The 115,790-nt window shown below is 39.0% G+C and overlaps 1 protein-coding gene across 1 annotated transcript; it reads right to left on the bottom strand.

The window, feature by feature from the left end:
* Positions 1–15,537: 15,537 nt before the first annotated feature.
* lars2 (leucyl-tRNA synthetase 2, mitochondrial) lies at positions 15,538–106,297 on the bottom strand. The gene is made up of 21 exons (XM_036560585.1): positions 106,133–106,297; positions 98,470–98,710; positions 90,509–90,640; positions 79,787–79,878; positions 78,341–78,401; positions 77,004–77,093; positions 74,812–74,955; positions 60,766–60,873; positions 57,330–57,489; positions 56,857–56,961; positions 52,311–52,426; positions 49,205–49,488; positions 36,227–36,325; positions 33,988–34,125; positions 32,320–32,423; positions 30,672–30,854; positions 27,754–27,923; positions 24,681–24,758; positions 23,186–23,297; positions 20,762–20,889; positions 15,538–15,858 (listed from the first exon to the last, which is right to left on the bottom strand). Exons 2-21 carry the CDS (start codon positions 98,701–98,703, stop codon positions 15,679–15,681), a joined length of 2,718 nt encoding a protein of 905 aa, XP_036416478.1. The 5' UTR covers positions 98,704–98,710; positions 106,133–106,297; the 3' UTR covers positions 15,538–15,678.
* Between the last annotated feature and the right edge of the window lie 9,493 nt (positions 106,298–115,790).

Genomic DNA, 115,790 nt, shown 5'->3' with positions numbered 1-115,790 from the left:
ACCTTCATTCTCAATGCTGAACAGCTTTCTCAGTCATAGAATCACCTCCTCCATTCATCTAAAAGTTCACTATTTTTACAGCTTCTTACTAATCAGTTGGACTCTGTGAAGTTGTAGAGCAGTAGTGTCTCAACAGAATCATTTTGCACGTGTCTTCAACAAATGGATTTTATGTTAATGAAAACAATGATTCTCAACTTTTGAATGGTAGTGCACTGACCACTTGAGCACAGAGGCACTGTTTGAGCTATAGAAATAATTTAGAACAATTACAAATCGTTCAATTTCTCATTCTATAAAACTTTAGCTGCTTTATAGATGTTGAGTCTGTCTTTAAATTACATTCATCTAAATGTATATTAAATGGAACTAAACTTGAGTGTTATAGATTCTATTAAATCTAACCCTAAACCTGGACCAAAACCTAACCTTAATGCCAACACAAAACCTACACCTACTCCTAAACCTGACCTTCATCCTAATGGTGTTGATAATCAGAATGTTTGTAACAAATTACATGTTTTGTTGATTTTGTAAGTAAAAATAAGTACACGTCTTCTACAGAGAACACACATCTACACATTTTAATGCACAGTTACTGTTCACTTGCTGAATTTAACACATTGAAAACAAACAAACAAATAAATAAATAAATAAATGTGGTCTGTGCAAAATGTATGGCACATTTTTTTTATATTTTTCTTGTTTGAACATGTTAAACTCAGCAAAAATGCAAATTGTGTATCAAAATGAGCAGAAAAATGCAGTATTTAAGCGTGTTCTCTGTAGAGGATGTGTTAATGTATTTTCACCTAGAAAGTGAACAACATGTCATGTGCTCAAACTTTTGCATACGACTTGCTTTCAGCTTATTTTGGAAGAACAGCTAAAAATGCATAAAAAAAAGTAAATAATAAGTTTTCTTTCAGGAAATGTGCATTTTGTCTAGTTTACGTTCACCCATAGTTCCTTTTGATGAAAAAATGGGGAATGTTCGAGGAAAAGATGAAAAAAAAAAAACAAAACTATGTCAGGTCCATTAGCTTTGTTCATGTTAACTTATTAACTCCATTAATGTATTGGTTGATATATTTTATTAATGCTAACCTTTTAACTTTATTAATGCTAACAAATATAATTTGATACCCTGATACATTCAGGAAGTATGTTATCAAATTTTATCAGTATCGTCCGGCTCTACTTTTATGAGCCACTAAAGGCATTTTATGCTTTTATAGTTCATGTTTACTCACCGTCATCAGTGCAGCCTTTTTCCTTTTTCACCTAGAACACATTTGTTTAGTGTGTGGGCGCAGTCTGTCTTATAGCTCGCTCACCCTGCAGTGAGTCTGTTTCACTCATCTAAAATGTAGAGACTGCACACAAACGTGATTCATTGCTAAACCGATTACAGCTTTATCTTTAGTTAACAAAACTGGGCTGGTTATACAGCAAACAGACGATAGTGTACAGTGCAGATATGTATGGAGGGCACTGTGAAGCTTCTGCTCCTGTGTGTTATTCTGTGTAGTTGATGGCTCTGGGCTTGGCGCCAGCACATGTGATCATGTTCAGTGAGGGGAACAAGCCAGAGAGAAACACTTCCTGACTTAGTTAGCCACATTTTCCTCCCAGCAGGCTACCTAAGAGACATTTAAGGCCTCATCATCTTTATCCTCCCTTCAAGTTTACTGGTAGAGAAGGGTGAGGCATCATCTAAGATATTTGGTTTTTGCTTAAAAATTATAAAAATACTTGAGCGAGATTAATATTTTTTGCACATATATGCTACAAATAGAAAAGCAAACATTTTGTCTGTGAACAATTCAGCCAAAAGTGGCCCAAGTGTAAATTGTAACACACTGAGGAAGAGGTGGGCGATATGGCAAAATTAATGTATCGCAACACTTAAAAAAAAATATTGTATCGTGAGACTTGAAGACATTCGCTATATTTGAAACAAAGAAAAAGCTCCAGCAGTGCAACATCAAAATACTATTAAAAACTTTTTACATTTTACATACAGCCGTGCATTAAATCCAGTTAAACAGGACTAATTGTGTTCAATTTGCAAGTTGGTCAGTCTTCTTTAAGTACTGATGATATGCACAATATGCTCAGTAAAGTGCATTGTGACATATTTCATCAAGATGATGAAATATTGTCATATTGCCCAGCCCTACACTTGTAAGTTGCATTAATTTATAAATCGACGCAAAAAAGAAACAAAATATCAACGCAGTTACTATGTATTTACTATGTTCTTTGAACCAGACAAGTTTTCCAACTAAATACATATATACATATATATATATATATATATATATATATATATATATATATATATATATATATATATATATACATATATATATGTATAAAAAATTTCATCAGTCACATAAAAACCTTTTTATTTTTACTTTTTTACATGATGTGAAAACTCCATTTACCCTTTAAATTGTGTCCAAATTTCATGATGAATTGACCATCAAAAATGGCCCCAAATTACTTGGAAAAAAATCTTGTTCCATTAACTGAAGAACAAGTTTTTTCTTCTCTTTTAAAGTTACCAGAGATATGAATCTTTGTTCTGACTGCAAAGATGTTGTGGTTATATTACATCTACAGTCCATTTCTGATGAATCTGTGCATAAAAATCTAACTTTTTTTAAACAATATGAACTCTTAACTGTTTTGAATTCATATAGGAGGAATATGGATTAAATATTTTCTCATAGCATCTTTACAAATTAACTAGGACACTCTGTATGTAAAATGTTGTGACTGTGTTGAGCTGCTCGCGAGCAATGGGGGACGGGTGAAAATGGAGAAGGGAGTGAGAGCCCCTCACTGTGAAAGCAATTCACACCTCTCCACAAAGATGGCTATACTGAAATAAAATGGACAGCATAACAGCAGCTTTCTTCATATCAAAACATTAAGAAATAGCATTTTAACACAATAAAAACAGTTTTATAAATGTTGACTTGATCACACACAAAGATGAAAATCCAGTTTACTGTCAGGTTTATAAATCATACAAATTTCAATCTAAACATATTCCAGCAACAATATTGAACAAAAAATATACTGCATGCATTTTATTGCCGAAGTTAAAAGGGGTTAACTACACAATTCAGTCATTAAGGTATCACTCACATGGTCTAAAATTGGTCAGTTTAATTTTGAGAAATATATTTCCAAATGCTGTGGCCAGTTTTACCCTATACATATTACAATACACATAGCTCTGCATTTGTAATGCAAACAGTAAAACCAAACATGTGCCTGTGGTGAATAACTTGATTGAAACCATATTACAAATGTACACTGTTTTCCACTTACCCCAAATACACTTGATCAGCCATTTGGTGTCCAAACTTTGCCCATTTAGTTTAAAACTGGAGCGGCTGGGCTAATGATGCTAACAAACACTGTAAGTCAATAATCACCCAAAATGCTTTTTTTTCTTCATGTAATTGATTCAAAATTCAAAATAATAAATACTATGACGAGACCTGAATTAAGACCTGGTTGCAGTTTGAGTGAGTTGAGAGAAGTTCTGGGGTTGTGTTTATGGAAATACTTTGGGTGACCATTGACTTCCAGTGTTTGTTAGCAACATTAACCTAGCAGCTCCAGATTTGTTTGCTGAACTATTCCATTAAGTACTGAGAAAAACATTAAGTTAGATACAATATACATGTGCTGTTACGTTATAAAGTACACTTAACACACTGTTAAATGTTCACTCATAAAGCTGGGGTGGTTTATTAAACCAAATACATGATGCTCTGCCACAGCTTTATAAAACCTGCTTGAGGTAAATTGTTAAATGAAATAAATCAGGTTTAATAATTATAAAGAGAAAAAGGATAGATACATAAACATGCAATCTTTTACGTGGGATGTAGAAAATTTCACTATGATGTCACAAAGACTGAGTTTCCTTTGAGGTGGTTAGTGAGGCAGCAGCTCGTTTTCCCCAATGAGCAGTGAAGTCTCAGAGGGGCTCGCCAAATTACCCAACTTAGATGTGGCTCCATTGTAATAATCCCTGCATTTTTCCCACCCAACTGCATCACAGTCATGCAGTCTAATTGCAAGATGCACAGTAACCGAGCAAAAACATCCCTGCCCTGCTTTTACATTCCACCAGCCTGAACACTCTGCTATATAGACTCATGTGAGTCATTTGAAAATGTTGTTTTCTCCTTTAAAAGATAAGATTACCGACTGTGACACATTCCATGCCATTTTGTACTGTGACGAAAATAATGTGTGGCCTGAAATCTTAGTAATGCAAAGATGGTGAACGGACCACTTACAACATTTGTGTGCTTTCATGTAACAAATTCATAGTCATAATTCATTTTCACATGCCCATTTTCCAATCTCTCTTCATCCCTTACAATAAACAGACTGTTTTTATTACCATGCCTTTAAAGCAGTCCAGGCCAAAACACTCTTTATAACTTAGTAATGTTATAAGTAATGACTTCAAACTTCAAAAGTTTGGAAACACTACTCATATTAATAATATTTGTAACCATATATACTATAATATGTAAATATCACAAACAATATACCAAAAAGTAATTTTTAGATTTTGTATTCAGTATTTGGGAACATCAAGAAGTTATGAAATGATAATTAACATATTATTATTAAGTCGAGATTTAATCACCACTTGTTCATTTATCAGTAATTCATTCTGAATGTTATACTGCTTTTCCAGCCATGGTAAAATCATACATATTCAAAAGTTTAAACACATTTGAGGTCCAATTACATGAGTGAAAATAAGTTACATACATTTGACATTTTTCTGGACATTTTAATGCACAATTTCTATTTATGTGCTGAGTTTAACATACTGGAACAAGTATAAAAAGTATAAAAAGTGACGTAACTTTTGCTCAGGCCATCTTATGATTTATTTTATTTTTTCCCACTATGTAAAAATTCAGCAACTAAACAGTAATTATGTGTTAAAATCTGGAGACGTGTTTTCTGTAGAAGATGTGTACTCATTTTCACTTTCAATTTCAGTTTTCAGTTTGACCAAGGGCGCCCGAACTTTTGCATATGGCTGTGTACTGTACAGCTTCCTGTAGTTTAACAGGACTCGCAACATTAGAATCCTTTTAGACTTACATCTGCGTCAAAACACTTGAAAACACTGATTGTGAACAGTGATCAAATAGTGTATGTAAATGTGTTCATGTTTGTGACATCACAACTAAGATGAATTCAAAAAGGGAGGTTTTTACAGCTTAGTTTTCATAAATGGACTGTATGGAATTGACAGGGTTTTTCTTACCTTTTTTCTTTGCCTCTCTTCTATTTAGAAAAGCTAAGAAAAAGTTTTTTCCTTGATATGGGTCCTTTAATCGTGTATTAATTTTTTAATTATGAGCCACATCCTCCATATGTGATGATCACTTGTTTGTACTGAGTTTCACTACATTAAAGAGCCAAATGAAGCTCCCATATTGCTCTTCAGAGTCAGCGCTCATGAGGAACAGGCTCAGGAGAGGCAGCAGTTGTGCCCTGTAAATGGACAGCACTTTAAAGAAACACAAACAAACAAGCGCAGCACTGTGCGTGGAGGAGATCCGAGTGGCGGATAACGGCTTTGGCCAGCGTGACCCTGTTATCACCCCAACCCCGCATGCCGTGTGTGAGAAAACACACTCAGCTCCAGCTGCACGCCACACATTCCACCTCAGCAACACTATCTGCTGAGTGAAGGAGGACTGGAATTCCTGCCTGTGATAAAAACACCCTCAAACTGCGGCCTGCATGAGGCCTCACATCATCAGACCTCACTGCTCAATGAACTGCCTTCAGCAATGATGACCACAAAGCATACAGGCTTAATGCATCATTAGGTTGATTTATAAAATAGCTACTCCAAAAGCTTGTCAAATATATATTTAATTTCTCTTTTGTTTTCATTTTTTACACCCTTTTCACGGACTTTAATGGACATTGAGAATGTTTGTTTCTTCTGTTAACTACATTTAAGGGATTTTCATAGGTTTTGTAATGACAGTCATGAATGTATAATGTATGCGGCCTGCACAATGTTTGTTGTGTACCATTAGCACAAAACTGCACAAAAGTCAAAGGCCACCTTTCATTTCCAGTCAAAATGATCATAGAGAACAAATTATTTATTTTTTCAGGAGATATTTCTGAGGAGATCAGATACAGGAAAACCCACATGCATAAGGAAGAGGAAAGTCAGAGGAAAAATAGAAGAGTTTCCAAAAACTGGAGTTCAAAAATGTTTATAAGATACAGAGAAAATGGGACTCCTAACATCTTTGAGAAAGTGGAGAAAATCAAGCTCCACTCTTGCTTCAGATCTGAAAAAGTCCACAGGTGTTTCTGTCCATCCTTCCATTGTGAGAGCACAACTCAACACTATGAGTCTGAAACAATGGACTGACCAGCCCAGAGTCCAAACCTCAACATCACTGAATGTGTTTGGGATTAACTGGATAGTGAGAAGCAGAAAGTGCTAAACCAACTTCTAAGACTGAACTTTGAAGGTGTGGAAACATATCTATGCATGTTTTTCTTTGAAAAACTTAAGGTAAGTCTCCTGAAAAAAAAATGGAGGCTGTAAAACAGTAGAGTGGACACAATAAATACTGAAAAGTTTGCTATTATAACTTGTTGTGGCTTCTGTGCAATTTTTTGTTATAAAATGCCTGTATTGACTGTAAAATAACACTACTGTACACTACTGCTCAAAAATATGGAATATTACTGTTATTTTATATAAATTGGCAACTGAATAGACAATAAAACATACTTGTAGATGCTGTATTCAAAGATTAATGTATTTTAACAACAAAAATAAGCTATACAAGGACAAATAATACACTGTAATCATGTTTTTACTGGGAGTTTTGTCAAGTTATCTGCCTTGAGGTGTGACTGTCACTTTGAAATACAAGATATTATGGAAGTTAATTTTATTTCAGCCGGTACTGATTCAAGACACATCTTAAACATCTTTTTTTCAATTTCCTACAAATGTAATTATAATTATATTATATTTGTAATTATAAAAAACTGCAAAGTTGCAGGGGACTAGTATATCAATCATTTTATTCATTTATCCAGCACTATTTTTGGTTTTATATCACAAAAAATATTGATTTGAATCGTTTGAACTGTAGTGTACACTCTTTTCTTGCCTCTATTCCATCCCACACTTGTTTTCCTCTCTCTATGCTGTTCTGACTCTGGTGTTATCTATATGCTGGCCGAGGCAGTATTAATGGAAGATAATGCTACTGCTGTGAAACGAGAGAGGGAACGAGAGCAGACTGCCAGTGGAGCAGAGAAAAGGATTAGCTAATGTTGTGTCCCTCCCAACCAAAACAAACAGTGCAGCACCGAGTCTAGACACCAAACACGCTTGTGATTTTGATGACTGCATCGGTGCAGCGCAGGTTAATCTGTTTTCCACATAAGCTAAAGCCTGTAACACTGTGACGGATTCATGTGTTTTTGAATAGACTGAAACCTCTAATGTCATGGCTGCGGTACTCAATCAGCGCTGCTTAATCAGAAGAGCAGTCATATGAACCGGTGGCAGCTGTGGAAAGTGAGCTTTAGTAGTGACCTCCAGGACCTGGACACTGTATATTGACAGCTCAGTGCCTTTCTAAAACTACAGAATGGTAAACAACTGAAGGCTCTAATTTCCCACGCTATCAACTGTTTACGTAAAAAGGCCAGGGGTTGAAAAAGTACAGAGAAAATATAGTTGTGAAAGTATGCAGCACTGTGTCAAGTCTTACTCAAGCGTGTGGAGCTAAAAATGTGCTTGAGTGAAAAGTGAAAAAGGAAATGTTTTAATAGCATTGTGTGAGACCAAAACCCATTATTAGCAAAGTTTTGCACAGTTTTATTTTACAGTGTTTTAATAAAAGTAATTTAAAATGTATGTAAACTGTTAGGCAAGAAAAATATGACAATTTCCTGGCCTTTGAGATTTGTAAGTACTTTTGAAGGTCTAAAAGAAATTTAAAGGAGTAAAAACTTTATTTTTGTAATTGGAGATCAAGAATTTAAGAATTTCAACAGTTTCAATAATACTTGAGTAAAGTGCAAATCTTTCAAAATATTGCGTAAGTATGGTAACACAACACAGTTATTTTCCACTTCTGAAACAGGCTAACACTGTGTTGCGCTTGTGTTGTGCACAAAGGGGACAAAGTACAAAACTTCTGCACTTTGAAAGTACAAGTATTCTATGTATACCAGGCAAGTCGAACTAAGGACCTTCCGGGCCAAAGTCCTGCGGAGATTAACATTTACCCTCATCAAACACTCTGAATTCAGTTAATGAAGGCCTTGCTAATGAGCTGATGAGCTGAATCAGGTGTGTTTAATGAGGCAATGTGCTGAAGTCTGCAGTGTTTTGGCCCGCCAGGACTGAAGCCTGACACGTCATCTATACAGTCGTATGCAAAAGTCTGAACATCCCTGGTGTTCAGAAGATATGTTTTGATTTTCTAAGTGTAAATAAGTTAACACACATTTCTTTTTAATGCACAATTGCTGTTTATTTGCTGAACTTAACATATTGGTGGGAAAGAAATGCAGCCTGCGCAAAAATGTTTTTCACTATGTTAAATTCAGCAAATATACAGAAATTGTGCACTAAAATTAGTTGTGAAACAGTCTTTCACAGAAAAATGCTGTACTTAAATTAAAGTACAAAAGTATTTGCTTGGACAGCTAACTTTTCATGCAGCCACACAGTTCACAATACTCTAACTGCTGATACTTAAGTACACTCAAAAGCAAGTACTTTTATACTTTAACTCAGCTAGAAATATAGACAGAGTACTTCTGCTTAGTCTAATCTAATCTATTAGTCTAGCCTAATGATAATGAGATATATATGGGAAATATCATGACGTTCATTCAATTTATAATATGCTCTTATATATTTCTCCATCATCAGTGCAGCCTTTTCCTTTTTTACCTAGAACACATTTGTTAAGTGTGTGGGCGAAGTCTGTCTTACATCTCACTCACCCTGCAGTGATTCTGTTTCACTCATCTGAAGTATAGAGACTGCACACAAAAGTGCTTTTATTCCATTTTTAATTCTTTGCAAAAGCTTGCTGGTTTGTGTGGGGTGTTTCAGTGACATTGTCAGTCTATTCAGGGCACAGTAGTGTTAGCTCGCATAGCTATAGTCATATTTCAGGTCCCTTACATCTTCGTACTTCAGAGGATCTGCCGAAATTTAGAAAAAGGATGCTCGTACAGCAAAACATATCAGCTTTGGACTGTTTTGTTGGGCGCAAGGCATGACAGGCAATTTTTCGAAAAACAACATTAATTTTTCCCCATAGAGAAAACCAGCTTAGACATGGAGTTCCTTATACAGGCATGACACACACCAGAGTGAAGACACGACTTCAGAGGTCTAAGCACTGTCATAGCACACTTGGCATCACAGTCAAAAGTCTTTGATTTGAATAGTACACTTTAGATGCTTCGTAGATACAGTCATATGCAAAAGTTTTGGTGCCCCTGATTAAATTTTGTTGCTTTCTGAGTGAAAAAAAGTTAAACATTGATAGATGTTACTATTTATTTGCTGAATTATATGTATTGAAACATAAAATGTGGCTTGTGCAAAAGTTATGGCACTATTTTATATATTTTTTCAAAATATGTTTTTGGTGAAAATTAATTAATCACAACTTATGGAAGAACACTTCGTAATGTGGGTTGTGCTTCAGACCCCTTCCCCAGCTGGATGAATCTGATGATCGGGAGCGCCTTCAGTAAAATGTATAATGTTGATTTTGCCTTTGAGACCTAAACGTTGAGATGGAGCTTCTGTGTCTGTGATGTTCATAAATAAAGACACATTACTTGGTCCAAAAAACTCCCACAAATCCAACTCGGCAACTCTTTTAAACTATTATTTCAGGCTTTAGAGGGTGACTCACAGCAAAGCACAGACACCATATTTTAGCAAGTTTTTTCTCCTGACTCAGAGATGCTACTTCTTTCAATTTCAACAGAATAATACTTAGTTTAGCAAATCAGTGCATTCGCAAAACAACACTTGAAACATAAAACCAATGATGTCACTGTATTTCCCCAAATCAGGTACTAGAGCCCCACTAACTTGCACTGTTTTACTTGCTTCAAATCATACAGAGGGCAAAGTGCCTTTACTTTATGCTGAGGTTTAAGCGAATCCCCATGTCTGTCTTTTTAAGGGCAGCGGAGTGAACATCCATCATGAAAGCTCACTCTCAAACCAGAATCACATGACACCACTGCGCTGACAGGTCAGCAGACCAGCTGTTGAAGAAATCATCTGAGAAGAAGATTAAAACGGCCCCTCATACTGTGAAAGAACCTGGAGTTCTGTTCTAGTTTCAGATTCCCTCTGTACATATCAATATTACTTTCATAGCTTCAAACAACAGAACTGATCCAGAAGTGGTAGTCATGAACCTGAACCTACCAAGCACACAAACAAAAATAAAACCTTGAGCTTCTGGGAATTTAGTGAGTGCAAAAGGTGAAAAGGGGAATGAAAACACTTCCTCTGAAGGAAATGAAAAGGATAGAACACAAAAGGAAGGGCATAAATATATTCATATCACAAGAAAAGATATAATAAGTAACGTTGAGGGAACAGTCAATGCGGGCCATGTGAGATTCCTGGTCTTGTGAGAGCGTACTTAATGAGGAAAGTCAGCACATGTGAGGTATGTGAAAGCATTCTCAGTGCTATTATTCAGCAGAATTAGCTTGGTGAGTCACTACAATGCTGCCATTCCACACAGAGGAAGGGATAGATTTCAGAGCCTGGAGATTTGATATTCAGAATAAGTTATGTGCGGTCAGATAATGATGTCTAGCTGTGTTAAGCAACATATGCAGACAATGGCCCCACTGTCAGATGTTGAAGCCCCCTGGACTTCAATACCCAGGAGGCCTAGCTCCTCTTCTGAGATGAAAGAGGGGCTTTATGTCTTTCCTCAGCTTCTGTTCGTCTTTGTGCTGCACAAGAGCCGAATGAATTACTCTCCGACGCTGTCAGTGAAGTCAGACAGCTCGAGAGCTGTGGCTGCATGGGGCAAGTTGTCACTGGCGCCAGTGCTGTTCGTGCTCATTGGGCTGGGCCAGCTGGGAGAGCGACACTGAATCATACTGCCCCTGCAATGTGATGACTGTGGCCTCTCTGCTGCCAGCACTGAAAAGAACTGCTGATGGCCTTTCAGAAAAGCTCACAAACAGGAACTCAGCTGATCTGAAAGCCAAAGACATCAGTGCATTCGCAAACAGCTGTTGTGTAAGAGCAGACCATGCGCCCAGCGAGCCATGAAAAACTGCTTTGAAGTTGAATAGCAGTTTCAAATGATTTGCTACTTTAGATCAAGTTGGACAGTGATAGTTTCAACACAAAAGCATTCCAGGCCAGAGCACATAAACAACACTGAGCCAGAATAGTTGATTCGTTCCATTGTGCCATTGAGTCCTTTTTTATGTCAAGGAATCAGTTTTTCAGTTCAATTATATATTTCTCTTACCAACTGTTTTCCTTTTTTTTGGTAATTTCCTCCCATTTGTTCATGCCCAATTCCACCTGTTAGCTAGGTGAGACAATACTACCAGCGCTAGGAGGGTGAAGGCTAGCGCAAGCTTCCTCCAAGACATGTGAATCACCACCGCAACTTTTCAAACTGCCACTAATGCAGAGTGAGTGGACAGCTCAACGTGCTTGGAGAACACTAACTGCAAATTCTGGCATGTCAGCTAACAGATGTCTACGCTGGCTAGCACTGTGCTAAGTGATGGGTGGAGAGGGAGGGCAATCCCACCCACCCAAGGTAGGGAAAAAAGCAAATAAATAAATAAAATCTCTTCCGACTTCCAGCCACAGAAGGTTGTAGCATCACTGGGGATCAAACTCATTGTTCACTCTGGAAAAGTCTTCCCACCTCAGTAACCCACACTGTGAAATTTCCATTTCATTGTGCCAAAGAAGACTGAAACCTACACACCTATTATGCTGAAGTTGTGACAAAGCCTATCGGTAGGAAAGGTGATCTAGTAACCAGAAGGTTGCAGGTTCAAATCCCAGAACTGACTGGTCCAGACACCTAACCCCCCCACTGGCCAAGGATGCACTGCTGCTCCCACATTTAGACTGCAAAATAATAAACTTCCCTTGCATTAATTAAGGACATGACCTTATGAAAGTTCGATCTTCTAACGACAGTTAATTACATGACCTTTTTGTGAACATTGCACAAAAAATATTTTCTCTATATATTTTGTGTGACCAGGTAGAAATACTGACAACAGACTTACTTACATACTTAACAGACTCTGTCAAGAATGGAGAAAACAACTAATGATCAATGCTAATTAAAGGCCAAATTTACAGCTTTTTTTTTATCATATAATTTGTTACAGTAGAACATTTGGTAACATTTTACTACTAAAGTGTAGCTCTGCTGCATAACACTGACATAACCATGACATACACATGTCTGGTCATATGCTGTCATGAGCTCTCAAGACTAATTATGTCCAGTAATTTAACATCATGTTAGTATTAACACTAATTTTAAGACCAATTTTACAATGTCTGATGACATGACGGCTAACTAGAGTACATTAAGCTGTCATGAGCAGCAGTGGAAACATGACACTCATGTTGCTAAATAACATCTGTCAAACAAAGTCATCTGCCATGGCATGTAGCGGGGTTCAAGTAAAGTGTAAACTGTAGACAGTTCTATGTAGAACCTGGTGTTATATAGAACACTTTTCAAAAAGGTTTTACATGGGACTATCTACAGCACGTTCTCCATCAGTCTGAAGAACCTTTTTACAATGCAAAGAACCATTTAATCATGCAAAGGGTTCTTTAAGTATTTATAGTTCTATATAGAACCATTTCCTAAACAACCTTTATAGAACCATCTTTTTAAATTATGTATATAATTCCTTTTCCATATTCACTTCCATTCCTTCTTCACTTGCTATAAAAATGTCCACACAGTATGTTAATGATGAGCTTTTGAGCTCATACAGGCTTGAGAAACTTCTTAGCAGGTTTTTGTCTCTTACACACGCCCTTAAATGTTGTGCAATGTTGACTGGCACTCTTTTCATGGAGTGACTCAGTTATCACTTTCTGCCAGGTGGGTATTCTCATGTGGTATCTTTACCGCTGACTTTTTAAAAGAAGGTGGGAAAAAATTCCATTGTCCTACAAATTTCAACGCTTTCCAGCTCCCACACACCTGACTCAGCACCACAGCTAATTAACCCTTAGACGCCAACTTCTAATTTTCATTTTACTTAGGTATTTATATGCAATTATGTAATTACCTAATTACAGTTATGCAATTCGATTTTAGTCATACAATTCAAATCCTAACAAAATGTCTCATCTGCAACTTACTATGGAGAGCAATTCAAGCCAAAACTGAAAATAAACACTACAGTGGAGAAACATGGAATGCAATGCACACCTGGCATTACATTTTCACAATGACATGCAGAATAGGTGTCAAAATGAAAAACAAAACCTCTGTTACATTGTTCTTACGTCACATTAGCTCTTTACTGAAAAACAATATGACGATTTGCATTTTAAAAACAAATGCTGAATTAGTCCCGGCGACCCTAAAGGACAAGCAGTTTAGAAAATGTGTGTGTGTGTGTGTGTGTGTGTGTGTGTGTGTGTGTGTGCTGAATTGGATTTGAATACAATCCTCCTTAAAATGTAATGAAGGCACAGCTATATTGAATTACACAGTGCAGTAATTCAAACAATATTAAATAAATTTCATTGCATTTCAATAAGGCAAATCTGTTTACAGTACTGCACGGTGGAAAGCAATATGGCCGTGCCTTCAGTACATTAGAAGGTGGATTATGTAAAATTCTCAAGTCAAGAGCCATTTATTGTTATTCCACAATATAACTTGTATACACTGGAATAAAATGTCATTCTTTACAAATTCAGCATTTTATGCTTTAAATGCGAATCTTAATGTAAAACAACGTAACAGCGGTTTTGTTTTGTTGTTTTTCATTTTGGCACATATTCTGCGTCTTACTACGGAAAAGTAATGTTGTGTGCGTTGCATTTCAGGTTTTTGCATTGTAGTGACTGCTTTTCAATTATTCCTCTCCATAACTTACAAGCAGAAATGCAGTATTCACTTCAAGTTTAGAATCCACACTTTTGACTTATAATGATTTTTTACAAGTGAAAATGACGTGACTTCTAAGGCTTAATATGCTTTCTTTAGCTTAACTGCGTGTGTTAAAGCAGAAAAATTAAGCTATGCAGGGGTTGAGGGAACAACCACTGGTCAGGAGTAGAGCTAGACCAATATTTTGTGGCCAATATTGATTTTTAAAAGCTAAAAATTCTGATAACTGATAATATCAGCCAATTTCATTTTGAACTATTTTTCAGATTTCAATGTTACACTTCAAAATTTTAGTTAATCAGAGCTTTACTAACAGATATGGCTGTCAGTCCTCACTTACCAACATTTTTACACTTTAAAAAAACAGCAGAAACCACAGTCTTAAACGATTTAGATACTGTAGCACTGGGAGTGGAGCTACTCGTAATTCTTGATTCTCTATGAAGATGTTTTGTGCTCAAATTTACCAGTTATTGTATTTACATTTTCTGTATTTCTGTTGTATAGTTCAACAAGGAAGCTGCGTCCAAAAAGTCAGCAATTTGGTGAGATATAAGTAAGATTTTCACTGATACAGATAAAAATGCAGGTCATTTGGCTGATAATATATTGGTTAGTCCTACTCTAGAGCTGCTTGTCAATCTTGAGTCCTGGAGCGTCAGAGCCCTGCAGAGTTCTCCCTCCAACACTCAGACTTCAACTCAAAGATCTTTGTAACCAGCTGCTGAGTTGAATCAGCTGTGTTTGATGATGTAGAATGCTAAACTCTCTCCAGGACTGCAGTCTCACACTCTTGGTCTAGACCTACCAAATAGAACATACAGATCCACAGAGGAGAGAATGAGTCATGCACAGCTTGCTGGTTATTGCAAGGCCCTGCATTTAGTTACAAGAGCTGGTAGGACAGCAATCTCCACTGCTTCAGTACAGGACCTGTGAAGGCAGGAGGAGAGCCTGTTTATCAGGGACAAGCAGCTCTATTAGAAGTGCTTCATCATCAGCCTCTGTACAGAAATAGCCTGGAACACGGCTGCCAGGCTTTTGGGTTACAGGCTGAGGCAACAATAGAGAGAGTCAAGGGGGCGAAAAAAATAAAAAAACAAAAACAACAACAATGCCTGCCAGGAAATGTAAAATTCATCATCATCTTTGACAAACATCCCTTTCACTCAGCAGCAAACTTACAGGCCAATTTCACTTTCAATTTTTAATGTCTTTTCCAACAGACAAAAGTGCCCTCACAAGAGAAAATTAAAAAAGTAAAAAATAAAAATGTCTATATGCACAATCTTTGTGGTTTTGTTACAAACTGAGAGCTGCATCGATCTCAATTTACTCTTCTGTCCAAGTGGAACATCCTTAGCTTCTCATTTGCCTGTAGCTTCTGACTTGGCAGCGCATTTGTCCATTCTGATGCACACTGGCCTTTTCCAGTTCATTCTTCTACCAAGAAGTTTATGAGGGCAGTCCTGGGAGAGAGGATGGCTTTCTTTACGACACGGTCAGTGAGGAGACGCATGCCCAGTGGACTGCCCAGGACCAGCTCACGCACCTTCTCGGCATCCTGAGCCACGTGTCGAGGCACAGTGACACTCCCGCACACTTTATTGTTAATCTGAGGGAAGGAAGATAAAAGAGAGCTTTGGAATGAAAATAGTAGTGTAGGAAAACAGAGTTAAATAATCTCAAATATACTTTTTATGTGGTTTCTGACACTGTTGGACTGTTATCTATAAAAACAGACTAAAGTTCAGACAAAATTCATGTACTATGATACTGCTTTTTGGTTTGTGGTGTGAATGGACCTCATGGATCTAGCTTGTAAGTAACTGAGTAAGTAAGTAGGCAAGCAAGTGTAAGCAGGGATGTCAATGAGGTCAGTAAGTAAGCATGTCAGTAGTTAAGTAAGCAAATCTGTCAGTCAGTCAGTCAGTAAGTCACTTAATCAATCAGAAAGTCAGTAAGGCAGCAAATCAGTCAGTCAGTCAGTCACTCATTAAATCACTAAGTTTTTGAGTAAGACAATAAGTCAGTCAGTAAGTAATTAAGCAGGTCAGTTGGTAAGTTAGTCAGTAAGTAATTAAGCAGGTCAGCAAATCAGTCAGCCACTCTTTAAGTCACTAAGTCGCTTAGACAGTCAATAAGTGAAAAAAAAATAAGAAAGTTAGTTAATAAGCAAGTTGGTCAGCAAGCAAGTCAGTCAGTCAGTCAGTCAGTCAGCAGTCAGTCGGGCAGTAAGTAAGTAAGCAAGCAAGTCATTTGGTGAGTCAGTCAGTAAGTAATTAAGTCAGTCAGCAAATCAGTCTGTCACTCTATGTCACCAAGTCACTTAAAAAGTCAATAAGTGAGTCAATGTGAGTCGATAAGTGAGTCAATAAGTCAGTCAGTCAATAATTCAGTCAGTAAGTAAATAAGAAAGTCAGTTAGTAAGCAAGTTGGTCAGGGAGCAAGTCAGTCAGTTAGCAAGTCAGTCAGTAAATCACCCACTAATTCGGTCAGTCAGCACGTTAGTAAGTAAATCACTCACTAATTCACTGAATCAGAGAGTTGGTCAGCAAGTCAGTCAGTCAGTGACTCAGTTAAGTCAGTCAGTCACTCTCTCACTAACTCACTCAGTCACTAATTCACTCAGTCAGTCAGCAAGTCAGTCAGTCAGTCACTCGCTCGTTCACTAAGACACTGTAAGTCAGTAAGTCACACAGTCAATAGGTCAGTCAGTCAGTCACTTTTTCATTCATGTTTAACAAGCTACAGATTCTCCACAAAGGGCACAAAACATGTTTTGGCTGACTGACTACATTCAGGATAAGAAGGAGAAGTATTTCAACAATTTCAACTATTCCTTTGACAATTTACAGAAACACGGCATCAAACACTTGTGAGCAGAAGACCATTTTACTGCTCAACAAAAAAGCCCAGAAAGATAACATGACCAAAACCCACAGAGCTCAAAGCCACTCATTCAGCCAACATATCCTGTTATATCTATACTTGGCAAACAACTAAGTAGCTAATTTCACTTCATCCTCCGGATTAGCTCATCTCCAGTCTTTAAAATAGAAACATTCTCAGCCGAGTCTCTTTGCGGTTGAAGAGGGACGGGTAAACAATCAGGCTCTATTCTTCACAGGGTGGCCACTGCATCTGCCAAGATCATTTATGTGTGAGCAGGGCTGTGTGTGACCACTTCAGTTTCGATCAAGTCTGCTGCCGCATGTGTGTGTACGTAAGATTCAGCCGCAGAAGCCGCCCTGCTCTGTGGGAGAAACTCAACCCTGTCATTATAGGTCCTGAACTTCTTCAACCTCTGCCACTAGGCAGGGGATTCCCAAAATACAGTGGCATACACACCCATGAGCCCATGATGCCAGCTCACCTCACCCAACAGGTGCCAACATGGCAGAGCATATTGAAGGAGAACACTTTGACAGGAACAACATGACAGAAAATGTGCTGGGAAAACATCCTTCACTGAGACTCTTTGCTTTATATAAACCAGTGACTGAGAGAGAGAGAATCGATCCACTTAACGTAATGGGGAAGAGATCAAAGGCAGGCGCTGTCTGTCACTGCAGAGCAGGGTTTGTTCTCCTTCAGGCATGCAAAAACAATCTCAACCACTCAGGAGGGCTCCATGGATTTTAAAAAGAAGAATACAGAATTGGCTACAGTTTCGCTGACTGCTTGATGCTTCCATTTGGATTCTGATTGAAAATGTGAGAGAGGATGTTAGAGGATATTGTGCATGTGTGTGTGTGTGTGTGTGTGTGTGTGTGTGTGTGAGTGAGAGAGAGAGAAGTATGTGTGAGTTCCTGAATAATGTCTAAATCTGAGTTTCACTGGGTGGAGTGGCCTGATCTGGGTGCTACACTCCAGCTTAATTTATCATATTTTCAGTTACATGTGGGTGGTCTTTTTTTTTATAGCCATAACCTTTCATTTGAAGTGGACTTTCTCCTCCCAAAAAGGTCACATATTTAGGCACATTTTTAGTGAATTTTATTTTCTCCCTGGGGTCCACTTACAACACTTGTGTGATTTTATGCGTCAAAAATAAGCATAATTCATTTGAACAGGATCATTTTTCAATTACATGTATATGCAAATGAAAAAAATGGAATGTTCGACCATTTATTTAATAAAACAAACATCATTAAGGCGGAGTCACTAAGAGCAAAAGAATTTTAGTTGAAAGTCCAAAATGTGTTTTGAACTCTGACTGAACGTCTTGACGGGACAACTCTGGCCAGCCCTGTCTTGAGCTGAGGTTACACTACATGAATTTTAGCTCGATTTTAGCCCTGATTCTCAGTCTGGCTGAGTCTGCACTGGTTGGCACTAGTCTGCAGATTTTGGGGCATTCTGAGTTGACAGTTAGGAGAGTAAATAAATTAGTGTGTGAGGGGTGCAGACTCAGAATTTTGGCCTCCCAATCATGTTTCAGACCAGTCAGAGGATCTCAAACATCTGAGCGTAATCTTGCAGTGTTTACTGGTCAGCGACTCAGTTCAAATGGACTTTGCCAACAGCCAATGAAAACTAAGTGTGCGAAAGAAGAAAATACAGCAAGTGAAGACGTGTCACATGTGTAGCAAAGCTTTTTAATGAACTGAGTCTAAATCTCTAAAAACTACCAGACTTTACATCCATGACCCTCACTTAAATAAGTGGAACTGTTGCTTCTTTGCTGTATCAGCGCAAACAGTAATAGCAGCACGCTGCTCCACGTCTGTTTATTTGCATCTCCTAGTAACTGGAGAACATGTGAGTTTGCATGAGTCGCTGAGCTGAACAACTAAAAAGTTGAGATCCCAAGTGTGTGATCCCAAGTCGTTTAGTGTGTGATCCCCAATAGTTCATTCGCCCAAAACATCTGCAGGAACCAGCTGGACAGTGTGAGATCTGCCAGGACTTTAAAAGTCATGTAGTGTAACCAAGGCTTTAGAATTAACCAGGCTGTTTTTGTTACTGTGTCTTTAGGACACAGGTAAATAAACTTGTCTGACTGGCCTAATGAAACAACTGTCCTTTTTCTGACTGGCTCAGAACAACAAACCTCGGCCAATTTAGATGTATGTATAGGATGTGAAACTGCTGTATGTTGAATGGGCATCAAATGTGTTCATGGGTGTGACATCACAATCGTGACAAATTCAAAATGAGCCGTTTTCCAGCTGTGGACTTGGACTAGGCTGGTACTTTCTAAACATTAAAAGAGTTTCCCACGATATGAGCCCTTTAAAAGCCAAGTTACGGTCTGTTCTTAAATCAAGTCGATGGGAAGAGGCTCATGTGTAAGCTCATCTCTTATTTCTTCTACAGAGTCTGGGAGAAACTTTGATCTTTGTGCAGCTGACTCACTGACCAAGCCCACACAACAGGATTTCACTGACCTGGCAAGCAACCAGGCTACACACACACAGGTACATATAGACACACAGACACACACACCAATATGTCTGCAAGCTTCAAACTGAGTCTTACGTGGAGGAATTCACTCATCCATCTCCCAGGGTACTCAGTCTCTAATTGCTGTTCACCCATCACAGTGAACCAAAGGCCAAGCCCTTCACCCACCCACACACACACATACACAGATTAATTACAGACATGCTATAAGAAGCCATGGTCTCGTTAGGAGGAGACACATTCACTTCCTGCATGCCAGCAGCCTCTGTGGAGAGTCACCCACTCTTCAGTTACCGAGTGAATATGGAGACATTCAGTAGCTCAGCGATGATGAAGCAGAGCGCTGCTGACAGCAGATCATTCGTACTGAGCAGCCTGGGGAACCTGCCTGTCACGTCTCCTTAAGGCACATGCATTACAGGACATACAGAAGACTGGCTGAGAGGATCGCATCTATAAAACAACCTATATTACCGTAAAAGGGCAGAAACTACAATACTCCTTCAAATATAAGGGTAAGGGTTACTTTCCACACAGTTTCCCGAATGAGAGGACTCTGTTTCCGGCACAGGCTGACACTACTACTTATAATAATGCATTAATTAAATTCATTAATTAATTAAAGCAATAACAATAACCACATAATGAACAAAACTGACATTCTGACTTTCAATTTTACTGTCATAGTGAAATAAAGTGGAATCATTAAGACAAACTGAGGCCTCAATTTGATTTTTTTTGTGTTGTACTTTAATTACATCACAATTTTTGAAAGACTAGAAATGATTAGATATATTAATAGGTTCTGTAAAATGTAGATAACAAATTAGTGCAAATTTCTTAAGGAGGGTTTCCTACTTTAGGTAGGAAGATTTTAAGATTTTCTTTTTTGTGCTATAAAAATAAAATCATTATTTCCTCTAACTGTGTGTAGATTTATGTATCATCATAAAAACTATATAAACTCATATATAAAATCATATAAACACATGCACACATGTGATTTAGCTTTACAGTTAGAGGTGCCTTCCCCATTTTTGCCCTGACTATCAATATTTGTGTGATGTGAAGAGTAAATAGCTGTGTGTGTGTGTGTGTGTGTGTCTCACCCGTACGGAAACCTCCAGTGTGTCTGGGGTCTGCAGGTACTCTGGGTCCACAGTGGGCCACGGCTGCTGCATCACATCTCTGTTCCCCAAGAGTAAAGAACAGAGAGGATTCTGCACCTGAGACAGCCCTGAGAGAGACACAGAGTGTGTGTGAGAAATATTTATATAGCAAAGAATCCAGACACCTCTTCTAATTAGTGAATTCAGGCACTTCAAGCTGCACCCATTGCTGACACAGGTTTAATTGTGCACACTGCTTGTATAATATCCATAGAAAAGCATTGCTAATAAAATGGGACATTCTGGAGCAGCCTAAGATCACCATGCCTAATTCCAAGTGTCGTCTAGAGGGGTACAGTGGAACAGTTCCACTGTGTTCTCTGGAGTGATGGAGCTCCATCCAATACCTTTGGGATGAGTTGGAGTGGGGTTTGTGATCCAGAACTCATCATCCAACATCAGTACCTGACCTCACTAATGCTCTTGTGGCTGAACGCAATCAAATCCTCACAGCAATGTTCCTACACTGAGTGTTAAGCCTTTCCAGAAGAATAGAAAGGGAAACACTTTATGGTGTCAACAAACTGTTGAAATTCATGTAAATAATTAAAAGATTCTACTTTTCATTTAAATTATGCTGATAATATAAAGGAAGCATTTTCACTTAGTCTACTGTAAACGCCCACAGAATTCTCACACATTCTCAGCATCGACATGGTGGTGGTGTGTTAGTGTGTGTTGTGCTGGTACAAGTGGATCAGACAACCAAAAATATCCAGCCAACAGCATCCTAAGACCACTGATGAAGGACTAGAGGATGTCCAACACAAACTGTGAAGCAACAGATGAGCTATTGTGTTTGACTTACTGGACCAACAAGTTAGGAGTGTCTAATAGAGTGGACAGTGAGTGGACACAGTGTTTAAAAACTCCAGCTGCACTGCTGTGTCTGATCCACTCGTACCAGCACAACACACACTAACACAGCACCACCACGTCAGTATTACTGCAGTGCTGAGAATGATCCACCACCCAAACAGTACCTGCTCTGTGAGGGTCCATGGGGGTCCTGACCACTGAAGAACAGGGTAAAAGGGGTCTAACAAAGTATCAGAGAAACAGATGGACTACAGTCTGTAACCGTAGAACTACAAAGTGCTCCTATATAGTAAGTGGAGCTGATAAAATGGACAATGAGTGTGGACACAGGGGGGTGTGGCTGATCCGTGTGTACATATTGTCACTGTGAGAAAAGATAGTGGGAAACAGAGAGAGAGGGGGAAGAGAGAGAGACAGACAGAGAGAAAGGAGGCGGGGGGGTCCTTTGGCATGTACCTCTCTCCTGGGACTTTATTTTAAAATTAGCAATCTCTGCTTGACCCCCACTTGCCTCCAGGAAGGATGTGTGTTTCCGCTGGCCTTTGTGTTAGTGTGTTTGTGTATGTGGCTGCATGTTGGGGGGAAAGACAGAGCTGGAATGTCAGAGAGGTCTTGCTCACACTGTGTCCCTCGTGTTTTGTGATTTTTGCAACGCAACCCTATAACATGCACAAATACACACAGCTCCCACGCGTTTCCTGTTTCGTCTCATTACAATCCCTCATTGTGGTCATGTGGTTATCAGCTGGAAGACGAGGATGTGCCCATTCTTCATCTCTCCCGCGAGGTGCTCAGGTCTTCTGTCCACACAGCAGGTTTGAATGGTGTGGGTGTGTTTGACAATAGCTGGATGTGATTGAGTTCTGGACAGTGGCTTCCTCTGTTTCTTCTGGTGTTTTCTACTACTTTTAACTCTTAAATGGCACATTTTCACTTTTAAATGGAGCAAGCTGCCTCAGTGCCAAACGCATGCTTCATGTTTCTTTTTATGTTCATGTTTAGTTGTGCTGACGTTTAGTTGAGCCAACCGCTACAGTGTGGGAATTGAAGGGCTACACTGGGCTACATGTGAAGATGTGGAAGAACAAAGAGAATGTATGGAAATACATATACGGTACAGTTCTATAATTATTGGCACCCTTGGTAAAAATGTTTAAATAAATAAAGTTTATAAAAATTGTCGTTGTGGTTGATTAACAATCACATTAAAATTATAAGGGAAAAAATCTAAGCTTTAATAAATTTAGTCTAAGAATAAAAAAAACTAAAATAACCTTTTTTCATAACCTTTTCATGTATGTTCTGGATCACTGTCCTGCTGAGTGATCCATTTGTGTCCACTAAAGCTCTTGTTGACTTCTTCTTAATTATTGCCCTAACAGTGGTCATTCTTAGGCATATAAGGCTACTCACCAGTCCTGCCTAACATGCTGCAGATCAGAGATGGGTGCTGCTCAAAATCTTTCAATTCTGGTTCTGATTTCTCATATCATATATCTAGTTTTAGTGCCAGACAAACAAAAATGCCTCTATATGTCTACTCACCTGCCCACAGCTCTGAGGCCAGGTGAGGGGCCATGGGAGCAGTCATCACACAGAGAGATGCCAGCGCCTGCTCAAACTCCACACTGTGCAGAACCACACGGGGAGATGCTTGCTGCGAAAAAATAAAGACAGAAATAGTAATTAACAGTAAACAGTAGTAGTAGTAATTGTTCTAAAGGGTCAGGTGATCAGTTAATGAACCAGTTAATGAATTATGACAAAGAAATGTATAGCCTAGCTGAACTGAACGAATTTGTGCAATTAGAGACCAAAAATGTGAGACCTAAAAGAGTTCTAAAACAGACAGAGAAGTGACCTTAAACTGAAGTGACTAACTTTTCTTGATGCTCTTTTTCTTAACAATTACTAATGTTATAAATATCAGTGTTGTAGAGCTGGAAATTTAAGCAATTGTTCATCACAAATTTAATTTACACAAGGTTGCACTTAGTCCAGAGGTAGCCAACCATCCAACCATGTTTGGTGTTCAAATTTTGCCTCTTTAGTCTAAAGCTAGAGCTATGAGGCTAACATTGCTAACAAACTCCATTTTTTTTTCTGTACATTGCACAAACTTTACCTGCTCAAACCACAGCCACCCCTTCATTAAAGGGGAATTTCATAGATTTTCAGATCATAATTTCTGCGTAAGTGGCAAAGATATAAACAAAGTCATTCAAAGTCATGAAACACACAGTTCTAGAGAAACGTACTGAGTCAGAATTGTTCACAGTGGTATCAACCGGAATCAGACGTCCACCTCTAAAAGCTCCCCTCACAGAAAATTATTACTTGAAAAGGTTATGAATACATTGCCTGGTGTCTAAGACATTGTGTTCCGATAGTTTTGAGCAGTTTTTCGCCTAAAATATATTTTTAAAATCCTATTGTGGAAGAGATGTTTATACAGGACGTTGTAAGGCAAAAGTGTCTAAAGAGAACCTTTTTAATAGTAAATATTTTTATTATTATTTTAATATTTAACCATTGTTTACATCTCAATGATTGAAGTATGCTGAATTTTTTGACAAATCAGTGGAATTCCCCTGTAGGGTCACAAAGACTTGTTGTTGTAGTTTAAGACACAGTGAGACTTACTATGAACTATAAAAATGAACAAAAACTTCAAAGTGTAGCAAAACATTGCAGTCAGGCATTTTAGACAACAGGTGTTATGCCGAATTCCAACTCCCCTTTGCATGCACAACATCACGCAGGCATATATATTTGCTGCAATATTTTCACTAAACCATTTCTTCAGCTCCCCTAAAAAACAGACATAACCCGGGGAAAATCCAGATGTCCAGTAATGTGTAAATGGGTAAATAATCCTCCTCTTAATATTCAGATTTTGCTGTATGAATGTAACATTTGCAACAATGTACTCCTAATAAACAAACTATACATCAGCATTGATATCTGTTTAAATAGTCCTGAATGTGTTTAGCAAGTGTTGAGAACTATATAAGATGGGTGAGTGAGTGTTCAGACTCACTGAGAGCGTATTGGTCAGTCCCATCAACCGGGAGATCGCTGCATTCAACAGGAAGTCTTCTGTGAAGTGAATGGTGACCTAATAATGAAATACTGCACATGAGTATCAGCCAACACAGTTCATGTTATTATCTACCTGTGGTGCTATTCTTCCAACCCACTTTGGTTGGAAAGATCAGTTATTCTTCCTTCACCACAGGAGTTAAGGTGCATGTATATGTACACTGATGGGCCAAAACATCATGACCACTTACAGATGGAAGAAATAATGTTGATTATCTCATAACAATGGTGCGTGCCAAGGTCTGGGATATATTACACAGCAAGTGAACAGCCGGTTCTCGTAGTCGATATGTGTGTGGGAGGAATGGGCAGGTGTGAAGACCTGAGCAACTCTGACAAGGGCGAAATCGTTATGGCCAGATAACTGGGTCGGAGCATCTCTGAAATCCCAAGACTTGTTGCTGCCGGGTGTTTGAGGCCCAAGGCTCATCAATATGTGAGGCCAGTGAAAGCTATCCCGTTATCTCCGAATCAACAGAAAGGGCACTGCAGCACAAGTCACAGAATTTTTTTTACAATGGTCATGAGAGGAATGTCTCCTCGCGCCCTGCTGCGTACGAGCCTGCGTAGCCAGAGACCAGTCAGAGTGCCCACCCTAACCCCTGTCCACCGGCGAAGACTACAATGGGCACGTGAGTGTCGGAACTGGATCTGGGAGCTAGGAAAGAAGGTCATCTGGTCAGATGGGTAACGTTTTCTTTTACAACATATGGTCAACTGGATACATTTGCAACTTATAACTGGGGAAGTGATGGCACCAGGATGCACTAGAAGAAGAAGACAAGCCGGTGGAGGAAGTGCAATACTCTGGGCAACGTTCTGCTGGGAAACCCTGGGTCCGGACATTCATGTAGATGTCAGTTTGACACGTGCCACCTACTTAAACATTGTTGAGGTCCAGGTACATCCTTTCATAGTAATGGTGTGCCCTGATGGCAGTGGCCTCTACAGCATAATGCATCCTGCCATACTGCACACATTGTTAGCGAAGAACAAGGTGTAGACCTGGCCTCCAAAATAATCATCTTAGTCTGATCGAGCATTTGAGGGACATACTGGAACAACAAGCCTCAGCTGCGGTGGCTCCACCTCACAACTTACAGAACTTGAAGGATCTGCTGCTAACGTCTTGGTGCCAGATGTGCCAGATACCACAGAGCACCTTCAGTGGCCTTGTAGAGTCCACGCCTCAGTGTGCTGAAACTATTTTGGCAACGTGTGGAGGAACAACAGCATATTAGGCAAGTGGTCACAATGTTTTGGCTCATCTGTGTATGTACAAAATATCGTTCATACAAAGTATGAAGTTGAAATGGACATTCTGTCAATAACACAATAAGACATTCTTACAAAAAATGAACGCAAATTTGAACATATGGAGCACATATGCTGTTGGGCGGGGAGCATAGCACACATAATTCCACTGTCCCCTATTGATGCACCCCTGCTAGAGATATTTCTGCTATTTTTGCTAATGACAGGGCACAGAGCATGTGAACATTCCTCCTGTGATCCAGAGGAGAACAAAAGGGGCCATGATGTTTTTTCTGTTTTTTTTTGGACACTGGTATTTTGTTCTAAGATCTGAGAGCAGTAGGGCATCTGGCATTGCATTAGCTAAAATTAGAGTTTGGGGTGGGGATGCTGGTCCTACATCAGCTAAACAGGGCAGCAGGTGCCCACACTGGCCTTTCAGCAGAAAGGACATGGTAAGAAACTTTTCCAGGCGGATGATCAAGGGGACACTGTGGCTTAGTGGGTCTAGGCCGGATCTACCACAGGCCAATTCTCTTAACCAGCCCGAGCCCCTGGAGGAATCGATCTCGGCCTTGGCTACCAGATGCAGGAGAATGCTATATATAATGCGCTGAAGCATCGGCTGCTCCATTTAACATCACTTCTCCACACCCTCTCTGTTGTTCCCAGTGGCATTAGGATCGATCAGGTTACTTACTGCTTTTAGACTTGGGCTGGGTGATCATATATTCCATTACTGTGACTGCACTGGATAATCCTTGAATGTTTTAATAAAAATGTATGGATTTTTTAATTATAATTGGAAAAAAGAGCTGTGGTTATGATTTTACACCTTAGCTAAAACTTTGATCATCTAGCTCTGGTTTACTTCTAAATTTAAAGCTGCACTATGAACTCTTTTTGGATAAAATTGAAAGAAGTAGCTTTACTGGGTCAGGAGAGAAAAAATGGTGTATGTGCTGCTGTGAGTCGGCCTGTAAAGCCTGAAATACTAAGTTTTTCGGACAACACCATGCGTCTTTTTATGTATTAACATCACATGCACAAGTTCAGTGAGAAGATCAGGCTCGACGATTCGGCCTCAAATGCTAAATCAACATTATACTGACGAAAATATGATGGCAATAGTAATTCAATAGTGACACTTCACCAAGTTTTGAGGTCTATACTCTTTTAACACACTTGCAATCATCAGATTCATCCACTCAGGGAAGGGGTCCGAAACATAACTGACACTACAAAACATAATTCTGCATGTTATGTGTTACTACAGGGGGTCAGTTACACTGGAGAGGTCTTCAAATCCCTAAATCTTACATAGTGTTGGAGTTAGATTCTTACACTTAACAGAATTGTGACTCTTATGACTGCAAGGCTGAACAAGGCTCAATCCAAGACGATACAATCTAGGCTGAACTGGCATCTGCTAATGTTTATCATACTGTATATCATCAGCTGTTACTGGCTAATTGTCTGTACATGCAAACAAAATTCAAGAAATAATCAACAAGCAAAAAAAAACTTTGTATTTCAGAAAAGATCACTTTGATACAACAGCAAACAGAACTCAGTGCATAAGGAAGAAGAGTATGTAGTTAAAGGTCAGAACAGACAACTAACGCAACCGAAAGGTTCAGACTTAAAGCTCCTTTGTGAAGTCTAAACAAAGAGATTCAGAATCTCATCCTCACAGTGGCGACCCCAGCTGGTAAAGGAGAGCAAATGAACAATAATTTGCAGCTGTGGCATCTCACCTGTGTGATGGCATGATTCTTGTTTTCCCAAATCCTCCTGGCCTCAGAGCGCTCTTTTTTGCTCAGGATAGAGGGGTTGGGGGTCTCTCCGCCCTGACGAGCCTCACTCAGCTTAGTGACCAGCCCCCACAGGCGAGACTGCCAGCGGAGCACGCCGGGGATAGCATCCGCTACACACAAACATACACACAGTGAGTGAAGCATGTCTCTCTTTAAGGTCTCTTCATCTTTACCAGCCTGAATGAACCATAATTGAAATACTTACAAATACTAAATACTAAAATACTACAGAGAACTGTAGACGTATACAAAGCCATGTCTAGATATTTGGTTAAACACTGCAAAAACTGATATCTTGGCAAGTGGAATTATCTTTAATCTAGTCGATATATTTAATATTTCTCATTCTGAGATGGTTGTAAGAATGTTATAAGATAATTATAAGATACTTACATCTAGATATTTTTATTAAATAAAAATTTCACTATATTGGCAGATAACTTATTTTAATAAATATGCATCTCAAAAAGAGAAATTTTAGATATTTAGATATTTAGACTACATTAAAGATGGTTTCACTTGCTAAGTATATTTTTTTCAGTGAAGACTGTAATTCAAGGTTAAAAATTCTACATCCATGTGAACTAATCCAGTACACAAAAGTAAGAGTTTCAACTCTAAAGACTATCTTTCTTTTTCTATTTAATCTTCTATTTTGTCCGTAATGTCATTTGTGTTGTTTTATATATTATATATATATATATTGGTATATATATATATATACACTGCTCAAAAAAATAAAGGGAACACTCAAATAACACATCCTAGATCTGAATGAATGAAATATTCTCATTGAATACTTTGTTCTGTACAAAGTTGAATGTGCTGACAACAAAATCACACAAAAATCATCAATGGAAATCAAATTTATTAACCAATGGAGGCCTGGATTTGGAGTCACACACAAAATTAAAGTGGAAAAACACATTACAGGCTGATCCAACTTTGATGTAATGTCCTTAAAACAAGACAAAATGAGGCTCAGTATTGTGTGTGGCCTCCACGTGCCTGTATGACCTCCCTACAACGCCTGGGCATGCTCCTGATGAGGTGGCGGATGGTCTCCTGAGGGATCTCCTCCCAGACCTGGACTAAAGCATCCGCCAACTCCTGGACAGTCTGTGGTGCAACGTGACGTTGGTGGATGGAGCGAGACATGATGTCCCAGACGTGCTCAATCGGATTCAGGTCTGGGGAACGGGCGGGCCAGTCCATAGCTTCAATGCCTTCATCTTGCAGGAACTGCTAAAACACTCCAGCCACATGAGGTCTAGCATTGTCCTGCATTAGGAGGAACCCAGGGCCAACCACACCAGCATATGGTCTCACAAGGGGTCTGAGGATCTCATCTCAGTACCTAATGGCAGTCAGGCTACCTCTGGCGAGCACATGGAGGGCTGTGCGGCCCTCCAAAGAAATGCCACCCCACACCATTACTGACCCACTGCCAAACCGGTCATGCTGAAGGATGTTGCAGGCAGCAGATCGCTCTCCACAGCGTCTCCAGACTCTGTCACGTCTGTCACATGTGCTCAGTGTGAACCTGCTTTCATCTGTGAAGAGCACAGGGCGCCAGTGGTGAATTTGCCAATCCTGGTGTTCTCTGGCAAATGCCAAGCGTCCTGCACGGTCTTGGGCTGTGAGCACAACCCCCATCTGTGGACGTCGGGCCCTCATACCATCCTCATGGAGTCGGTTTCTAACCGTTTGTGCAGACACATGCACATTTGTGGCCTGCTGGAGATCATTTTGCAGGGCTCTGGCAGTGCTCCTCCTGTTCCTCCTTGCACAAAGGCTGAGGTAGCGGTCCTGCTGCTGGGTTGTTGCCCTCCTACGGCCTCCTCCACGTCTCCTGGTGTACTGGCCGGTCTCCTGGTAGCGCCTCCAGGCTCTGGACACTACGCTGACAGACACAGCAAACCTTCTTGCCACAGCTCGCACTGATGTGTCATCCTGGATGAGCTGCACTACCTGAGCCACTTGTGTGGGTTGTAGAGTCCGTCTCATGCTACCACGAATGTGAAAGCACCACCCACATTCAAAAGTGACCAAAACATCAGCCAGAAAGCATAGGTACTGAGAAGTGGTCTGTGGTCCCCACCTGCAGAACCACTCCTTTATTGAGTGTGTCTTGCTAATCGCCAATGATTTCCACCTGTTGTCTATTCCATTTGCACAACAGCATGTGAAATTGATTGTCAATCAGTGTTGCTTCCTAAGTGGACAGTTTGATTTCACAGAAGTTTGATTTACTTGGAGTTATATTGTGTTGTTTAAGTGTTCCCTTTATTTTTTTGAGCAGTGTGTATATATATATATATATGTCAAAGTCAGTCGTAATTCATTTTCACATCACCATTTTCAACCTCTCTTTATCCCTTGAAATTCAATAGGCTGTTTTTGTTTGGTGCCTCTAAGACTGATGTATGTAAATGTTCTCATGGGCTGTCTTGTTCAAAAAATAGTCTGGGCCAAAACACTTGAGATAACTTCAGTGAGAATGTGCACAGCTAATCTGCTGTAGGCTGAATTGGTGGACATGTGGAAATACAACAGTTTTCATGACATGAGAAAAACAGTGCATTATTTTTCATATATAGACTGTATGGACTGTCGAGTGAACAGTACATTTTGAAACTTTAACAATGTTTACTTATTACATCAAACATACTATTTTGAAAAAAGTGAAGAGAGTTCAGTTTTCCATTATTGGACCCTTTAAATGTAAGGAGACTTGGTTTGTAACTATTCCAGAGGGAGTTGCTCTTTCTTGCTGAAGCTGGACTCCCACTGTTCAGCCCCCCACTGCCTCCACCTGCCCCTTTTCAGCAGGTCATTAGGAGCTACAGGTGACTTACTCTTTACATCCCACAGGATATCTTGCTCGGGTGGAGCCGCATAGAGGATATAGAGGCGCACAGTGTCGATGCCGTACTGCTGCACCACCTCCTGAGGGTCCAGCCCGTTGTGTTTAGATTTACTCATCTTCTCCCAGGTGACCTGCAGCTGCTTTCCAGTGCCCTTCTGCACAGGCTCTGCACCTGCATGGAAGATGAAATATACAGAACAGAAGACCACCTTTTGAAATGACACTGAAAATCATCAAATATTTGGGGACACTTAGCTTTCCAGATTTAGTGAATGTGCATAATCTGTTGGTCTGCAAACCTTAATAGACTTTTAGATCTTAGCAAACACAGTACTGGAGCTTATTTCTGTACCATCTTTCCACTTTGCATTTCCACTCATTTGCTAGGTCTCGCCCTGTCACATGATGCTACCAAACTGTGACAAAGCACATATTGTATGTGCATCATATCATGGACACAATACTCATTATGTATCAAATATATCACAAAAATGTCACCAAAACTGAAAAGCAATATCACCATATGTCAAAATCTTGGTACACTGTAAAATATTTTGTCAGTTCAGCCTAAAAAAATGACTTCATGTACTAACAAACAATTTGACTGGTTTTATTCAATTCAAATAAATACTTTGAATGAAGGACTACAAAGCAAAGTTTTAGCTTGATGAACAGAACTAATACATTACATCAACTTAAATCTTAAAACCGATTCAAATCACCTTCTACCCTGTTCCGCTTTTACAGTATATACCAGTAAACATAATTTCTTGCCCAGCACTAGCAAGGAAGACAAATGAACTCGAAGCTCAGTGTTGCAAAATATTCCCAAAGTATTAGTGCACAGCTATTTTACCTTAACACACTGGAGGTAAATTTGTCCCTTAATTGAAAAATAACAGTAAAAAACAAACTGAAATTTTCAAAGTAAGGCAAACTTTTGATGAGCAGTGCACATAAAGCAGTCCAAATTGGCCTGAACACAGCTGAGGGGGGAGAGAGGGGCTCAGGATGTGCAGAAGAGAAGGCTGGTATTCACTGCCATTTCTAATCCCTTCTCTGAAAACCGTGGGCGCAGTCCAGGAACCCAATAACTGTGGAAACTACTGCCTCGGTCACAAACGCACAAAGATACACAAATTAGTCATCATCTCTGTGCTCACTGACACTGAAGGCATTAAAAAATAGATTCGCTTTGATACCTATAATACACAAAGTCCAGCCAGAAACCCCTGTTTACCCGGTTGCTTGGCAACAATTCAGTCATGTAACGTCCACTGCTCGCCAGAGAGAGAAAGGGAGAAAAAGAGAAGAGAGAAAAGAGGGGGAAGAGAGGGAGAGAGAGAGAGAGACAGAGAAAGAGAGAAAAGAGGGGGAGAGAGAGAGAGAGCGAGAGAGAGAGAGAGAGAGAGAGAGAGAGAGAGAGAGAGAGAGGTGGGAAGACAGAGATTTGTAAAGCATTTGTCTCGAGTGGTTTCTATGACTAAGCTGACTGCTGCGAGTTGCAGTGTGAGCCACAGTCTATTTCGGACCTCAGCAACAAGCGAGGCATAACCGGCTCAGCTGACGGCAGCGGAACTGTATGAGATCTAATGATCGCTGAGCAGTAAAGGGAAACATCTCAAACAGACACGCACCTGTGAAATCGATATCCTCTTTCTTTAGATATTGGCCACTCTCGGCCACTCTGAACGTCTGGCCCTTAATAAGGCCCTGCACAAGCAGCTTCTTGAAGGGTTCCCTTTGGGAGAAAAGAAAGAGAGTAAATAAACACCCACTGAGACACTCATGGAGATATTATTAACAGTGATGGAGTAGTTAGGCTGCATTCAAGAAGTCTCGGTTTTATGGATTAAAATACGTTTTCCACCAGGTGACACATCAGCGACAGTTACCAATCCACTTGCACTTAAAAAAACATTACTCAAAAAAGAAATCCATTACAAATTACTGCTCTCAAATTGGAATAGGATTACTTTACTTTTTTCAGGATTTAATAAGTAATCTCATTTCTATGTCACTCATACAAAACCCAAACAAATCCCATTCAGTACCAACTGAAAAATATACAGAAAACCAAAATTTGTGCACAATTTCTATTTATATGCTAAGCTTACATTTTGTAAAAAATAAAACATGCACTATGAAAGGCTCCATAACTCTCGCCCAGTCCAAATTTCATTTTCTTTGTTCAATTTAGCAAATAAACTGTAATTGTGCATCAAAATGTACAAAAGATTGTTCTCTGTAGAGGATGTGTTAACTTTTATTCACATAAAAAAATCAACAAAACATTTTAAAATAATACCAGAATAGACATCAGGAAATTATTTGTGTACAGCATTACTAATCATTATAGATTTAGTCCTCTAAAGTTGTGGAGTAGCAGCATCACATTAGACTCTTTTTATAAATGAATCTGCTGCATAAAGTTATATTGTATTGACAACATTAATTAACTAATGAAGTATGTTTTTTCCTTCTCCTGTAAAGTTACCATTTTGGAGATACAAGGTTTTCTCCCGACAACATTGACACACACACACACACACACACACACACACACACACACACACACACACACACACACACACACACACATACACACATACATAAAACATACATACTTCAGACGATTCTCAGGATTTCATCATTGGCATCGATACAAAAAAAGGGGTGTCTTACCATCTCTATATGTAACATGTTATTATATGGGACATGTTACTAGATTTAGCTATGCATGTAATATATGTATACACTATTGCGCAAAAGTTTCAGGCACATTTAATATAATAATAAATAATATAAACATTTAATGTATTTACAGAAAAACAGTAATACTAAAATAAATATCTGTAGTATTAATACAATAACTACATTAATACAATAACTAGTTAAATGTATATAAATGTGTTGATATCATCCTTGACGAAGCCAAGTATTATGTGTAGTTCTAATCACTAAATACCTGGTTTGACTCAATCAATACTTTATTTTGTTAAATCAAGTGCGCTGCTGATGAAATTTAACAAATCTCGGTGATGACTAGGGGTGTCCAGAGAAATCTGGACTGGAATCAAACTAGTTTTTCAAACTAGCTCACAACACATCAACAACTAAATTCAAGTAAGCCTTTGCTGTATTCCTATTTATTTGCATTTATTATAATGATAATTTTACCATCATAAACATACAGCTAAGCTAAATGGCTTTTAATAATGTGCTTACATGCCTTATTTCATTGGGACATATATATTCATTCACAGATTGTACAAAAAACAAGTGCATATCTGTGTGTGCTGTACCTGTGTGAGACAAAGCCCTGGCCTTTGCAGAAGTGGCTGAGGAATCGAGCGTAGTACAGGTGCATGACTGCATGTTCTTTCCCTCCTATATAAACGTCCACCGGCATCCAGTGGTCAGCTAGCGAGCGCTCAAAAGGCCTGTAGGGGGCGGAACAGGGTCAGGATGTCTGACTACTAATTGTACAGGGTGGATACGGTTAATTCCACTAGGGGGCCTCCTGGTACAGCCATCCACAGTCACAGAACTCAGACAGAGGGTAAATACAGGGGTAGTGGATGAGTTTTGAGTGCAAAGTGTAGTGTTTTCAGAGATCTCATCTTTTGATTAGATGACCTGATAATATAATATAATATAATAGAAATATATATATATATATATATATATATATATATATATCTCATGCTGATAGCAGTTCATACAGCAATACCACACTGACGTCTTTACAGATGGACTTTAGGGCTTTCACTATTGATTTTATTAGAAGCCAAAGTAATCTAATGATTATTTTGATGATTAATTGAGTAATCATGATTTTTTAAAAGGCCAAGCAATAAAAATAGACTTAACAAGCTGGGCACACCCTTTGAAAAAAAAATCCAAATACTAAACTGTTTCCTTACTGTAAAACAGAGACCAATAGGAAATATTAAATATGTATAATTATGTAAATTAATCACTGCTAATTCATCAAAAGTGTAAATTTTAAGTAAACCTAAAAATATTTTTAAAATAGGAGTATTCGGATATTCATAATCAGATTAAATTAAAGAGGTCCAAAGTTTGGATTAAACACATCTCATGTAGTCTCTGCCTTGGATTTAACCAATGAACAACCACAAATATTGGTACCAAAGACTCTAATCTCAAACCGGTTCTGGAACAGTGACATCACGCTGATCTGCTTATGTTAATTACTGATTTTGTAGCTGTTCTGCTGTTGATGGATTGTCACAGCTGGGTTAACATGTCTTGGTCACAGCAGGTCACAGACTGCAGTTTAGTTTTGTGCTAACTGTTAGCCTCGGGCTCCATAACAGCGTGGAGCTGTAAACAGCATAATTGCTTTTCCTGTAGCGGGATAATCTTCCCGGCTCGGGGACGAAAGCACCGGCGCGGCTGCTCAGCAAGGTCAGCGCACGAGGAGAAGCCCCGCTGCTCGCAAATTAATCTCTTTTGTCAAGCTTTCTGTATCACCAACGACACAGCAGGCGATGACCAACAGACTATAATCTCCACAGCCAGAGAGAGAGAGAGAGAGAGAGAGAGAGAGAGAGAGAGAGAAGAGAGAGAGAGACAGAGAGAGAGAGAGACAGAGAGAGAGCGAGAGAGACAGAGAGAGAGCAAGAGAAAGAGAAAGAGGAGAAAGAGAGAGAGAGCTAGAGAGAATGAGAGACAAAAAGGAGAGAGAAAGAGAAAGCAATAGAGAGAGACAGATAGAGCAAGAGAAAGATAAGAGAGTAAGAGAGAGAGAGAGCAAGAGAAAGAGGAGAGAGCGAGAGAGAGACAGAGAGAGAGAGAGTAAGAAAGCAAGAGACAAAGAGGATAAAGAAAGCAATAGAGAGACAGAGAGAGCAAGAGAGAATGAGAGAAAGAGAAAAGAGAGAATGTGAAGCTAAGAAAGAAAGAGAGGGATACAAAGAAAGAGAAGGTGAGAGATGTAGAGAGAAGATGACAAAGAGGGAAGACAAAAAGAAAGAAAGAAAGACTGAGAATGGAAAAGAGAGAGAAAGAAGGAAGAAACAGAAAGAAAGAGAGGAAAGAGAAAAGAGAGAATGAAGACAGAAAAGGAAAAAAGAGAGAAATGGATAAAGAGAGAGAGAAAGAGAGAGAGAGAGAGAGAGAGAGAGAGAGAAAGAGAAAGAGAGAGAGAGAGAGAGAGAGAGAGAGAGAGAGAGAAAGAGAGAGAGAGAGAGAGAGAGAGAGAGAGTGAGAGAGACTGAGATAAAGAGAGAGGGAGTGTGCGTAGTGATTGTTTTATTCCTCTAATTTCCTGAACCTGGACGATGATATTTAAATGATTTTAATATCTGTGCTTTATCCAAACATCTGCAGACAGATGGGCTCTCAGCGTGTCCTGAGCGTTCCACTCTCCTATCTTCCTCTTTCATAACAACACAAAACACCACAGCTATCAGACACAATCCCAACAAATCCACACGCACTTCACTCAGTCATGCGGGTCTGAAAGCGTGAGAATAAAGGGGGATTTGAGGAGAAGTCATGGACTTTTGCGCTTACCTCAGCTGATTGTGTGGGTCTGTGTATCTGAAATAATACCAGGCAGAATCCACAAAGGTGTCCATGGTGTCCGTCTCTCTCTGAGCAGGACCTTTACACCTGACGAGGTAAAGAGTGAGAGAGAGTAAGGACACAGTATAGTATCCACAAATACAGCAATATGACTTTTAAATACAGCCAAAACACCTCTTCATGTTTTTCTACCTCACAAGAAAGACTTTACACTTTATGTTGGAACATTGCTACAACGGTTTGATTGCTTTCAGCCACAAGAGCATTAGTGAAGTCAGGTCCTGATGTTGGATGATCCATTCTGGAACACAGTTCCACTCTTCCACAGCCCAGTGCTGGGGCGCTTTATACCCCTCTAACCAATGACTGGCATTGGTCATGGTGATCTTAGGCTCATGTGCAGCTGCTCCAGTATGGCCCACTCTATTGTCAATGTATATGCTGTGTAAGTTGATTACATTGTTGACATTGTTGCCAGTGTTCCTTTTCTGCAGCAAACTGAACTTCATTTAACACTAAAATATGTCACAGTCCTACAATTGTCCAACTGTCCAACTGTCCAAATGTCCTTGGAGAAAGTTTTGCCTTCTCACCCATCCTTCTCTGTGCGAGGGGCAAGGCACACTTGTGTCCTCTTCCACTCAGGTTCATCACAGCTCCAGTTAGGTGAATGTTTTTCATTATTTGGTAACATTTTATTTGGATAGCCCATTGTAGATACTTTGTAGATGCGTACTTTGCATTTAACACACGTTCAACTAATTATAATGAAATTCACCTGAATTTTCCCTAACCCTAAACCTGCCCCTACGTCTAATCTTAATCTCAAACCAAAACCTAACCCTAATCCTGGCCCTAATGCTTATCTTAATCTCAACCCAAAACCTAATTCTAACCCTGGCTCTAATCCTTATCTTAATCTCAATCCAAAACTTAACCCTAGCCCTAACCCAATCCCAATCTTAATCTGATTCCAAAACTTAATCCTAACCCCAATCTTAATCTTCACCTAAATCCAAAACCTAGTCATAACCTTAACCGTGGTCCTAACCCAAACCCTTATCCAAATCTGTAGATAATCTGAACATCTGTAGATAATCTACAGGGATTAATCCAAATAAAGTGGGACCCATGATTTCCTTCATAGTGGAGATGTTCAGGTGTGTTCAGGGGTGAAGCAGTGTATTATAACCACTACATTACTTCATCTTCTCTCTGATCTTGTCCAGTTTGATTAATGACTAAGGTTGTTCAACTTGTGTATCATTTCATATTCCTCCCGCAGTGAAACAGGAAGCTCTGAATGCCCATTTAAGATTTAGCTGAAGTCAACCTGAAATCAATATGGACTTTTTTTACATTGTTAGTCCCTGTTCATATTAAGCATCAATCACCAAACCATACAATTCGGCAGTATTGTTGTCTTTTTTATCTTTGATTAAAGTGTAGTGACTTATATCCGGCTCTGACATCTTCTGATGTTTGATTATGTCACCACACACTAGTGTGCGGGGAAACCAATAGTCTGTTTCACCTCCCACCTATCATCAAGAGAAAAGTTCAGCTAGCTCAAAGACCCAGTTTCACCACTTTTCACTTGGAAATACGTGACAGTATGGAAAGAGAATATGTTATGATTTCTGATTCACACTGATTTCTGGAGATGACGTTTTGGAGCATGTTTTTGTTTTTTTCTTCGTGTTTAATTTACTCAGGGGTTCGAGTTCTCTTCAGTTCAAGCTGATAAGAGACATCATCGTCTTATTTACTCGTCTTTATTGGGGTGCCAATAATTTTGGAGGGCACTGTAATGCTTCCTCTATGTTCTCTTGCAGAGAAAACCATATATTAGAAAAGTGATCCATGTCTTTACCAGCTTCACACTCCGTTAAAGTCAACTTGAAATCAAAAACAAATTTTGTGCCTGTGTCTAAAACTACTTCTGACTGTTCATTACATCAGCATAAACCAATGGTCAGGGAAAAATGATACAATACTAACCAGTGATATGTTTCACCTGCCCATTCCACCACACCCACCTATCAGCATGTGAAAAGGCTCAGCTAGCTCAGAGACCCTCACCAATCCAAGTGGACTTTAACAACTTACATATGATGCTGTTTCAAAGCAAGTCTCTCTGCTGGGTTATACAGTAGAACATGGGATTATAAAAGTGACTGAAAAGACAGGAAAAATACAGAGGACTGCGTAATAAGGGAAAGTTTCTCATTAGCAGTATTACAGGCTCTCCTGCTTGTAGTATGAAATGTCAGCAGGCTGGGCCTGTATGGCACGTCTCTGTGGACTGCTCTGTCCCTGCCACTCTGCTCCTGTGTGTTGATTAGAGACTGGCTGCGGCTGGCCACAGCAGCGGTCACCACATGCTCCAATAGACAGTGGTGCATTAGCGTGTGTTTGAGTTGGAGCACCACCCTCCATCTCTTTCCCCCAAAATAAACAGCAGCACTGCCTATCTGTCAGTGAAGCTCACAATATGAGAACCCAGAGCTAAAGAGTGCGCACACACACACACACACACACACACACACACACACACACACACACTTATTATACAAATTTTTATACAGGTGTCAGGACACACAGCTTGTGCAGCCATATACAAACTATCACAAAGTTTGGAATCATCTGTCATATTAATAATTGGTATTGAATAATAACTTCAACAATGTACACTGAAATACTACAAACTAGACACTACAATATAAACGGTTTATTAACAATGTATGGCATATATTAAATAGATGTATCAATGTACCAATATGCAATAAAGCACTAAGCCATGATAGACATGATGTGTTACAGTGATTTCCCATGGTTAAGGGATGTTGTTATGCATGACACAAAAAGCAGCAACATATTGCAAAATAAAACGCACAAATTGTGCTTGTGGCATTAATACATAAAAACACACATCAGTGTAAACAAAATATCCCAAAATGCCAATCAGATAACAGAAGAGGATCCGTTTAGAAATACAGACCCTTTTTTTTGTCTTACGTTACTTGTGAGGACTTCCATTGATTTCTATTTAATTCTGCATTGCTATAGCCAAGTAAATTTACGCCTAACCTAAACATCAGTATCTAAAAGGCAATGGACCTCATTCACCAATCATTCTTAAGAAGAAATTTCTTCTTTAAACCAACTTATGCAGTTTTTATTAAGATTCTGTCTTTTCTGGTTTGGGATTTGCTCTTGGGTAATCTACACAAACTGAAGAGCACAAAGGTGTGAACAGTTCTGTGGTTTAAGAACACATCACAAATCTGACAGTCTTTTTCTTAGGACCTGTCTCAAGAACAAACTTATGAAAAAACATTGTAAAATATTCATAAATGAGACACAATCTTTTCGCTCTTTTTCATTTTTTCAAAAAACTGTTGAATTTGTGGAGAAAACAGCATGTGCTCAAGTGAGGACCAGCAAAAAGGTCCTCACTTGTACAAAATGTTGTCTTATTATTGTATCATTGTAAGGACATTTGGTCCTTACAAAAAAGAGTAAGACAAACACTCCCATGCAAAAAAGGGCCATAGCCAAAATGGCAAAACATTAAGCTTTAAATGGTCTTAACAAAAAATCAGTAAATTATTCAGTAAATTAACGAGAATTTAACAAACGGATAAAGTAACTTAATATAAGATAGCTTTTCCTTTTGATTTCCTTAAATGTGGAAGTCTTGTGAGTAAACTTGAAGACCGTCTTTTACAGAAAGAAGTCTCAGTATTGTTTCACTGAGCACTGATGGCTTCAAACAGCTGAAAAACATTGCCAGGCTGGTTTGTGTTTAGTGTAAGACCAATATATTCTAAAACATTCTCTATATGGTTTAAATCTCGACTCTGATCAGGCCAAACCTATCAGTAAAAACCATTCATATTTTGGACACACACACACACACACACACACATTCACACCAAACACAGAGCTGATAAGCACCAGTGTCAGCTTCACACCAACTGTAACAAGTCTCAACAGAATACAGTCAGCTGATCTGCATCATTAACTGCACCTCCTGAAGCAAAGTAATGAGTCCCCTCACACACAAAAGCTAACGACCACAGGGTCTCGGCCTTTCTTGTCCAGCTCACAGGGCAGCTTACAGGGCAGCTTACAGGGCAGCCTGCAGCCAGTGACCAGCCTTTTCTTCTTCTCTGGGGATATCCAGTGCCCAACACTGACAATCAGCACTGCTCTCCCACAAGCCTGCCCGCTCTAACGCTTGCTCACCAGGATGAGCACAGCGCCTCCACGTTGCCTAGCAACTAGCCTAAGGTGTAGCAGGTTAATTCTTTGAAAGCCAGGTGCCATTTCAGGATGAAAAATCCCCAATACAAGCTATAATGAAGTGCCTTGCAGCAGAGATTGATGCGTGCGTATGAGAAAGAGAATCCACGGGAAAAGAGGCTACATGTCTTTTTCTTGATCTCTAAGCCATTTTGTCTCTTGTTAAGCTGGTCTGAAATGTGTAAGTGGACTCCAATTCACATCTGAGTTCATAATAGATTCAGTGTATGCAGGCTCTGCACTGAAGCATTGTGTTGGTACCTGGCTGTGATAATGGCTGCTATTTGTCCAGTGAGGAGATGAGAGACCCATTAGACAGACAGTAACAGCTGAGGCCTGTTGAAGAGGAGACTAAACACGTGTGCGTGTGCTGCGTCTGCCCACACTGCTGGCACTTGGACAGAGTGGTGCTTCTGTGAAGTGAGCCAAATTCGGCTGCGACGGTTTTGCTTGAAATCATTTTCGAGCTCATTATGCCACAATCTGATGTGTTAAGCAGCTCTTAGAGTGCCTTAAATGTGCACATGCACGACAACTTCAAAGGAACTGACCACTGCGGAAGGAAAAAGTTTACTTGCCAGCCGTGGCAGCAATCTTGGAGGCTGAGTCAGAATGTTTGTTGGCGTGGGTTTCTCTGGGCATATGTATATGTGTTAGAGATGAGACAGAATGATTGAATTTTCAATTGCTCATGAAAGTCAAAAAGATCGAAGAGTAAATTAAGGTTTTTGATATGCAAATGAGCTTCTCTCTAACATACATGCTCATGTTGAACAACCATGCCTTGTGTGGACTCTATACTCCACCAGAGGGCAGTGTAGAGTCTGTTTCTTATATTTTGGTCAGATTTTCTTATCTGTTTAGTCCAAAGAAGGAAGTACAGAAAGGCTACCGCACACCGAACACGGAGCTCCGCACTGTACCGGCAGAGAGTCAGATAGTACAAAGTGCAGCTATAGTACATAGGAAGCATCACACAAAACAAGCAACAAAAAAGAGGCTGAAGCTGAAGTTTACAATCTACTCATACACAATCGGGGCCGTAAGTATTTGGACAATGACAAAAATGTGTATTTTTGCCTCTGTACAAATTTGTGACTACGCTAGCAACATTAGCTGAGCTGAAAACAGTCACTAAGCATGTGTTCATTTATCTTAAAGACTTTAGACTGACACAGTCCTCAATGTAAATTTCAAGCCACACATCACTTAGTATGGATTTGTACTCAGGGTCTGGGTTTAATATAGTACAGTAACAGATGCTGAGCGGCACCACTGTCTCTCCTAGTGTCCCTCTGCCATACATTGTGTGCAGTAGCCTATGTACATTTTTTCCAATAATGCCTTACAATTTCGAATGTCAAATCTGACTGAAATGCTTTTTCATAATATGTGTGAGGGTAGGTTTAGGGCCAGACACGCACAGTGCCCTCCATAATGTTTGGGACACATTTTCTAGCTTTAGTTTTACAGCACTTTTTATATATAACCCCACCATTTCAAGGCACCATAATGTCTGGGACAGTGGTATGAGCAATAAATTAATAATATTTAGTACTTTGTCCAATATATTTTGCATGCAATGACTGCTTGCATGCGAATGACTCACAGACATTACCAGGTGTTGAGTATCTTCTCTGGTAATGCTCTGTCAGGCTTTTCCAGTTTTGTTTCGAAAAACTGCTTTGGCAGTATGTTTGGGATCACTGTCTTACTGCAGGATGAAGCACTGTCCAGTAATTTTGGAGGCATTTTCCTAAACTTGAGCTCATGCTTAAGCTTGAGATGTTTCCGTGCACCTCAGAATTTTGCTACAGCCGTTATTTTTGCTACAGCCATCAGCAGTTACATCATCAATGAAGATGAAGGAACCAGTACCTGTGGCACCCATACAGGCCCAGGCCATAACATCCTCACCACCATGTTTTACAGGTGAGGTGGTATGCTTTGGATCTTGGAAGGTTCCTTTTCAACTCCACTCTTTGCTCTTACCATCGGCTCTAATATAAGTTAGTCTTGGTCTCATCTGTCCACAAGATCTGTAGGCTCTTTTAAGAACTTTTTGGCAAACTGTAACCTGGTCATTCTTTTTTGCACCTCACTAAAGGTTTGAATCTTCCAGTGTAGCCTCTGTATTTTTTGTAAGTTTTCTGCAGACAGTAGTCACTGACAAATCCTCACCAGCCTCCTGACGAGTGTTTTTGACCAGTCAGACAGGGAATTTCTTTCATTATGGTGAGAATTCTTCTGTCATCAGTTGTGGAGGTTTTCCTGCCAGTCCATTTATGGTTACTAAGCTCAGCAGTTCACTCTTTCTCCTTAATAATGTTAAACAGTTGATTTTTGCAAGACTAAGGTTTGTCTAACGTCTTGCACTGTTTTATTCTTGTTTCCTAGCCTGGTAATGGATTCCTGGACTTTCATTGGCCCAATTCTGGTCCTCATGTTGACAAAGAGCAAAATTAGGCTCCAAAAGAGACCAAATACCTAGAATCAAGATCGGATGCTGAAAGCTCTCTTATATCTGCACTAATGAAGCCATTAGACACAACTGAGTAATCACAAAACACCTGTGAAGGCCTATGTCCCACACATTCTGGTGCTTTGAAATGGGGGCGTGGGAGGTGCAGGGGCTTTATATAAGAAGTGCTGTAATTTCTAGATGGTAAAACTAAAATATATAAAAACACCCTATTAAAAGCTGGCAACATGCACTTTAATCATGTGTACATTACGTACAACTTCAAAACTGTACAGAGGCAAGCAAAATATATACATATATATTTCATACACACATATATATACACACACACACACTGCTATCAGCAGCTGGGGCTTGCTGTGAGTGTGTAATAATCCCTCAAACATGGAATCAGGGTCATGAACATGTTTAGCACCCGTTTGGACGGGTCAGCAGTTGGATTGATATGAAGCCTGGATTGCAACAGGCTTTCAATTAGTCCCCCAGCTGGTAACAGCAAGACCAGAGACAATATCACTGCTCAGGAAATGACTTCCAGCTTTTTTTAGCCTCTTTCAAGGACTAGGCCGATAAGCCCCATCTCTCACTCGATCTTTCATCTGACTTCTTTTCGCTTCACGGCTTGCCTAATTGGATGTGGGAGGATCAGTTAAAAAACTGAAGTGATTTCCCTCAAACTGTCACCACGGCGCTCTCTACAGACAGAGATGTTCTAATCTCGCTGCCATTACAAGAATCGATGGACCCCAACGACAAAACTTTTACAGCGACAAAATCATCTTACTTTAAAGACATTATGGTGTCTGGACTCCGGAGGACCTTTTTCAGAACTAATGCAAAGATCTGGACTCATGAAAGCTCCAGCAGAAATGCACCAGGGCTGTCACTTCCAATTTATTAGTAATCTACTGATTATTTGGAAGGGAAACAAGAGTTTAATTGAGTAATCGTGACAGCCATAAAATTCCCTTTAGAATAATCTAATACCAATGCGGGGGCGTGGGATGTGTCTCAGATGAGTCAGAAAGTGTTTTTTCTCTTGCGAAACAAACAGGATATGTGTTCTCTTCCTAACGTGTGGTGTGTGTTTTATGTTAGAAGGAGGAAATTGCATGTAGATCATGTTTAGTGCATATATACACCGATCAGGCATAACATTATGACCACCTCCTTGTTTCTATGCTCACTGTCCATTTTATCAGCTCCACTTACTATATAGGTGCACTTTGTAGTTCTACAGTTACAGACTGTAGTCCATCTGTTTCTCTACATACTTTGTTAGACCCCTTTTACCCTGTTCTTCAAGTGGTCAGGACCCCCATGGACCCTCACAGAGCAAGTACTATTTGGGTGGTGGATCATTCTCAGCACTGCAGTAACACTGATGTGGTGGTGGTGTGTTAGTGTGTGTTGTGCTGGTATGAGTGGATCAGACACGGCAGTGCTGCTGGAGTTTTTAAACACTGTGTCCACTCACTGTCCACTCTATTAGACACTCCTACCTTGTCAGTCCACCTTGTAGATGTAAAGTCAGAGACGAAAGCTCATCTGCTGCTGCACAGTTTGTGTTGGTCATCCTCTAGTCTTTCATCAGTGGTCACAGGACGCTGCCCACAGGGCGCTGTTGGCTGGATATTTTTGGTCGGTCGACTATTCTCAGTCCAGCAGTGACAGTGAGGTGTTTAAAAACTCCAGCAGCACTGCTGTGTCTGATCCACTCAGACCAGCGCAACATACACTAACACACCACCACTATAGTCCCCTATAGATTATCTCCAGATAATCACACAGAAGTTTAAATAGTTAACAAACAATCTGTTGAAACTCAGCTGATTCTAAACAGTGGTGGGTTTAGGGTTAGGATGTGGACCAGGGTTAGGGCTAGGACCAGGGTGAGGGTTGAGTTTAGATTTTGGGCTGAGGTTAAGTTTAGGGTTAGGATTAAAGCCAGGCTTAAAGTTAAAGACTATTATGGTCAATTTAGTAGATATTAAATTGAATGTAATTTGAACGTAAATTAAGTATCTACAAAGCATCTAAAGTGGACTATCCAAATAAAGTGTTACCTTTATTTTCCTTTTAGAAATTAGCCCCATTTGCCTTGACACAGTTGTACACTCTCTTGATCATTCTCTCTAGCAGCTTCATGAGGAACCATCTGAGATGCTTATCAACACGACTATTGATAGACACATATGTTGAGACCTTGTTGATGCTGAAAACCTCTTTTTGGGGGCTTTTAAAAAGAACTGTACAGTATTGTGAAAAAGTCTTGGGCACCTAAGGATATTAAACATATTTATCTTGGTAATTAATGTTTTTTTTTTCCTAGCATAACGCTATGTGTCATTAAAACGAATGCAAATAAACATACATACACTTTAAAGTAACAAGACTGTCTTATTTTAAAAGTAGCAGGTATGTTGTGAGCTACCTCTCCCCGACGCTCCCAGCCATCACAAAGATTTATTAAATTATTTCACCAGCTGATTTAACATAATGGAGTGCTGATTGGCCAAACCAGGTTGGGATGATGACTACAGTTCATATCGAGCTTCCTCGAGGAGAGGTAGAAATGGTGAAATGAGCACAATGACGTACAAAAAATCACTACTTACTGTATTAATCTTATTTGCATTTACTGTAAAATTACTGTTCTTCTGAGCAAATAAACACTTACTGCCCAGATAAATAGCTTTTTAATTTACATGTTAACATGACATGTTTTGTAGATTTTTTAAGCGACCATGAGTGCAAATACTGTATTTCTCAAATTTTACAACAGAATTCCTGTTCATTTGCTGAATTTAGAAAAAAAGTCGCAACATAATGTGTCATAACACATTTTGTTTTTTTAATCTTCATCCAATGTGTTAAATTCAGCAAGTAAACAGTAACTGTGCATTAAAAAAAAATCATGTAATTTGACCAGGATTGTCCCAACTTTTGCATCCTACTTTATACATACACTTTCTTATTTTTTAAATTAGATTTTTGCTGGGGAAATCATTTTGTACATGTCACTATTTATGTTTAAAGAATTTCATTCTGGATAGGGTTGGAAATTTTTGAAAGGAAAAGCAGCTGATGTATAATGGAAAACACATTTTTATTTCTCTAATAAAGGTGATATTATGCATAAAACAGCACTGAAATTTCTTGCACGTCTAAAGCTCATTATCAACAACACATATCATGAAAAGAAAAGAACATTCTTGAAATGGGCCTTTAACGTGTTTTGGAATTAAACTCTTCATTTGTTTTAAGCCCTTTCTGAGATGAATTAGCTGTACGTGGGGAGGTGCTGCAATTTTAGTGATTACCTGTGACAAGACTAAAGACCTCTAAAAGCTTGTCTTGGCACAGTTCCTTTATCCTCAAGTTCAAATCAGGACTACTATAATCTACAGCACGGCTGATGGCCTAATTAGAGGGAGAAGGAAAATGAAATATCTTGAAAGTATGTCTCACAAGGCAGAGCGATTTCTGTCCTCTTGGCATATGGTAAACTGAATAAGGCCATTTTAATAGCCTAATGGTTTTCTTTGTGGCAATAACTGGATTTTAGTTTTTTTGTTTGTTTGTTTAGATCCATTTAATTTTAGTCCTAATACTAATATGAACATCCAGGATATAATGTTTTGATCTAGGCTATCTGAGGTAATTTGAGTAAAGTCAGCAGATACTTTATTCTGTATAAACTGACCAGTCAAATCCCACAAATTACATTACAGCACTCCTTCGGTCAAACTAATCCAGCCAGAATAGGGCTTTAGAAATAAATGTCATTTGGATTTAAGCATACGTTTTTAGATCAAAATGTCTTTGAGATTATGAAATATGCATATTCGGTCAGGTGTGTTCAAACCTTTGACTGGCAGTGGACATGTTATCTGAAGTGGAGGTAGGCGAAGTCCCCATATATCAGTTTTCATCTCTTTAGGGAGTCAAGTGGCTGTTTAAAATGATTCCAGCGTTTCTCAGCATTTCAACTGTTCTGATACTTATTGCACAACCATGCTTCACAGTCAGACCCAACAGTCTATTACTCTGGCCTACACTCAGCAAGAGTCATATCTCCCAACATCCTTATGGACTTCATGACTCAGTGATGATGCCTATAGCCTGAACTTGCTGATAGAACAGCACTTCATTGGTGAAGTGACATTCATGCTGTTCTGATGAGATTTGAGGCCATATAGCCTGGAGGAATCCTGCATACATTTACATGAAAAAGCTCAGGACTGAGTGTAAAGAAGTACATGGCATTTCTTTACTTTGTCCAAGGCGTTGACTACATCTCTTGCATAATGGCCAGCCTGTCTCCAAGACCACAACTAAGGATGTAACGGAGTGTAAATCTATTCAAACTGTACCTTTTTAAATTTGAAATAAAGTTTAGTCACCTTGTTTTAAAACTGTTAAACCATTATTTTCAGAGTTTAATAACTAATTTTTAGAGTTTATTTAATTTACTCACATATTTCCATTAACAAACGGAATATTCCATGGAATATCACACGTGCTATAGGCTTATGCGACGCATTTCACAAACTCAAATCTGTCCATGCAAATGGACGCCCACTGAAGTTTAGGGTTTACCCACCTTAGTTTAGCACTACATACCTGCTCATAACTACACTAACTACATTAGTTTCATAATAGTAACTGAATAATTAAAAAATGCTGCACTATGGGTATATCGCTACATATTACAAATACAATAAGCTTTGCAATATACAAAAAAAACATAACTAAATCCTTGTTGTGAAACAGCTTGTGAAAATGAGCCTGCATTACTTTGACTAAAATGATTTACATTTAGTGCATGATGTGAAAGCCTTGATTCATCTAGATGCCCAGAGATACTTTGGAACATCTGAGGTTTGTCACAATCATAGCACACAATAAAAAATAGTAAATATGATTAGTTTTTCTAGGACAGCTAGTACATACAATGTCTAAATGATCTCTACTGTTTATAAGAATGTTCTAACATTGGAAATGCTCAGCAGTTTTCATTCAGCTTTAATTAGTCAACATGAAATAGGAAATCATAACACACTTGCCTTCCATGCTGAGTGAAACACAGTAAGGGAGGGTCTCTGAGCTAGCTGAGCATTTTGTTTTGATGACAGGTGGGCATGGTGGGATTGGTTAACATTATTTTTCCACACTTGCTGATACACTATGACATCATAAAAAATCAGAAGCCGTTGTAGAGTCAGACAAAAGTCACACTTTGTTGGAAGAAAACAGTAATTTTGTCTTGTAAATGACATGATGCATGATGCACAATATGACCAGAGACATGAAACTACAAGTTAAAAAACAGATGACTTTAAGTAAAAATGCTGTGCAGATTTACTTTATAATAGTTACTGAATACAAGATCTAAAGATTAGACACCAAATGCAATTTATTTGTGTGGTTTATTCACACATTCATTGAAACACATGTATAACTGATCTCTTGCACACCCAATGTGATTTTTCAGAGGGTGAAAATTCAACATTATTTTATTCTCCTCTGCTCTATTTTAATGTTTTGTACTTTATTGGTCCTACAAGGGAAATTTGTCATTTTGCTGCCTAACTATGCCCAATCTGGGAGCAGCACAACGTCACCAGCAGAGCAGCGCTGCCTGGGGCAGTGGGGGGTTAAGTGCCTTGCCCAAGGGCACCACCAGGTATACTTAGTCAGTTGTGGGATTTGAACCTGCAACCTTCCGGTTGATGGCTCACTTCTCCTAGCACTAGGCTACTGGCCACCCCCAAAGTTTTGCCGATGGCATGAACTAAACTATACCTTGCTGTGTCTATATTTGATGAATAAAATGAAGATGATGTATCGGTTGTGTCACAGCAATCTGTACTTTTTGACAAACATCAACAGGATTAGTTTGCTTCGTCAGCAACTCAGACTAGGCTAGGGGCATCCAATCTACATGCAAAGCGCTGATAAAATTCCAGCTCCTGAATGAGTCTGTTCTTGCTTGTTTCTTGCTGTGCTCCTCTGTTCGTTTGTTTCTTTGATGGCACTAACAATGCAAAAAAGCTGCTTCCAAAAATTGAATATTTTTGTGTTGCTTATTCACGACACATTCGGTGTGTAACAGCTTTGACTCTGACAGAGCTCATTACAAAAGCACAGTTACAGTGAGAATGGATCTGTACCTGGGACACGAGCAGTTGACCCAGTCGTGAGCAGACTGTAGGGGTGACGCTCCTTTCCCGGTCAGGAATGGCACTTTAGGCAGCATGACTGGCAGATCCTCCACAGGTACCGCCACAGGACCACATGACCCACAATGCACCACGGGAATGGGTGTACCCCAGTAGCGCTGCCTCGAGATCAACCAGTCCCTCAGCTTTGAGCTGGTGAGGTGACCACCCACGTTCCTTTCTCGAGCTTTCAGGGTAATGGAGTTGAAGGCCTCTTCTCGTGTCTGACCTGTGAACTACAGAGCGGATATGAAGAGATCGCTGAGTGTTTATCATTTCACAAGGATGTAGATCTGCAGAGGCGTCATTAGAATTCTCCTTCACTGCATGTGAAGCCTGGCAAACAATCTTCTCAACATGACAACTAACAAGAACAAGAAAATCTGAAACTTTGTTCAACACCTCACTGCCAAGACGCCTATGACAGAATGACAGGAACGTAGGGATGGGAGATTGTTACCATTGTAAATGCTGTCATGATAAGCTGATAAGTATATTGTGGGTATCGTCTATTAAAATATTTAACTTCATTAATCATAAAAATACCTAGACCAATAATAGTGAGTCTGCAAACAATATAATGACAAGAAGATGTCCATTTTATCAGCTCCACTTACTGTATAGGTGCACTTTGTAGTTCTACAATTACAGACTGCAGTCCATCTGTTTCTCTGCGTACTTTGTTAGCCCACTTTTACCCTGTTCTTCAAGTGGTCAGGACCCCCATGGACCCTCACAGAGCAGGTACTATTTGGGTGGTGCATCATTCTCAGCACTGCAGTAACACTGACGTGGTGGTGGTGTGTTAGTGTGTTATGGATCAGACACAGAAGTGCTGCTGGAGTTTTTAAACCCTGTGTCCGCTCACTGTCCACTCTACTAGACACTCCTACCTTGTCAGTCCACCTTGTAGATGTAAAGTCAGAGACGAAAGCTCATCTGCTACTGCTCAGTTTGTGTTGGTCATCCTCTATTCTTTCATCAGTGGTCACAGGACGCTGTTGGCTGGATATTTTTGGTTGGTGGACTATTCTCAGTCCAGCAGTGACAGTGAGGTGTCTAAACACTCCAGCAGCACTGCTTTTAGTGCACAATTTCTATTTTTTTTTAGTTTAACATCCGGAAAAAATAAAATAATAAAAAGATAAAATGTGTCATACATTTTTCACAGGTCACATATGTTTTACCTTTTTCCCCCACTGTAAAAAATGATTTGTTAGTTCAACCTAAAAAATGATTCCATGTAGTAACAAGCAAATTTCTTTTCTCTTTTTTTCTTCTATTTTTCTCTTTCATTTCACTCATAAAAATACTTTAACTGAAACAACGATTTATTCTAAGTATTTATTTTTGTTGATTATTTAGTTGATTCACTTCATTTTGCTGGTGCTTTTTGTCCATCCCAAATTGTTTGCAACTCAACTCAAATAAACTACATATCATGACAAACTGTGTGACATGAAAATGCCTTCAAGAATTATCATGTACTATTTTTGCCACATCATCCACTCTTACTGGACTGTTGTATAAGGATGAGGGAATTCATGTCTATTCATCTTTGTCCCTCACTGAGAGAACTGTGTCTTTATGATCCCCTGACCACAAAATTCCCCATCACCCAACTAAGACTTCCGTCTGTAAGTGTGGTCTTGTTCAACAAAAAACAAAAAAAAGGCATGAGGTCATTTCAGCACTGGAGCTTGACACTGTGCTTTTCCTTCACTTTCAAGCTGTGTGTAAAGGATACTGCCCACCAGAAACACCACACAGAGTCGCACAGCAGTACAGTTATAGCACAGTTATAACACATAGAACACACTGCAGTGAGAACACTGGCAAATGTCAAGCTCAAGTTCATAGACTTGATGGAAACATTATTTTGTGAAGTTACCAGATTTGGCCTCAAACTCCTTCATTCTAAATTTGTGCAAAAAGGTTCGAGGTGAGGTTACAATGTGACATTAGCAGAGGTAACAGAACATTAGCATTTGTCTCTCTTACAGACTATAGAATGACTGTGTTTCTTGGTGTAAATATCAAGTCACGATCTACCATCAACTTTTGGGGTCTGGTTGGGAGATTAATTTAACACAGTAATAGCAAAATGGTGAATGCCACGGCATTGTCCTCAGAGAATATGAAGACGGTGAGCAACGATGCCCAAATGTCGGCAGTGATGCGCCCCTTAATTAAAAAACAATGGTTTTACGCAGCACGCGGTGGCCTTTAGATGCAGTGACAGCACAGGCTCAAGATGATTCTACACTCTACTCACACATATTTAATGGAATAAAACTATTCAATTATTTAGTGAATTTAGCGTTTCGGTATCAGCTAACTAACTCTTCACAAACTCACTGTTTCTGAGTTAACTCTGTGGACACACATTCATTAAAACAATTTTTACACTAGATTTAACGGAATAAACCTTTTAACATCATTTGGTGGATTTATCTTCAATACAATCTGCTAAGTAACTTCACAAACACATTGTTTTCAAGGTAAAATAAATAAGGTGAGGTTATGATGTGACTGAGCTAGTAATGTTAGCTAACATAAGATTAATGTTAACGGAACATTTACATTTGTTTACTGTAAAATCTATAGATTTACTCCATTGCTCTGTAAGCTTCAAGCCTATTATATTATTTTTTATGCTCTTGTTTATCAGTAATACAGTAAAATGCTTGTGAAGCACTGTGGTGCTTAGAGAAAGTGAGCAGCACTGAAAGTCATTGAGTGCTGATGCATTTCGTCGCTGAATGTTAGCGACGGTGTGCACACCTTCATTAATGTTTTTCGCAGAGCATCTGGTGTTCTTCGGCCTTTAGTGGGTTGGGAAGCTTTGGGACAGTGTATGCGTGGGTGTGTGAGTGTGAGTGCTCGGGGAGGTGGAGGCCTTGGGACAGTGTGTGTGGGTGTGCGCTTGTGAGAACAAGAGCCTCAGGACAGTGCTGGTGAGAGCATGTGTGTGTGTGTGTGTGTGTGTGTGTGTGTGTGTGTGTATGAGTGGGCAGCAGCCTCCCCTGGTGACAGGGTGCGTGTGATCAGTGTGTACCTCAGCGGAGTTGATTAGAGTGTGAGTTCCATCTTCTTCACTCTTCAGAACCGAAACCCAACTGACACCCAGATCCCTGGCCACACACACATCCTCCTCACTGCTGTCAGGAATACCTGTCTCACACACACACACACACACACACACACATTAACCGCTGACATAGAGAAACACTATGTATGTGATTAAAGTGATTCGGTCACAGAGGAGCTGTCTGCAAAGGACTCGAGTGAGACCAGCAGGGGATTCAGGTGAAGCAGAGCAGAGCATGCTGGGAAATGGTGCAAAGAATAACATGTTACATGTGTGCCTCTGTACAGTGAGAACACAAACATCCATAGGAGGACACGGGGTCATTAATACGTCCCATATGTATTACACACAGTGCTTATAAAAAACACTCATCCTCATGGACGTTTCCATGTTTTCATTATCACAGAATATCTTTTAACACTGACTCTCGTGTCAAAGTGAAAACTGACCTGTGCAAAGTGATTTAAATCAACATAATTTAAAATAGATGAATTTGTGAGTAAAAAACAAAATATCTCATTGCATAAGTATTGACCCCCTCTAATATGACTCTCCTCAATCATCACTAATGCTGCCAGTCGGTGTTAAAAGTTGCATAATTAGTTAATCACCTGTGTGCAGTCAAGAGGTTCCAAGTGACTGTAGCAGAGTGTGTGTAGTGAGGAGAGCTGCCACTCAATGGCTGCGTTCAAAATAGCCTAATACATACTGCTCTTAATTGGAGTAAGTAAATAGCCTAATACATACTGCTCTCAAAAGGAGTAAGTTGTATGCAGTATTTGACCAACATGAATTTCCACAGTATGCCAAATATAATGCACTATGAAGTTTACTACTAATGACCTACTACTCCGCCAAATTTTTCAGTATGCGGACAGAGTTGTCTTTGTAATATACTGCCTCCAAAAATGTAACCTGGTTATTTCAGGAGAACGTAACCACTGGATATTTTTAATAGCCCTGAATTTAGCCTTCTGGTACATTAACAATGACAAAATCTGTCCAAATTTGTCCAAATGCTGCTGCGCTCAGTGCAACGCTGAAGCCACACCGGTTCCATCTGAAGGTCTAGAGGTCAGTTTGCTTACTTCATATATTTAACTAACAGAGTTAACTTACTGCATAGCCAACATGGTAAAAACACAACTTACTAAAGTTGGTCTCAACCAAACAATCCATTCAGCATCAGCTTTTCAGGCTCCCGTGTGGAGTCACGCTGCTTATTATTCACTCAAACTAGCTCAAAATACCAACTACGAATGTAATGAAAATGAAATGATTTGAAATGATGAACACAGGTGTGTTTGGAAACCACACAGGTTACCACTGAGACAAACGTACACACTAAAACTAGCAACAGTTACTAAGCAGAAAATGGAGAGCTGAGGGAAATAGAGTGGGTCTTGAGATCAGTCTGACTGGTTCAGTCCTGGATGTTGGCCGGCTAGTCACACAGCTTTTGTCATATACTGGACACTGTACAGTATATTACTATGAAGAGTAGCATGCAGTATTCAGTATATTCTAATGTAGTATGCACTATACAGTACACAGCATGCTATTCCGAACACAGGAAGTCTTCTGGGTTTGTCAATTGCTAGAGGGCGCTCTTGAGTGAGCCCACAAAATTGGGTGCTATGAAGCTTTTGTGCTAAATCACAGCTTGTAAATGATTAATCATTTTATAGTGAAATATGTACTCTATCTCTGAACACAGAACAGCAAAAATATTTCAATACTGTTGTTTTTTTTTTTTGAGTGCTTCCTTAGTTACTGGACTAACACTGCACAATGCTAGTGTACTACTGCCCAAAACCTTTTTGCTGTAGAAAAAAAGGAAAGTTACTGGTTATTTTCTTTCAGTTTTTAATGGAATACATCCTTCTACTTTGCAAAATTAAAGGAAGGTCCCATAGAGATGGTTAAAAAACAGCCATTTAGCTGCATTCATTCCCATTGAGGACTCACTAGCAGGTACTTTTCGCACTGGCTCTGACTGTAGCATAAATACAACTGTGTCTGGAAAATCCAACTTCTGGTGAGTCAGTATTGTGGCATAACTTACATCATGAAAAGAAAAGAACACTTTGAGCAGCTCTCAAGGTGACTGAAAAGTCAGGGAACTGACACAAGAACATTTCCAAATCACTGAATATGCTTTAGAGTTCCGTTAAATCAAATCACTAAGAAATGGAAAAAAATGAAAAAAAGTTTGGCAAAGAAAGAGGCTGGCACAGCTGTAAATCTGCCAAGAACAGGCCGTCCACAAAAACTGGGCAAAAAGGAGACAAGTGAGGGAAAGAGTTACAGGTCTCTGTAGCTGAGATTGGAGAGACTGTGCATACAACAACTGTTGCAAAGGTGATTCACCAGTTATAGCTTTACAGGAGAGCGGCAAAAAGAAAGCCACTGTTAAATAAAACTCATATGACCTCTTGGCTACAGTTTGTCAGAAGGCATGTGGAAGACTCTGCAGTCATCTGAAAGGAACTCCATGGTCTGATGAGACCAAAATTGAGCTCACTGGTCAATGCAGATAATCATAAACACACCTGTCGCACTGTGAAGCATGGTGATGGCAGCATCATGCTGTGGGGAAGCTTTTCCACAGTGGGCTCTGGAAGGTTTGTGAAGACAGAAAGTAGAACGTACGCAGCAAAATACAGGGAAATCATGGAGAAAACCTCATACTGTTTGCAAGCCTTGCAGTCATGTGGGTTGAGAGAACGACCCCAAGCATATAGCCAAAGCTATATAGGAATGGCTTAAAAACAATATTAATGACTGGAAGTGGCAAAGCCAGAGTGCAGACCTCAATTCAATAGAGAGCTTGTGCCTGGAGGCTGTTTGCCCTGATGCCTAAGCCTCATGCAACCTGACGGAGAAGGAGAAAAATTGCAGTGCCCAAATTTGCAAAGCTAATAGGGATCTATCCAGACTCAAAGCTGTGATTGCTGCCGAAGGTGCGTCTACTAAATACTGACTTGACGGGAATAAACAGTTATGCAATCAGGTACTTTGTGTTTTATATGTGTTTTAATTTAAATCACTTTGCAGAGATCTGGTTTCAGTTTGACACAGAAGAGTGTGTTTCTCTTGATCAGGGTCAAAATAAAAAAGCAAATTAAATACACTGTGTTAATAAAACATGAAAACTGCCAAGGGGGTAAATACACGAAATTAGCAGATGATTGTCAAATAAATAATTGCAATGAACAATTTAACGGTCATTTTTTCTCAACTGAAGCAACTAATTGTTCAGCCTTCACTCAGCTCAAATTCACATAAACAAACATTACTAATAGTGTCAAGACTGTGTTGACAGGCTTACCGGTTGTGCGCCAGATAATTTTCACTGGATGTCAGAATTTTTTTCTACAACTAAATCAAGAAAAAACTGAAATACTGATCCTTGGTACTAAAATTCAGAGAACGCTGCTCCAGGCGAAGCTTGGCTCTTTTGCTTCATATATCAAACCTGAAGAATGAAACCTGGTACAAACTGTTTTATCCTGCATGTAAATGCAGTCACTAAAGTAGCTTTTCATCATTAGAGAAATTTAGCTGAAGCTTGGTCTTTTTTATCTCAAGGTGATGGAGAGAAACTTGTTCATGCATTTGTTACAAGCAGAATTACTGTAATGTTCTTTTTATTGGGCTTCCTAAGAAAATAATCTATCCTCTACAACAAAATGCAGCAGCACGGATCCTAAAAAAACAGCTATTTTTACTCCCATTTTTAGGTTTTTAAGACTCTAAATGGCCTTAATGCTCCTGCATACCTCACAGAATGTCTGTCTGTTTATATTCCAATACGTGATCTTAGATCTGCAGATACTGGCCTTCTGCAAATACCTTCTGTACAATACAGAAAACGTGGAGAGGCCTCTTTCAGTTATGCTTCTAAACTGTGGAACTCAATTCTACCTTTTATTATAAGACAATCAAGCTCAGTACACAGACTAGAATATGATATATGATTTTAATCTAGTACTCATAATTTCTTCTCATACTGTTAAGCTTCATCATCTGTCTGTAAAGCACTTTGAGCTGCCACTGGTATGAAAAGTGCTCTATAAATTATTATTATTATAGCTTTTTTTGTGTTTTGTTTTTATGTAAGATCCATGATGTGTCTCAATAAATGTATTTTCAGCCTTCTATTTTTTTTTTCACATGTATTTGCCTCAACCTAATGGGAAAAAAGCAACCAATTCACTTTCTGTTAGCTGCAACATAAACATGATTGTAATAGTACTGTGGATAACGACTGCTATCATTTCATATAATTATGTCCAGATTATTATGTAATAATTGTGACAAGCCATTAGGTAATAAGAATTTTCTAAGCCTAATCCTAACCCTCACCTCAGTAGCCAATTTTTAGAACGAGGGAGAACATTTTGGTCCTGAAAATGTACAACACACACACACACACACACACACACACACACAATTAAAATACTCTATTTTCGTTTTCAAAGAGAGTTCCTCCACACATGTAAATGCTCACCTATCAAAGTGTCCAGGTGTCCGTGAAACTCAGTCTTAGCAGAGATGACCACTGGAATCTCACGGCCGGTGAGGACGTTGAGGGCAGTGACCTCACTGAGGCAGTCTGCAGGCCAGACGTCAGCAAATGAGAGCTAATAGTCAAGTGTTAATAGCGTGTGTCCTCTCCTGATACCTCATTAACTACAACGCCTCCGGAGAGAGTAGCCCCATGCGGGACCACCAATTATAAACACAGTCAGATGTGAGCGCAATACAGCAACACCATTCTACACACACACAGCAACAAGAGAGCTACACACACACACTCACACACACACTACTAAACAATGTATAACATTAAACATGCAGAACTTCTTTAATGATCATTGTCACTTATGCTTGTTTTGAAGCATCAGAATTCTGAAAGCCATTCACACTAAGCTATGACTCACGCTTTCACATTCATGCTATGTGTGTGTGTGTCTCCCTCACTTTTCCCAGGTTGCAGTGCTCTATGCAGCGCGGGTCTCACGGGGCTGGAGCCGTGGAGAAGGCGGTGAGATGGCAGGATGGAGATGAACGCTGCTCCATATACCGCGTCAGGAGAAGAGGTGTAGGCAGCCAGCACCTCACCTGTCTCTTTCCCTTCCAGCTGAGAGGCAGAGAGGGAGGAAAACGAGAGAGAATATAGTTCAATAGCTATAACGTGAGTAAGATTAGCATCCATGCATGTCTTACAGTAGGCTTGCTTGAATTACAGAGGGAAAGCTTTATTATGAACAACATTACTTGCCAGACAATGATAACCTGTGATATTAGTTAAAATAATTCCTCTGGTCACGTCTCAACCTCTCAACAATAGAACTGTTAGACAGTTTAGAAAACAAAGCCATGTAGAGTGTATCCAAGCTTTACTTTATCATATTTATTATATATATATACTAGTTGATGAAGAGAAGTAATGTAAATAAGAAAATGTGACAATTTGGGGCAGTCTAAGGCTAGAGGTTAGGGAACCAGCCCTGTGACCAGAAGGTCGCCGGTTCAATCCCCTGAGCCGACAGTGCGGGACTGAAGTGCCAATGGGCAAGGCACCTAACCCCAACTGCTCCCTGGGCGCTGTGGATAGGGCTGCCCACTGCTCCGGGCAAGTGTGCTCACTGCCCCCTAGTGTGTGTGCATTCACTAGTGTGTATGTGGTATTTCACTGCACAGACAGGTTAGAATGCGGAGGTGAAATTTCTCCGTTGTGGGACTAATAAGGGTCACTTCATCTTAATTAACAAACTATAAAACCATAATTGGTGGGTAGCTTCCACTCAGTGCTACTCTCTTAAATAGATGGTTCTTCAAGGACTCTTTAGCAAAGAAAATGGTTCTATATAGAACCATGAACACTAAAAGAACATGATTAAAGGGTTCTTTGCATCATGAAAGCATTCTGCAGATTGATGGAGAATGTGTTGTACATGGTTCTATATAGAAACTTTTTTGAAAAGTGTTGTATGTTCTATATACAACACTTTTCAAAAAAGTTTCTATATAGAACACAAATGGGTTCTTCTATTATTACAAGCTTGACATTGTAATGATAGAAGAACCTTTTTGGGTGCTATACAGAACCCCTTTCAAAAAGATTTTATATAGAACCATTAACAGCAACTATATTATCTGCCACCAGGCACAGGCTTCCTAGACCACCTACATAGACAGCTAACTTGAGGCTATTTACTTATTTGAATCATGAGACCCATTAACAAAACATTATCACGGATTCAGTTCTCTCCTCACGTGCTGACACTTTCAATCTAAGATGGCTGCCGGTAACAGGAATGCAATAATTGTCTGTCCAAACTTTTTTAATGCAAAATAAGTCCTAATAAGGCAAAAAAATGTTTTATATATGTTTATATTTATAAAACGGATAGTTCTGGTCCTAAAATCTGATTGGCTGAGCCGCGTTTGAAGCCGCTGTGAAATCCACGATATACCCACACCTATGACCGCCTCACAACAACTGAACTCTGTATTACTGCGCCACTGCACAAAAAAACCTTGTGCTGCTAATGGAACAGTCTTTGACTCTCATGCCGCTCACATGGACCACCGAGTATATTGATGAAGGAAGAACCCGCTTTTGTTTAAACTGAGGGACTTGCGACTTATGTTCTTAACTAGAACTAGGTTGGTCAGCTAGCTAACAAGCTAAAAGCTGGCTAACAGCCTAAACAACTCCACCATTAATATCACAGGCTTGAATTACAGTATAATCAACTGGAAAACAGCAGTATAAAAGTCTAAAAAAGTGTCACTTAAATGGCCTACACACTTCAAATGTTCGTGTTTCAGAGTCAAACCCAGGCTAAATCCCAAACGGCTCTGTGTTCCCTAAATAGTGTGCTATGAAAGTGTAGAAATTCTAGCCTCTACAGTCAAATAGTGCATCATTTATCAAGTATGTATGTGTCTGAGTCCCAAATGACTATTTCTTTGCTGTATTTTGCACCGTTGGGGTGCAGGATCCAGTATTTAAACTGCAACGTAGTGCACTATGTAGGGAGCAGAGAGCCATTTTAGATTCAGCCCCAGCACAAGAAGAGAGCGCTGCTAGATTAAAATAAGACTTGTGGTGGTAATTTGGTGACCAAAAAGTACTTATAAAGGGAAGGGTTTTGAATTAAATAGTGCTGTGTTATCATATGTTCATTGTTATACGACAAAACATTAAAACAATTAACAAAATAACCGCAATATACAGCGATGGACTACCGAACGTTCTCCTCATTCAGTGGTCCATGGTTGCTTGGCAATGATACCATACTCTAAAGGAACTACATATCTTGGCGGAATACTTGTTTATGTCGATTATTATTAATAGTAACTTAAATTATTTTCTGAAAAGTTGTGTATTTTATCACATTTTATGCTGGCCGCCGTTTTATAAAAGCAATAAGCCAGACCGTGCGTTACTGCAATTTTATGATAAAACTTTAATTGCTTTAATAAGTAGGGAGTTATATACATATATAGAAGAGGTGGGGGAGGTAGAAGGGCACTGACAATTCAAAACTCATTCTTTACACATATGGACAATTCTGTGATATTTTACATTTATATTTCTATGATTCTTATATTTTTATGTTGTTCTGAGTACAAAATCTTAAAAAAAATCTGTATTTTTTAATGTAATTTATTATGCATTAAGGGTTAGATGAACACAGGTTTGGTTCTTTTTTTCCCCTCAATGTACTCCAGCCACTGTACGGATCTATTAAATCCCATTAGCAGCACACTTGATTTAATTTGAAGAAGGACTGATTAGATGAAGCAGGTATTGGATGGTATCTGCAACTACTGGACTTCCTTGAGAAGAGCTTTGGAAACAGTTAAGCCAATAGCAAATACATGCTTACTGCCCAGATAAAAACCTTTATATATCATTTTCTCTGCTGGCTTAAGATTCTGCACAGGACTGCTTTGGATGCTATCTAAGAGCAGGCATGACAATGCTGCCCATCTAATCTGTCTCTGCACAGCTTTTCCAAAACAAGTGCTTTAGTAGTGCTTTTCCTCAGCAGCCACACACTCAGCACACCTACACACTGTCCTAGCTCACCCTCTCTGGAAATGAAATTAAGGATTTAATAAGCAAGGCCACTGCTAAGTGAACATATTTCCTCTCATAACGAGAGAGACAGAAAAGCATAGATAACACAGATAGACCAGATAACCCTAAGCTGAAGCTCACACAAAGCCTTAAAATGCAGAAAATGTAATAAAATATTTCAGATGTCATTATGCAAATTCATACGCACAGACAGAGACTACAGTCTTCAGCCAAACACCGCTCTGAAAATTACGAGGAATATGAAAATGAAGTAAGTAGAAAGAAAGGCCGCTGTGTTTGAGCGAAGCTAATGTCACTCACCTTCAGCACGTGGTCGAAATAGCAGCCTGAGCATTCTCCGATCCAGTTGGCCTGCATCCCTTTCACACCGTACCACTCGGGGAGATCCGCCAAGGCGTCCAAGAGAGGCTGCAAGACAAAAACACAAAAATACAAGCATGATATAGCACATTCAGAATGTAATCACGTTTCAAACCTCACTTTCAAAGGGAAAGTCCATCTTTTACACATCTCTGCATAATTTTATTGTTAAGATAGGAGAAAATGACCAACTCACAGTACTGTGCAAAAGTCAGAGAACATCTTTCATTTATTTAATTTCCAGTCAAAACAGACATCAAGTACAAGATTTTTATCATATTTCTAAAGATAATTAGATAAATTAGACAAATGACGATCCACTTATAAACCCTACTTTGACCTGTGCTTGAACATAAACAGTACAAGGGCAAAATCCTTAAGGTTTTATCAGCTTCATTACTATTTTTAATAAATATACATAAATTCTAACATTTCTGCCTGCAACACCAGAAAAATTCCAGCATTCCAGAAAAATTGGGACAGGGGCAATTTAAGGCTAGGACCATTGTGAAGTGTTGAAAAATGATCTTAAATAGGTGATGCAATCATGCATGGATATAAAAGGAGCATCCAGGAAAGGCCTAGTCCGAGGCTCGCCACTTTGCCAAAAACGCATCAGCAATGATGCAACAGTTTCAGAATAACATTCCTCAGCGAGGGATTGCAAGAATTCTAGGTATTTCACCCTCTACAGGGCACAGTATCATCAAAACATTAGAGAATCTGGAAAACTCTGTGTGTAAAGGGCAAGGCTGAAAGCCATAAATGAATGCCCATGACCTTCGACCTCTCAGATGGCACTGCATTAACCTTCCTGTTATTTTCAAATTTACTAACATCTTTTGTCCTTGGGTCAGTGTTCTGGTGGGAATTATGTCCCCCCTCCCACATTTACACTGCAATACTACTTTCAGAGTATTCATGGAAATAATGGACGCTGCATTCTCTGGGCCGAAAAGAGAAGGACCATCCAGAATGTTAGCAGTGTAAAGCCAGGGTCTGTCATGGTGTGGGGTGGTTTATGGTTAACCTGCATATCTGTGAAGGCATAATGCTGAACACATTCTGGAGCAACATATGCCGCCTTCTAGATGTCTTATAAGAGACATTAATACTTATTTCAACATGACAACACTAAGCCGTATTCTGCACATTACAACAGCATGGCTGCATAATCAGAATGCAGGTGCTAGAATGGCCTGCCTGCAATCCAGAACTGTATTGGATTGAAATTGTGTGTGTTACTAAACTCAAAATCCACCACAGTAGCACAGCTGAAGACTTGTATAACATCAGAATGACTGGATCAGTTTGAGTTTTCAGTCTCTGAACATTTATTAAGTGCTGTTAAAGGAAAGGTGATGTAACACAGTGGTAAACATGCTCCGGTCCCAACTTCTTTTGGAATGTGTTGCATGCATCAATTTGGAATAAGCATATATAATTTTGTGTGTTTGGACCATTTCCAAACAAGTCCTGACTCCTAACAACTGTGAAAATCTGGAAGCCCACCAAAACTGTCACCATCAGCACTTAAAGCGTCTATCTTCGAGAGAGAGGGGAAAATCAAGCTCCACTCTTGCTTTGTATCTGTAAAAATTCACAGGTGTTTCTGTCCATCCTTCCACTGTGAGAAGACAACTCAACACTATGTGTCTGAAAAGCATGTGTAGCTGTCAAGAAGCTGTTACTGAGAAAAGTGAATAGACCAAATCTGCTTCTTTCCCTTTGCAAATCAAACAAAGATCCCACTGGTTCTCTTAGAACAATGGACTCACCAACCCAGAGTCCAGAACTCAACAGCACAAAGTGTTTGGGATTACTTGGATTGTGAGAAGCAGAAAATGCAACCAATATATGAAATGAAATATAGCCATTTTATTTACTACTCAAAACTACATGTGTCTGAGTTTTTACATGCAATGTTGATTACGGTGAAACAGTGGTACATCTGGAAAAAAAAAAGATTTCTTCGGGTACTACTTTGCATATTTTTCTAACTACAGGTATCTGGTCACCATGAACAGATTAGAAAATATATGTTTTAGGTAAAAACTATAAAACTATTATAAAACAATGTCTCAGCCATATTTGTAGCCATTTCACATAATAACTGTCTATGATGCAGGAGCTTCAGACGTCTGGTTCCTATCACCACCACTGTGAACAACTCTGCCCCTGTAAGTTTCTCGAGAATGGAACGTTCCACATCAGACAACTCAATGACTTTGTTTAAATTTTAGTAATTTAATTATACAGAAATTTTGAAACAAATGGTGGAATTCCTTTTTAGCTTGGTTCAAAAGTTACAGGTAATTCTGGTTAATGGTAACATGTGTGAAGTGCCTGAGCTGCAGTTTTATTTCAGAGTTCATGATCTTTGTACAATCGACTGAATAATATCGCTCACACCCGGCAGCGTAACCAAAGCACAGCCAGTTTACTGGCACAAAGTAGCTGAGTGACTGATGTCATATTTAATGAGGAGAGAGGCTCACAAAGCCCACACTGACATCCAGCCCACTCCCCTCCTGTTCTCTTTCGTAAGCCAGAAAAAAGCTCATGTAACGGCAGATTTCACAGATGCGAGTCTGTATTACTGTCCTTGTATGAACTTTCACTGACTTGTGTAATATGGTAGCTGAGTAATGCTACGTCTACTCTTAAACCTTAAAGGGCCCATACATGCTCACACTGTCTTTATCTAACATTCAATTAAATACATATATATTAAATGCATGTACATCCACTGGCCACTTCATTATTTACACGTCCTGTGTCTTTGTATCTACATTCTTCGTCCATTTTATCAGCTCCACTCACCACACAGGTTTAGTCCTAGTTTTATTTAATTTCAATTAATTTCTCTGCATACTTTGTTAGCCCCTTTTACCCTGTTATTCAATAGTTAGGACCCCCACATGACCACCACAGAGCAGGTATTATTTGGGTGGTGGATCATTCTCAGCACTGCAGCAACACTGATGTGGTGGTGCTGTGTTAGTGTGTGTTGTGCTGGTACGAGTGGATCAGACACAGCAGTGCTGCTGGAGTACTACTTTGTTGGTCCACCTTGTAGATGTAAGTAGCTCATCTGTTGCTGCACAGTTTGTGTTAGTCATCCTCTGGTCCTTCACCAGTGGTCACAGGATGCTGTTGGCTGGATATTTTTGGTTGGTGGACTATTCTCAGTCCAGCAGTGACACTGAGGTGTTTAAAAACTCCAGCAGCACTGCTGTGTCTGATCCACTCACACCAGCACAACACACACTAACACAGCACCACCACGTCAGTGTTATTGCAGTGCTGAGAATGATCCACCTTTCTAGATAATACCTGCTCTGCGGTGGTCCTGTGGGGTTCCTGACCACCGAAGAACAGGGCAAAAGTGGGCTAACAAAGTATGCAGAGAAACAGTAAGTAGAGCTGATGAACAGGCAGAGAGTGTGAATACAAATAAAAGTACTTAATAAGGTGACTGGCTGGTGTAAGCTGTACATACACACACATATATATATATATATATATTAACTGAACCTAACCTTAAACTTTAACCTAACCCACTGTAACCTTAACCAAAACCTAAAACTAATCAAAAAACCCAACCCTAATTGTGTGCGATTTGTCCCCCGATGTCATTTTAGGACATTTATGTACCAACAACATTCACGATTAATTTTACATAACCGTTTTCCAACCGCTGTTTATGCTTTGTTAACACCAAGATTCAAACAGGCTGTTTCTGTTACTGTTACTGTTATTGTAGGACTGATAGGCTGCACTGTATTTGGCCTCATTCAACAGGCAGTTCAGCCTAAAACACTTTTTACATTTTCTGCATACATGGGTGGATATGGATCATTCTACCAAATTGGTTCAAGAACACATTTCTTTAAACTAATGTGGACTTCAGACTGAAATTCTTTTGCTCTGAATGACTCTATACCTGAACTACATTTATTTTATTGAAAAAAGTTATTAAATATATCATTTTGTCACCACCAAAAACACTTTGCTAAATATTTTGGTAGCATTTTGGTCATTTTAGCTCCTTTTGTGCATATCTCAAAAACGCTAGCCAGGACATGACTAGCAAAAACAGCTTTGAACAGCTGTATACATAAAATCACCATATTTATCATTAAAACACGAAAGTTTACGTAATTGCAGAAAATGTGTGTTTCTTTAGCTACAGTGTATAATGTTACACACTGATTTTCAGACTTTGGGACACATTTACTTCAAAACAGTGGGATCTAACTACTCACCATGTGACCATGACAGGGATGCAGTCTGAAATGCAGGAGTGTGGCTAAAATAAGGCTCCATCTATAAACTAAAACTTTATGTTTCTAGTGGTGACATTAAAACGTAGGACAGCGTTTTTTGAATAAAGTTTTCATTTAAAAATAAAACTCATGACAGGTAATTCCTTCAACTTCACTTTAAAAAATGTAAGTATTCCTTTCACAAATTGAAAAGTTAGGGTTTGGGACAGACACCCCACAAAAGAAAGTACCATATAAATGGTGATTTTGTGTATATTTAGCTTCTTACTATTTCCAATAATGCCTTTGGTTTAAATATATCATAATATTATCCTTATCTTATATATCTAAAGTCTGAATATGTAATTGTTTTTTATAAATAGATGTTTTGTTTTGTTTTTTTTACCGTGGGTCAAAATTTTGAGCAATTCTGGCAGAATGGTCCATATATTTAAATGTACAATTTTTTGTGATATCACAAAACAACAAATAAAACAGGTTGTTTTTGCAGCTTAGTTCACATGTACAGACAGTATGAACTGGAGAGTGAATGGCAGGTCCCAAAACTTTAACAATGTTTACATACTACTGAGATTGTTCTCAGTTTCAACATTGTGTCCTGGCATGGAAGCCTTTCAGTTAAGGCCCAGGTGGTCAACCAGGCCAGTAAAATCATTGGAGACAAACAACTGTCACTCCAGAACCTCAGATCTACAACGACCCAACCCACCATTTTCATTCATCATTCCAGCAGCTGCCATCGGGCAGGAGATTTAAGTCCCTCTATCAAGTAAGAATGGGCAATCATTTATGCCCTCTGCTGTGACCATTCTGAATAAGGACATAATAAATAACCCCCTACATAGTTCATGTGCATTGTTGCTGTAAGTGGTTTAAGTGTTTTAAGTATTTGTCTGTATGTATTTATGTACCAGATATCCAAAAACAAATTTCCTTTTCTGCAAATTTGATGGTTTTCTTATCTTCTTATTATACTACATAACTTCTTTCTTTAAAAAAAAAAAGTAAGGAAAAAAAAGCTGGTTTTCTGTGATATGTGCCCTTTAACCTCAGTATCTTTTGGCCCTTTCTGCTTTTTCGAAAAGAAAGCAGCATTTGGTTTCTTGTGAAGACCAGCCAAATGTTCTCACATATACAAATTGTTCGTGTTTTTCTATCATCAGCAGAGCAAAGTGGTTAATGCAAGAAACACAAGAAAAACACACACTCCGACTTTCTCAAAGGCACACACTCACAAACAGAGAGAGAGAGAGAGAGAGAGAGAGAGAGAGACCCCCTTCTGACCATGCCAAAAGAAAAGACTCCCAGATGAAGAGCAGAAGACAGAGAGCTGTGAAGAAGAGCATGGTGGCGCGAGTGAATGACAAAAAGGAAGCTATGCATAATAACGACGATGGGGGCCAAGAGGCTCAGCTGGGCTGAGAGGGAGAGAAAGGAGAGGATATGAGGAGCCACTGCCAGCCGGGTTGATATCTCTCTCCTCTCTGTCACTCTGCATTAGCAGGCTGGCCCTGAGGGGCTCCGCTCCCCACAGGGAAGGCAAATACAAAATAATTGCCGGGACCCTAAGGCCGCTCCCGGCCTCGCCTTCGACTCATTAACAGAGACAGAGGCGCACACAGAGAGGAAGTCTGAGTCGCACACTCTCGCGGGGAGGACTGACGGTGGGAGAGGGGGTGAGCTGTCTGGTCTTCATTGCAGAACGTTAGCAGTAAAGTGGCTGTGGTTTCTATTATCGTTTCTGCTGTTTACCTCGAGGAGACGGCGGGCCAGGACCCCCAGAGGGACAGAAACAGACTCATTTGGTGAACATTTCCCACTGTTCAGGCTCAGTCCCAACCCTCAACATAACAAGAATATCTCTAATCATAACCCTGCTCTAACAACAACTGCTGATACATAACAGTGGTCCTGTTAGAAAAAGCGGTTGCATAACTCTCTTGAGTCTCCCTCACAGCTTCCACAAGCTTCTCCTGAGTCACGGCTGAGCCCAGCCAAGCCGTCACAACAGCACTCACTCAGCCAACGCAACCAGAGCCGCGGCACCAGGAGTCAGGTACAAACAGTGCCTGCGTTTAAGAAATGATTCAGGGAAAAATCTTGTTTGCCTCAAGTTGTTAATCTCAAACAGACTTGCTTAGGTGGTTTCTAACACCATATGATGTACTGTTACCTACATATGGACAAAGTGACTGGCAAAATTATCTATGCAAAGTTTTTATCCACTTTTTATAGATAATAGTGCTTTGTTAGCTTATTTTCACCTTGCATTAACATGTATTTAATGTCTGGATTGTATCTGGATATACTTTGGCTGGACTCTATTTACACTCTTCACTAAAATCCATCCCTGCATGACCAGATTGCAGATGTAAAAAGCACATCAAGACATACTTCGTTTTTGTCTTAGTTCTGATAACATGGTTTCTGAAACATTACTACCAGTGAACAATATGCTGTCTAATATCAGAAGAAATCATCTAAAATGGGCAATTAATCATCTTCATTGGCAGAGAAGAACAATTTGTTTTGTAGCTTACATAAATGACACATCTCCGCTGTGAGCTTGGGCCCAGAGAAGGCAACAGCGTTTCTGTGATCCTGTTTATACATGGTTTCTTCTTTGAGTTTTAACTTGCATTTGTGGCGAACTGTTTTCACAGACAGAAGCTTTTTGGAAGTGTTCCTGAGCCCATGCAGTGATTTCCACTACAGAATCATGTCTGTTTTTAATGCATTGCCAGCTGAGGGCCCAAAGATCATGGCCGGGCATTATTGGTTTTTAGCCTTGTCCCTTGCATCCAAAGATTTCTCCAGATAGTATGAATCTTTTAAAGATATTATGTACTGTAGATGATGAAACCCCTGAGTTCTTTGCTATTTTAGGTTGAAAAATGTTATTCTTGAATTATTGCACTATTTGCCCGTGCAGTCTTTCACAGAGTGTCCCTGTTTTCACTTCAGAAAGACTCTAAATGATTTGCACATTTTTATTTACATTTTGCACAATGTCCCAACTTTTTTGGAAATGGGGTTGTACATTTGACTACATTTTTGTTGTTGTTGTTGTTGTTGGGGTGGAAAATGTCTTACAGATATGAATATAAAATTGACCAGTTTTGAGCAAGTGTATGATAAGAGTTATAATTTAGGCATGTGGTTTGCTTTGTGCTTGCTCAGGTATAAGGTGCCATTATTTAGCTATATTACCTACATTAGCCTTGTAGCTCAAGTGCCAATCTAAAGAACAAACTTCTGACATGAAACATGTCTTAGTTCAACTACATTTGGGGTAAAGGGAGAAACTGCATGATGTTTTTTGCCAAACTTTTGCTTCAACAGTCTCAAACTTTTGCACTAATCTTGGCTTTTCTATCCTCTGAAGGAAAGCAGCATTTTCTCATAAAGAAGGCTCAAACTGAGATATACATTGTTCCTCTCAAAGTGTGTCCATGGTAACACACAAAGCCGTTAACCACTATAAGGACAATCTGAACGAAACTAGAAGTGCGGCAGAGCAGAAGAGTTGATCTAAATCTGTCAGACAGAGGAGAATCTACATGCATTATGTGAGAGTTGGAGTGGATGAGTGATGGGTATGCAAAGTGGAGTGGGAATGTGCGTTAAATAATGACATTTAAGGAGAACAACGCAATTGTTCACAGCCTGAGCATGACTGTAGCTGCAGGCTTGTATTCCAGAGATAGAGAGCGAGGTTGATTCACCGCTTCTATTGACCATAAAGCTGTCAATAAAGCAGCGAGCATCCAAACAAATATAAGCCAGCATGTCCATTTTCAGCCTGAGCTACGGGCACGCATGTCAGCAGAAACTATTACTTCATCCAGGGCCACTGGGCTTTTTTTAAACATGCACTTCATCATCCCTGGTATAGAGAAGCGCACACACACATATATACACACGCGCTAATTAGATGGGTTCAATAATGAGTGCTCAGTCTGGCCCATTAGGTGAGTAATGATACTCCCCTGCTCTCTCCATCCTCCTGCACATAACTGTACTTACTCACATGCATGCAAAGCTCTACCACTGTGCAAATGAGAGGTTCTGTGAATCACAGGAACACGCTGGCCCACCTTGTCATCTCAAACATCTGACAGTCAAACAACAGACAGAGAAAAACAACCACACACAGTCACAGTGCTAGCGCCTGAAAAACAAAGGAGGCAGTAGAAAGAACTGTGTCCTACTCAAACAGCATCAGAGTGCTCTAATGAAGCTGACTCTGCCTATAATGTTTTAAAAGCAGAATGTTCAGTTAGCCCTCCTACCCAAAGACAAGCAGTCTAGCATCACTGGGTGGGAGGAAGTGCTGGGTAGTACTCCTATACAGTACTGTGCAAAAGCCCCCCACCTTTCATTTATTCCAATTGCAGTCAAAATAGTCTTTAAGTAAACCTTCATTTTTCAGCATCAGGTAAAAAACAAAGCAGAAAACAAACAGATAATCACACAGATGCCTCAACAACTAATAATAATATATATATATATATATATATATATATATATATATACACACACACACACACATATATATATATATATACACACACACACACATATATATATATACACACACACACATACATATATATATATATATATATATATATATATATATATATATATATATATATTTTCAGTATTTACTGTGTCCACTTTTTGTCTTTATTACACCTTCCATTCTTTTGTGTTTGGAGGCTCACTTTCTATTTTTGAAAGAAATCTACAGGGTGTGTTTTCACACCTCCAAAGTTCAGTCTTACAAGCTGGTTGCATATTTTGCTTCTCATGATCCTTGTAATCCCAAACACATTCAGTGATGCTGAGGTCTGGACTCTGGGGCAGTTGGAAGGGACGGCCATCTTACTTACCCAGAGAGAGTGAGGCTAATTATGCTATCTTGAACTTTCAGCCACGGATGGCTGTGGCATCGCCAAGCTTCAAATCTATGATCTGCTGATGATATGGCCAATGCTTAGACACCCACTCTTCACTGCTATTGAGCTGCTACCTTGTGGTCACAAGATTTGGTCCCCAGCTTTGGCAAAGTTTTCATTTCTAAAACAGGCAATACTGGTCAAAACTACTTAAAGTCAACCTTAAACCACAACTGACCTTTTTCATCTTTTTTTAAAACATTCTTTTTCCCTGTTATTTTTTTATTTCTGCAGCACAGTGACTTCTGCCTGCCTCGTCTTCTGATTTTGAACTATGTCACCATGCACAAGTGGGCAGGGAAAAATAAAATTAAACAATAAAACTACCCACCACCCCTACCTATCATCAAGCTAGCTCCCTGATACCGTGTTCCATGTGGAAATCCACCACAGTACAGAAGGAAAATGAGTTATGATGGGTTGACCAAGTACGTAATAAGTATGTATTTAGTATCATTTCCAGTACAATCAGGTGGATCTGATCAGAGCAGGCAGGTCCACCTCGATAATCTACTTAAACGCTCTTTTGCTGGTGTTCTATTGTAGTAGTTGGATCAAATCCATACTTACTTGTGACTTGCTTAATGTGTCATGGTTCTTGTTGTATCTGTATTGCCCAATGTGAGCTTTTTTCCTGAAAAACAACTTCTCAAACTGGAATAAATAAAGTTATCTAACTATCTTTGGGACATCCTGACACAACTCCACCAGTTGCAATCAAAAGGTGAGATCCAGCCAAATCAGGCCGCTCTCAGATGGAAAGAGTTTTAGCTGGGAGGGACAGGGTCACTTCAGCTGGGCACAGCATGAGCGGCATCAATCAGGCCCAGCTGGGCTGCGCTGCTCAGAGAAGAGTCTGCCTGCAGTGGAGACTGTGATTATAAGAACAAGAGCAACCTGCTAGTGCTTCAGCTGATTGACATTAGGCGAGCGACACTGGTCTGCCTCTCCGCCATTCAGCTGCCTCTCCACAGTTCGGCTTGAGCACGGCCTCTTCTGTTCGATCGAAGACCATCATGTCCAACTCAGTTGTCCTGAGTTGTCCTGAGTGTCCTGAGCATGCTATGACAGTGTGAACTTTAAAGTCAATGAGCACTTCAGTATGATCCATTCTACTGCCACTTCTACTGTTTATCTATGGAAATTGCAAGGCTATGTGCTTAATTTTATACACATGTTAGCAATGTGTATAGAATGAGTGTGGCTGAAAAACCTGAACTCAACAATTAGGAGAGGTGTCCACAAACTTTTGGCCATACAGTGTATATGGTAGGTGTTCCTGATAAAATGGCTAATGAGTGTAACTACTGTATAGGTGTACTTAGTCAACTAGCAGCTCATTTCATAAGGAGTTTATAAAGATTGATTTTCCAGAATTTGAGGTACATTTATAGTGATGTCCAAAGTCCACTCATATACTCATCCACAGTCAGCAAGTGTGAATTTTCAGTTTTTAAAGATTCTCAAGTGGCATTTTACAGCAGCACATTAAGCATCCTTTTTGCACCTGGCTCTCGGGTAACCTTTACACCTCAAGCACAAACAGCAACACAAAGGGTAAATCTCAGAGCAGAGATTAGCAGTAACTAGTTACAGTGGATATAAAAAGTCTACACACCCTCAGAAACCAAGATAAACCATTTTATTTTTCCATCTTTGATGTGACCTTGCAACCAACACATTTCAAGAGAAAAACAAATAGATAATAAATTGAAAATAAAAAACACCTCCAATCTCCTAGTTACATAAGTGTGCACACCCTTTAATAACAGAGACTGTAGCTGTGTTCAGAGTGAACAAGTTCCAGTCAAAATCATGTCCAATTATAAGTAGAATATACTTGCCATCAATGAAAGTAATTATGACTGACCTCAAATAAAAATCATATGTTCCTGCTGCTGTTTCTGACATTTTGATGACTGCATATGTCTGGGATAGCTGCGGTCCATGAGGAGCTAACAAAACATCTACAGAATCTTACTGTTAGGAGATAAAGATCAGGAGAATGCTATATAAGAATATCAAAAGCTTTGGATGAACCACGAAACACTGTGAAGACTTTTATTAACAGGAAGAAAATATGTGGCACCACAGGGACATTGCCAAGGTCAGGCAGATTCTCAAAAACTGATAAAAGGACAAGAAGAAAGCTTTTCAGGCATGCTACCAAGAGGCCTACAGTAATATTAAAAACTGGAGGAATTTCTGGCAGGTACTGACCACACCTTATACGTGACAAAAATCCCCCATACTATGTCTGTCTAGACCAGGGGTCGGCAACATGCAGCTCTTTTACTGCCCGGTTGTGGCTCCACGCAGAACAAGATTTTAGGTAAAAATGAAATAATCCTCCTTTGCAGTAAAATAAAGCTCTGCTGGTCGTTCCAACAGTTTTAACAATAAATGGTCTTAAACGCTGGAGTTAAAGTAGCCTATACCTGCTAAGTCACCTGAAGTTAACCTGAAGTTAGCTTCTTGTTCAAATTTTCCCGTTCCCCAAAAATGGTACCGACCCCGGTCTAGGCTATGGGGTACAAACAGAAAAGATCAGCCAAGCCTATCTAAAGTTTGCAAAAATATATCACATCACCCAAAACGATCTGATGAGGCAAATGTTAAAAATTTTGGTCTGAATTCTTAAAGACAGGTTCGGAGTGACGACAACATCCAACAGCCTAAAGAACTAACTAAAGAACACCATGCCTTCTGTGAAGCATGGTGGTGGAGTATCATGATTTGTGGTTGCTTCACTTCAGTTAGGACAGGGGCTCTAGCCATGGGAAAATGACTAGCTCCAAATATCAGTATAGTTTGGCAAAAAAGCTGTAGGCCTCTTCCTTTCAAACATGATAATAATCCAAGCCCCACATCCAAGTCAACTAAAAAGGAAGATCAATGTCAGAGCCAGTCAGAGCCCAGATCTCAGTCTCATTGAAAATCTATGGAATGACCTAAAGTGGGCTGGGCACAGACGATCACCTTAAATTTGATGTCCAGCTTAAATTTTTCCATAAGGAAGAGTGGGATGCAATTCCGGGAGTAAAGGTGCTTCATCAGTGTATCAGTTGTGAAGGTGTGCACACATATGCAACCACAATATTGTAAGTTTTTTTTAAATATTATTTTCAATTAGTTTTTTTTTATGAATCTATTTTAATATAATTAAAATAGATTAATTCACATTATAATTCATCTAATTAATCTATTTCTTTTTCTCTTGAATTGTGTCGGTTGCTAGGTTACACCAAAGATAAAAAAAACATATGATTTGTCTTGATTTTTAGCTTTAAATCATAAAACCTGCCATTTCAATATACTTTTTATATTCACTGTTCATGTACTCAAATTAAATTTGAATGGATTTGTACTACCTAGTATTTTAATTTGTACTTCTAAGTACTTTTAAACGAGCAATTTATTGAAACATCAGATTTTTTTCTTAATTTGACTCTGTTCCACTTTAGCCTTCATATTTAGTTTAGCTCGTAACTCCTTCTCTGAGTTTAATTTCATTCTGTCATGTTAGTGACAGCACCTGGACTCCCCTGCTATTACTCACACCTCTCACTTCTGAGCTTTACTATTTTATTCTATGACAAACTACAAAGAGGGCATGGTGAGGTGCCAGTCTCTGGGGAAGTAACAGAATAGCTCTTCCACACTTTTTAAGAGTCTGACAGACTTCTCTGTGGCAGCATCTTATAGGCATTGTTTGATTTATATCAAGCTTATGCTTTAGTGTGAAATAAATCATATATAAAATTACACTTGACTGTACATTATGAAGCAAAGAAAAATCTGCATCTGCAGTTCCAACCTTAATGTTCCTCAGAGGACACTTCAGAGAAATAGTGGCACCAATAGTGCTAAGCAGATATCCTCATCCACTTTGGCACATGTCCAACATGGTCAATTAAGCCGAGTGGCACGCCACTGGTTTGTTCTCATTTTGGCTTTCCAGCTACTTAACAGGCATGTCAGGAATAAAGAGCTATAACACGAGAGAGAGCCATGACATGCTGATTTACCATGGGCCAATAAAAACGCTTCATGATCTTTAATGCACACTGTGAATCCTTAAGTGTCCTGCCAGTGACAGCAGAACAGATTCCAGACAAGAACCAAACAAGGCACCGTCCCCACATGATTATCGGTGTTAAAGAAGAATTCTGCTAATTTTTCAAAATTTCGGTAAAATTCAATCGCTGAAAAGTGAACAAGGTCATTCAGAGCAGTTGGATGTGAAATGGTTCATTGTAGAGAAACATATCAATGCTGATTTCTTTTCAGTGGTGGTGACAGAAACAATACAAATGTAGCCATTTTATTCACTATCCAAAACCACCAGTTAACCTAAACATGTTGCCCGAGGCTTTATATGTAAAGCTGATAATGATAAAACAGTAAATCTGGAAAAATAAGTTTTCTTTGGGGACTATTTTGATTAACAACACCCTGCATGTACTTCTCTGCCATAAACTGATTTTTTTTAAATAGACTTTAGGCAAAAAATGATTTCAAAACAATGATAAAGCAATGTCTCAGGCATCAGGCAGAATATTTGCAACGATGTTAAGTTATGACTTTCAGCGAAGAAGCTTTAATAGGCATTCAACTGTCTGGTTCCTATCACCACCACTGTGACCAATTCTCTGTAGGTGTCTGTAGAATGAAGCATTTCAAATCAAACTGCTCTGAATGACTTTGTTTGACGGTGGTAATGTATAGAAACTCACCTTGGCGTAGTTGGTGGTTTTGATGAACCACTGCTTAAGAAGCTTCTGCTCCACAGGAGCTCCAGATCTCCATGAGCAACCGTTTTCATCCACTTGCTCATCAGCCAGGACTGTCTGGTCTACTGGGTCCCAGTTCACTAGCGCCTAAAAAGAGGACACAAACAAACACTTGACTTTAGATGGAACAAATGATATTTCAACAAACATCGTCGAAAATACCACATCACGTCAAAAAACAGGCAAATATTTGTCAGCCTAGATGTGTCTGTACATTGATGTCCTGGGCATCAGCTGGGGTAACTGAGGGCTTGGTGCTCAAGGATAGGCTGCTGTAAACACAACCCTCTGGGTAGAACGTTGCCAGGCAGGAGAGAAAGGCTTCTCACGGTGACTTTGAGGCAGATGAAAGGCAGAAAACAGTTCATTTCCTGACTTAGACTGTAGGCATCAAACACATATCACATCTATATTGCATAAACAGAGCCTATACAGGCGCACTCCATACCTTTTTGTAGTTTTGACGCACTACATTTCTGAGAACTACGACTCACACTAAACCTCGCTGCAGGGTTGCTGCACAGTGTTTCAAATTCAAATTCAATCCTTTTAAATATCTTCTTTAGACCTCCACAAAGGAAAAATAATACCATTTCCAGTGCATAACAGTGCACACAAACTCAAATATGGCATATATTAATGTCTGTATGTTTCATTCAAACAGATCAAACAAAAACCAAACATAGATATATTCTTCAGGATACAGTATAGCATAAGTCTTATCACAGCAGCCCTCAGTTTCACTATATATCTTACCGCTGTTCAGTTCTGCGGTGCTTGAGCTCTTCATCAACGGTCAGTTTCTGACCACAGGACCAACGTGGACTGCATACTTTTGTTTAACCAACTGTTCTGAAGTAGTTTTTTATACACAAAGACTCCTTTCAACCAGGTATTCAGGCATTATTTCACAATTTATTACCTCTAACTATAAAAGATAAGACATTTTCAGACATTTTATGACATGTAATTTTTAAAATCCCATTTTAAGACTTTGTAAGACATTTTAAGTATCTGTGGATTCCTGCACTATTTGATAGCAATTTGTTTAAAGGTTACTAAGATAGGGATTCATAAGAACTGAATAACATAATTTACATTTTTTTTAATAAATAGGCTCACATTTTACATGAGAATGAATGTTCAAAAAATCCCCAGGCCAGTGATATTGCATTCCAGGCCACTGTGAGTGGCAACATGAGTGAAGATAAGTATGCAAAGAACCTTTCTAACTAGTGCGAGTGGCTGCAGTGTGTTGCAATGCTTAGCCAAAGAGCTAAACTAACAGCATGGTAGGCTTACATTTTTAGGTGACAGTGTGTTGTACAAAAATTGGCAGTATGCAGAGGAATACATTTGAAAACACGTTTATAATTCAAATATAGTCAAGGGAAATCGTGTTTTTGTGTTACATGAGAACCAGAGGGTGCCTCTTCAGATGAGCTACTGAGCTAACACTAAATATAACCAGTGCTACAGATAAGTCATGTTCTTAATGATATATATTAATGCCTGTATGTTTTATTCAGACAAAAATGAAACAGATATAAACCATACTGAAAAAAAATTTGGCAATAATCGCAAGATGACATTAGATGTTTAATGAAGTCAGTGACACAGTATTGCCATAAGGACCCTTAAACTAACAGACATCTGTTCCTGCCCATTGAAGAACAGGGTAAAAGGGGGCTAACAAAGTATGCAGAGAAGATGATGGTGTACAGTCTGTAATTGTAGAACTACAAAGTGCACCTATATAGTAAGTGGAGCTGATAGAATGCACAGTGAGTATAGAAACAAGGAGGTGGTTCAATATTATGGCGAATTGCTGTATACAGACTGATAAATGCCTCTACTTTATAAGTTCATTACTAATAACAGTGTTGTAAATGGATCTGTCACTTTAGTTTAAGGTCCCTTGTGAGAATACATCTTATGGAACCCTGTGATTACGGGCATAAGTTGCTCATAAATATTTAAATATCGCTTTATAAACAGTTTATTCAGTGCTTATGCCTGTGTTATAAAGTATCCAGAAAAAAAGCCTTTGAAATAAAATGTGACAAATTATTTCAAAGGGACAGACTGAGAGACTTATTACTCACTAGAATCATCTTAATAAAGATATGCTTTACCTCTTTCTGATAGGCCAGTCCAGCTTCATAAAGCTTCACAAACAAGTACTGTGTCCACTTGTAATAGTCAGGCAGGCAAGTAGTGACTTCCTGTCAACAGATTTGAATTAAACCTTGATTACTAACACAAACAAAAGGGTATTTTTTTTAATCTAAACAGTGAAATATCGGGTGGCTACAATGGAGGAGCAATGCAATCACTCAGAGCTGTCATGATTAGTCAATTAAACTTGATTATTCAATAAAAAAACAGAGATAAAAATATCCCTCTCTATGAATTGGCAGTGATTAGTTGGCAAAACGCGTGAAAATGCATATTTTAAATTCTGCTACTGGTCTCTCTTAGGGTTAGAAACAGAGCCTAAAAGACACACTCATTCATATACATTTTTGGATGCATAGTGTTTATATATTTTTATATATATATTATAGTTTTTTTCATTACTTTTTTTAAAAACATTCTAATTTTTTTTTTCTCCAATGAAGCATTTGGAGTCTTTGAAAAACTGTGGGGTGTTTTTTTACAGTTCAGTTAAAGCCATTATTAGTGTTCGGCCTTTTTAACCTTGCAAAATCCCATGTTCCCAAAATACTACATCCTAAGGATTATCATTCAGTAACTACACTGTAAAAATAATTCAGTTTTGACTTAAAAAAGTAGGTAACCTAGTTGTTGAATTCATTGAATTTCTAATGTGTTTTATATTCTGTTAACTACATTATTTCAATGAACTCAACATTTGAAGGCAACTTACCTTTTATTAGAAATGTGTACAAGGATTACAATGCAAAGTGAGTTATTCTGAGGTAATAGTACAGCGTAAGAGAAGTTTGAAGCTGCCGGCCAGTCTTGGCTTTGGTTTAAAAAAAACAAGTGATTACTCAATTACTTGTCAAAATAATCAACCAGTTACTGAGTTACTGCTATAATCAACAGTAACTGGCACAATCAGTGCACAAACGCATAGTGAATATGACCAATATGAACATATTTCTTCATGAACGCATGATTGCGTGACTGGGAAGAAGGGGGGGATGACAGCTCTGCAAGAATGGGACTTTTACTGCTGTTACTGGGAACAGCAGCGATCTGTTCACATGGTAACCAGCCACTTTCACTGCAACATTAACTCAGAGCTTAAAAGTCAATATTTTGAGTGATGGAATGATGCAAGGCTACCAGGCTGCACTGTAACAAATGTGAAATTACACATATGTGCTCCGTGCAGCACTGCTGAGGCTATGGAGGTTCCCTGAAAATGAGGACCACCCACGCCTATAGAGACACACTCACACAGACACACACACACACACAGGGCACATCTCTCTTTACTCACCCGGTCCCAATTAAAGCACAGCCCCAGGCTGTCGAGCTGCTCTCGCATGGACTGGATATTACTATACAGACAGAGGGACAGCAAGAGAGAGAGAGAGAGAGAGAGAGAGAGAGAGAGAGAGAGAGAGAGAGAGAGAGAGATGGAGGGAGAGGGAGAGAGATGTTTCGAGAGACTGAGTGGGATTGTAAAGTTTGGGGGCTTGTGATGAACTGATGGATTGGTGTGGGTGGGTGGGTGGGTCCTGACTCTCAGTGAATGTGTGTATGCGCGTTTATCAGTTTTCCTCACATACTCACACCATTCCTCACAGACCAGCACTCACAGTGATGCTATAAGTCCTGTCTCTGGACATACCACTGACACAGAGCATGTGAGAGAGGGAGCAATAAGGACACAGAGAGTGAGAGAGAGAGAGTCAGAAAAAGATAAGGGGACAGAGAAGGTCAGACGATAATGAAGACTGTTATTATTACAGATTAGAAATGAGCGGTAATGTTGAGCTCTGTCTCTCCCTTAACCTCTCACAGTGTGCACGAGCACTGAGTCACTAACACTACTAATAACACTACCTACAGCTATAAATCAAAGCTACGCAAAACAATCATGGTGTGACAAACGTTTTAAAGCAGTGTTTCCCAGCCCTGGGCCTGGAGCACCACTGCTTGGCACACCGACACACTCTTTCTCTCTCTCTCTCTCTCTCTCTCTCTCTCTCTCTTCCATTCTGTAATACCCAATAACTTCTTAAGTTATGGTTGCAGTTGTCATTTCTAATTTGGCCATGAAACTAGGGGGCAATTACTCTAGTTAGTAGATTTTAAGCCTTTCTGTCTGAAACCTGACGCCTGAGAATGCCTCAAAATGCACACCGTACCATAGTGATGACATTTTGTACAGGCATCATATCTGCCCGCAGCACCCAGCATGTTCAACAGCCGCATCTCTAGAGCGTTCTCATCTACGTTAGGGACAACAAACCTGGCTGAACACAGGCCTAGACTCATAATTCAAAACGTGCTCTCAAGTGTATACAATATGGAAATGAAACTGCAAAAACAGTTCATGGTAAATTAACATGGTTGTGACATCACAACCGTAAACGCATACTACACATAACCATGCATTCAGCCAATAGCAGCTTAGCCCTGCCCATTTATGTTGAAGTGACAATCTGTAGCTTTTTAAATGAGTCATAACACAGGGCATTTATGAATGGGTCAGCCAATGAGAACAAAGGTCATCTACATATATCACTCTTAAAGGCACAGCCTGTTTAATACTAAGAAATGTTTTAAAATTGAATTCAATTATGTGAATTTTGACTACTTTTGGTACATAAAACCATCAGTATAAGTGGACGTCAGGGGAAATAAATAACAGCAACAAATTCGATAACACAGCAGAAGGAAAAAAACAGCAAAAACAAGAGTGAGTGCACACATCTACCTCTTAGTCCAGTCTTCAGGGTCCAGACCTCGCTCAATGGCAGCATTCTCCGCAGGTAGGCCGAAAGCATCCCAGCCCATCGGATTCAGGACCTGCCACCAGGTACAAACACACACAAGCAGAGTTCAGTCCTGCAGAGCAGCACCAACTGCTGTGACCCGACTTTGGATCATCCTGACCTGAGAGAAGTCTGACAATGTATTTACTCATACTGGACTTCACAACTTAAGAAAAGAAAGTAGGTTCTAGATTGCTGCAGGAGAGTTGGGCATGGATGTTCCAATATATGAACGTCTGTACATGTCATAGTATATGTTCACTTAGGCATGTGTAGGCTGGAATTAAAAAAAAAATAAATGAAGAAAAGTCATGTATTTTCTTAAGCGTTTAGCTTGTAAGTGTGCAAGCTAGAACCAAAGAGATTAAATTAAATGCAACTGAAAGAAATATAATTTTGTAGGCCAAATAGTGGTAAATTAAATCACAGAAGACTGCTGCACAAATTTAAATGCTTTTTAATACCTTTTTTAACCATTAATAAATAAAAACTAATACCAACAACACACACAAACTCAAATATAACATATATTGGTTGAAAAAATCTACATTAGTATGCAAAAATTTAGGCTCCCCTGGTTAAATGACGTGTTTTGTTGGTATTCTAAGTGAAAATAATTTAACACCTCCTCTACAGAGAACATACATTAATGCACAAATACTGTTTATTTGCTGAACTTAACATATTGGAGAAAAAATCAAACATAAAAAGAGGCCTGTACCAAAGTTATGACACTTTTATGTTTACAATTTCTATATTTATATTTATGTCCAATATGTCAAACTGATAAACAGAAATTGTGCACTAAAGTTGGCACAAAACATCACATTTAAGTGTGTTCTCTGCAGAGGATGTGTTAACTTATTTTCACTTAGAAAATTTACAAAGCCTGAGATTTGACCAGGGGTGTTCAAACTTTTACACGACTGTGTACATACTTGATACATCTATGACATATGACGTAGACACTAGACCTTTTCTGAATTTTTCTAGCTCCACCAACTGCTCTCTTTCTTAGTTTGTTTGACTGTGTTATCAGGTCTGCCGTCCATCAGTCCTTCATTAGTGGTCAGGTTCACTAGGACTGCTGTCAGCTGGCTTTTTGGTGGACAGATTATTCTACTCTTTTTAACTCAATCTTTAGGCATCATCATATACAATTTTATCTCTCTAAGCTCCAATGGCAAAAATAAGACATTTTCAGGCATTTTAAAGCCTTATATTTTTAAAATCTAATTTACGACAATAAAAGACATTTTAAGGATCCACAGGAATCCTGTAAAACACAAAGATAAATCACCTAATCATCACGTACAGATTCCCTCTTATGCTTGCTTGCTGCATGCAAGAAACACATGTTAAACTATGTGTTGTAATTTTTTATTCACAACAATAACAAATATTTTTTATTGGGATAGTCCACTGCTATTCATTCAATTCATTTAAACATGCTGATATCTAAATAACATAAATGGTTCATAATTTTCAGTGCAGCATTTCAAGATTTGAACTTCATCTAAACTTCAATATTGTGTCTTGTGTCTTGGGGTATCAGAGGAGCTCTCTAATGAAATAAAAACCTTATGAAAAGATCTCTTTCACTTCTCCTCTGTATCCTCCTCAAATAATGGAGTCAACCACTGATATACAGCTATGTGTTGTGGTATGCAATACTTATAGCATCACTGTCCAGAAACAAACAACAAACAAATTTTCACATTTTTCCTACATCACTTGAGCACAGCAGCTGTCCTTTACATTCTAAATTTCATGAGAGTAGAGCAGCTGAAATGCTCCAAAATGGTATGGAATAAAATTTCTCTACATTAACTTACATTAAAAGCAAAGTAAGTTTCTGTCTTCTCCTTTTGGAAATACACATTCTTCATTGGACAGCGATGATTTACAGATATGTCACTGATCTGATACCAAGTATCAGACAATGCTGGAGTGGATAGCAGAGGGGAAAAAAAGAATGAATCTGATCTAATCTTGTAACAAATCTATCCTGAAGTAGCACTTATTCACACCGTGTGGTGTGATGTTGTTAGCTGTGAATTTGTGGGGTAGTAGAGCAGTTGAGTTGCTTGAGCATGACAGACTACTTTTAGATGCTCATCTTAGGTGAAGCGCATCATTAAAAACAGCTTATTTAAAGTCATTTTAAAGAAAAAAGTATCAGATCAGATCAGATTGGTATTGGCATAGGGTTTCAATATCGATACTACTTTCGAAAAATACACATCTCTAATTACAGCCTCCAGTGCTGGCCCCAGTATAGAAGTGTTTAATGCCCTATTCTAAAGTAGAACTGAGCCTCTTATACAGACCTCAAAGTCAAGATATTTGATGTTTTACCTTATTAACTTCATTGCTTTTTGTAAATATACTCTTATTCTGAAATTGATGCCTGCAACACGTCCCAAAAACGTTGGGGCAATTTTAGACTAGGAAGGTTGTGAAATGCTCAAAAAACATCTTAAACATCTGGCGCAGCCATGCTTGGGCATAAAAGGAGCATCTGGGAAAGGCCTTATCTTTTAGTAATGATGGGTCATTGGCTTGGCAATTCAACCAAAAAAAAACAAAAAAAAAAAACAATATATATATATATATATATATATATATATATATATATATATATATATATATATATATATACGGCAGCAAATAATCATAGATTTAAGAATACCGTTCCTCAACAAGCAATGGCAAAGATTTTAGTATTTCACCCTCTACAGTGCATAACATCAAAAGATTCCGGGAATCCGGGAAGAATCAGGCAATCTCTGAGTTTGGAGAGGCCAAAAACCACAGCTGAATGTCCCTGATCTATCCCCTCGATAGCACTGCATTTGTAAAGGGTTCTGTGATGGATACCACAACATGAGCTTGGGAATTGTTTGACCAACTGTTGACAACACAGTTTGTTGCTGCATCCACAAATGCATGTTAAGGCCATACTATGCACAGTGAAAGCCATATGTCAATAGTGTCCAGAAACGCCGCCAACGTCTTAAACAGAATGACGCACTGTAGAAACATGTACTGTAGTCTGACAAGTCAACCTTACACAATGGAAATAATAGATGTTGTGTTTCTCTGGGACAAAGAAGAAAAGGACCATCCAGATTATTACCAGCGTAAAGTACAAAAGCCATGGTCTGTTATGGCATGAGGGGTGTATTAGTGGTCAGGACATGCTAATTTGCACATCTGTGAGGGCCATTAACACTGAAAGATATATACATACTTTGGAGCATCATATGCTGCCTTCAAGACATCTCTTGCAGGGACATTCATGCTTAATTCAACATGACAATGCCAAGCCATATTCTGCAGAAGTTACAACAGCATGGTTGCATAATCTGAGAGTGCAGGTGCTACACTGTCCTACCTGCGGTCCAGACCGGTCTCACACAAAAATGTGTGGCGCATTACGAAGTGCAAAATATGACACTGAAGGCTCCGTATGGTTGTTCTGCTGAAGACTTGTATAATGGAAGAATGGCATTATGGAAGAATGGTTTAAAGAAAAGTGGTGAGCACAATAGTAAATCCCAGTGTTTTTGGAAATAAGGTGTGTATATAGCCTCCAGTGGCCCTAGTGTAGCAGTGTTAAATGACCAATGCTAATGCAGAACAGAGTAACTTTTACATTATATTGTCTATGTTTCTCAGTAATGGGATTTCACATTGTTAAGTTCTCATCAGATCTGATCTGAGAGGTAGGGGTGTATCTGGCCTAGCATCTGCGTCATATACACTCCCCTAAAGTCTCCCTGCTGCCGACACTCATTCTCTCCCTGTCCATTAGATAAAATTAGCTTTCTTCTCTGAGTATTGAAACAATAGAACATGTGGACAACGGAGGTGAAGAGTCCTATTTTTACTCTTGTTAGAGAGAGAGAAAAAAAAAAAGAGAAAGATGAGAAGAGGATGGAAAAAGCAGAAAGCTGAGAAAGGTGAGAAGAAAGAAGGAGAGAGAGAGAGAGAGAGAGAGACAGAGAGAGCAAGAGAGAGAGAGTCACAGACAGTGACTCTAAGCGCTTTATCACTCAGGCTGTACTGGGAGAATCAGTATCCTTGGTAACTGGCTGCACCTTATTTGTTAAGCAAAGCGCTGAATGCTATTAAGCCAAGCGGGTGCTAAAACCCTACTGTACTGAAAGTAAGAAAAATAAATAAATAAACCATTATTTTGGCCTGCTAAAAAACAGAAGTAGCATCTGGACATTTTGAGGACATTTCATCACTCTCTCGCACAATATCAATGGCAGCACCTTTATTATGTGCGTTCATTAGCATGAGCAAATTAACAGCGTGTGGCAAACATGCAGTCACACATCAGCCTCTGTCTCAGCAGCTACACTCTCTTCACAAAGCTCCAGCACTGCATTCACAAGGTGTGCAAAGCAGATATTAGCCTAAAAATGAAACAAAAGGATGGGGAATTGATTCATCCATGCCCCGTTCATTCATACCAACTGTTTCTAAGAACAAGCTTCATGGAACGCTGTCAAAATTCTATTAACCCTAATGAGAAATTGTAGTGCAATACTCAAAATATTGTGTTAAAATGGCACAAAGTCTAGCATTCTGAACTGAAAACTCAATGTACACTGTAGGCAAAGCATGCAACGATTTCTCTTTAGACAGAACAGGATTTCTGACCATCATTCTACAAAGACTGTCCAATCTTGCGACGATTGCGACAGACAAATGCATCTGTGTTTGCATCACTTTCACTCTCTAACTTATTTTGCTGTAGCTACAGTAATGCGCAAAAAACAAAATGGCCAATAAGCACAAACTATTCATTTTTGGAGGAGATTAGACATAAATTAATCCATTCGTATACTGAAGGAGCAGGAAAGTCAAAGGAAAAAAAGTGGGGGGACAAAAAAAACAAAAAGTGGCCATTTCATCTGTTCTTTTCTTTTAATAAGACTACTATTAATGTTAATAAAATGTCTGGATGCTACTATTGCCCTTATTTAACATGTGATTTAACAAAGCTGAAAATTCAGTTTCTGTAATAAACAGGGCTAAAAAAAATACTGCATCTGAGATTTAATCTAAGATTATTTTATCTAAACTGTTGCGTTCCAGGTCTATTTTTTGAGCAAGAAAACTAGCATATCTACTCCCTCTGACTCACAGTTAGTTGTGGTTGTCTTGCCATGTTCACAGTACATGGGTGTCTGGATGCTTCTGTGTTGTAACATTACTCTGATTCAAACAAGCAATGAGCAATTACTGGTCCAAATTCTATTCTGAATAAGCCTGCAAGCTCACTCAAAAAAAAAAATTTAAAAAAATCATCACAGTGCATCCGACGAGAAAGGAAGCCTCGTGCATAGAAAACAGGATAGCACACAGAATGCTATGGGTAAACTGATAACAGCTTTACTGTTGCTAATGAGGATGTGCATGTTTCGTAACTCATGCTGTGGCAGGTTTAATTAAGTGACCTTTTTTGGGGGTTGGTGAACATGCTCCTGTCCCAACTATTTTTGGAATGTGTCGCAGGCAACAAATTTGGAATGAGCGTATTTTTACAAAAATACAATGAAGGTCATAAAGTAAAACAAACATGTTTTTGGACTGTTTCAAAACAACTCTGGACTCCTAACAACCATGTGAGACCTGGTTGACCACCAAAACTGTCACCATCAGATAAACAGCACTTAAAACTGCAATGCAATCAACTTCTAAGACTGAAGTTTGGAGGTGTGGAAAATACACCTGATGATTTATTTCAAAAACTAAGAGCAAGTCCCCTGAAAAGCTTGGAAGCTCTAAAAGAAAGGCAAAGAGTAAACACACGAAACACTGAACATTTTGAAATCATATTTAGTTGTTTATATTTTATATATTTTTTTAAATATATGTTTTCTGCTTGTTTGTCTGAAAAATGCTGAAAAATGAACTTGTTATAGGTCAATTGGACTTGAAATGGAATAAATGAAAGGTGGTCTTTGACTTTTGCACAGTACTGAATATTCCAGCAATGTCACCTTTATTTCCAGGTATTTGTGAACACATTTTATGCTCATAATTTATACACATAAAACAACAGTGCTCCCTGTGGACTTTCATTTTAGTTCAGCACAAGCTATTTGGAGCAAATAAAGCAAGATAGTGCCAAACTCACAAGCCACATACAAGCCTGTGATACACAGATATCAACAAATGGTCTGTATTGTCTGTGTGTTGCCAAGCCTTGGCTACAGCTACTTTCGGCACTTGTTTGTTTTGTAGAGTGCCTGACTTTAGCCTCCTTTCAGCAACTGAAACGCATGCTTGATTGGATTTAAATTGGGAAATTGATTCAGCCAGTCTGAGACTCTCTACTCCTTAGCCCTGCTGAATTGCACTGAGCTGCCTCGGCGGTGTGGGGCAGGTCACTGCAGGGCGATTACATGGACTGTGGGGATATATAGCAAAACAAAGTCAACCATTCTACACACTTCTGCTACCTTTGGTTACAATGTCAACAAGACAAGAGACGCAGCACCATATACAAAAGCGATAGGAAAGGATTGGTCAAGCCAGAAATGGAATGAGTAAGGTGGTCTGTCACTGGAGATTTTTAGCATATACATTACAGTATTGCAGAAAGGTCAAAGACTTCCCATTCATTTATTTCATTTCCAGTCAAAATGACCATTAAGTGCACGTTATTATTCAGCAACATACATTCAGCAACATACAACCTTCTCATGCCAACTTCCTTCTTTTATGTCTATGACTTTTTCTCAGTAAGAGATTCTTGTCAGCTACACATCCTTTCAGACTTAGTGTTGAGTCGTCTCACAGTTGAAGGATGGACAGAAACACCTGTGGAATTTTTCAGTTCTGAAGCAAGAGTGGAGCTTGATTTTCTCCTTTTTCTCAAAGATGACACTGACACAGATGTTCAGCTGCGTACACGGAGCTTGCACAATCTCCAAAGAAAGCCTGAGGTCACTGTGCCAAATGCCAAGTGTCCCCATAAAAGCCACCTAGCATTAGGCTACTGAGCAGTGGAACTGTGTTCTCTGGAGTGATGGAGCTCCATCCAATACCTCTGGGATGAGTTGGAATGGAGTTTGTGATCCAGAACTACTCATCTAACATCTGACCTCACTAATGCTCCTATAGCTGAATGCAATCAAATCCTCACAGTCATGTTCCAATATCTAATGCAAAGCTGTTAGTGCAGCAAAATAGGGACAGTTGTTAATATCTTTAATAACAGCTCCTTGTTAATATCCTTTTCAGAAGAAACTTCAGATTAGCAGGTTTGATTTCTAAAACGATTAGGTAACAGATATGCATATCTTTATAAACAGAATTGTGTTTAAGTTTTAAACTGGACAACCAGTTTTTAGCAAGATTTACCAAACCTTTAAATCAGGACTGCAAGCCTTTCCTTACATGGAAGTATTTGCGTAATAAGAGCAGAAACTCTGAGGTGAAGGACAGAGGAGACTTTGAGGAGACACTGTTGCATGCAACTGCCTACAAGAGCCCCAGCAGCACCTCTCCATCTGCCGCACAAAGTAAGAGCGAGCGAGCTTAACAGTTGACGTAAACCGGATTAAAAAGGAAAAATGCTTTGATCAGTGACAAGGTCTTTCGTGTCTCCACAAGCATCATTTCCTCATTTGTATACCACGGGGACAAGTTATTTATGTGCGTGGCTGAGTAAATGCGAGAGTCACAAATTGATGCTCTGATTGCTATGGTGAACAGACAGAAGACAGATGCCAATCACATGATCCTTATTATCACTGTCTTGTGGGAAAGAACGTACTGAACAGATGAACTTCACCATAATGATGTTGCCCATTAGCTCCTCAACACGCTTCCTAAACGTGCAGGGTGACAACATCTCACTACCTGGCATGCATGCCAACATCTTTTTTCCTTTTTCAGGTGAAAAAAATAGCAAACTACTTTTACTATTTTACCGCTATTTTTTTATTACAGTAATGTACCTTAGATCCATTTTCTGTAAAATGATTGTCACTGTTTTTCGACCGAGTGTTAACAGCAAAGGCTTGAACTTCAACCAACGTGTTGTCATATCAAAACAGATGTTGTTGTTTCAAAAGAATGCTGTAATATCACTTTCATTATGTGGTATCTTTTTCATGTACAGATCTCCTGACATCAAAACACAAACATTTTGTAAAAAGTTGTAATGCGGTGGCCAATATGACATTATACACCAATCAGGCATAACATTATGACCACCTCCTTGTTTCTACGCTCACTGTCCATTTTATCAGCTCCACTTACTATATAGGTGCACTTTGTAGTTCTACAATTACAGACTGTGGTCCATCTATTTCTCTGCATACTTTGTTAGCCCCCTTGTACCCTGTTCTTCAGTGGTCAGGACCCCCATGGACCCTCACAGAGCAGGTACTATTTGGGTGGTGGATCATTCTCAGCACTGCAGTAACACTGACGTGGTGGTGGTGTGTTAGTGTGTGTTGCGCTGGTCTGAGTGGATCAGACACAGCAGTGCAGCTATGAATCTGATATGGTGTGCCCCAGGGATCAGTTCTCATACCCCTTTTGTTCAATCTTTGCACCCTTTAGGTCAATTCTGTGACAGCAACATTGATTACCAAAGTTATGCACATGATGCACAGGTGCCAGATGATTAAACTCACTGTCAGTGAATGGAACTAAATAATTGGATAAGGCAAAAAATTTACTTTAATTAAATAAGGACAAATCTGAGATCACTGTGTTCTGCAGCAAAGAGAAGAGACTTAATAACCTTGATTCCAGGGTTCTAAAACCAAAGGCCAAGTCTGAAATCTTGGTGTTCTAACAGACTCAGATCTCACTTTCACTAGCCATTCCAAAGTAATCAGCAGAACAGCAGTCTAAGATCTTAAAAATATAGCAAGAGTCAAGAGTCCCAACAAGATCTAGAGAAATTCATCCATGCTTTCATCTCTAGCAGGGTGGACTACTGTAATGGTCCAATAACATTTCCACCTTCGTCTTTAATTTCCTGTTAATTTTTTTTATTCTGTTTTTATGTACTTCTGTTTAATTGTTTGTCTTTTAGTCTATGTCTCCTTTTACTTTTTATTTGTGTTGTCTTTTACTCTTAAGCACATTGACTTTACTTTTTTACTTTCAACATTCTTTTTGCTTTTATTAATATAAGGCACACTGAATGAAATGTGCTATTTTAAATAGATGCAATGTGATTTCTTCATGATTCAAAATTCTTTATACTCAAAATGTAGCACTAGAAGATTCACATAAATTATCAATATTGAATTACATGGAAAAACATATTGTGATCAAATTTGGCCATTCTGCCTAAGCCACCAGGCACCCGCTCTCTAATAATCAAAGATGAAGTTTATAGAGTGATAAAGCCATTATCACTCCTCTGTTTTCACCCCTCTCTAACCTCCCCTAATAGGAAAACCTGACTGAACGCTGTCAGTTCCAATTCAATCAGCAGCACAGTGCTGCCGCTGCCTCTCTGACTGTGCCAGCACTTGGTCAAGGCCCATTAAATCATCACCTACACTAAGCACTGTGTTTACAACACCCAGCAGCTGCTGCCCGTCTCTCGGACCAGAGTGGGATTGGTCACGGAGAGGACAGCAAGACTGATGGGATGACTCAAAGGGCACACAGAGGGAAATGTGAGAAAAACAGGATAAGCAACTGTGAGTGAGATTTAGAGAAAGCGAGAGAGAGAGAAAGAGAGGGAGAGAGCTGAACTTTTTTTTTTGGGGGGGGGGCTGTTTTGCCTTACACTGCCCTGTATACACCCTTCTATTAATTAATTACAAAATATGTGTTATAGCCCAAAATGTCATTTTAAAACTACCATAAAACAACATCCCTGGCATCAAGCAGCACATATTACACTACGTGTAATAGCTTTCTGTGAGGAAGCTTTCAGAGGCACAGCACACAATTACTGTTAAGCTTCTCTAGAACGGAGCATTTCACATCAAACTGCTCTAACTGGCGTTGTTCCCACATTTGTTGTGTATTTTTATAGGTCCACTTATAATATCTGTGAGTTTCTTTATATCTAAAAAAGTCATAATCTACTTTTACCTCTCTTTATCTCAGCTAGTTCTTGTTGCTGCACCTTTAAGACTGAAATACAACCCTGTTTCCAAAAAGGTCGGGTTGTTGTGGAAAATGTAAATAAAAACAGAATGCAGTGATGTGCAAATCATTTTAACCCTTAATTTAATTTAGAAATAGTAAAAAGACAACATATCAAATGTTGACACCGAGAAATTGTCTTTGTACTATTTAATTCAATTAAATATGGGGTTTAAATGATTTGCACATCTTTGCATTCTGTAGATTTTGCATGATGTTTCAACTTTTTTTTAGAAATGTGGTTGTACATAAATGACGTCTGTTCTTATTGGCTAGCATGAGGCTTGAGATGCAATCAGAAACGTGCTTTTATAAATTTTCCATGTATTCAGATGCCTCTGACTTTAAACCATAATGATGGCATAACAGAAGACCTTGACCAAAGAGCTTCACAGGACAAAAACCCAGGCTGCCGAGTATGTGCGTAGGCAGGCAGGAAAAGAACTCAGAGACGATATGTGTATATGAGCGCGAGGACGATAAATGTGATTCAGAGAAACTCTCCACACAGCTACCTTATGACCCCTCATGCGCTGGAAGTGGGCGATGGTGTCGCTGATGGTGTAGACCCTCACATGGCCCATGTGCAGCCGACCAGACGGGTACGGAAACATGGAGAGGACATAAAACTTCTTCTTCTGGGAGCTCTGAATGTCAAGAGAAAATAAACAGGAAAAAAAAAACTTTTGTATCGCACAGATATTTCAGTATTTTACTATTTTACAGTATTTCACTATTTTAAACTTAGCTCTCAACCGTGTAAAAGAAAAACAAACCTTTTCAGATCATTCACAGACCAAGCTGCATAAAAAAACCAAGCCCAAGAAAATGTCCCTGGTTCTTGTGAATAAAATGTGTAAGTAAAAAGAGTAACTGTGAGCAGCATCTCTTAAAACTATCGTAAAACAATGTCTCAGACATTGTCTCAGACATCAGGCAGTGTATTCACAACCTTTTAGTGTAATACCTTTCCACGAGAGAGCTTTTAGAGGCATTAAAAGGCTTCAGACGCCTGCTTCTTACGACCCCCCCTGTGAAAAATTCTGATCTGTTTGTCTAGCATGGAGCATTTCGCAGCAAACCACTCTAAAAGATTTTCTATCTTAACAAATGTCTTATGAAAAAATCAGTGGAAATCCCCTTTACATTATAATTCATGGAAATATGTAGGTATTTGTGTGTTAACACATAGTTACAAGCTGTATACAGGTATAATGATGCATAAAATTTATTATTTGATTGATACAATGCATTAATGTCTCATTTCAGTACATTTTTTTAATACAGCGAAAATAAAAAGAGGCTAAAACATTAATATGTTAACGTTTCCTATTTCATTACACCACTCAACACTATAAAAGTAAAATATCTGAAACAAAACATCGGTTTAACCCAAAATAAAGTTTCACAAGCTAACACATTAGCCAGAAGCTGATGTGCTAGTCATGATACAGTATGATACAACACAATATGAGATGCTGTGATACAATTCAATGTCATTTTTTGTATTGATACATCTCTAAAGTTTTAGCTTATTACTGTTTTTATGAATAGATGTATCTTCAGAATATGAGAATTTTTTATTATTAAGTCTCAGAGCTTATTTGACTTGTAGACAATGTAAAGGTGTAGACAATTCCAGAGTGTATTAAACTATGTGACACTTTAAACCTCTCAGGGTGTGGTCCTTACTCAATAACCATGGGCTCATGAAAGCAGCTGACTAAGGATCTGAAACTAAAGATAACAGAAAAAGTAAAAAAAAAGATTATAAAGGATATAATTAAACACTTCCTGCTTGCAATTTTCACTGTCTGAAATGTCAACAAGAAACAGAAGTTTAAGAGAACTGTTGATGTCATGACAAGGTCTGGAAGACCAAGATTAATCTCTGATCGAACTGCTTGTAGACTGGTCGAGTGTGCAAAGCAAAACCCTCACATCACTGCCAAGAACACATAGGAAGATATGTCTGGCTTCGAACAGTGATGGATCGGTCCATCGTGCAGTGCTGTTGCACAACCATCATCTACATGTGTCATCAGAAGGTAACCTTAACTGAGCGCTCATCACAAGTCAACATCTGAAATATGCAAACAACAATGTGATAAGCCAGAGGTGTTTCAGAAACAAGACCGAGAAAGTAACTCCTTGGTTACAATCATCAAAGATACAATGGGGTCCAAAAGTCTAAGACCAGTACTGAAAAAAAGCTTCTTTTTGCATTAGTTTCTAATTTAATAGAAAGATTTCATTGTACTTTCTATTATCAGGCCTTTTTGTACAAAGGCCTCATCATGGTCAGTGGCACAAATGTGCTTAAATTTGAATAGCGACCTAGAAATCATGTAGAATTTCCAATAATACATTTTTCAAGATTTTTAAATGTTATGTTGTTTATTTCTGGGTTTAAATGAAAAGAATCCCAGATGTTTAATGTGTTTGGAGGAAAAAAAAAAAACAACACACACACATCTTGACAACTGTTAAGCATAGGGGTGGATATATTATGCTTAGCAACCCCGTGGCACAGGAAATATTGGGTGGATAGAGGGAACTAAGGGTCCTTCTTAATGTCAACAAATCCATGTATTTATTTATATTTAGATTTTTTTCCAATGTCTTTGTAAGGGTACATGCAGTTGCCAGTGTTCTTTAAGTTCTTCTCCACTTCACCTCAGTCCATATTAAATGAGCTTGGGCCCAGATAAAGTGGCAGCATTCCTGGATCCTGTTTATATCTGGTATCTTCTTTACGTTTTAGAGTTTTAACTTGCATTTGTGGATGCAGCGACGAACTGTTTTCACAGACAGTGGGTTTCAGAAGTGTTCCTGAGCCCATGCAGTGATTTCCTCTACAGAATCATGTCCGTTTTTAATGCAGTGCTGCCTGAGGGTGAAAAGATTACGGCCAGCATATACTGGTTTTTGGCCTTGTCCCTTGCATACAGAGATTTCTCCAGATTCTCTGAATCTTTTAATGATATTATGTACTGTAGATGATGAAAAGTAAAAGTTCTTTGCTATTTTACATTGAGAAACATTATTCTTGAATTGTTGCAATATTAGTCTTTCACAGAGCAACTTTACTTCTGAAAGACTCAGCCTCTCTGAGATGCTCTTTTATACCCAGTCATGTTACTGACCTGTTGCCAATTAACCGCCAGGTGTTTTAGCATTACATAACTTTGCCAGTCTTTTGTTGCCTCCATCCCAACTTTTTTGGAATGTGTTGTTGTCATCAAATTCAAAAAGGGCATATGTTTTTCAATAAACAATAAAATTTCCCAGTTTCAACATTGGATATGTTGTGTTTGTACTATTTTCAATTAAATATAAGGTTTAAATGATTTGCACATCATTGCATTTGTTTTTATTTACATTTTGCACAGCGTTCCAACTTTTTTGGAAATGGGGTTGTACTATGCATACTGTCAGTAGAACACTGACCAACTGCATGTCTCATTATAAAGAGAGCAAAATTAGCCCTGTTTAACTGGATTTAGTGCAACACACTATGTCAAATATTGGATAAAAAACATTGTATTCACATTTTTTGATAGTATTTTTTAAAAAGGTAGCACTACTGGCTCTTTTTTCACAGTTCCAATGGATCAGATATCTGAAAAAAAAAATATTGTGACACCATGTATCATGAAAATTTATATCATGAAAATATTGTGAAAAGTATCACAATATTATATTTTTGTCATATCGCCCACCTCTAGCTCACCCCTTATTATACTTATTGTTTTTCGTAATGGCACTACAGTTTTGCTGGTGCATTTCGTCTGATCCAACTTGCTTACAAACCTCAGAAACGCTAATTATCATGCTACATAATCGTATTGTGAAACTGCCTTTAGGTTTAATGCAGTAGTATTTTTTGCTATGTTGCCCACCCTCAACACGGTGTGGTGTTTCTTGACATGGCTATGAAGTTATAATCTAATACCATGGTATGCTCAGTGGAAACCTATTCCCACCACAAAGGATTCTGATGTCAGGGATATTTGCTCTTCAGTGGAATCATAAAGTGCCCTCATAAAGGTACAGCTGCTCTGTACAGCTGACCTGCGAGAGAGAGTCTGGCACAGTGACACGACCACTGCCATGCCTGCACACACACACACACTTTGGTTTCTGACGTTTAATGATTCATAAGGTCTTGAAGAAGGCCGCCGGTCCGGGAAGCATTAATCAGATCAGGTCAAGAGAGGCCTGAATTATTCACAGGCTGCCAAAGCGACAAGGCAACCGCTCTAGCACAAGCCTCCACAAAGCCTTGCCCTAAATTCACAGAGAAACACGGTAGGTGACACTCATCCAGCTGAGGTGAGATGTGGGCTGAAAGTCGGAATATAGAACTTGACCTATCGACAGCTGTTCATTCAAAATGTGAAGGAAAAGCAACTTCGCTGTGTGGTAGCAAACATTTTTGAAAAATGAAACACGCTGCTTTTTCTCAATCCGAGTCAGACACAACAGGGGAGACTACCCGAAGCAAACAGAACTGTGCATGAAACTTCAGCCAGACCAGAGATTCATGTACAAGAGCAGAAATAAAAAGTTCTTTAATCATCTCAAGGGTCAGATTATTTTTAGACAGCGGAAGTCCCCTTAAGGATTCATTTAAAGACTGCCACCATGGAAGATCTATCTAGCATCCATATACCGAGGATAAAGATGGTGGTTCTTTTTGAAAAGAAGTGCAATAGAGGTGACAGTTTGTAATAAACAGTTTGTTTTCAACAATGACAACACATCTGGAAAAGCATTTAAATCCTCATTGGCCCTGTTTACATTTGGCTTTTCAAAAGAAATGCATCTCATTTGTAGATGTTGTCTATGCACACATTTAAAAGATGCACATGGAGAGCATTCAGATCTAACTGCCCTGATCCTGAGGTAGTAGAGCATGCACTGTGATCAGATCCGCGCATTTGTGCACAGGTCTAGCTCGGCTACCTTCGGCACATGCACTAGGGCACACCTAGGACACGGCTGTACGTAAAAGTTGTGAGCATGTAGCAGTGACGCTATAAAAGTTGCAAGTGTTGTAGCAGAAACTCATATGTTTTATAACTGAAATTAAAAAAAACACATTCAATGCTTCTATTAAACCAATTTATCATTGTAACTGAGAAAAAAAAACAGAAGCTTTGTGTTTTAATGCACTTTTTATGAAATGCACAGAGTTCATTTTCATTTCTGCTGGTTGCTCATGCATATAAGTACTGACTATTAATGTATATGTAATGTACTATACTATAAATGTACTATTAAATGTTCCCTTCAAGACCTCACAGCAGGCATTGCTCTACAGAGTTCATCCATTTTATTTTTGCATTACCAATGCAGCACTTTTCACATGTGAATCATGTGAAGATGGACATCAGCAACAAGAACTGCAAAAAACCAAGGTGGCACTGAGAAGACAAGAATGCAAAAGCTACTTACGGAGGATAACAGTTTGGGGTGGGCTGGTCTGCATCATTTAACTGCGTCATGAAAGGAAGTCCCACTCGGTTAATATTCGAGAACTCAGGCTTTCATCTTATGACATATCATGTCTGATATTTGAGCCTTCACGTTAGTGAGGCAGTGAACATCACATTTTATTTGTACAGTAAAGTTGGACCGTTAGCCATTGAGCTCTCATAAACAAAGTTAATCACTTACTGTAGATCCTGCAACAGGTGGCCAACACAAGTAGGAAGTAGTGTCTAGCTATGTTACAAACAACAGTGTAATAAACCTTCATAGCAAGCACTGTTAACACACTTAGAAAAGCTTAAATAAGCTAAGTGCTGAGAGTTTTGGCTTAGAGGGACTCGGAGCAGCGGGACAGCAGTCAAGCTAGGTGAGAAAGAGGAAGGCGAGTAGCTGATGTATACATATTGCTAACTTTGACCGGTTCTTCGGTAGATCTGACGTCACCTGCACCAAATTTAGTCCTGTCCAACTTAAATTGAACTAAAGAAAATGGCAGAAGTCATTTCAAACGTAACATAGTGATCAATGTTAATTCTAAGTGTTAGCAGAGCCATTGTAAAATCACTAGCATTCTTGAAAACTCAGAAATTGTCTTCATTGCTCACACACCTTTCAGCTGTTCTCCTGAATGTATGGCCTAGGTGGGAAAATCAGATTAGCATCTGATCTATAGCATCTTCTATTTAAATATATATCATAGTCACTAGACCTGTTTTCATTTACACTGTAGTCGTACTGTATGTCTCAATTTAAAAGACTGGTAGCAAGAGGAAGCCTCAGAACAGTGTCTGTGTAGCAGTTTAGACACTGGATCAGGCAACAGAAAACAAAACCAGAAAGCAGTCTTTTTAAGGGCCAGTGGGGCAGATCCATCCATACAGTCTTTTACCTAGCCAAAGGGTTCCATGGAGTCGAGCACGCTGCTCTTTCATACAGAGACTATTCTTTGGCCTCTTCAGCCTGGAAAATGCAGTGAAAACAGGAAGCAGAAAGCACTGGGGCCTGTCTGTGCAATGTGTAGTAGTCACTATTTACTAATTAGAATGAAACCCAACCAAAATTTGTTTTTGTTGTCACATATTAGCCATTACTCATACAGTCAATGCACACTGATTCTTACAGCTCGAATGAATGTTTTCATATTTTCACCTTGGATCCAGACAGCTTATTTAGTGATATTACAGATATTTCAATTCTCTGTTCAGGTGGGTCAAGTTTATTACTAAATAGTTAGTACAAAGGTGTCAACATTAACCTTTCAGTTACAGATTAAGTTGTAAAATTGAAAGTTTTGCTACATCTGTTGTAAACATGCCTACTTGCCTCCTACAGTGGTGCCATAGTAGTTTGTAAAGTGAGATTTTCAGGTTTAAAGATAAGAACACCCCTCCTCTGGTGATGTATTTTGAAGGTGGGAGGAACATTTAAAGACTGCAAAGGCTTTGGGGCTTTTCTGAAATGTCTATTTTAAATGTTATTTCTTTCCCACTGGCTAATGTAGGAGGGAGTCAGATAGCTAACATTACTGCTAGGACGTCAACTATCTTGTCTGTACTTATTATTCTCTAAATTAATGGCTACGCAGTCAGGATTTCTTTATTACCGTGGGGGGCACTCAAAATGGCTGTATGATGTTTTTGTGTATGGATGCTGGGTATTTTACTGAGAGACTAATGAAAACACTAAAAGGATACAAAATTGTGAATTCTTTCAAACCAATGAGGCTAAGAAATACAATGATGTGCTACAGAATATTACAAAACATGAAAAATACCATTTTAAATGCTAGTTTTAGGCCCGAATGACAGTTACAGTGAGCTAGTCAGACAACTATGCCAGGTCAAAGTATATAAATAAAATCTTAAGAGGAAAAAACCTTTGACATGTGACACTGAAGTCAATTCCAATTTCCATTGAGTAGACAAATTGAAACTGAAACTGGAATTCAAACAATTTCTAAACAGGATCCAAACAGATCTTCACAGAAACCACTTAAAGTGCCATTCTCATATTACGGCATTAATCAGTCATTAAAGGTTAAACTGGTCTGAAATTCTCTGCAACTATATTCTAGCGACTTCTAGAAACAATGTCCACAAGTATCCAGACACCTTTCTAGTGAATCTGACTATGCTAATATAAATGCACACATAAAGTTTGTATAATCTCTACAGAAAAGCACCACTAATAGAACGAGATGCTCTGGAGCCTAAGATTACCATGCCTAGTGCCAAGTGTCCCCCTCCAACAAGTATAAAGCCCCTCCAACACTGGGTGTGGAGCAATGGAACTGTGTTCTGTGGAGTGATGGCGCTCTATCCATGCCCAATGCGCTCTATCCATGCCCTGACCTCACTAATGTTCTTGTGGCTAATACAATCAAACCCTCACAGCAATGTTCCAAGCATTCTCAGAAGAGTAGAGGCTGTTACTGCAGTAAACGGGGGATCAACTCCCCATTAATACTGTTAATTGGGTGAAAAGGTGTCCATAAACGTGGATATATAGTTTAACTTGCACAGAGAACTAATGCTACCACTTTTACAAAGCTCTTTAGTTTGACTTGAACTGAGTCATATTCATCAAAATTCATCAAAAAAACTGAACATAAAAAAGGGTCTTTGACAGAGGATGTATATTTAACTCGGCCCTTACAACAAGAGTGGGGAACTCCAGTCCTGAAGGGTCAGATTCCTACATAGTTTGGTGATTCTTCCTTTCTTGCTCAAGCACACCTGATTCAACTCATCAGTTATTTACCAGGTTTGGTTGGTGTGTAAGAGCAGGGAAATCACCTAACAGTGCTGGCCACTGGCCCTCAGTTCTGCACCCCTGCCTTAGAGGCTCTAGATTTGTTTAGCAAATTATATATGAATGGAGTTATCCAGCCTAGATATCTAGTTTGTTTGGTCTATTAATTCACAACCTCAACCATCTTCGACCAAGTCTAATTTAACACCTCACCGTCACAATGACTCACCTGCTCCTTCATTTCCTTCTCCCATTGCTGCTGGATGCGTGGATGCCACCACTGCTCCACCCGGCGCCTGGTCTCTGCCCTGTAGTCTCGCTCCCACACTCCAGTCTCGCTGAACAGGGTCCGGACACTGGTCCTGAGGGGACAAAGAGCTGGGGCAATTGGAAAACCAAGGTGTCCACCCTGCCTCACCAGACCCAGAGAGCACACCGCAAGCCTGCACATCGTCATCTGCATCAGACCCCTTGGAGACAAAAAAATAAACTATTAAGTCACATATGGTTAGAGAAGAAGCACCAGAAGAAGAAGCATGGTTAGATAAGAGCAGCTCTAACAGGTAACTGTTTCATAAGCTCCATAAACACAGTGCAATACAACCTCATACAACATACATGTTGTATACTCATCATAGAAAAGCACTGCTAATAGAATGTCGGCGTCGGCTAGAGGGGTAAAAAGCCCCCCAGTGTTGGGCTGTGGAGCAGTGGAACTGTGTTCTCTGGAGGGATGAAGCTCCAACCATGCCTAATGCCAAGCCCCCCGACATCAGTCCCTGACCTCATTAATGCTCTTGTAGCTGAAAGCAATCACAGCAATGTTCAAATATCTAGTGTAATAAACTATTAGTTAGATAAGAAGTACCACAGAGCAGTTTATTACACTTACACTTGGGGGTCGGACTGACTTATCAGTGTACAGTACTGCACAGTCAGAAGTTTAAAATGGGCATTCCAACCTAACTACTATTTAATAAGTTATTTGTCATATTAAGTTATATTATGCAGCGACGCATGGCATCCCTCAACCTCATCACTTTAATAGAATTCATATTGTTGTGTTCTTTTCATTTTTTGTCTATTAATGTTCTCTTACCACAATATACGCAAATACGTCCTTTTTCAGCTTCCTAACAGCAACGTTAGCTATCTGGTCTCCTTCTGAATAAACCAGCTAGCCAAAACATTTCAAACAGTCCACCCTCAACAATGTTCCCCAAAACCCTTGTAGTTTTTCAAACTTTCTCCCACCTTCAAGATACATCATCAGAAGGGGGTCTTCTTAGTCTTTAAACCAGAAAATTCAGCTCTACAGATGTGGTGCTGCTGTAGGAGTTAAGTTTTAAACAGATGTAGTAACAGAGTTTTCGACCTTAAACCTGTTAAACGAAAGCTGACGATTTGACTTCTGTATAATGACAACGTACGTAACAGAAGCTTTTACAGAAAAACTCTAACATGATTTAGAAATCCTTGCAGAAACACAAATTGGTACAAATGGACTATGCTTTATAAAAGGTGTGCTATTTTAAAAGATTTGTTTGACTGCTGAAAGAGAACCATGTTTCACTAGTTTCCACCGTAATTTTCATGAAAGCTTCCTCTTCAAGGTTAGCCCACATGCTCATCGCAGCACATTGAACAGGAAACCAATGTGACCTCAGTATCTGAAAACACATTATGCTTACCGGACTATGAAACAGGTCCACAGGTTTACATCTACAGTGCTGTACTGCATAGACTGATGCTTCATAATGGATGCCAAAGTATGTATGGATGAGTTGTATTGCCGTGAGAATTGGATTACACACAGACATCAGAGCATTAGTGAGGTCAGGTACTGATGCTGGATGATCAATTCTGGATCACAAACTCCAATCCAACTCATCCCAAAGGTATTGGATGGAGCCCCATCACTCCTGAGAACACAGCTCCACTGCTCCACAGCACAATGCTGGAGGCTTTATACCCCTCAGGTTGGCACTCGGCTTTGAGAATGGTAATCTTATGGCTCGTATGTGGCTGCTCCAGAGCATCCCATTCTACTGGCAATGCTATAAAAATTGGTCATTTCTATGGAGATATGAAAAAAGTTTGAATACCCCCAATCAAGTGAAAATAAGTTAACACATCCTAGACAGAGAACACATTAAAATACTTTAATTTAATTACATTTAAATACTAATTTTAGTACAATAGTGTACAATTTTGTTTATTTGCTGAACTTAATAAACTGAAAAAGTGTCATGTGCAAAAATTATGGCACATTTTATATTTTAATGTTTTCCTATATGTTAAACACAGCAGAAATGTGTTCTTTGTAGAGGCTGCATTAACTTTCTAAGTGAAAATCAACAAAACATGTCATTGACCAGGGGTGCCCAAACTTTCAGTCAAAAGGATCCTTTAAATACAGGTGTGAAATGTAACCATGGTTTTGCTTCAACTATAATCCTTTGTGAATGTGTCTGACCAGAAGGTAACTCAAGAGAAATTCCGGCACATGAAACCACTACATCTCGTTCATGCTGGAATTAGTTAGTTTATGCATCAGCTTTATGGTGTATCATCCAAAAAACAGCCTGTGCTTGTGAGAAGGGCCAGCTATAGCTTTTTTGCTTACTGTAAAAGTTCTATGCACTTGCACATGTTGTTTAAAACAGCCAGCAATGTACACAGTAAAACATACAGTATACTATTCCTTTAGCTGTGTCTGTTTACGAGGGTGTAAACTGAATGCAGGGTGAGCTTTGAGTGAGATGAACAGTGTTTAGCTTGCAGGATAGCGTTTAATTACAAACAAATCAATTTTGCTTGCCAGCTTACTAACATCCCAGCAACAGTATTTTCTCCATCACCCTGTGCACGCAGACTCCTTTTCGATGATGTGACAAAGTGTCCTTAGAAGACCGTCCACTTTTGCATCATGTAATACAAACGAGGAACCAGGACAGTGCTGCCAGGGACCCACCTTCCTCGGCTGCAGCATAGCTCTTGGAACACACTGCCATTAAAGTTTGCTCATGTCTTGTTTGCCCTGGGTGCTTTTGTTTTTCCCTGCTGTGTCTTTCGATCATCTTTATAGATTCCCCTGTGCTCTTAGTGTCTTCATGTTTTTTTAAAATGCTTGGAAATGGACTATACCAGTATACATCAGGGTTCGGGAATGGAGGGCCTGAATCCTGCACTGTTGGGTTATTTTCCTGCTAAAACATACAAGATTCAACTCAGTGACAAATTACAAGGTTTAGTTTTTGTGTCAGACTAGAGAAATCACCAAAACTGTGCTGGACTCCACGCCCTGGCTTACATGATTAAAGCAACAGAAAATAGGTGGAGACAGGGCTACCATACTATACATCATCTACCATGACAAAATAAAACCTACTAAACCAACAGCCTCAAAACCCAGGCCCATCACTGTGGTTACTATGGCAACATGAGATACTGTAAGGTGATTATTTTATCACCCTGGAAACTAGAAGTTAACAATAAATAAATAAATATATACAAAACAGGTTTTCACACATGGGCATTGAAAATGAAATAGAAATAAATTCTTTCACTTTGGTCATATAAAAACGTTAATGGTGCACTCATCTATAAAGTATTTGGTCACCTGCTGGGCTTTGCATGTGAGAGCAGTTGACCCCTGTATAACCCTGTAGACAAAGACCTCTTCACCTTCACTATGTGCCCAAAAGCATCCAGACAGCCCTTCTATTTAGTGAATTCAGCTACTTTAAGGTGCACCCATTGCACAGAAAAGCACTGCTAATAGATTGGGATGCTCTGGAGCAGCCACACTTAAGCCTAAGTTCATCATGTCCAAAGCCAAGCATTGACTAGAAAAGTATAAAGCTCCCCAGCACTGAGGAGCTGTGTTCTCTGGATGGATGGAGCTCCATCTAGTACCTTTGGGATTTTGTGATCCAGAACAGATCACCCAACATCACTACCTTACCTCATTAATGCTCTTGATAACAACAACAACAACAACTATAATAATAATAATAATAATAATAAAATTCTTTATTTATATAGCAACTTTCATACTGTGGCAGCTCAAAATGCTTTACAGAGAGGTGATAAAGTTTAACAGTAATACAAGAAATTATGAGTATTAATTTAAAATCAAATAATAAAACAGCAAATATCAAAATAAAAAGATAAATACCAAGAGACATAGGCTTTTATTTAAACACTAAGTTAAAGAAATGTTTTTAGATGTTTAGATGATGTGAACTGAGCTTGACTGTCTAATAAAAGATGGAATTTAGAAGCAGAATAACTGAAAGAGTCTCTCCATGTTTTCTGTATTTTACAGAAGGTATTTACAGAAGGTCAGTATGTGCAGATCTAAGATCACATGCTGGAACATAAACAGACAGACGTATGGGTCTGTGGGGATGTAAGTGGTGCTTCAAGGTCATTTAGAACCTTAATAACTAGCAGCAGAACTTTAACGTCTGTCCTGAAAGATACAGGTAGCCAGTGCAGCTCTTTTAAAACGGGAGTGATATGATCTCTCTGTTTTGTTTTTGTTAGGATGCACGCTGCCGCATTTTGTACGAGTTGTAGAGGATGTATTAGGAAGTCCAGTAAGAAGAGCATTACAGTAATCATCTCTGCTTGTAACAAATGCATAAACAAGTTTCTCTGCATCGCTCTGAGATAAAAAAGGCCAAACTTCTGCGATATTTCTCAAATGCTAGAAAGCTACTTTAGTGATGGCATTTACATGCAGGACAAAGCAGAGCTCAGAGTCTAAGATCATGCCTAGGTTTGGTAAATGAAGCTAAAGAACCAAGCTTCTCATAAAGCAGCATTCTCTAAGTTTTAATATCAAGAATCACTATTTCAGTTTTTTCTTGATTTAGTTATAGAAAATTTTGTGACTACCACTGAGAAATATCTGACACATAGCTGGTAAGCCTGTCAATATATAATAATATAATTGTGTGTTGTCAGCATAGCTATGAAAATTAAAATTATGTTTCCTGACGACATCACCTAGAGGTAACGTGCAAAGACAAAAGCAAAGGCCCAAGAACTGAACCTTTTGGGACTCCACAAGAAATGTACATTTTTTTGTTGAATGATTTTCAGTATCAAAGGTTGCACTAAGATCCAATACGACCAGAATAGAAAGATTTTGTGCATCAACGTTGAGCCTAGGGTCTTCCACAAGACAATCCAATTCTGTCTCTTGTGACTGAATGCAATCAAATCCTCACAGCAATGTTCCATCTAATGTAAAGTGTTCTTAGATGAGTAGAAACTGTTACTGCAGCAAAGCAGAAACAAACTCCTTATTAATACCTTCCATTTCAGTAGAAATGCTGACTTAGCCAATGTCTACAAACTTTAAGACATTTAGCACAGATGCCTATAACCAAAAACCCCACACAGTCTACTGGCCCTGATAAACCACAGAACCAAAAACAAGGAGTGCTAAAGGCTTTCTGTAGGAAACAGCAAAAGTGGTTTGTGGCATCATTTCTCAACCAAACGCCCACATGCTTCATGAGTCTCAGCACCGTCTCGGCTCAGTGGTACACTCAAGGTTGCCGGTTTGTGTAACATGGTAAGGGGGCAGGAAGACAGACAGAAAGAAATATATACTGTGCATTAAGGGTGGGTGGATTGATGCTGAAGCATCAGTATTTCAGACACTGATGCTTCCTTTGGAGAATAAATCCTTGCTTAAAAATATCGATACTAGGTGGTTTTAGGCAGTAATCTGAATCTCTTTCCTTTCGTGAAACTGTATATTTGATGCAGAAAAAGTGAAAAGAAAAAAAATGATTGTAACAAATAAATGTGTGGGACCTTTGCCCTCTCCTTCTGTTCCTCACATACATAAGACAGTGAAGGCTCTATAATAGTCCTCTGAAGTCATGCTGTCATTTTGTAGTCAATGTCAGGTCCATATTAGGAACTCAGGGTCTAAGCTGTTTTCTTTATGGGAGTCATAAATTACATTTTTGAAAATCGCCCCATCACACCCTGTGGTAAACAAAAGTGTTCCAATTAGTGGTGGGCAGTATGATGATATTTTATCATTATCATGATAAATTACACCACAATTCACTGAGCATATCATGGATGCTGTCAGTACTTAAAGAACACTGATCAATTGTATGTTTCATTAAACAGTGGAAATAATTTGTCATGCTTAATTGGATATGATTCATATTAATAATGTTTGATGTACTCATCAGTTTTAACAATGTGCCAGTACTGTTGCATTGTGTCAGTTGCAACTTATCAAGGCTAAGAAAAATGACATTTCATGATGCCTACTGTGACAATGTCTTCACATAACGTGATGTTATATTTTTGCCATCCCACCCACCCCTGTTCCAAATACTGCTACATTTTATTGTATGTACAATTTGGCCTCCAAATGTCACTGGATCCTCTGAATAAAGACGTCATTAAAAAGTCAAACTATGAATATTACTACTATTAATATCACAGCAGTGTTGGCGAGCTTTACTATGGAAGCTCACACTGCTGTGCTTTACACTGACATTGTAAGACTGGCAACCTCGCTAATCATCAAGCTTTGCAAAATGTGGTAGTTATGTTGCTTTGGCCGTCGCAGCTTACACTGTGAGAGCTGGAGTTGTTAAAGAATAAAGTATAGCATTAGACTTACGTTCATGCGACATCATTTCAATGCGCAGGTTTGTAGCAATATTTTAGTTTGACTACTTCACAACCTCATAATTCAGAGGATTCAGTAACACACAGGAAAAATATGTACAGTACAAAACATACTGGGTTTAGAACATTTTTGTTTGCCACAACATGTGACAGATTATTCTGTACATTTTTCCCCGCTTAGACCTGGAGTTCCTTATATGAGCATGACATTGACTACAGAATGACATACTACTTCAGAGGTCTACGATAGGTCTCACTTCATTAAATGGTCACCACATGTGGAAGTTTACTAATGCAAAGACTTATGGCATTATATGGTACTACTAACAAATTAAAAAAGAAAATAAATAGTGTAGCACACGATCCCAGACAGGAGACAGTTTGGGGCCATTTCTGGCTTTCCAATGTGAATGCTGGATAACTACCAGGCAAATGTGAGGCATGCAGACCAGAATAGGGCTAGATGCCAGACAGCTTCATATGGTTTTGTCTTGTGTCTATAATGGCGGGCCAATTCTAGTCTGAATGTTGTGGACCAACAATGTAGCTGGATCAGATTTGGGCCCCTCTATTAATTCTACTCACTTTACAGTGTGTGGATGAGATGGGGTCAGCACAAATTAAAGTGTAGCACATAACCTCATACAGAGAGAGAGAGAGAGGGGGAGAGAGAGAGAGAGAGAGAGAGAGAGAGAGAGAGAGAGAGAGAGAGAGAGAGAGAGAGAGAGAGAGACATTGCTGTGTTGTTGCTATGGTTACAGGGCTGGAAAATGGCTATAAATCTCACCACCGACGTTTCTGATGTGTCTCCAAAATTAGTTTACAACATCGCGGCTATTTAGTCACATTAAACATAACTTCTGTACATTAGTGACATCTAATCACGGCTGTACTCTCAGACATGCAGCGCTGCGGTTAGCGTTAGCAGGCTAGCTAAGCTAGCTGTCTAAGAGGACACGGCGAGGTTTGACAGCTACAGTCACGATACAAGCTGAGAGAACTCGGACAGACAGCGACCTGCACAGCTGTGCTTTACAAGAGCTAATCTGAGACTTTAAAACTGAAATCAAAGAGGTGAGAAGAGAGTAAACTGAGAACTTAACACTGAAGATTACAGACCAGAGCATCTCTCTCTCTCTCTCTCTCTCTCTCTCTCTCTCTCTCTCTCTCTCTGCACAACAACAACTCAAACACAAACACACAGAGCAGCTACTCACTGAGCCGGAGGATTAAACGAGCTGCCCGGCTGGACTGGGACTGAGAGCTGCCCTGAGTCATGTAGGAGACATTAACCCGGTTTAAACTCAGCTCTTCATCTGTCTGAGTCCGAGTCCGAGTCCGAGTCCGAGTGTGCTTCAGCAGGACTCACACCGCTCACAGGGCGCCGCCATATTGTTCAAAACAAACTTTATTAGATCCGCTACAGACACAAACTCAGAGCGCTGCTCCACTGCAGCCACAGCAACGCTGTTTCTCTCACTCTGTAAAATAATGCGACGAGTCTTTTCAAGTATTTTAAAATATTAGATATTGAAAATATTAAAAAATTACATATATAAGGATTCTTATTTATATATATTTTTATATATAAATAAATATATGTAAGAATATGTTAAATATTTTAAATATATATATTTCTGGCAGCAGTACCTCAAATTCTAACTAAAATTTGACTTTTTATGACTTATTTTCTTGAACTTATGGCTTATTATGTCAAAATAGTTTTTTTTTTTCTCAAAATCTTGACATTAAAATAATCACTGGGGCAGACAGCAAATATTAACATGAAAGCAATTTTTTAAGGATGTTTCAAAAGATTCTATTTAGAAATCCCAGCTGAGCATGTTTTTTAAATCCCAAAAAATGGAAACGTCCTGGAAAAAGAGAACATATGGTCACCCTGCAAAACGAAATGGAATACCTCAACATAACTCATACATTGAAGTTTCAAGATAATAAGTCAATAAGTCAATATTGTAAGAAAATAAGCCCTTAAATTAATTTTGACACAGTAAATGTGGAAAATCTCCAAAAAAGAAGTAATAATTTTAAGAAAATAAGTCACTATTTCAACATATTAACTTAAAATGTTGAGAAAATAAGACATACTAAGTCAAAATATCGAGACTGGTCATATTTTCAGATTAAAAAGTCAAATGTTTGACTTACTGCCAGAAACAGAACAGACAAGGTTTCAACCCATATGAAAAATAAATGCAAAGTGTGTTTAAAATTGTTTGAAATACATTTTGGAATGAAAAAAAAATGTGTTTGAAATGTATCTCACATCTAAATTTTATTTTTTTTTCCCCAATATGGAAAAGCATGTTAAAAGAAATGAATAAACCAACACATAGACTGAGCACAAACTAGCTACTTTCAACTAAACTGTGGAAATGCAGTATAAAATATGACTCTTTTTTCAGAGTATTTTTTGAATTTAACACAAGGTTTTCTAAGGACATTGAAGAAAAATGTACACCAGTCAACAGTATTAGTAAACATGTAGGCTATTTGCATCTGCATATATAATCATATATGTCTTGCTTATATTTTATGCAGCTACTGAAATTCCCCTCGAGTAAATATGTTAATGTATGAACTGTGAAATGCACTGTTATGTGAAAGAAATGCAGGTTATTGTTTCTACCTATAGACATCATTGCTAATGCCTGGACTTCAGGCTGGGCCAAAATATTCTGTTTTATTTGCAGTAGTGAAGCATGAACTGTGGGTTCAGCTCTCAATAAAATACTTCAGCATTAACTTTATATCAGTTTATTTCTGTTCAGTGCAGTAGGCTTTGTGCCAGGCATGAAAATCCGGCATTGGACGTTTCTGCTTGTTACCTTAGCAACACTTTTATCTCTCCAACACCAGATTGTTTTCAGTTGAAGGATTTAGATTTGTGAAGCTGCACAGAGGCAAACACATAAGACCAAATGCAGCTTCCTCAAACACACAGCGGGGAGCCTGATATCCTCCCAGAAATTCAAAACATGTGCTTTAGAAATCAAAATATTAAAGGGAAGGCAAGATTTTATAAAGTGTGTATTACATCTAACTTAATACACTGAGGACATCAGAGAGATCTTGAGTAGACTATGGGCCTGAAAACTTTGAAGCTCATGTTGGTGTAATGTTCCTTGCAGGCATGATGTACAGATCATGTGTTTGCGATCCTGTGACTGAGCTCAGTGGGATAGCTCTATTTGACTGTTTTTTTTATGTGAATCAAAGCTCTCCATCTCACCCGACACAGTCAAATGGGAGGAAAAAAGAACAGAGGAGGAAAGATAGAATCAGAGGACACAGACAGAATCAGAGAGCTCTGACGTTAGTCTGCTGAACCTGCGGCACAGCTCCACCATCATACATCACAGTGAAACGAGCACAGACACCCGAGGCGCCGCAGGAGATAGCACCTAGAGGAAAAGGAGGAAGCAGTCAAGTCTCTGACAAAATTATAGCACCCCAACCCCCATATGCGAGCACAGAATCCTCATTATTACGAGACCCAGCAGACACTAACTTAATCACCGTCTGCTAAATTTATTAAGTCAATTTAGATAACAGTTCACTCTGACAGTTATTGTGTTAAACAGGAACTTGAACATATTGCATGTGCCACGGTGTGATTTTGTAAGGTAGCCTATGTCTGATTAAACATAATGTTAAAGACACAGCTTTTGATATTTGCTGAGAATAACAAACTTGACTGTAAGTTGATCCAGTGATGTGGACTAGTCTCAAGCAGTGGGTGACTAGCTGAACAGTGAGCCAGACTAGCCTAGCTAGCATATAGCACCACCACATAATTTGCCTACTTTTATGCCATTAATGTTATGTTCATAGTGTAATTTCACTTTAAATATAATTCTAAATGTTTTTTTATTTAGTATGACTCAAATGTTAAGGAATCCTACTTAATTTTTTATTGTTATTCATTTAGCCACAACCTACAGCCATTCAAAATAGCTTGCTAGCATTACCTCACATAGAGCATTTTCTAGAACGCAGAACTACACCATAGCAACCAGCTTAGTAATGGCAAAACTCTTACTTATGAATACAGTAGCATTCTTGGTTATTCATAGTACCTGTGGAAGACATATACTGGGGCATTCCAGCCTAATACCGCATTATTCTGTAGCCCAGCTTTGTATCTCTCAGCCTCATTGGTTCAACAGGAGTCACAATTTTTTATGTTTATCTGTAATTTTCATGTGTTCATCAAATACATCATACGACCATTGGGAATCCCTGTAGTATCAATCAATCCTGACTGCTAGCCTAGCCAGTGAAAGGCTAATAAATACAGTCAAGCTAGCAGAGTGCATCTTACCTCTTTCTTTAAAAAAAGAAAACAGTGATTCTGTCTTTATAGAAAATAGACACCCTTTTACCCTTTCAGCCAGAAAAAAGGACCAAAGCTGAGACAACCAGGATGCTTGCTAACTTTAGCTTTTAGCTTGTTGTCCTTCATATCTGACAAGTCATTCCTGTTGTTAATCCATTCTTTCCACTGTAATGATGATTTGAAGACAGTTTCTACAGTTATATGGCTGCAATTAGATATTCAGTTTCCTAGAAGTGCGCTAGGTAAGTAAGTATGCTTTCCCTCTGCATTTGCCATAAAAAAAAACAGCCCACTCCAAAAAATCCACCCTAAAGCAATTCTTCAATAGTTCCTGCTATCTTCAATTTAAACTATCAGAAAGGGGTCTTCCTAGTCACACTAGAGGCTGCAGCACCACTGTAGAAAGAGAGTTTGCATGTTTATAGCAATGGTTTAGTTTTCAGTTTAGTTTTGATTCTACAATATTCAATAACAATGGCCTATGTATTTCAGTCCAATAGCAGCTCTACTGGTTTCAAGAAAAATGAAAACTTTTGTCCATTTGTGTAGTTCTCAGCCAGTTAGGCCCATATTTATTCATTTTTAAGTCTTTAAAATGTATATTTTACTCTTTCCAGAAAGAGAAATACATTTCTATACCTCACTATTGGGAAATGAGGGTTGAAAAATTGCTCTTAAGCATTGTTGATTATGAAGGATTACTCTAAGTGGATTGAAGAATATTTGCTAAGTCGCCAGTGAATCTTTAATCCAGGCATTGATCTTTACAGATGTGGTTTCACCTTTTGGGCTATAAATGGAAAAATGCTACACAGTGTGCTTGAACAAAGTGAGAATAGTGGCTAATCAATAATTTAAAGGAGGTCAGGTCGGTCTGTGCCTGATTCAAATGTAAGGAAGCTGCTTCTGACTGTATTGCACTTTATTTCATACAGAGTTGGGCCAAAAACTAAAAGTAGTAATGGCTGAATATTTAATACACTGTCCTAAATGTATACAGTAACATATTCTGTTACAATACAAAAAAGTAGCACATTTAGAATACATTTAGAACCCCATTTCCAAAAAAAGTTGGGACGCTGTGCAAAATGTAAAATAAAAACAAAATTCAATGATGTGCAAATCATTTAAACCTTATATTTCATTGGAAATACTACAAAGACCAACATATCAAATGTTGAAACTGAGAAATTTTATTGTTTTTTGAAAAATATATGCCCATTTTGAATTTGATGCCAACAACACGTTCCAAAAAAGTCTTCTTTTAACAACACTCTGTAAGCGTTTGGGACCTGAGGAGACCGACAGCTGTATTTGAAAGTGAAACATTTTCCCACTCCTGTTTGATATAGGATTTCAGCTGCTCAACAGTTCAGACTTTGTTGTATTTTTCATCTCATAATGTGCCAAATGTTATCAGTGCTGACAGGTCTGGACTGCAGGCAGGTCAGTTTACCACCCAGACTCTTTTAATACAAAGCAATGCTGTTGTAATACATGCAGAATGTGGTTTGACATTGTCTTGCTGAAATAAGCAAGACCTTCCCTGAAAAAGACGTTGTCTGGATGGCAGCATATGTTGTCAAAACATGTATATATCGTTTAGAATTGATGGTGCCTTCACAGATGTGCCAGCCACCCACACCATGTGCACTAATGCACCCCTATACCATCACGAATACTGGCTTTTGAACTCTGCACTGGTAACAAGCTGAGTGGTCATTAGCCTAGAGGATAGTCTCCATGATTTCCAAAAAGAAATCCAAATGTTGTTTCGTTGGACCACAGGACATTTTTCCACTTCTTTTTAGTCCATTTTAAATGAGCTCGGGCCCAGAGAAGGTGGCAGCATTTCTGTATCCTGTTTATATATGGTTTCTTCTTTGCATTAAAGAGTTTTAATTAGCATTTGTGGATGCAGCACTGAACTGTTTTCATAGTGTTTTTTGTAAGTTTTTCTGAGCCCATGAAGTGATTTCCACTACAGAATCATGTCTGTTTTAATTGCAGTGCCGCCTGAGGGCCCGAAGATCATGGCCAGCAAATACTGGTTTTTGGTCTTGTCACTTGCATATGGAGATTTCTCCAGATTCTCTGAATCTTTTAATGTTATTATGTACCGTAGATGATGAAAAGCAAACGTTCTTTGCTCTTTCATTTTGAGAAATGTTATTCTTGAATTGTTACACTATTTGCTAGTGCAGAGTGGTGAACCCCTCCTCATCTTTACTTCTGAAAGACTCAGCCTCTCTGGGATGCTTTTTTTACCCAATCCTGTTCCTCGCTGTTACTGGTTGGCAGTTGTAATTATTCTGTTAGTATGTTTCATGGAAAAATCCTTAGCATTAAAAAATAATTCAGTTTTCAAAGCTCAAAATTTGAAAGTTCAAAAATTCAAAAGCTCAGTAACACTTTAGCTTTAGCAAAGCCCAGTAACACTGAGATTAATAGCTGATCATCACATTGATTTATCAGTCTACTCAGCCTTTAGCAGAGCTCAGTAAAACTGAGAATAATATCTGATTATCACATTGATTTATCAGTCTACTCATGCTTTAACAGAGCTCGGTAACACTGAGATTAATAACTGATCATCACATTGATTTATCAGTCTACTCAGGCTTTAGCAGAGCTCAGTAACACTGAGATTAATAACTGATCATCACATTGATTTATCAGTCTACTCAGGCTTTAGCAGAGCTCAGTAACACTGAGATTAATAACTGATCATCACTTTATAAGTCTACTCAGGCTTTAGCAGAGTTCAGTAACACTGAGATTAATAGCTGATTATCACATTGGTTTATCAGTCTACTTAGGCTTTAGCAGAGCTCAGTAACACTGAGATTAATAACTGATCATCACATTGATTTATCAGTCTACTCAGGCTTTAGCAGAGCTCAGTAACACTGAGATTAATAACTGATCATCACATTGATTTATCAGTCTACTCAGGCTTTAGCAGAGCTCAGTAACACTGAGATTAATAACTGATCATCACACTGATTTATCAGTCTACTCAGGCTTTAGCAGAGCTCAGTAACACTGAGATTAATAACTGATCATCACATTGATTTATCAGTCTACTCAGGCTTTAGCAGAGCTCAGTAACACTGAGATTAATAACTGATCATCACACTGATTTATCAGTCTTCTCAGGCTTTAGCAGAGCTCAGTAACACTGAGATTAATAACTGATCATCACAGTGATTTATCAGTCTACTCAGGCTTTAGCAGAGCTCAGTAACACTGAGATTAATAACTGATCATCACACTGATTTATCAGTCTACTCAGGCTTTAGCAGAGCTCAGTAACACTGAGATTAATAACTGATCATCACACTGATTTATCAGTCTACTCAGGCTTTAGCAGAGCTCAGTAACACTGAGATTAATAACTGATCATCACAGTGATTTATCAGTCTACTTAGGCTTTAGCAGAGCCCAGTAACACTGAGATTAATAACTGATCATCACATTGATTTATCAGTCTACTCAGGCTTTAGCAGAGCTCAGTAACGCTGAGATTAATAACTGATCATCACACTGATTTATCAGTCTACTTAGGCTTTAGCAGAGCCCAGTAACACTGAGATTAATAACTGATCATCACATTGATTTATCAGCCTACTCAGTCTTTACCATTACATTAGCCATTACATCATTAATTGAGGTCTTCTTTAGAATTTGTTTAACAAGCACGTTGTGCACCGATTCTAAAACAGTTTATAAACAAGTCTTGATGGTGTTTCTTTTAAATATTATGGTTTTTTTTTATTAAGTAGGTAAGTATTCTGAAAGTATTCTTATAAAAATGTAAAAGGTAACTGTATTCTGAATGCCGCCCTTACAAAATGTAACTTGGACTGAATACAGATACTGACGATACAGGTGGAACAAAAATGAAGAAGTAAACTGGAACAGGAAAGTCTGTGACTGATGTTTGATGTCTGTGAACTCTGACATCAAACACACCCAATAGGATAATTTCCTTTTCAGATTCATCGCTGGAGATGCTGGAGAGAAATCTACCAAGCCAAAGATCTCAATGCTTGCTTCAAGGTCAACGTGACAAGAGCAAATGGTTCCAGTCAAAGAAAGTGAGGAAGACAAAGCCAACGCCAAATGAGAAAATAATAGACATCACAAATCTTGTGCAGCGATGGAGGCACATTGTCCACAGAGACTGAAGGAGTGACAGGCCCCTTTCATTTTCAAGTGGGCTTTGATTACCTCTCGGTGACAGCTGCATGTAGAGAGCTGGGCTGAATTTGGAAGAAGATTGATAAAGACACTGTACGAGCTACAGCAGAAGTAAATACTAAATACTGGTTTTCCCTGAATTGCTGCTTTACGCCATATGGAATCTCCCAGTGTAGACATCAATGCCGCTTGTTAAAACTCTACTCACACCTCACCTTGGATGTTGTAATTTCGTACTCTGATTTTATTTACATTAATAACATTCCCCAAAGCCTGTCTTCATGATTACACTCTGTCTGATGAGCTCACATCCTCGGCACTTCATTATTCACTTCCTCTGTGGTGATGGCTTCTTAATGAGCAGCAGGCTGATATCTCTTGATCACCCATCTCTTTGTCTCTGAGCGTCTGATCAAACTCTAAGCTCTGTGTGACTGTGCCGAGGCATGCCTGCTATACCCGTCTCCAGTCCCCACGACACACACTCCTCCTTCCATCTCAATCTAGACGCACAAGCCCCCATTTTGCCCTCTTTGTGGAGGCTGATGACATTCTCCAGCAGACATGATGCAGATATTCACACGGAGAGCAAACGTGTTGGATAGTGAGATGGGCTTTTGGGACAATGGATGTGTATCAGCCTGCCTGGCCTGACATGCCACTAGAAGTGTTGTACATTTTCCTATTCAGCTTAGACAAGAACAGACAAGGGCAGGGACAAAACACCATCTCAGGTCTCCGAGACAAACATCAGCCTACACTGATGGTTTGTTGAGGCTTGATAGCAGTAGAGGCATTTTGAAAGCCTATACCTTAATAACAAAAATAGGCAGGTTTATATTACAGGAGAATTCCATTAGTTTTTGTTTTGTATTTATTTTATTTTCTACATTATTAAATGGTTAAAACGTTAACACTGTCATTCAGGGTGATTTGATGTAAAATGCTCCATTCTAGAGGAACTTAACAAGTCAGAATTGTTCACAGTGGTGGTGATATGAACCAAACCTCTGAAGAGTTTAATGCCTCTAAAAGCTCCCTCACAGAAAGCTACTTTTGATATTTTATGTACTAAAAACATCCCGATTCTAAAAGAGCTCTAATTATATTTCACAGATTGCTCAGATTAGTTTGCCTTCACCAGTCCCCCAAAATAAGCTCCTCCCCCTCCTAGTTCACTTTGCTCTAATTGGATGGACCCTCATTTTCATTATTATTAACAGTGGTTTTCACAATAGATGTTAACTAATCGATCTTCCTAAGGGACGGAGGGGAGTATCAGCGACATATACAGTCTTGAATGCCGATACACCTGTTGTTTTCGAGTGTTTTGTTTAATGTTTCAATACTGTATTGAAATCATTACACCCTTAGTACTTTGTTAGGGATTTGTCTGCCTGCTTAGTACAGGATAAAGTGTCTGTGCAATTTCCCTAAAATGACAACAGATAGTTTGGAGTGAAATGCCACAGCCTAGATGTACTTGTTAGCATTAAGCAGCTGGAGGCATATTCAATAACAATTACAACACGGTGCACTTTACCATGTATTTATTCACTACTGTGAAGTCAATTCAAACAGGACTACTACTTCTGAGGGAGCTCTGGGTTCAGCCAAATACAGGTCATTCACCCTGAAAATTATTATTCAAGCCAGACTTGTAAATAATATGGAACTGGAAATTTGTACTGGATTAAAAATTCATCAGTAATCATTTAAATTGAAATACTTCAACAGGCAAAATGAATCCAGCTAGAACAGAGCTTTTATATTGTTAATTGAAGTTGAAAACACATTAGACAGAATCTTGGGCCTGATTCTTGCAGGCCAGCTGTTATTTGAATGATTAAAATTAGTATACATCAATACATTTGCTCTTAATCAGCATCAAGATTCAAAATTTAAGAATATAAGCATTCAAGCAAAAGACAGTACGGAACCACAGCTTAAGCATATGCCAAATCCAACGGAAGGCTTATTTGCATCCAACAGAGCTGATTAGATTAAATGGATCTGCAAATCTTCATCAGAGACTAATGGGCAAGTGTTCCAGAGCAGACAAGCTCCCCGCCTCCTTTGGTCCTTTCAGTCATTTCCTCTGGAGCATGCCAACAGGACACTGTCCGGTGTGGTCAGTGTTTTTTGATGTTGTCTGTCAGTGTTGTGTGTGAGGCTGTGATTCATCCGGCTGACAGTTCTGGGCCGACTCCTGCGAGAGATTAGCAGTTCCCCCGGTGCTCTGCATTCTTTCCGCTCTCCTCTTGCCCCTTCCTTTCCTGCTGCGTGCTCCAACAGGGCCCCCTTGCTAATTG

Source organism: Colossoma macropomum, unplaced genomic scaffold (assembly GCF_904425465.1).
Source record: "Colossoma macropomum unplaced genomic scaffold, Colossoma_macropomum, whole genome shotgun sequence".
NCBI classification, from domain to species: Eukaryota; Metazoa; Chordata; class Actinopteri; order Characiformes; family Serrasalmidae; genus Colossoma; species Colossoma macropomum.
The sequence above is the reverse complement of the archived record's forward strand: the minus strand, read 5'-3'. Positions and strand labels throughout refer to the sequence as shown.

Excerpts from the sequence above, each read along its gene's own strand:
- lars2 (XM_036560585.1), bottom strand. The coding sequence starts at position 98,703 with ATGCAGATGACGATGTGCAGGCTTGCGGTGTGCTCTCTGGGTCTGGTG. Across the intron at positions 36,326-49,204 it reads GTCAACTGCTCGTGTCCCAG|GTGTAAAGGTCCTGCTCAGA; the intron begins GTACAGATCCAT and ends TTACCTCGTCAG. Across the intron at positions 27,924-30,671 it reads TATCCTGTGGGATGTAAAGA|CGGATGCTATCCCCGGCGTG; the intron begins GTAAGTCACCTG and ends GTTTGTGTGTAG.